Source organism: Oncorhynchus tshawytscha, linkage group LG10, assembly GCF_018296145.1.
Source record: "Oncorhynchus tshawytscha isolate Ot180627B linkage group LG10, Otsh_v2.0, whole genome shotgun sequence".
Lineage (NCBI taxonomy): Eukaryota > Metazoa > Chordata > Actinopteri > Salmoniformes > Salmonidae > Oncorhynchus > Oncorhynchus tshawytscha.
Genome location: NC_056438.1, coordinates 84265690 through 84408642, shown reverse-complemented (window position 1 = coordinate 84408642; position 142953 = coordinate 84265690). Strand labels below are relative to the sequence as shown.

The window sequence follows — 142953 nt, the reverse complement described above, 5'->3', positions numbered from 1 at the left end:
GTTGTTCCTCATTTAGAGATCTGTTAACCTGTTCTAGGGCGGAGGGGACAGACTGCATGTTGTTCCTCATTTAGAGATCTGTTAACCTGTTCTAGGGTAAAAGGGACAGACTGCATGTTGTTCCTCATTTAGAGATTTGTTAACCTGTTCTAGGGCAGAGGGGACAGACTGCATGTTGTTCCTCATTTAGAGATCTGTTAACCTGTTCTAGGGTGAAGGGGACAGACTGCATGTTGTTCCTCATTTAGAGATCTGTTATCCTGTTCTAGGGTGGAGGGGACAGATCCATGTTGTTCCTCATTTAGAGATCTGTTAACCTGTTCTAGGGCGGAGGGGACAGACTGCATGTTGTTCCTCATTTAGAGATCTGTTAACCTGTTCTAGGGTGAAGGGGACAGACTGTGTGTTGTTCCTCATTTAGAGATCTGTTAACCTGTTCTAGGGTGGAGGGGACAGATGCATGTTGTTCCTCATTTAGAGATCTGTTAACCTGTTCTAGGGCGGAGGGGACAGACTGCATGTTGTTCCTCATTTAGAGATCTGTTAACCTGTTCTAGGGTGGAGGGGACAGACTAAATGTTGTTCCTCATTTAGAGATCTGTTAACCTGTTCTAGGGCGGAGGGGACAGACTAAATGTTGTTCCTCATTTAGAGATCTGTTAACCTGTTCTATGGTGGAGGGGACAGACTACATGTTGTTCCTCATTTAGAGATTTGTTAACCTGTTCTATGGTGGAGGGGACAGACTACATGTTGTTCCTCATTTAGAGATCTGTTAACCTGTTCTAGGGTAGAGGGGACAGACTGCATGTTGTTCCTCATTTAGAGATCTGTTAACCTGTTCTAGGGCGGAGGGGACAGACTGCATGTTGTTCCTCATTTAGAGATCTGTTAACCTGTTCTAGGGCGGAGGGGACAGACTAAATGTTGTTCCTCATTTAGAGATCTGTTAACCTGTTCTATGGTGGAGGGGACAGACTACATGTTGTTCTTCATTTAGAGATCTGTTAACCTGTTCTAGGGTAGAGGGGACAGACTGCATGTTGTTCCTCATTTAGAGATCTGTTAACCTGTTCTAGGGTGGAGGGGACAGACTAAATGTTGTTCCTCATTTAGAGATCTGTTAACCTGTTCTAGGGCGGAGGGGACAGACTAAATGTTGTTCCTCATTTAGAGATCTGTTAACCTGTTCTATGGTGGAGGGGACAGACTACATGTTGTTCCTCATTTAGAGATCTGTTAACCTGTTCTAGGGCGGAGGGGACAGACTGCATGTTGTTCCTCATTTAGAGATCTGTTAACCTGTTCTAGGGTAAAAGGGACAGACTGCATGTTGTTCCTCATTTAGAGATCTGTTAACCTGTTCTAGGGCGGAGGGGACAGACTGCATGTTGTTCCTCATTTAGAGATCTGTTAACCTGTTCTAGGGTAAAAGGGACAGACTGCATGTTGTTCCTCATTTAGAGATTTGTTAACCTGTTCTAGGGCAGAGGGGACAGACTGCATGTTGTTCCTCATTTAGAGATCTGTTAACCTGTTCTAGGGTGAAGGGGACAGACTGCATGTTGTTCCTCATTTAGAGATCTGTTATCCTGTTCTAGGGTGGAGGGGACAGATCCATGTTGTTCCTCATTTAGAGATCTGTTAACCTGTTCTAGGGCGGAGGGGACAGACTGCATGTTGTTCCTCATTTAGAGATCTGTTAACCTGTTCTAGGGTGAAGGGGACAGACTGTGTGTTGTTCCTCATTTAGAGATCTGTTAACCTGTTCTAGGGTGGAGGGGACAGATGCATGTTGTTCCTCATTTAGAGATCTGTTAACCTGTTCTAGGGCGGAGGGGACAGACTGCATGTTGTTCCTCATTTAGAGATCTGTTAACCTGTTCTAGGGTGGAGGGGACAGACTAAATGTTGTTCCTCATTTAGAGATCTGTTAACCTGTTCCAGGGCGGAGGGGACAGACTAAATGTTGTTCCTCATTTAGAGATCTGTTAACCTGTTCTATGGTGGAGGGGACAGACTACATGTTGTTCCTCATTTAGAGATTTGTTAACCTGTTCTATGGTGGAGGGGACAGACTACATGTTGTTCCTCATTTAGAGATCTGTTAACCTGTTCTAGGGTAGAGGGGACAGACTGCATGTTGTTCCTCATTTAGAGATCTGTTAACCTGTTCTAGGGCGGAGGGGACAGACTGCATGTTGTTCCTCATTTAGAGATCTGTTAACCTGTTCTAGGGCGGAGGGGACAGACTAAATGTTGTTCCTCATTTAGAGATCTGTTAACCTGTTCTATGGTGGAGGGGACAGACTACATGTTGTTCTTCATTTAGAGATCTGTTAACCTGTTCTAGGGTAGAGGGGACAGACTGCATGTTGTTCCTCATTTAGAGATCTGTTAACCTGTTCTAGGGTGGAGGGGACAGACTAAATGTTGTTCCTCATTTAGAGATCTGTTAACCTGTTCTAGGGCGGAGGGGACAGACTGCATGTTGTTCCTCATTTAGAGATCTGTTAACCTGTTCTAGGGTGGAGGGGACAGACTAAATGTTGTTCCTCATTTAGAGATCTGTTAACCTGTTCTAGGGCGGAGGGGACAGACTAAATGTTGTTCCTCATTTAGAGATCTGTTAACCTGTTCTATGGTGGAGGGGACAGACTACATGTTGTTCCTCATTTAGAGATTTGTTAACCTGTTCTATGGTGGAGGGGACAGACTACATGTTGTTCCTCATTTAGAGATCTGTTAACCTGTTCTAGGGTAGAGGGGACAGACTGCATGTTGTTCCTCATTTAGAGATCTGTTAACCTGTTCTAGGGCGGAGGGGACAGACTGCATGTTGTTCCTCATTTAGAGATCTGTTAACCTGTTCTAGGGCGGAGGGGACAGACTAAATGTTGTTCCTCATTTAGAGATCTGTTAACCTGTTCTATGGTGGAGGGGACAGACTACATGTTGTTCTTCATTTAGAGATCTGTTAACCTGTTCTAGGGTAGAGGGGACAGACTGCATGTTGTTCCTCATTTAGAGATCTGTTAACCTGTTCTAGGGTGGAGGGGACAGACTAAATGTTGTTCCTCATTTAGAGATCTGTTAACCTGTTCTAGGGCGGAGGGGACAGACTAAATGTTGTTCCTCATTTAGAGATCTGTTAACCTGTTCTATGGTGGAGGGGACAGACTACATGTTGTTCCTCATTTAGAGATCTGTTAACCTGTTCTAGGGCGGAGGGGACAGACTGCATGTTGTTCCTCATTTAGAGATCTGTTAACCTGTTCTAGGGTAAAAGGGACAGACTGCATGTTGTTCCTCATTTAGAGATCTGTTAACCTGTTCTAGGGCGGAGGGGACAGACTGCATGTTGTTCCTCATTTAGAGATCTGTTAACCTGTTCTAGGGTAAAAGGGACAGACTGCATGTTGTTCCTCATTTAGAGATTTGTTAACCTGTTCTAGGGCAGAGGGGACAGACTGCATGTTGTTCCTCATTTAGAGATCTGTTAACCTGTTCTAGGGTGAAGGGGACAGACTGCATGTTGTTCCTCATTTAGAGATCTGTTATCCTGTTCTAGGGTGGAGGGGACAGATCCATGTTGTTCCTCATTTAGAGATCTGTTAACCTGTTCTAGGGCGGAGGGGACAGACTGCATGTTGTTCCTCATTTAGAGATCTGTTAACCTGTTCTAGGGTGAAGGGGACAGACTGTGTGTTGTTCCTCATTTAGAGATCTGTTAACCTGTTCTAGGGTGGAGGGGACAGATGCATGTTGTTCCTCATTTAGAGATCTGTTAACCTGTTCTAGGGCGGAGGGGACAGACTGCATGTTGTTCCTCATTTAGAGATCTGTTAACCTGTTCTAGGGTGGAGGGGACAGACTAAATGTTGTTCCTCATTTAGAGATCTGTTAACCTGTTCTAGGGCGGAGGGGACAGACTAAATGTTGTTCCTCATTTAGAGATCTGTTAACCTGTTCTATGGTGGAGGGGACAGACTACATGTTGTTCCTCATTTAGAGATTTGTTAACCTGTTCTATGGTGGAGGGGACAGACTACATGTTGTTCCTCATTTAGAGATCTGTTAACCTGTTCTAGGGTAGAGGGGACAGACTGCATGTTGTTCCTCATTTAGAGATCTGTTAACCTGTTCTAGGGCGGAGGGGACAGACTGCATGTTGTTCCTCATTTAGAGATCTGTTAACCTGTTCTAGGGCGGAGGGGACAGACTAAATGTTGTTCCTCATTTAGAGATCTGTTAACCTGTTCTATGGTGGAGGGGACAGACTACATGTTGTTCTTCATTTAGAGATCTGTTAACCTGTTCTAGGGTAGAGGGGACAGACTGCATGTTGTTCCTCATTTAGAGATCTGTTAACCTGTTCTAGGGTGGAGGGGACAGACTAAATGTTGTTCCTCATTTAGAGATCTGTTAACCTGTTCTAGGGCGGAGGGGACAGACTAAATGTTGTTCCTCATTTAGAGATCTGTTAACCTGTTCTATGGTGGAGGGGACAGACTACATGTTGTTCCTCATTTAGAGATCTGTTAACCTGTTCTAGGGCGGAGGGGACAGACTGCATGTTGTTCCTCATTTAGAGATCTGTTAACCTGTTCTAGGGTAAAAGGGACAGACTGCATGTTGTTCCTCATTTAGAGATTTGTTAACCTGTTCTAGGGCAGAGGGGACAGACTGCATGTTGTTCCTCATTTAGAGATCTGTTAACCTGTTCTATGGTGGAGGGGACAGACTACATGTTGTTCCTCATTTAGAGATCTGTTAACCTGTTCTAGGGTAGAGGGGACAGACTGCATGTTGTTCCTCATTTAGAGATCTGTTAACCTGTTCTAGGGCGGAGGGGACAGACTGCATGTTGTTCCTCATTTAGAGATCTGTTAACCTGTTCTAGGGCGGAGGGGACAGACTAAATGTTGTTCCTCATTTAGAGATCTGTTAACCTGTTCTATGGTGGAGGGGACAGACTACATGTTGTTCTTCATTTAGAGATCTGTTAACCTGTTCTAGGGTAGAGGGGACAGACTGCATGTTGTTCCTCATTTAGAGATCTGTTAACCTGTTCTAGGGTGGAGGGGACAGACTAAATGTTGTTCCTCATTTAGAGATCTGTTAACCTGTTCTAGGGCGGAGGGGACAGACTAAATGTTGTTCCTCATTTAGAGATCTGTTAACCTGTTCTATGGTGGAGGGGACAGACTACATGTTGTTCCTCATTTAGAGATCTGTTAACCTGTTCTAGGGCGGAGGGGACAGACTGCATGTTGTTCCTCATTTAGAGATCTGTTAACCTGTTCTATGGTGGAGGGGACAGACTACATGTTGTTCCTCATTTAGAGATCTGTTAACCTGTTCTAGGGTAGAGGGGACAGACTGCATGTTGTTCCTCATTTAGAGATCTGTTAACCTGTTCTAGGGCGGAGGGGACAGACTGCATGTTGTTCCTCATTTAGAGATCTGTTAACCTGTTCTAGGGCGGAGGGGACAGACTAAATGTTGTTCCTCATTTAGAGATCTGTTAACCTGTTCTATGGTGGAGGGGACAGACTACATGTTGTTCTTCATTTAGAGATCTGTTAACCTGTTCTAGGGTAGAGGGGACAGACTGCATGTTGTTCCTCATTTAGAGATCTGTTAACCTGTTCTAGGGTGGAGGGACAGACTAAATGTTGTTCCTCATTTAGAGATCTGTTAACCTGTTCTAGGGCGGAGGGGACAGACTAAATGTTGTTCCTCATTTAGAGATCTGTTAACCTGTTCTATGGTGGAGGGGACAGACTACATGTTGTTCCTCATTTAGAGATCTGTTAACCTGTTCTAGGGCGGAGGGGACAGACTGCATGTTGTTCCTCATTTAGAGATCTGTTAACCTGTTCTAGGGTAAAAGGGACAGACTGCATGTTGTTCCTCATTTAGAGATTTGTTAACCTGTTCTAGGGCAGAGGGGACAGACTGCATGTTGTTCCTCATTTAGAGATCTGTTAACCTGTTCTAGGGTGAAGGGGACAGACTGCATGTTGTTCCTCATTTAGAGATCTGTTATCCTGTTCTAGGGTGGAGGGGACAGATCCATGTTGTTCCTCATTTAGAGATCTGTTATCCTGTTATAGGGCGGAGGTGACAGACTGCATGTTGTTCCTCATTTAGAGATCTGTTAACCTGTTCTAGGGTGGAGGGGACAGACTAAATGTTCTTCCTCATTTAGAGATCTGTTAACCTGTTCTAGGGCGGAGGGGACAGACTAAATGTTGTTCCTCATTTAGAGATCTGTTAACCTGTTCTAGGGTAGAGGGGACAGACTGCATGTTGTTCCTCATTTAGAGATCTGTTAACCTGTTCTATGGTGGAGGGGACAGACTACATGTTGTTCCTCATTTAGAGACCTGTTAACCTGTTCTAGGGTAGAGGGGACTGTTAAAGATCTGGGGACTGTCCCCTTTAACAGATCTGTTCTAGGGTGGAGGGGACAGATGCATGTTGTTCCTCATTTAGAGATCTGTTAACCTGTTCTAGGGCGGAGGGGACAGACTGCATGTTGTTCCTCATTTAGAGATCTGTTAACCTGTTCTAGGGCGGAGGGGACAGACTAAATGTTGTTCCTCATTTAGAGATCTGTTAACCTGTTCTAGGGTAGAGGGGACAGACTGCATGTTGTTCCTCATTTAGAGATCTGTTAACCTGTTCTAGGGTGAAGGGGACAGACTGCATGTTGTTCCTCATTTAGAGATCTGTTAACCTGTTCTAGGGCGGAGGGGACAGACTGCATGTTGTTCCTCATTTTCACATCAGTTTCAAATTTAGTCAAATTATCAAAGTGTTAATTGTTGTGATATATTGGACAGTTTAGACATTTTCCATCAATGTTAAATCAAATCAGTACTTTATTCAGAAGACTTAAAAACATTAAACAATAGTTCAATATTTACACAATTCAAATCTGACCATGAAAAATATATGCTGATTATATGAACCTACAGTATGGTAACACAATGGCTGGTGTGTTTACGGACATACTCAATCTCTCCCTATCCCAGTCTGCTGTCCCCACTTTCTTCAAGATGTCCACCATTTTTCTTGTACCCAAGGAAGCAAAGGTAACCTCCTCCCTATAGGCTGTCTCGTCATTGTTGGTGATCAAGCCTACCACTGTTGTGTCGTCCGCAAACTTGATGATTGATGAGTTGGAGGTGTGCTTAGCCACGCAGTCGTGGGTGAACAGGGAGTACAGGAGAGGGCTGAGAACGCACCCATGTAGGGCCCCAGTTTTGAGGATCAGAGGGATGGAGATGTTGTTTAATAATGTTTACATATTTTTCCTTTACTCAACTCATATGTATATACTGTATTCTATCCTACTGTATTTAGTCAATGCTTTACTCAACTCATATGTATATACTGTGTTCTATCCTACTGTATTTAGTCAATGCTTTACTCAACTCATATGTATATACTGTATTCTATCCTACTGTATTTAGTCAATGCTTTACTCAACTCATATGTATATACTGTATTCTTTCCTACTGTATTTACTAACTAGTCACTTTAATAATGTTTACATACTGCTTTACTCATCTCATATGTATATACTGTATTCTATCCTACTGTATTTAGTCAATGCCACTCCGACATTGCTCATCCTATTATTAATATTTTCCTTAATTGCATTCTTCTACTTTTAGATTGTGTGTATTGTTGTGAATTGTTAGATATTACTACATGGAGCCAGACACACAAGCATTTTACTATACCCACAATAACATCTGCTAAACATGTGTATATGACCAATAACATCTGCTAAACATGTGTATATGACAAATACAATCTGATTTGACTTACAGCAATCAAAATACAACCATCACAATTGAATTTGCTTCTAAACCTGGTATTAAACCTAGTATTAAACATGGTATTAAACATGGTATTAAACATGGTATTAAACCTCGTATTAAACCTAGTATTAAACATGGTATTAAACCTAGTATTAAACATGGTATTAAACATGGTATTAAACCTAGTATTAAACCTAGTATTAAACCTAGTATTAAACATGGTATTAAACATGGTATTAAACCTGGTATTAAACCTAGTATTAAACACGGTATTAAACATGGTATTAAACCTAGTATTAAACCTAGTATTAAACATGGTATTAAACATGGTATTAAACATGGTATTAAACATGGTATTAAACCTAGTATTAAACATGGTATTAAACATGGTATTAAACATGGTATTAAACCTAGTATTAAACATGGTATTAAACCTAGTATTAAACATGGTATTAAACATGGTATTAAACATGGTATTAAACATGGTATTAAACATGGTATTAAACCTAGTATTAAACCTAGTATTAAACATGGTATTAAACATGGTATTAAACATGGTATTAAACATGGTATTAAACCTGGTATTACACCTAGTATTAAACATGGTATTAAACATGGTATTAAACCTAGTATTAAACCTAGTATTAAACATGGTATTAAACATGGTATTAAACATGGTATTAAACATGGTATTAAACCTAGTATTAAACATGGTATTAAACATGGTATTAAACATGGTATTAAACCTAGTATTAAACATGGTATTAAACATGGTATTAAACATGGTATTAAACCTAGTATTAAACATGGTATTAAACATGGTATTAAACATGGTATTAAACATGGTATTAAACATGGTATTAAACCTAGTATTAAACATGGTATTAAACATGGTATTAAACATGGTATTAAATATGGTATTAAACATGGTATTAAACCTAGTATTAAACATAGTATTACACCTAGTATTAAACATGGTATTAAACATGGTATTAAACCTGGTATTAAACCTGGTATTAAAGGGATATGATATAAACACCTCAAATAGTCTTGAGGAATGCAATCATTATCTGCAAATGGATAATATGAATGGAAAATAGATCCAGTGAAAGGCTCCAGTTATCATGAAGTAAAGAATACTACAATATCTAGTATGAAAGTGTAATACCCTGACAACATCGCGTGCACGAGCGTTGCAAAATAAATTTAGAAATCTATGTTATTCAATTATTGCACCCACACTGCTCACGTGCGCCAACGATCGTCTGCATTACCAAGGGCTAAAATAGAATCAGTTCTATTCCTGACGCAGATCATGCTGCAAGTCCTGCCTCTCCCATCTCCTCATTGGTTTATAGAAGCAGGTACTCACGTACCATCTCCTCATTGGTTATACCCACATGGGTGATTGAAATAGGAAATGTGTTGCCGGTCGTCATGGTAATACTATGAAAGTTTAGATGCCAATCACCATATAAGTTCAAAGATGAAAAAGCCTTGAAGGAGGAGAGGTGACTAGAAACTATTTGATTGACCATTTTACGTGTGGATTAATTGTCAGAGTAGAGGACCTTATGCATTTAAGGTAAAATAACAACTCAATGTCCCAGGACAAATTAGCTAGCAGCAGCAATCTAGCTAAATTGGACAAATTACCTAGCAAGTGCAAGCTAGCTAGCTACATTTCCATAAATGTTTAATGCTTATCGACCTGTCCCCAAATTAATAATTGTTTTGATATTTTAACCTGCGTGTCATGATCGCGTTTGGTGAAGGGGGACAAAACAAATGTATGCATGTCTGGTTTGGGTTCAGTGTAAGGCTCCAGGTATCATGAAGTAAAGAATACTACAATGTCTAGTATGAAAGTGTAAGGCTCCAGGTAACATGAAGTAAAGAATACTACAATATCTAGTATGAAAGTGATGTCTAGTACAGTGACTCCTCCCCCTGGACTGTGATGTCCGTCTGCTACTCCTGTACAGACTACTGCTATTGTTGGTGTTGTTTACAGTGTTGTTATTTAAAGTGAGAACTCCTCCCCACTGGACTGTGATGTCAGTCTGCTGCTCCTATACAGAACACTGCTGTTGTTGTTGTTATTGACAACGGTAACACCATGACAACAACCCTTCAACATTCTCTTCAAGTGGTTCCGGAACTTGACCCCAACGAACACGTAGAACAAAGGGTTGAGACAGCAGTAGGAGAACGCCAGCAGCCTGGTCACATAGAAGGAGTAGTCCAACATGGTGCTGGTGCCACACTCCTCCCATAGTGTTGTGGATGAATCAGCACCGCCGCCATCTTGACTCTTATAAACCAGCATCCTGAGAAAGATGACCACGTTGTACGGCGCCCAGCCCACAAAGAAAACCAGGACCAGGCCGAAGACCAGCCTGGCGGTCCTCTGGCTCCTCCTGTCTCCTCCGTTCCTCTGGCGTCTAACCCTAACCCTGGGTCTCAGGAGGCGGACTAGAATCTGACTGTAACAGACACACACCACTAATAATGTCACTATGAACAGGATGTTCTGCTGGTAGACCCCCCACAGCCTCCAGCTGACATCTGCAACCTCACAGTACCGCTGTTCACCACTAGGGGCGTTAGAGTCACGAGGCTCATCAGGGTTGTTAGGGTCCAGAGGGTCTTTAAGGTCAGTAGAATCAGTGATGATGAACTTGGTAAAGATGAGAGCTGGCATAGCAGCTAACAGACTGACGGTCCAGACGACCAATGATACGACAGCGCTCCAGGTGCCCTGAGAGTGGGAGGGGCCTGCCACCAGGTAAGACAGGGGGTGGAGCACGGCCAGGTAACGATGCAGTGTCATTAGGATGAGGAAGATGCCACTGCTGTAGTAGCCAGCATAGAACAGGAAGCTAACCGCCTTACACGTGAGGTCACCGTAGCTCCAGCCAATCAGGTGATAGGAGACCCAGAAGGGGAGGCCGCAGGTGAACACCAGGTCAGACAATGCCAGGTTCATCATGAACGCATTTGTCAGTGACCGAAGATGCTCGTACCTGGGAGAGAAGCAGACACACAACACTGTTTTAAACACAACACTGTTTTAAACACCCTGAAACCCTGATGAAGACTACAGTAGTAGTCCTACCCTGTAACCCTGATGAAGACTACAGTAATAGTCCTACCTTATAACCCTGATGAAGACTACAGTAATAGTCCTACCTTATAACCCTGATGAAGACTACAGTAATAGTCCTACCCTATAACCCTGATGAAGACTACAGTAATAGTCCTACCCTATAACCCTGATGAAGACTACAGTAATAGTCCGACCTTATAACCCTGATGAAGACTACAGTAATAGTCCTACCTTATAACCCTGATGAAGACTACAGTAGTAGTCCTACCCTGTACCCTGATGAAGACTACAGTAAGATTCCTAACTTGTAACCCTGATGAAGACTACAGTAAGAGTCCTAACTTGTAACCCTGATGAAGACTACAGTAAGAGTCCTAACTTGTAACCCCGATGAAGACTACAGTAATAGTCCTACCCTATAACCCTGATGAAGACTACAGTAGTAGGTCTACCCTGTAACCCTGATGAAGACTACAGTAAGAGTCCTAACTTGTAACCCTGATGAAGACTACAGTAAGAGTCCTAACTTGTAACCCTGATGAAGACTACAGTAAGAGTCCTAATTGTAACCCTGATGAAGACTACAGTAATAGTCCTACCCTATAACCCTGATGAAGACTACAGTAGTAGGTCTACCCTGTAACCCTGATGAAGACTACAGTAAGAGTTATGATTTAAACTAGGCTCTCCAACCCTTTTCCAAGAGAGATACCCTTCTGTAGGGTTTCACTCCTACCCTGTTACTGGAGAGACACCATCCTGGAGGTTTTAACTCCAACCCTGTTACTGGAGAGATACCATCCTGGAGGTTTTAACGCCAACCCTGTTACTGGAGAGATACCATCCTGGAGGTTTTAACTCCAACCCTGTTACTGGAGAGATACCATCCTAGAGGTTTTAACTCCAACCCTGTTCCTGGAGAGTTACCCTCCTGTAGGTTTTAACTCCAACCCTGTTCCTGGAGAGAAACCCTCCTGTAGGTTTTAACTCCAACCCTGTTCCTGGAGAGATACCCTCCTGTAGGTTTTAACTTCAACCCTGTTCCTGGAGAGAAACCCTCCTGTAGGATTTAACTCCAACCCTGTTCCTGGAGAGAGACCCTCCTGTAGGTTTGAACTCCAACCCTGTTCTTGGAGAGATACCATCCTGGAGGTTTTAACTCCAACCCTGTTCCTGGAGAGATACTCTCCTGTAGGTTTTAACGCCAACCCTGTTACTGGAGAGATACCATCCTGGAGGTTTTAACTCCAACCCTGTTACTGGAGAGATACCATCCTAGAGGTTTTAACTCCAACCCTGTTCCTGGAGAGTTACCCTCCTGTAGGTTTTAACTCCAACCCTGTTCCTGGAGAGATACCCTCCTGTAGGTTTTAACTCCAACCCTGTTCCTGGAGAGATACCCTCCTGTAGGTTTTAACTTCAACCCTGTTCCTGGAGAGAAACCCTCCTGTAGGATTTAACTCCAACCCTGTTCCTGGAGAGAGACCCTCCTGTAGGTTTGAACTCCAACCCTGTTCTTCGAGAGATACCATCCTGGAGGTTTTAACTCCAACCCTTTTCCTGGAGAGATACCCTCCTGTAGGTTTTCGCTCCAACCCTATTCCTGGAGAGATACTCTCCTGTAGATTTTTGCTCCAACCCCAGTTGTAACTAACCTGGTTCAGTTTTCAACCAACTAATTATAAGAATCGGGTGTGCTAGATTAGGATTGGAGTGAAAACCTACAGGATGGTAGTTCTCCAGGAACTGGGTTAGAGCGCCCTGAACTAGGCTATTAGGCAGTGAGGAAGACCCCACTCCTTCAGATAACACAGACCACTGAGGAAGACTACACTCCTTCAGATAACACAGACCACTGAGGAAGACCCCACTCCTTCAGGTAACACAGACCACTGAGGAAGACCCCACTCCTTCAGATAACACAAACCATTGAGGAAGACCCCACTCCTTCAGATTAGCACAATACTTCCTCCATCCTGTCACTAGTTACCTCGCTCTCTCAAAACAAGATGCATGAGAAGAGCAGCAAGCCAAGTTAAAATGAGGAAAATATTCATGATCTATTTCTCATCATCAGACTGTCCTACCTGGCCAGAATCACCAGCACCAGCAGGTTACCCACAAGGCTTAGCACAATGACCACGGAGAGGACGATGGGTGTGACGAGGGCTCCGAACCTGACCACGTCTGTCTTGGAGCAGCGTTCATCCCCGTACTCTTCGTCATAGTCGGCGCTGCCGTAGAAATCAGTTTTGACAGTGGTTCCATTGCCGTAGTTGGGAGTAGTAGGTCTCAATCCTTCCTCTACAGTGCTATACAGGTTCCCTGTAGGAAACCTCTGAGATTGAAAAAGTCTTAATGAGTGAGATTCCTATAAGGGGAAAAAGGTTAAACTATACCCAGTAACAATGACATCCTGAAATACTAATAAATATACCATTATATTTGACCTACAATGGTATCAGTTCCTTTTTTACTAGCTCCTAGTCTGAGTCAGTCAATCTGGGTTACTAAACAATACATCTCCATGAGCGACACAATCATATCTGTGATAAAGTGTTACAAGCTGAAGTGAACGGTAATCATGTTCAAATATACTGAACAAAAATAGAAACGCATCCCGCAACAATTTCAAAGATTTTACTGAGTTACAGTTCATATCAGGGGCATAACTTTTACTGGGGATGGGGGGTCAAGTCCCACGTTCTGAAATGGCATTTTTGTCCCCCCCAGTTTTATCATTGCAATGTAATACAAAAGGTGGCAACGGTGTGCTTTAGGACCATGTGGACACCTCCTTACCGGTAGAATAGGCTGTTTTGAGTGTTCAGCCGGCTGAGTTAGGATCAAACGGACACCACAGAGCGGGCTGACAGGCTGTGTGAAGGCAAAGCTTCTGGAAGGCTGGCTGGACCAGCATGGGAGAGTTGAGCATAGTTCAATGTGTATGTGTTGCGCTCTGTCACCGAGTTGTAAAAGCAAGCAGACCAGAAACTGGCTACTCTTTATTTGACTGATGTAGCTGGCAAGGTAACTGCTGTTTAACTTAACAGGAAAAAAAAATGTGTTTATTCGCAGTACTGAGCTACTATTGTAACAGACATGTACAGTAACGTAAGCTAATGTTTCATCCCATCTCGACTGAGGTGAATGAATAAGCTATGCTAGCTAGTAATAGCTACCACAGCCAGGTCAGCGCTAGCCTCTAGGTATCTGTCAGAAAGGAATAACTTATATTGCTGTTGTTTGTATGAAAATAATTTTGAGCCTTTGTTTGTCCCGTTTTAGAAGTAAAATAACTTTGCAAGCTTGCGCCAGTTGATGTATCGTTCGAAAAAGAGCTGGCCAAAAGTTGGCTAACCAAACTAGACCTGAATCAAACTAGCCCTGAATCAAACTAGACCTGAATCACACTAGACCTGAATCACACTAGACCTGAATTAAACTAGACCTGAATTAAACTAACCTGAATCAAACTACACCTGAATCAAACACGCCTGAATTACACTAGACCTGAATCACACTAGACCTGAATCAAACTACACCTTAATCAAACTAGATGTGAATCAAACTACACCTGAATCAAACTACACCTGAATCAAACATGAAACCATAAGCAAAACGATTGAAGATTAAAATTCTGACGTTTCTTTAGTGCAATATGAGTTTTATTAGTCATTATGTCAATGTAACGTTATTGATCTGTCAGTTTCTCTAACTAATTCCCTACGTTTCACACTGACACAGTAATAAACACCTCTAACGTTACAGTCTTAACTGTCATGGTGCACAGTAGAGGTCTGGGCGGGGACCGATTTCTTCATCCCGCTACCGCCTCACCCACCGGCTTTCTGTCCGACTCCCACCCACTACCTCAATGACTGGTCCAACCCAACCACAGTCCTACCCACTACCACAAGGACTGGTCCAACCACAGTCCTACCCACTACCTCAAGGACTGGTCCAACACAAACACAGTCCTACCCACTACCTCAAGGACTGGTCCAACCACAGTCCTACCCACTACCTCAAGGACTGGTCCAACACAACCACAGTCCTACCCACTACCTCAAGGACTAGTCCAACCACAGTCCTACCCACTACCTCAAGGACTGGTCCAACCCAACCGCAGTCCTACCCACTTCCTCAAGGACTGGTCCAACCACAGTCCTACCCACTACCTCAATGACTGGTCCAACCACAGTCCTACCCACTACCTCAAAGACTGGTCCAACCCAACCACAGGCCTACCCACTACCTCAAGGACTGGTCCAACCACAGTCCTACCCACTACCACAAGGACTGGTCCAAACACAGTCCTACCCACTACCTCAAGGACTGGTCCAACCCAACCGCATTCCTACCCACTACCTCAAGGACTGGTCCAACTGCAGTCCTACCCACTACCTCAAGGACTGGTCCAACCAAACCACAGTCATACCCACTACCTCAAGGACTGGTCCAACCCAACCACAGTCCTATCCACTACCTCAAGGACTGGTCCAACCCAACCACAGTCCTATCCACTACCACAAGGACTGGTCCAACCCAACCACAGTCATATCCACTACCTCAAGGACTGGTCCAACCACAGTCCTACCCACTACCACAAGGACTGGTCCAACCAAAGTCCTATCCACTACCTCAAGGACTGGTCCAACCACAGTCCTACCCTCTACCTCAAGGACTGGTCCAACCGCAGTCCTACCCACTACCACAAGGACTGGTCCAACCCAACAACAGTCCTACCCACTACCACAAGGACTGGTCTAACCACAGTCTACCCACTACCTCAAGGACTGGTCCAACCCAACCACAGTCCTACCCACTACCTCAAGGACTGGTCCAACCCAACCGCATTCCTACCCACTACCTCAAGAACTGGTCCAACTGCAGTCCTACCCACTACCTCAAGGACTGGTCCAACCCAACCACAGTCCTACCCACTACCTCAAGGACTGGTCCAACCCAACCACAGTCCTACCCACTACCTCAAGGACTGGTCCAACCCAACCGCATTCCTACCCACTACCTCAAGGACTGGTCCAACTGCAGTCCTACCCACTACCTCAAGGACTGGTCCAACCCAACCACAGTCCTACCCACTACCTCAAGGACTGTTCCAACCCAACCACAGTCCTATCCACTACCTCAAGGACTGGTACACTCTAACCACAGTCATACCCACTACCTCAAGGACTGGTCCAACCCAACCACAGTCCTATCCACTACCTCAAGGACTGGTCCAACCCAACCGCAGTCCTATCCACTACCACAAGGACTGGTCCAACCGAACCGCAGTCCTACCCACTACCTCAAGGACTGGTCCAACCCAACCGCAGTCCTACCCACTACCCCAAGGACTGGTTCAACCACAGTCCTACCCACTACCATAAGGACTGGTCCAACCACAGTCCTACCCACTACCTCAAGGACTGGTCCAACCCAACCGTAGTCCTACCCACTACCACATGGACTGGTCCAACCACAGTCCTACCCCTACCTCAATGACTGGTAAAACCACAGTCCTACCCAACTGCAGTCCTACCCACTACCTCAAGGACTGGTCCAACCCAACCACAGTCCTACCCACTACCTCAAGGACTGGTCCAACCCAACCACAGTCCTATCCACTACCTGAAGGACTGGTCCAACCTAACCACAATCATACCCACTACCTCAAGGACTGGTCCAACACAACCGCAGTCCTATCCACTACCACAAGGACTGGTCCAACCGAACCGCAGTCCTACCCACTACCTCAAGGACTGGTCCAACCGAACCGCAGTCCTACCCACTACCTCAAGGACTGGTCCAACCCAACCGTAGTCCTACCCACTACCACATGGACTGGTCCAACCACAGTCCTACCCCCTACCTCAATGACTGGTAAAACCACAGTCCTACCCAACTGCAGTCCTACCCACTACATCAAGGACTGGTCCAACCCAACCACAGTCCTATCCACTACCTCAAGGACTGGTACACTCTAACCACAGTCATACCCACTACCTCAAGGACTGGTCCAACCCAACCACAGTCCTATCCACTACCTCAAGGACTGGTCAAACCCAACCGCAGTCCTATCCACTACCACAAGGACTGGTCCAACCGAACCGCAGTCCTACCCACTACCTCAAGGACTGGTCCAACCCAACCGTAGTCCTACCCACTACCACATGGACTGGTCCAACCACAGTCCTACCCCCTACCTCAATGACTGGTAAAACGACAGTCCTACCCAACTGCAGTCCTACCCACTACCTCAAGGACTGGTCCAACCTAACCACAATCATACCCACTACCTCAAGGACTGGTCCAACACAACCGCAGTCCTATCCACTACCACAAGGACTGGTCCAACCCAACCGCAGTCCTACCCACTACCCCAAGGACTGGTTCAACCACAGTCCTACCCACTACCATAAGGACTGGTCCAACCACAGTCCTACCCACTACCTCAAGGACTGGTCCAACCCAACCGTAGTCCTACCCACTACCACATGGACTGGTCCAACCACAGTCCTAACCCCTACCTCAATGACTGGTAAAACCACAGTCCTACCCAACTGCAGTCCTACCCACTACCTCAAGGACTGGTCCAACCCAACCACAGTCCTACCCACTACCTCAAGGACTGGTCCAACCCAACCACAGTCCTATCCACTACCTCAAGGACTGGTCCAACCTAACCACAATCATACCCACTACCTCAAGGACTGGTCCAACACAACCGCAGTCCTATCCACTACCACAAGGACTGGTCCAACCGAACCGCAGTCCTACCCACTACCTCAAGGACTGGTCCAACCGAACCGCAGTCCTACCCACTACCTCAAGGACTGGTCCAACCCAACCGTAGTCCTACCCACTACCACATGGACTGGTCCAACCACAGTCCTACCCCCTACCTCAATGACTGGTAAAACCACAGTCCTACCCAACTGCAGTCCTACCCACTACCTCAAGGACTGGTCCAACCCAACCACAGTCCTATCCACTACCTCAAGGACTGGTACACTCTAACCACAGTCATACCCACTACCTCAAGGACTGGTCCAACCCAACCACAGTCCTATCCACTACCTCAAGGACTGGTCCAACCCAACCGCAGTCCTATCCACTACCACAAGGACTGGTCCAACCGAACCGCAGTCCTACCCACTACCTCAAGGACTGGTCCAACCCAACCGCAGTCCTACCCACTACCCCAAGGACTGGTTCAACCACAGTCCTACCCACTACCATAAGGACTGGTCCAACCACAGTCCTACCCACTACCTCAAGGACTGGTCCAACCCAACCGTAGTCCTGCCCACTACCACATGGACTGGTCCAACCACAGTCCTACCCCCTACCTCAATGACTGGTAAAACGACAGTCCTACCCAACTGCAGTCCTACCCACTACCTCAAGGACTGGTCCAACCTAACCACAATCATACCCACTACCTCAAGGACTGGTCCAACACAACCGCAGTCCTATCCACTACCACAAGGACTGGTCCAACCGAACCGCAGTCCTACCCACTACCTCAAGGACTGGTCCAACCCAACTGCAGTCCTACCCACTACCTCAAGGACTGGTCCAACCCAACCACAGTCCTACCCACTACCTCAAGGACTGGTCCAACCTAACCACAATCATACCCACTACCTCAAGGACTGGTCCAACACAACCGCAGTCCTATCCACTACCACAAGGACTGGTCCAACCGAACCGCAGTCCTACCCACTACCTCAAGGACTGGTCCAACCCAACCACAGTCCTACCCACTACCTCAAGGACTGGTCCAACCCAACCACAGTCCTATCCACTACCTCAAGGACTGGTCCAACCACAGTCCTACCCACTACCACAAGGACTGGTCCAACCGAACCACAGGCCTACCCACTATCACAAGGACTGGTCTAACCACAGTCTACCCACTACCTCAAGGACTGGTCCAACTTCAGTCCTACCCACTACCTCAAGGACTAGTCCAACCCAACCGCAGTCCTACCCACTTCCACAAGGACTGGTCCAACCAAAGTCCTATCCACTACCTCAAGGACTGGTCCAACCACAGTCCTACCCACTACCACAAGGACTGGTCCAACCCAACCGCAGTCCTACCCACTTCCTCAAGGACTGGTCCAACCACAGTCCTACCCACTACCACAAGGACTGGTCCAACCAAAGTCCTATCCACTACCTCAAGGACTGGTCCAACCACAGTCCTACCCACTACCACAAGGACTGGTCCAACCGAACCGCAGTCCTACCCACTACCTCAAGAACTGGTCCAACCCAACCGCAGTCCTACCCACTTCCTCAAGGACTGGTCCAACCACAGTCCTACCCACTACCTCAATGACTGGTCCAACCACAGTCCTACCCACTACCTCAAGGACTGGTCCAACCCAACCACAGGCCTACCCACTACCTCAAGGACTGGTCCAACCACAGTCCTACCCACTACCACAAGGACTGGTCCAACCACAGTCCTATCCACTACCTCAAGGACTGGTCCAACCCAACCGCAGTCCTACCCACTACCTCAAGGACTGGTCCAACCACAGTCCTACCCACTACCACAAGGACTGGTCCAACCCAACCACAGTCCTACCCACAACCACAAGGACTGGTCTAACCACAGTCTACCCACTACCTCAAGGACTGGTCCAACCCAACCGCAGTCCTACCCACTACCTCAAGGACTGGTCCAACTGCAGTCCTACCCACTACCTCAAGGACTGGTCCAACCCAACCACAGTCCTATCCACTACCTCAAGGACTGGTCCAACCCAACCACAGTCCTATCCACTACCTCAAGGACTGGTCCAACCTAACCACAGTCATACCCACTACCTCAAGTACTGTTCCAACCCAACCGCGGTCCTACCCACTACCTCAAGGACTGGTCCAACTTCAGTCCTACCCACTACCTCAAGGACTAGTCCAACCCAACCGCAGTCCTACCCACTACCACAAGGACTGGTCCAACCAAAGTCCTATCCACTACCTCAAGGACTGGTCCAACCACAGTCCTACCCACTACCACAAGGACTGGTCCAACCCAACCGCAGTCCTACCCACTTCCTCAAGGACTGGTCCAACCGTAGTCCTACCCACTACCACAAGGACTGGTCCAACCAAAGTCCTATCCACTACCTCAAGGACTGGTCCAACCACAGTCCTACCCACTTCCACAAGGACTGGTCCAACCCAACCGCAGTCCTACCCACTACCTCAAGGACTGGTCCAACCGCAGTCCTACCCACTACCACAAGGACTGGTCCAACCCAACCACAGTCCTACCCACTACCTCAAGGACTGGTCCAACCCAACCACAGTCCTATCCACTACCACAAGGACTGGTCCAACCCAACCAAAGTCCTATCCACTACCTCAAGGACTGGCCCAACCACAGTCCTACCCACTACCACAAGGACTGGTCCAACCGTACCGCAGTCCTACCCACTACCTCAAGGACTGGTCCAACCCAACCGCAGTCCTACCCACTACAATGGGTAATCAATACATATTGAAAATGAAAAGGCGCAACGCTCGCTCACCATAGTAACCTAACCTATGGTCACCATAGTAGCCTAAACTATCGTCACCCTAGTAACCTAACCCATGGTCACCATAGTAACCTAACCTATGGTCACCCTAGTAGCCTAACCTATGGTCACCCTAGTAGCCTAACCTATGGTCACCATAGTAGCCTAACCTATGGTCACCATAGTAACCTAACCTATGGTCACCATAGTAACCTAACCTATGGTCACCATAGTAACCTAACCTATGGTCACCATAGTAACCTAAACTATGGTCACCATAGTAACCTAACCTATGGTCACCATAGTAGCCTAACCCATGGTCACCATAGTAGCCTAACCTATGGTCACCCTAGTAGCCTAACCTATCGTCACCCTAGTAGCCTAACCTATCGTCACCCTAGTAGCCTAACCTATGGTCACCCTAGTAGCCTAACCTATCGTCACCCTAGTAGCCTAACCTATCGTCACCCTAGTAGCCTAACCTATCCCACCCTAGTAGCCTAACCTATGGTCACCCTAGTAGCCTAACCTATCGTCACCCTAGTAGCCTAACCTATCGTCACCCTAGTAGCCTAACCTATGGTCACCCTAGTAGCCTAACCTATGGTCACCCTAGTAGCCTAACCTATGGTCACCCTAGTAGCCTAACCTATGGTCACCCTAGTAGCCTAACCTATGGTCACCCTAGTAGCCTAACCTATGGTCACCCTAGTAGCCTAACCTATGGTCACCCTAGTAGCCTAACCTATGGTCACCCTAGTAGCCTAACCTATGGTCACCCTAGTAGCCTAACCTATCGTCACCCTAGTAGCCTAACCTATCGTCACCCTAGTAGCCTAACCTATGGTCACCCTAGTAACCTAACCTATGGTCACCCTAGTAGCCTAACCTATGGTCACCCTAGTAGCCTAACCTATGGTCACCCTAGTAGCCTAACCTATGGTCACCCTAGTAGCCTAACCTATGGTCACCCTAGTAGCCTAACCTATGGTCACCCTAGTAGCCTAACCTATGGTCACCCTAGTAGCCTAACCTATCGTCACCCTAGTAGCCTAACCTATGGTCACCCTAGTAGCCTAACCTATGGTCACCCTAGTAGCCTAACCTATCGTCACCCTAGTAGCCTAACCTATCGTCACCCTAGTAGCCTAACCTATGGTCACCCTAGTAGCCTAACCTATGGTCACCCTAGTAGCCTAACCTATGGTCACCCTAGTAGCCTAACCTATGGTCACCCTAGTAGCCTAACCTATCGTCACCCTAGTAGCCTAACCTATGGTCACCCTAGTAGCCTAACCTATGGTCACCCTAGTAGCCTAACCTATGGTCACCCTAGTAGCCTAACCTATCGTCACCCTAGTAGCCTAACCTATGGTCACCCTAGTAGCCTAACCTATGGTCACCCTAGTAGCCTAACCTATGGTCACCCTAGTAGCCTAACCTATGGTCACCCTAGTAGCCTAACCTATGGTCACCCTAGTAGCCTAACCTATGGTCACCCTAGTAGCCTAACCTATCGGTCACCCTAGTAGCCTAACCTATGGTCACCCTAGTAGCCTAACCTATGGTCACCCTAGTAGCCTAACCTATGGTCACCCTAGTAGCCTAACCTATGGTCACCCTAGTAGCCTAACCTATCGTCACCCTAGTAGCCTAACCTATCGTCACCCTAGTAGCCTAACCTATCGTCACCCTAGTAGCCTAACCTATCGTCACCCTAGTAGCCTAACCTATGGTCACCCTAGTAGCCTAACCTATGGTCACCCTAGTAGCCTAACCTATGGTCACCCTAGTAGCCTAACCTATGGTCACCTATGGTCACCCTAGTAGCCTAACCTATGGTCACCCTAGTAGCCTAACCTATGGTCACCCTAGTAGCCTAACCTATGGTCACCCTAGTAGCCTAACCTATGGTCACCCTAGTAGCCTAACCTATGGTCACCCTAGTAGCCTAACCTATCGTCACCCTAGTAGCCTAACCTATGGTCACCCTAGTAGCCTAACCTATGGTCACCCTAGTAGCCTAACCTATGGTCACCCTAGTAGCCTAACCTATCGTCACCCTAGTAGCCTAACCTATGGTCACCCTAGTAGCCTAACCTATGGTCACCCTAGTAGCCTAACCTATGGTCACCCTAGTAGCCTAACCTATGGTCACCCTAGTAGCCTAACCTATGGTCACCCTAGTAGCCTAACCTATGGTCACCCTAGTAGCCTAACCTATGGTCACCCTAGTAGCCTAACCTATGGTCACCCTAGTAGCCTAACCTATGGTCACCCTAGTAGCCTAACCTATGGTCACCCTAGTAGCCTAACCTATGGTCACCCTAGTAGCCTAACCTATGGTCACCCTAGTAGCCTAACCTATGGTCACCCTAGTAGCCTAACCTATGGTCACCCTAGTAGCCTAACCTATGGTCACCATAGTAACCTAACCTATGGTCACCCTAGTAACCTAACCTATGGTCACCCTAGTAGCCTAACCTATGGTCACCCTAGTAACCTAACCTATGGTCACCCTAGTAGCCTAACCTATGGTCACCCTAGTAACCTAACCTATGGTCACCCTAGTAGCCTAACCTATGGTCACCCTAGTAGCCTAACCTATCGTCACCATAGTAACCTAACCTATGGTCACCCTAGTAGCCTAACCTATCGTCACCATAGTAACCTAACCTATGGTCACCCTAGTAGCCTAACCTATCGTCACCATAGTAACCTAACCTATGGTCACCCTAGTAGCCTAACCTATCGTCACCATAGTAACCTAACCTATGGTCACCCTAGTAGCCTAACCTATCGTCACCCTAGTAGCCTAACCTATGGTCACCATAGTAACCTAACCTATGGTCACCATAGTAACCTAACCTATGTGCATGTTATGCCTTTTCCTTTTCATTGATTGAAGTTGCTGGATATTGGTGGGAACTGGAACACGCTGTCGTACACGTCGATCCAGAGCATCCCAAACATGCTCAATGGGTGACATGTCTGGTGAATATGCAGGTCATGGAAGAACTGGGACATTTTCAGATTCCAGGAATTGTGTCCAGATCCTTGTGACATGGGGCCGTGCATTATCATACTGAAACATGAGGTGATGGCGGTGGATAAATGGCACGACAATGGGCTTCAAACTTGTCACAGTATCACTGTGCATTCAAATTGCCATCAATAAAATGTCATTGTGTTTGTTGTCCGTAGCTTATGCCTGCCCCTAGCATAACCCCATAGTGGGGAACTCTGTTCACAGTGTTGACATCAGGAAACACCTCGCCCACACGACGCCATACATGTGGCCTGTGGTTGTGTGGTCGGTGAGACGCACTGCCAAGTTCTCTAAAACGATGTTGGAGGTTGCTTATGGTAGAGAAATTAACTTTCAGTTCTCTGGCAACAGCTCTGGTGGACATTCCTGCAGTCAGCATGCCAAATTCACGCTCCCTCAACTTGAGACATCTGTGGAATTGTGTTGTCTGACAAAACTGCACATTTTAGTGGCCTTTTATTGTCCACAGCACAAGGTGTACTTGATCATGCTGTTTAATCAGATTCTTGATCTGCCAGCCCTGTCAGGTGGATGGATTATCTTGGTGAAAGAGAAATGCTCACTAACAGGGATGTAAACAAATTTGTGCAAAAAAATTGAGAGATATAAACTTTTTGTCTGTATGGAACATTTCTGGGATCTTTAATTTCAGCTCATGAAACATGGAACCAACACTTTGCATGTCGCATTTATATATTTGTTCAGTATATATTTGTTTAGTATGTTTTTGTTCAGTATGTTTTTGTTCAGTATATTTTTGTTCAGTATATTTTTGTTCAGTATATTTTTGTTTTGTTCAGTATATTTTTGTTCAGTATATATTTGTTCAGTATATATTTGTTTAGTATGTTTTTGTTCAGTATATATTTGTTCAGTATATATTTGTTCAGTATATTTTTGTTCAGTATATATTTGTTCAGTATATATTTGTTCAGTATATATTTGTTCAGTATATATTTGTTTAGTATGTTTTTGTTTTGTTCAGTATATTTTTGTTCAGTATATTTTTGTTCAGTATATATTTGTTCAGTATATATTTGTTCAGTATATTTTTGTTCAGTATATATTAGATATAAAATGTATATCCCTCCTCCTACCTCCATGTTGACTCCTTCAGCATCCATCTCCCTGTAGAGGTGTGTAGTCCCAGCAGAACAGGACTAGGTGGTGGTAGTGATGATCTGACTGGAACACAGAGACCCTGGAACACAGAGACCCTGGAACACAGAGACCCTGGAACACAGAGACCTTGGAACACAGAGACCCTGGAACACAGAGACCCTGGAACACAGAGACCTTGGAACACAGAGACCCTGGAACACAGAGACCTTGGAACACAGAGACCCTGGTTGTTGCTGAATGACTACAGATGAGGATGACTGATCTGATTCAGTCTACCTGTCTCAGATACCTACTCTGACTGACTGGAACACTAGACCCTAAGGATAGACCGAATGGCACCCTATTCCCTTTATGATGCACTACTTTATATAGTGTACTATGGGGGCTCTGGTCAAAGTAGTGCATCATATAGACCGTTGAGACGCACCAAGTATGGAAGTTGGACCTGAAATCTGTTCCTCATAGAAACACTATGGAAGTTGCACCTGAAATCCAACTGCAGGTTTCTGTTCCTCAGAGAAACAGACGAGACCATCGATACGACGCGTCACAAATGGCACTCTATTCCCTTTAAAAGGCACTACTTTTAACCAGGCCCACATGGGCTCCCGAATGGCGCAGCGGTCTAAGGCACTGCATCTCAGTGCTAGAGGTATCACTACAGACCTTGGTTTGATTCCAGGCTGTATCACAGCGGTCTAAGGCACTGCATCTCAGTGCTAGAGGCATCACTACAGACCTTGGTTTGATTCCAGGCTGTATCACAGCAGTCTAAGGCACTGCATCTCAGTGCTAGAGGCATCACTACAGATCTTGGTTTGATTCCAGGCTGTATCACAGCGGTCTAAGGCACTGCATCTCAGTGCTAAAGGCATCACTACAGACCTTGGTTTGATTTCAGGCTGTATCACAGCAGTCTAAGGCACTGCATCTCAGTGCTAGAGGCATCACTACAGACCTTGATTTGATTCCAGGCTGTATCACAGCAGTCTAAGGCACTGCATCTCAGTGCTAGAGGCATCACTACAGACCTTGGTTTGATTCCAGGCTGTATCACAGCAGTCTAAGGCACTGCATCTCAGTGCTAGAGGCATCACTACAGACCTTGGTTTGATTCCAGGCTGTATCATCAAGGCAAACTATAAGGACCTTGTGATTCCAGGCTGTAGTCCCCATCTCAGTGCTAGAGGCATCACGTCTGGGTTCCAGGCTGGCAGTCTAGGGCATCTTAGGCATCACTCATTGTTAAATAAGAATGTGTTCTTAACTGACTTGCCTAGTTAAATAAAGGTTCAATCAGTGTACTGTAAAGAGAATAGCATTTAGGCTGCACACAGTGTGTGGCGGTTGGAGCTGAAATCCAACTAGAACACATGCGGGTATCTGTTCCTCTCAGGTAGAACGGTCCTAGCAACTACAGAGGGGTACCAAGAGGATTTGGGAAAGTAAAGGTCACTAGACCACAAAGACATCAAGGTCTCTAATATCACTGGCTGTTGTTTTTAACCCTTTCCACATAGATATGGAGGCCTTTTTAGAGTTCCACAGGACCTCTTCCTCTCTTCTTTTTCTATTTCCTGTTGACATTAATGACCTTCTGTTGGCTGCGGATGCCATTAAATACTCTATTGTAGTTCTTTAAGATCTCCCCCCACCTTGCTAGAACTTAGATTGTGGATAACCTTGGTCATTTGTCCACCAATGTAAAGCCTAAGGCCAGAAACCTTGGTGTCTTCTTTGACCCTGACCTTAACCTCAAGCTGCATGGAAAGAAGGTTGTCCAGTCCTGCTTTAATCATCCAAGAAATATAGCTAAAGTCCAGTATTTTATCTCAGTCACTGATCTGGAGAAATGTCTACATGCCTATCTTTCCTCACGTCTCGATGACTGTGAGTCTTTATCTCAGTCACTGATCTGGAGAAATGTCTACATGCCTACACTGTTGACCATTCATCTCCCTATGAGCCGGGACACAGCCTGGGATCCTCTGGCAGGGCACTGTTGCCCATTCATCTCCCTATGAGCCAGGACACAGCCTGAGATCCTCTGGCAGGGCACTGTTGACCATTCATCTCCCTATGAGCCAGGACACAGCCTGAGATCCTCTGGCAGGGCACTGTTGCCCATTCATCTCCCTATGAGCCAGGACACAGCCTGGGATCCTCTGGCAGGGCACTGTTGCCCATTCATCTCCCTATGAGCCAGGACACAGCCTGGGATCCTCTGGCAGGGCACTGTTGACCATTCATCTCCCTATGAGCCAGGACACAGCCTGGGATCCTCTGGCAGGGCACTGTTGACCATTCATCTCCCTATGAGCCAGGACACAGCCTGGGATCCTCTGGCAGGGCACTGTTGCCCATTCATCTCCCTATGAGCCAGGACACAGCCTGAGATATTATTATTTAGTTTTTTTAAAGTTTTTTTTCTCCTCTTGTTTTTGTTTCATTGTTATTACATTTATTTTCTATTTTATGATGTGAAGCACTGTCACTGTCACTGGCACTGTCACTGGCACTGTCACTGTCACTGTCACTGTCACTGCACTGTCACTGTCACTGTCACTGTCACTGGCACTGTCACTGTCACTGTCACTGGCACTGGCACTGGCACTGTCACTGTCACTGTCACTGTCACTGTGGCACTGTCACTGTCACTGTCACTGTCACTCACTGTCACTGGCACTGGCACTGGCACTGTCACTGTCACTGTCACTGGCACTGGCACTGTCACTGTCACTGTCACTGTCACTGGCACTGTCACTGTCACTGTCACTGTCACTCACTGGCACTGGCACTGTCACTGTCACTGTCACTGTCACTGTCACTGCACTGGCACTGTCACTGTCACTGTCACTGTCACTGGCACTGTCACTGTCACTGGCACTGTCACTGTCACTGTCACTGGCACTGTCACTGGCACTGTCACTGTCACTGGCACTGGCACTGGCACTGTCACTGGCACTGGCACTGTCACTGGCACTGGCACTGGCACTGTCAAGGTCACTGTCACTGTCACAGTCACTGTCACTGTCACAGTCACAGTCACTGTCACAGTCACTGTCACAGTCACTGTCACTGGCACTGTCTCAGTCACTGTCACTGGCACTGGCACTGGCACAGTCACTGTCACTGTCACAGTCACTGTCACTGTCACAGTCACTGTCACAGTCACTGTCACTCACTGTCACAGTCACTCACTGTCACTGTCACTGTCACTGTCACTGTCACAGTCACTGTCACTGTCACAGTCACTCACTGTCACAGTCACTGTCACTGTCACAGTCACTGTCACTGTCACAGTCACTGGCACTGTCACTGTCACTGTCACTGTCACAGTCACTGTCACTGTCACTGTCACTGTCACTGTCACTGTCACAGTCACTGTCACTGTCACTGGCACTGTCACTGTCACAGTCACTGTCACAGTCACTGTCACTGTCACTGTCACTGGCACTGTCACAGTCACTGTCACTGTCACTGGCACTGTCACTGGCACTGTCACAGTCACTGGCACTGTCTCAGTCACTGTCACTGTCACTGGCACTGGCACTGGCACAGCCACTGTCACAGTCACTGTCACAGTCACTGTCACTGTCACTCACTGTCACTGTCACAGTCACTGTCACAGTCACTGTCACTGTTACTGTCACAGTCACTGTCACTGTCACTGGCACTGTCACTGTCACAGTCACTGTCACTGGCACTGACACTGGCACTGGCACTGTCACTGTCACTGTCACTGGCACTGTCCCTGTCACTGTCACTGTCACTGGCACTGTCAGTGTCAGTGTCACTGTCACTTGCATTGAAAAGTGTGACACAAATAAAGATATTATTTTATGAATGTGTTTTGATAATATGAATTATTATATTATTCTGTCTGCCTTTAGTTGTGTTTCTTTGTCTCTCTCCTTCAAATGTTTTTATCAAATCCTCTACTATCTGATGTCATTGGTCTGTCCAGAGAAGAATAGCTGAAGGGAGAGGGTTTACTCTGTCCAGAGAGGAAGAGGTGAAGGGAGAGGGTTTACTCTGTCCAGAGAGGAAGAGGTGAGAGGAGAGGGTTTACTCTGTCCAGAGAGGAAGAGGTGAGGGGAGAGGAGAGGGTTTACTCTGTCCATAGAGGAAGAGGTGAGGGGAGAGGAGAGGGTTTACTCTGTCCATAGAGGAAGAGAGGAGAGGGTTTACTCTGTCCAGAGAGGAAGAGGTGAGAGGAGAGGGTTTACTCTGTCCAGAGAGGAAGAGGTGAGAGGAGAGGGTTTACTCTGTCCAGAGAGGAAGAGGTGAGGGGAGAGGGTTTACTCTGTCCAGAGAGGAAGAGGTGAGGGGAGAGAAGAGGGTTTACTCTGTCCAGAGAGGAAGAGGTGAAGGGAGAGGGTTTACTCTGTCCAGAGAGGAAGAGGTGAGGGGAGAGGGTTTACTCTGTCCAGAGAGGAAGAGGTGAGGGGAGAGGGTTTACTCTGTCCAGAGAGGAAGAGGTGAGAGGAGAGGGTTTACTCTGTCCAGAGAGGAAGAGGTGAGGGAGAGAGGGGTTTACTCTGTCCAGAGAGGAAGAGGTGAGGGGAGAGGGTTTACTCTGTCCAGAGAGGAAGAGGTGAGGGGAGAGAGAGGGTTTACTCTGTCCAGAGAGGAAGAGGTGAGGGAGAGGGTTTACTCTGTCCAGAGAGGAAGAGGTGAGGGAGAGAGGGGGGTTTACTCTGTCCAGAGAGGAAGAGGTGAGAGGAGAGGGTTTACTCTGTCCAGAGAGGAAGAGGTGAGGGGAGAGGGTTTACTCTGTCCAGAGAGGAAGAGGTGAGTGAGGGGAAGGGTTTACTCTGTCCAGAGAGGAAGAGGTGAGGGGAGAGGGTTTACTCTGTCCAGAGAGGAAGAGGTGAGGGGAGAGGGTTTACTCTGTCCAGAGAGGAAGAGGTGAGAGGAGAGGGTTTACTCTGTCCAGAGAGGAAGAGGTGAGGGGAGAGGGTTTACTCTGTCCAGAGAGGAAGAGGTGAGAGGAGAGGGTTTACTCTGTCCAGAGAGGAAGAGGTGAGAGGAGAGGGTTTACTCTGTCCAGAGAGGAAGAGGTGAAGGGAGAGGAGAGGGTTTACTCTGTCCAGAGAGGAAGAGGTGAAGGGAGAGGGTTTACTCTGTCCAGAGAGGAAGAGGTGAGAGGAGAGGGTTTACTCTGTCCAGAGAGGAAGAGGTGAGAGGAGAGGGTTTACTCTGTCCAGAGAGGAAGGGGTGATGGGAGAGGAGAGGGTTTACTCTGTCCAGAGAGGAAGAGGTGAAGGGAGAGGGTTTACTCTGTCCAGAGAGGAAGAAGTGAAGGGAGAGGGTTTACTCTGTCCATAGAGGAAGAGAGGAGAGGGTTTACTCTGTCCAGAGAGGAAGAGGTGAGAGGAGAGGGTTTACTCTGTCCAGAGAGGAAGAGGTGAGGGGAGAGGGTTTACTCTGTCCAGAGAGGAAGAGGTGAGAGGAGAGGGTTTACTCTGTCCAGAGAGGAAGAGGTGAGGGGAGAGGGTTTACTCTGTCCAGAGAGGAAGAGGTGAAGGGAGAGGGTTTACTCTGTCCAGAGAGGAAGAGGTGAGAGGAGAGGGTTTACTCTGTCCAGAGAGGAAGAGGTGAGAGGAGAGGGTTTACTCTGTCCAGAGAGGAAGGGGTGAGGGAGAGGAGAGGGTTTACTCTGTCCAGAGAGGAAGAGGTGAAGGGAGAGGGTTTACTCTGTCCAGAGAGAGGAAGAGGTGAGAGGAGAGGAGGGTTTACTCTGTCCAGAGAGGAAGAGGTGAGGGGAGGGAGAGGGTTTACTCTGTCCAGAGAGGAAGAGGTGAAGGGAGAGGGTTTACTCTGTCCAGAGAGGAAGAGGTGAGAGGAGAGGGTTTACTCTGTCCAGAGAGGAAGAGGTGAGGGAGAGGGTTTACTCTGTCCAGAGAGGAAGAGGTGAAGGGAGAGGAGAGGGTTTACTCTGTCCAGAGAGGAAGAGGTGAAGGGAGAGAAGAGGGTTTACTCTGTCCAGAGAGGAAGAGGTGAAGGGAGAGGGTCCAGAGAGGAAGCGGTTTTACTCTGTCCAGAGAGGAAGAGGTGAGGGAGAGGGTTTACTCTGTCCAGAGAGGAAGAGGTGAAGGGAGAGGGTTTACTCTGTCCAGAGAGGAAGAGGTGAAGGGAGAGGGTTTACTCTGTCCAGAGAGGAAGAGGTGAGGGGAGAGGGTTTACTCTGTCCAGAGAGGAAGAGGTGAGAGGAGAGGGTTTACTCTGTCCAGAGAGGAAGAGGTGAGAGGAGAGGGTTTACTCTGTCCAGAGAGGAAGAGGTGAGGGGAGAGGGTTTACTCTGTCCAGAGAGGAAGAGGTGAAGGGAGAGGGTTTACTCTGTCCAGAGAGGAAGAGGTGAAGGGAGAGGGTTTACTCTGTCCATAGAGGAAGAGGGGAGAGGGTTTACTCTGTACAGAGAGGAAGAGGTGAAGGGAGAGGAGAGGGTTTACTCTGTCCAGAGAGGAAGAGGTGAAGGGAGAGGAGAGGGTTTACTCTGTTGTTACGTTCCCCAGATTATGTGTTGTAGTTTGTGTATTTGCATGTGTTTATTTCAGGAAAAGGCTTCCTGAAATCCCTCAAGCAGCTGATTGGTCGACTCCAGGGCTAATTGGAGAGCTGAGAGGGTTTACCCTGTCAAGACACAGCTGTCTCCAATTTATTCCTTCTGACACTATATAAAAGCCAGTGTTCTGTTCAGGAGAAAGATCTTTTTGTAGAGGATTTTGCTGGAGGTAGATTTGCTAGAGAGATTTGCTGGGAGGTCATTGTAGAGATTTTGCTAGAGAGAAGATTTTGCTAGAGGTTGATTTTGCTGGGAGTTCATTGCTGAGAGTTGGTATGTTTTGTGAGTTTGTTGCTCAGATAGAACTTATTTGATGTCCTTTGTCTCTTAGTTTGTTTGTGAAATTGTTTAATATTCTGTTTCATTTGTCCAGGGGGGAAGGGGAAGGCACCTAGGGAGGTTTAGGCAAGAGGCCCGAGAGGGCATACTCTGTCCAGATATTCGGAGGCACACTAGGTAAGACCTGGAGGACCACCCCTTGTATTTTGGTTAGGGCACCAGGTGGTGCAAATTAGGTAAGTAGTGGGTAGGCAGGTAAGATAGGAGAGGGGGGGCTTTGAGATTTACTTTCTTTGTTTGGTTCCAGAGAGCCCCTTTTCCCCCAAGACCGTGTAAAGGAATAAAGTCCTTGTAAGGTACCACATTCTGCTTGTTGTCATTTTTACTCTACAGTCCATACCTTTTTCAGGAGAGAGTTGTAGAGGGTGTTGGTTCCCTCTTCAGAGAGGGTGCGTAACATCTGTCCAGAGAGGAAGAGGTGAGAGGAGAGGGTTTACTCTGTCCAGAGAGGAAGAGGTGAGGGGAGAGGAGAGGGTTTACTCTGTCCAGAGAGGAAGAGGTGAAGGGAGAGGGTTTACTCTGTCCAGAGAGGAAGCGGTGAGAGGAGAGGGTTTACTCTGTCCATAGAGGAAGAGAGGAGAGGGTTTACTCTGTCCAGAGAGGAAGAGGTGAAGGGAGAGGAGAGGGTTTACTCTGTCCAGAGAGGAAGCGGTGAAGGGAGAGAAGAGGGTTTACTCTGTCCAGAGAGGAAGAGGTGAAGGGAGAGGAGAGGGTTTACTCTGTCCAGAGAGGAAGCGGTGAGAGGAGAGGGTTTACTCTGTCCAGAGAGGAAGAGGTGAAGGGAGAGGGTTTACTCTGTCCAGAGAGGAAGAGGTGAAGGGAGAGGGTTTACTCTGTCCAGAGAGGAAGAGGTGAGGGGAGAGGGTTTACTCTGTCCAGAGAGGAAGAGGTGAGAGGAGAGGGTTTACTCTGTCCAGAGAGGAAGAGGTGAGGGGAGAGGGTTTACTCTGTCCAGAGAGGAAGAGGTGAAGGGAGAGGGTTTACTCTGTCCAGAGAGGAAGAGGTGAGAGGAGAGGGGTTTACTCTGTCCAGAGAGGAAGAGGTGAGGAGGAGAGGGTTTACTCTGTCCAGAGAGGAAGAGGTGAAGGGAGAGGAGAGGGTTTACTCTGTCCAGAGAGGAAGAGGTGAGAGGGGTTTACTCTGTCCAGAGAGGAAGAGGTGAAGGGAGAGGGTTTACTCTGTCCAGAGAGGAAGAGGTGAGAGGAGAGGGTTTACTCTGTCCAGAGAGGAAGAGGTGAGAGGAGAGGGTTTACTCTGTCCAGAGAGGAAGAGGTGAAGGGAGAGGAGAGGGTTTACTCTGTCCAGAGAGGAAGAGGTGAAGGGAGAGGGTTTACTCTGTCCAGAGAGGAAGAGGTGAGAGGAGAGGGTTTACTCTGTCCAGAGAGGAAGAGGGTTTACTCTGTCCAGAGAGGAAGAGGTGAAGGGAGAGGGGTTTACTCTGTCCAGAGAGGAAGAGGTGAGGGGAGAGGGTTTACCAGAGAGGAAGAGGTGAAGGGAGAGGGTTTACTCTGTCCAGAGAGGAAGAGGTGAGAGGAGAGGGTTTACTCTGTCCAGAGAGGAAGAGGTGAGGGAGAGGGTTTACTCTGTCCAGAGAGGAAGAGGTGAGGGGAGAGGGTTTACTCTGTCCAGAGAGGAAGAGGTGAAGGGAGAGGGTTTACTCTGTCCAGAGAGGAAGAGGTGAGGGGAGAGGAGAGGGTTTACTCTGTCCAGAGAGGAAGAGGTGAAGGGAGAGGGTTTACTCTGTCCAGAGAGGAAGAGGTGAGGGGAGAGGGTTTACTCTGTCCAGAGAGGAAGAGGTGAGAGGAGAGGGTTTACTCTGTCCAGAGAGGAAGAGGTGAGAGGAGAGGGTTTACTCTGTCCAGAGAGGAAGAGGGTGAAGGGAGAGGAGAGGGTTTACTCTGTCCAGAGAGGAAGAGGTGAAGGGAGAGGGTTTACTCTGTCCAGAGAGGAAGAGAGTGAGAGGAGGAAGAGGTGAGGAGAGGGTTTACTCTGTCCAGAGAGGAAGAGGTGAGAGGAGAGGGTTTACTCTGTCCAGAGAGGAAGAGGTGAGGGGAGAGGGTTTACTCTGTCCAGAGAGGAAGAGGTGAGAGGAGAGGGTTTACTCTGTCCAGAGAGGAAGAGGTGAGGGGAGAGGGTTTACTCTGTCCAGAGAGGAAGAGGTGAAGGGAGAGGGTTTACTCTGTCCAGAGAGGAAGAGGTGAGAGGAGAGGGTTTACTCTGTCCAGAGAGGAAGAGGTGAGAGGAGAGGGTTTACTCTGTCCAGAGAGGAAGAGGTGAAGGGAGAGGAGAGGGTTTACTCTGTCCAGAGAGGAAGAGGTGAAGGGAGAGGGTTTACTCTGTCCAGAGAGGAAGCGGTGAGAGGAGAGGGGGGTTTACTCTGTCCAGAGAGGAAGAGGTGAAGGGAGAGGAGAGGGTTTACTCTGTCCAGAGAGGAAGAGGTGAAGGGAGAGGGTTTACTCTGTCCTGAGAGGAAGAGGTGAAGGGAAAGGAGAGGGTTTACTCTGTCCATAGAGGAAGAGAGGAGAGGGTTTACTCTGTCCAGAGAGGAAGAGGTGAAGGGAGAGGAGAGGGTTTACTCTGTCCAGAGAGGAAGAGGTGAAGGGAGAGGGTTTACTCTGTCCTGAGAGGAAGAGGTGAAGGGAGAGGAGAGGGTTTACTCTGTCCAGAGAGGAAGCGGTGAGAGGAGAGGGTTTACTCTGTCCAGAGAGGAAGAGGTGAAGGGATAGGGTTTACTCTGTCCAGAGAGGAAGCGGTGAGAGGAGAGGGTTTACTCTGTCCATAGAGGAAGAGAGGAGAGGGTTTACTCTGTCCAGAGAAGGAGAGAGGGGTTTACTCTGTCCAGGAAGAGAGGGAGAGGGTTTACTCTGTCCAGAGAGGAAGAGGTGAGGGAGGGGTTTACTCTGTCCAGAGAGGAAGAGGTGAAGGGAGAGGGTATACTCTGTCCAGAGAGGAAGAGGTGAGAGGAGAGGGTTTACTCTGTCCAGAGAGGAAGAGGTGAAGGGAGAGGAGAGGGTTTACTCTGTCCAGAGAGGAAGAGGTGAAGGGAGAGGGTTTACTCTGTCCAGAGAGGAAGAGGTGAGAGGAGAGGGTTTACTCTGTCCAGAGAGGAAGAGGTGAGAGGAGAGGGTTTACTCTGTCCAGAGAGGAAGAGGTGAAGGGAGAGGAGAGGGTTTACTCTGTCCAGAGAGGAAGAGGTGAAGGGAGAGGGTTTACTCTGTCCAGAGAGGAAGAGGTGAGAGGGTTTACTCTGTCCAGAGAGGAAGAGGTGAGAGGAGAGGGTTTACTCTGTCCAGAGAGGAAGAGGTGAGGGAGAGAGGGTTTACTCTGTCCAGAGAGGAAGAGGTGAGGGAGAGGGTTTACTCTGTCCAGAGAGGAAGAGGTGAGAGGAAGAGGTGAGGGAGGGTTTACTCTGTCCAGAGAGGAAGAGGTGAAGGAAGAGAGGGTTTACTCTGTCCAGAGAGGAAGAGGTGAGAGGGGTTTAGAGGGTTTACTCTGTCCAGAGAGGAAGAGGTGAGAGGAGAGGGTTTACTCTGTCCAGAGAGGAAGAGGTGAAGGGAGAGGAGAGGGTTTACTCTGTCCAGAGAGGAAGAGGTGAAGGGAGAGGGTTTACTCTGTCCAGAGAGGAAGAGGTGAGAGGAGAGGGGGAGAGGGTTTACTCTGTCCAGAGAGGAAGAGGTGAGGGGAGGGAGAGGGTTTACTCTGTCCAGAGAGGAAGAGGTGAAGGGAGAGGGTTTACTCTGTCCAGAGAGGAAGAGAGGAGAGGGTTTACTCTGTCCAGAGGAAGAGGGAGGGTTTACTCTGTCCAGAGAGGAAGAGGTGAAGGGAGAGGAGAGGGTTTACTCTGTCCAGAGAGGAAGAGGTGAAGGGAGGGAGGGTTTACTCTGTCCAGAGAGGAAGAGGTGAAGGGAGGGAGAGGAGAGGGTTTACTCTGTCCAGAGAGGAAGAGGTGAGAGGAGAGGGTTTACTCTGTCCAGAGAGGAAGAGGTGAAGGGAGGGGGTTACTCTGTCCAGAGAGGAAGAGGTGAGGGGAGAGGAGAGGGTTTACTCTGTCCAGAGAGGAAGAGGTGAGGGGAGAGGGTTTACTCTGTCCAGAGAGGAAGAGGTGAGAGGAGAGGGTTTACTCTGTCCAGAGAGGAAGAGGTGAGGGGAGAGGGTTTACTCTGTCCAGAGAGGAAGAGGTGAAGGGAGAGGGTTTACTCTGTCCAGAGAGGAAGAGGTGAGAGGAGAGGGTTTACTCTGTACAGAGAGGAAGAGGTGAGAGGAGAGGGTTTACTCTGTCCAGAGAGGAAGAGGTGAGGGAGGGAGAGGGTTTACTCTGTCCAGAGAGGAAGAGGTGAGGGGAGGGAGAGGGTTTACTCTGTCCAGAGAGGAAGAGGTGAAGGGAGAGGGTTTACTCTGTCCAGAGGAAGAGGTGAGAGGAGAGGGTTTACTCTGTCCAGAGAGGAAGAGGTGAGAGGAGAGGGTTTACTCTGTCCAGAGAGGAAGAGGTGAAGGGAGAGGAGGGGTTTACTCTGTCCAGAGAGGAAGAGGTGAAGGGAGAGGGTTTACTCTGTCCAGAGAGGAAGAGGTGAGAGGAGAGGGTTTACTCTGTCCAGAGAGGAAGAGGTGAGGGAGGGAGAGGGTTTACTCTGTCCAGAGAGGAAGAGGTGAAGGGAGAGGGTGAGAGGGAAGAGGAGAGGGTTTACTCTGTCCAGAGAGGAAGAGGTGAGGGGAGAGGGTTTACTCTGTCCAGAGAGGAAGAGGTGAGGGAGGGGTTTACTCTGTCCAGAGAGGAAGAGGTGAGAGGAGAGGGTTTACTCTGTCCAGAGAGGAAGAGGTGAGGGAGGAGAGGGTTTACTCTGTCCAGAGAGGAAGAGGTGAGGGGAGAGGGTTTACTCTGTCCAGAGAGGAAGAGGTGAAGGGAGAGGGTTTACTCTGTCCAGAGAGGAAGAGGTGAGAGGAGAGGGTTTACTCTGTCCAGAGAGGAAGAGGTGAAGGGAGAGGAGAGGGTTTACTCTGTCCAGAGAGGAAGAGGTGAAGGGAGAGGGTTTACTCTGTCCAGAGAGGAAGAGGTGAGAGGAGAGGGTTTACTCTGTCCAGAGAGGAAGAGGTGAGAGGAGAGGGTTTACTCTGTCCAGAGAGGAAGAGGTGAGGGAGGGAGAGGAGAGGGTTTACTCTGTCCAGAGAGGAAGAGGTGAAGGGAGGGGTTTACTCTGTCCAGAGAGGAAGAGGTGAAGGAAGGGAGAGGGTTTACTCTGTCCAGAGAGGAAGAGAGGAGAGGGTTTACTCTGTCCAGAGAGGAAGAGGTGAGAGGAGAGGGTTTACTCTGTCCAGAGAGGAAGAGGTGAAGGGAGAGGGTTTACTCTGTCCAGAGAGGAAGAGGTGAGAGGAGAGGGTTTACTCTGTCCAGAGAGGAAGAGGTGAGGGGAGAGGGTTTACTCTGTCCAGAGAGGAAGAGGTGAAGGGAGAGGGTTTACTCTGTCCAGAGAGGAAGAGGTGAGAGGAGAGGGTTTACTCTGTCCAGAGAGGAAGAGGTGAGAGGAGAGGGTTTACTCTGTCCAGAGAGGAAGAGGTGAAGGGAGAGGAGAGGGTTTACTCTGTCCAGAGAGGAAGAGGTGAAGGGAGAGGGTTTACTCTGTCCAGAGAGGAAGAGGTGAGAGGAGAGGGTTTACTCTGTCCAGAGAGGAAGAGGTGAAGGGAGAGGAGAGGGTTTACTCTGTCCAGAGAGGAAGAGGTGAAGGGAGAGGGTTTACTCTGTCCAGAGAGGAAGAGGTGAGAGGAGAGGGTTTACTCTGTCCAGAGAGGAAGAGAGGAGAGGGTTTACTCTGTCCAGAGAGGAAGAGGTGAAGGGGTTTACTCTGTCCAGAGGAGGAGGGTTTACTCTGTCCAGAGAGGAAGAGGTGAAGGGAGAGGGGGTTTACTCTGTCCAGAGAGGAAGAGGTGAAGGGAGAGGAGAGGGTTTACTCTGTCCAGAGAGGAAGAGGTGAGAGGAGAGGGTTTACTCTGTCCAGAGAGGAAGAGGTGAAGGGAGAGGGTTTACTCTGTCCAGAGAGGAAGAGGTGAAGGGAGAGGGTTTACTCTGTCCAGAGAGGAAGAGGTGAGGGAGAGAGGGTTTACTCTGTCCAGAGAGGAAGAGGTGAGAGGAGAGGGTTTACTCTGTCCAGAGAGGAAGAGGTGAAGGGAGAGAGGGTTTACTCTGTCCAGAGAGGAAGAGGTGAAGAGGAGAGGGTTTACTCTGTCCAGAGAGGAAGAGGTGAGTTTACTCTGTCCAGAGAGGAAGAGGTGAGAGGGAGGGTTTACTCTGTCCAGAGAGGAAGAGGTGAAGGGAGAGGAGAGGGTTTACTCTGTCCAGAGAGGAAGAGGTGAGAGGAGAGGATGGGGTTTACTCTGTCCAGAGAGGAAGAGGTGAGGGGAGAGGAGAGGGTTTACTCTGTCCAGAGAAGAAGAGGTGAGAGGAGAGGGTTTACTCTGTCCAGAGAGGAAGAGGTGAGGGGAGAGGAGAGGGTTTACTCTGTCCAGAGAAGAAGAGGTGAAGGGAGAGGGTTTACTCTGTCCAGAGAGGAAGAGGTGAAGGGAGAGGAGGGGTTTACTCTGTCCAGAGAGGAAGAGGTGAAGGAGAGGGTTTACTCTGTCCAGAGAGGAAGAGGTGAGAGGAGAGGGTTTACTCTGTCCAGAGAGGAAGAGGTGAAGGGGAGAGGGAGGGTTTACTCTGTCCAGAGAGGAAGAGGTGAGAGGAGAGGGTTTACTCTGTCCAGAGAGGAAGAGGTGAGAGGAGAGGGTTTACTCTGTCCAGAGAGGAAGAGGTGAAGGGAGAGGGTTTACTCTGTCCAGAGAGGAAGAGGTGAAGGGAGAGGGTTTACTCTGTCCAGAGAGGAAGAGGTGAAGGGAGAGGGTTTACTCTGTCCAGAGAGGAAGAGGTGAGAGAGAGGGTTTACTCTGTCCAGAGAGGAAGAGGAGAGGGTGAAGAGGAAGAGGGGTCCAGAGAGGAAGAGGTGAGAGGAGAGGGTTTACTCTGTCCAGAGAGGAAGAGGTGAGAGGAGAGGGTTTACTCTGTCCAGAGAGGAAGAGGTGAGGGAGAGGGGGTTTACTCTGTCCAGAGAGGAAGAGGTGAAGGGAGAGGGAGGGTTTACTCTGTCCAGAGAGGAAGAGGTGAAGGGAGAGGGTTTACTCTGTCCAGAGAGGAAGAGGTGAGAGGAGAGGGTTTACTCTGTCCAGAGAGGAAGAGGTGAGGGAGGAGAGGGTTTACTCTGTCCAGAGAGGAAGAGGTGAAGGGGAGAGGGTTTACTCTGTCCAGAGAGGAAGAGGTGAGAGGAGAGGGTTTACTCTGTCCAGAGAGGAAGAGGTGAAGGAGAGGGTTTACTCTGTCCAGAGAGGAAGAGAAGAGGGTTTACTCTGTCCAGAGAGGAAGAGGTGAGGGGAGAGGGTTTTACTCTGTCCAGAGAGGAAGAGGTGAAGGGAGAGGGTTTACTCTGTCCAGAGAGGAAGAGGTGAAGGAGAGGGTTTACTCTGTCCAGAGAGGAAGAGGTGAGGGAGAGGGAGGGTTTACTCTGTCCAGAGAGGAAGAGGTGAAGGGAGAGGGTTTACTCTGTCCAGAGAGGAAGAGGTGAAGGGAGAGGGTTTACTCTGTCCAGAGAGGAAGAGGTGAGAGGGAGGGTTTACTCTGTCCAGAGAGGAAGAGGTGAGGGAGAGGAGAGGGTTTACTCTGTCCAGAGAGGAAGAGGTGAAGGGAGAGGGTTTACTCTGTCCAGAGAGGAAGAGGTGAGAGGAGAGGGTTTACTCTGTCCAGAGAGGAAGAGGTGAGAGGAGAGGGTTTACTCTGTCCAGAGAGGAAGAGGTGAAGGGAGAGGAGAGGGTTTACTCTGTCCAGAGAGGAAGAGGTGAAGGGAGAGGGTTTACTCTGTCCAGAGAGGAAGAGGTGAGAGGAGAGGGTTTACTCTGTCCAGAGAGGAAGAGGTGAGGGGAGAGGGTTTACTCTGTCCAGAGAGGAAGAGGTGAGGGGAGAGGGTTTACTCTGTCCAGAGAGGAAGAGGTGAGAGGAGAGGGTTTACTCTGTCCAGAGAGGAAGAGGTGAGGGGAGAGGGTTTACTCTGTCCAGAGAGGAAGAGGTGAAGGGAGAGGGTTTACTCTGTCCAGAGAGGAAGAGGTGAGAGGAGAGGGTTTACTCTGTCCAGAGAGGAAGAGGTGAGAGGAGAGGGTTTACTCTGTCCAGAGAGGAAGAGGTGAAGGGAGAGGAGAGGGTTTACTCTGTCCAGAGAGGAAGAGGTGAAGGGAGAGGGTTTACTCTGTCCAGAGAGGAAGAGGTGAGAGGAGAGGAGAGGGTTTACTCTGTCCAGAGAGGAAGAGGTGAGGGGAGAGGAGAGGGTTTACTCTGTCCAGAGAGGAAGAGGTGAAGGGAGAGGGTTTACTCTGTCCAGAGAGGAAGCGGTGAGAGGAGGGGTGAGGAGAGAGAGGGGGTTTACTCTGTCCAGAGAGGAAGAGGTGAGGAGAGGGGTTTACTCTGTCCAGAGAGGAAGAGGTGAAGGGAGAGGAGAGGGTTTACTCTGTCCAGAGAGGAAGAGGTGAGGGAGGAGGGGTTTACTCTGTCCAGAGAGGAAGAGGTGAGGGAGAGGGTTTACTCTGTCCAGAGAGGAAGAGGTGAAGGGAGAGGGTTTACTCTGTCCAGAGAGGAAGAGGTGAGGGAGAGGGTTTACTCTGTCCAGAGAGGAAGAGGTGAGGGGAGAGGGTTTACTCTGTCCAGAGAGGAAGAGGTGAGAGGAGAGGGTTTACTCTGTCCAGAGAGGAAGAGGTGAGGGGAGAGGGTTTACTCTGTCCAGAGAGGAAGAGGTGAAGGGAGAGGGTTTACTCTGTCCAGAGAGGAAGAGGTGAGGGAGGAGAGGGTTTACTCTGTCCAGAGAGGAAGAGGTGAGAGGAGAGGGTTTACTCTGTCCAGAGAGGAAGACGTGAGAGGAGAGGACGGGGTTTACTCTGTCCAGAGAGGAAGAGGTGAGGGGAGAGGAGAGGGTTTACTCTGTCCAGAGAGGAAGAGGTGAAGGGAGAGGGTTTACTCTGTCCAGAGAGGAAGAGGTGAGGGGAGAGGGTTTACTCTGTCCAGAGAGGAAGAGGTGAGAGGAGAGGGTTTACTCTGTCCAGAGAGGAAGAGGTGAGAGGAGAGGGTTTACTCTGTCCAGAGAGGAAGAGGTGAAGGGAGAGGGGTTTACTCTGTCCAGAGAGGAAGAGGTGAGAGGAGAGGGTTTACTCTGTCCAGAGAGGAAGAGGTGAGGGAGAGGGTTTACTCTGTCCAGAGAGGAAGAGGTGAGGGAGAGGAGAGGGTTTACTCTGTCCAGAGAGGAAGAGGTGAAGGGAGAGGGTTTACTCTGTCCAGAGAGGAAGAGGTTTACTCTGTCCAGAGAGGAGAGGAGGGTTTTCTGTCCAGAGAGGAAGAGGTGAGGGAGAGGGTTTACTCTGTCCAGAGAGGAAGAGGTGAGAGGGAGAGGGTTTACTCTGTCCAGAGAGGAAGAGGTGAGGGAGAGGGTTTACTCTGTCCAGAGAGGAAGAGGTGAAGGGAGAGGGTTTACTCTGTCCAGAGAGGAAGAGGTGAGAGGGAGAGGGTTTACTCTGTCCAGAGAGGAAGAGGTGAGAGAGAGAGGGTTTACTCTGTCCAGAGAGGAAGAGGTGAAGGGAGAGGGTTTACTCTGTCCAGAGAGGAAGAGGTGAGAGGGAGAGGGTTTACTCTGTCCAGAGAGGAAGAGGTGAGGGAGAGGGTTTACTCTGTCCAGAGAGGAAGAGGTGAGAGGAGAGGGAGAGGGTTTACTCTGTCCAGAGAGGAAGAGGTGAAGGGAGAGGAGAGGGTTTACTCTGTCCAGAGAGGAAGAGGTGAAGAGGAGAGAGAGGGTTTACTCTGTCCAGAGAGGAAGAGGTGAGAGGAGAGGGTTTACTCTGTCCAGAGAGGAAGAGGTGAGAGAGGAGAGGGGGTTTACTCTGTCCAGAGAGGAAGAGGTGAGGGAGAGGGGTTTACTCTGTCCAGAGAGGAAGAGGTGAGAGGAGAGGGTTTACTCTGTCCAGAGAGGAAGAGGTGAGGGAGAGGGTTTACTCTGTCCAGAGAGGAAGAGGTGAAGGGGAGGGTTTACTCTGTCCAGAGAGGAAGAGGTGAGGGAGAGGGTTTACTCTGTCCAGAGAGGAAGAGGTGAGAGGGAGAGGGTTTACTCTGTCCAGAGAGGAAGAGGTGAGGGAGGAGAGGGTTTACTCTGTCCAGAGAGGAAGAGGTGAGAGGGAGAGGGTTTACTCTGTCCAGAGAGGAAGAGGTGAGAGGAGAGGGTTTACTCTGTCCAGAGAGGAAGAGGTGAGAGGAGAGGGTTTACTCTGTCCAGAGAGGAAGAGGGGTGAGGGGAGAGGAGAGGGTTTACTCTGTCCAGAGAGGAAGAGGTGAAGGGAGAGGGTTTACTCTGTCCAGAGAGGAAGAGGTGAAGGAGAGGGTTTACTCTGTCCAGAGGTTTACTCTGTCCAGAGAGGAAGAGGTGAGGGAGAGGAGAGGGTTTACTCTGTCCAGAGAGGAAGAGGTGAAGGGAGAGGGTTTACTCTGTCCAGAGAGGAAGCGGTGAGAGGAGAGGGTTTACTCTGTCCATAGAGGAAGAGAGGAGAGGGTTTACTCTGTCCAGAGAGGAAGAGGTGAGGGGAGAGGGTTTACTCTGTCCAGAGAGGAAGAGGTGAGAGGAGAGGGTTTACTCTGTCCAGAGAGGAAGAGGTTGAAGGGAGAGGAGAGGGTTTACTCTGTCCAGAGAGGAAGAGGTGAAGGGAGAGGGTTTACTCTGTCCAGAGAGGAAGAGGTGAAGGGAGAGGGTTTACTCTGTCCAGAGAGGAAGAGGTGAGAGGAGAGGAGGGGGTTTACTCTGTCCAGAGAGGAAGAGGTGAGGGGAGAGGAGAGGGTTTACTCTGTCCAGAGAGGAAGAGGTGAAGGGAGAGGGTTTACTCTGTCCAGAGAGGAAGAGAGGAGAGGGTTTACTCTGTCCAGAGAGGAAGAGAGAGGGTTTACTCTGTCCAGAGAGGAAGAGGTGAGGGAGAGGGGTTTACTCTGTCCAGAGAGGAAGAGGTGAAGGGAGAGGGTTTACTCTGTCCAGAGAGGAAGAGGTGAAGGAGAGGGTTTACTCTGTCCAGAGAGGAAGAGGTGAGAGGAGAGGGTTTACTCTGTCCAGAGAGGAAGAGGTGAGGGAGAGGGTTTACTCTGTCCAGAGAGGAAGAGGTGAAGGGAGAGGGTTTACTCTGTCCAGAGAGGAAGAGGTGAGGGAGAGGGAGGGTTTACTCTGTCCAGAGAGGAAGAGGTGAGAGGAGAGGGTTTACTCTGTCCAGAGAGGAAGAGGTGAGGGAGAGGGGGTTTACTCTGTCCAGAGAGGAAGAGGTGAAGGGAGAGGGTTTAGTCCAGAGAGGAAGAGGTGAGAGGAGAGGGTTTACTCTGTCCAGAGAGGAAGAGGTGAGAGGAGAGGGTTTACTCTGTCCAGAGAGGAAGAGGTGAAGGGGAGAGGGGTTTACTCTGTCCAGAGAGGAAGAGGTGAGAGGGAGAGGGTTTACTCTGTCCAGAGAGGAAGAGGTGAAGGGAGAGGGTTTACTCTGTCCAGAGAGGAAGAGGTGAAGGAGAGGGTTTACTCTGTCCAGAGAGGAAGAGGTGAGGGAGAGGGTTTACTCTGTCCAGAGAGGAAGAGGTGAAGGGAGAGAGGGTTTACTCTGTCCAGAGAGGAAGAGGTGAAGGGAGAGGGTTTACTCTGTCCAGAGAGGAAGAGGTGAGAGGAGAGGGTTTACTCTGTCCAGAGAGGAAGAGGTGAAGGGAGAGGAGAGGGTTTACTCTGTCCAGAGAGGAAGAGGTGAAGGGAGAGGGTTTACTCTGTCCAGAGAGGAAGAGGTGAGAGGAGAGGGTTTACTCTGTCCAGAGAGGAAGAGGTGAGGGGAGAGGGTTTACTCTGTCCAGAGAGGAAGAGGTGAAGGGAGAGGGTTTACTCTGTCCAGAGAGGAAGAGGTGAGAGGAGAGGGTTTACTCTGTCCAGAGAGGAAGAGGTGAGGGGAGAGGGTTTACTCTGTCCAGAGAGGAAGAGGTGAGGGGAGAGGGTTTACTCTGTCCAGAGAGGAAGAGGTGAGAGGAGAGGGTTTACTCTGTCCAGAGAGGAAGAGGTGAGAGGGAGAGGGTTTACTCTGTCCAGAGAGGAAGAGGTGAGGGAGAGGGGGTTTACTCTGTCCAGAGAGGAAGAGGTGAGGGGAGAGGAGAGGGTTTACTCTGTCCAGAGAGGAAGAGGTGAAGGGAGAGGGTTTACTCTGTCCAGAGAGGAAGGAGAGGAGAGGGTTTACTCTGTCCAGAGAAGAGAGGAGAGGGGGTTTACTCTGTCCAGAGAGGAAGAGGTGAGGGGAGAGGGTTTACTCTGTCCAGAGAGGAAGAGGTGAAGGGAGAGGGTTTACTCTGTCCAGAGAGGAAGAGGTGAGAGGAGAGGGTTTACTCTGTCCAGAGAGGAAGAGGTGAAGGGAGAGGAGAGGGTTTACTCTGTCCAGAGAGGAAGAGGTGAAGGGAGAGGGTTTACTCTGTCCAGAGAGGAAGAGGTGAGAGGAGAGGGTTTACTCTGTCCAGAGAGGAAGAGGTGAGAGGAGAGGAGGGGGTTTACTCTGTCCAGAGAGGAAGAGGTGAGGGGAGAGGAGAGGGTTTACTCTGTCCAGAGAGGAAGAGGTGAAGGGAGAGGGTTTACTCTGTCCAGAGAGGAAGAGGTGAGGGGAGAGGGTTTACTCTGTCCAGAGAGGAAGAGGTGAGGGGAGAGGGTTTACTCTGTCCAGAGAGGAAGAGGTGAGAGGAGAGGGTTTACTCTGTCCAGAGAGGAAGAGGTGAGGGAGAGGGTTTACTCTGTCCAGAGAGGAAGAGGTGAAGGGAGAGGGTTTACTCTGTCCAGAGAGGAAGAGAGGAGAGGGTTTACTCTGTCCAGAGAGGAAGAGAGGAGAGGGTTTACTCTGTCCAGAGAGGAAGAGGTGAGGGAGAGGGTTTACTCTGTCCAGAGAGGAAGAGGTGAGGGGAGAGGAGAGGGTTTACTCTGTCCAGAGAGGAAGAGGTGAAGGGAGAGGGTTTACTCTGTCCAGAGAGGAAGAGGTGAGGGGAGAGGGTTTACTCTGTCCAGAGAGGAAGAGGTGAGAGGAGAGGGTTTACTCTGTCCAGAGAGGAAGAGGTGAGGGAGAGGAGAGGGTTTACTCTGTCCAGAGAGGAAGAGGTGAGGGGAGAGGGTTTACTCTGTCCAGAGAGGAAGAGGTGAGAGGAGGGGTTTACTCTGTCCAGAGAGGAAGAGGTGAGAGGAGGAGGGTTTACTCTGTCCAGAGGAAGAGGTGAGAGGAGAGGGTTTACTCTGTCCAGAGAGGAAGAGGTGAAGGGAGAGGAGAGGGTTTACTCTGTCCAGAGAGGAAGAGGTGAGGGGAGAGGGTTTACTCTGTCCAGAGAGGAAGAGGTGAAGAGGGGTTTACTCTGTCCAGAGAGGAAGAGGAGAGGAGAGGGTTTACTCTGTCCAGAGAGGAAGAGGTGAAGGGAGAGGGTTTACTCTGTCCAGAGAGGAAGAGGTGAGGGAGAGGGAGGGTTTACTCTGTCCAGAGAGGAAGAGGTGAGGGAGAGGGTTTACTCTGTCCAGAGAGGAAGAGGTGAGAGGAGAGGGTTTACTCTGTCCAGAGAGGAAGAGGTGAAGGGAGAGGGTTTACTCTGTCCAGAGAGGAAGAGGTGAGGGAGAGGGGTTTACTCTGTCCAGAGAGGAAGAGGTGAGAGGGAGAGGGTTTACTCTGTCCAGAGAGGAAGAGGTGAGAGGAGAGGGTTTACTCTGTCGAGAGGAAGAGGTGAAGGGAGGAGGGGTTTACTCTGTCCAGAGAGGAAGAGGTGAAGGGAGAGGGTTTACTCTGTCCAGAGAGGAAGAGGTGAGGGAGAGGGTTTACTCTGTCCAGAGAGGAAGAGGTGAGGGGAGAGGGTTTACTCTGTCCAGAGAGGAAGAGGTGAGAGGGAGAGGGTTTACTCTGTCCAGAGAGGAAGAGGTGAGAGGAGAGGGTTTACTCTGTCCAGAGAGGAAGAGGTGAGAGGAGAGGGTTTACTCTGTCCAGAGAGGAAGAGGTGAGGGGAGAGGGGTTTACTCTGTCCAGAGAGGAAGAGGTGAAGGGAGAGGGTTTACTCTGTCCAGAGAGGAAGAGGTGAGAGGAGAGGGTTTACTCTGTCCAGAGAGGAAGAGGTGAGAGGAGAGGGTTTACTCTGTCCAGAGAGGAAGAGGTGAAGGGAGAGGAGAGGGTTTACTCTGTCCAGAGAGGAAGAGGTGAAGGGAGAGGGTTTACTCTGTCCAGAGAGGAAGAGGTGAGAGGAGAGGGGGTTTACTCTGTCCAGAGAGGAAGAGGTGAGGGGAGAGGAGAGGGTTTACTCTGTCCAGAGAGGAAGAGGTGAAGGGAGAGGGTTTACTCTGTCCAGAGAGGAAGAGGTGAGAGGAGAGGGTTTACTCTGTCCATAGAGGAAGAGAGGAGAGGGTTTACTCTGTCCAGAGAGGAAGAGGTGAAGGGAGAGGGGGTTTACTCTGTCCAGAGAGGAAGAGGTGAAGGGAGAGGGGGTTTACTCTGTCCAGAGAGGAAGAGGTGAAGGGAGAGGAGAGGGTTTACTCTGTCCAGAGAGGAAGAGGTGAGAGGAGGGGTTTACTCTGTCCAGAGAGGAAGAGGTGAAGGGAGGGGGTTTACTCTGTCCAGAGAGGAAGAGGTTTACTCTGTCCAGAGGGAAGAGGTGAGGGGAGGGGTTTACTCTGTCCAGAGAGGAAGAGGTGAGAGGAGAGGGTTTACTCTGTCCAGAGAGGAAGAGGTGAGGGAGAGGGTTTACTCTGTCCAGAGAGGAAGAGGTGAAGGGAGAGGGGTTTACTCTGTCCAGAGAGGAAGAGGTGAAGAGAGGGTTTACTCTGTCCAGAGAGGAAGAGGTGAAGGGAGAGGGTTTACTCTGTCCAGAGAGGAAGAGGTGAAGGGAGAGGAGAGGGTTTACTCTGTCCAGAGAGGAAGAGGTGAAGGGAGAGGAGAGGGTTTACTCTGTCCAGAGAGGAAGAGGTGAAGGGAGAGGGTTTACTCTGTCCAGAGAGGAAGCGGTGAGAGGAGAGGGTTTACTCTGTCCATAGAGGAAGAGAGGAGAGGGTTTACTCTGTCCAGAGAGGAAGAGAGGAGAGGGTTTACTCTGTCCAGAGAGGAAGAGGTGAGAGGAGAGGGTTTACTCTGTCCAGAGAGGAAGAGAGGAGAGGGTTTACTCTGTCCAGAGAGGAAGAGGTGAGAGGAGAGGGTTTACTCTGTCCAGAGAGGAAGAGGTGAGAGGGTTTACTCTGTCCAGAGAGGAAGAGGTGAGAGGAGAGGGGTTTACTCTGTCCAGAGAGGAAGAGAAGAGGGTTTACTCTGTCCAGAGGGAAGAGAGGGAGAGGGTTTACTCTGTCCAGAGAGGAAGAGGTGAAGGGAGAGGGTTTACTCTGTCCAGAGAGGAAGAGGTGAGAGGAGAGGGTTTACTCTGTCCAGAGAGGAAGAGGTGAGGGAGAGGAGAGGGTTTACTCTGTCCAGAGAGGAAGAGGTGAAGGGAGAGGGTTTACTCTGTCCAGAGAGGAAGAGGTGAAAGGGAGAGGGTTTACTCTGTCCAGAGAGGAAGAGGTGAGAGGAGAGGGTTTACTCTGTCCAGAGAGGAAGAGGTGAAGGGAGAGGAGAGGGTTTACTCTGTCCAGAGAGGAAGAGGTGAAGGGAGAGGGTTTACTCTGTCCAGAGAGGAAGAGGTGAAGGAGAGGGTTTACTCTGTCCAGAGAGGAAGAGAGGAGAGGGTTTACTCTGTCCAGAGAGGAAGAGGTGAGGGAGAGGGGTTTACTCTGTCCAGAGAGGAAGAGGTGAAGGAGAGGGTTTACTCTGTCCAGAGAGGAAGAGGTGAGAGGAGAGGGTTTACTCTGTCCAGAGAGGAAGAGGTGAGGGAGAGGGTTTACTCTGTCCAGAGAGGAAGAGGTGAAGGGAGAGGGTTTACTCTGTCCAGAGAGGAAGAGGTGAAGGGAGAGGGTTTACTCTGTCCAGAGAGGAAGAGGTGAGAGGAGAGGGTTTACTCTGTCCAGAGAGGAAGAGGTGAAGGGAGAGGAGAGGGTTTACTCTGTCCAGAGAGGAAGAGGTGAAGGGAGAGGGTTTACTCTGTCCAGAGAGGAAGAGGTGAGAGGAGAGGAGAGGGTTTACTCTGTCCAGAGAGGAAGAGGTGAGGGGAGAGGAGAGGGTTTACTCTGTCCAGAGAGGAAGAGGTGAAGGGAGAGGGTTTACTCTGTCCAGAGAGGAAGCGGTGAGAGGAGAGGGTTTACTCTGTCCATAGAGGAAGAGAGGAGAGGGTTTACTCTGTCCAGAGAGGAAGAGAGGAGAGGGTTTACTCTGTCCAGAGAGGAAGCGGTGAGAGGGTTTACTCTGTCCAGAGAGGAAGAGGTGAAGGGAGAGGAGAGGGTTTACTCTGTCCAGAGAGGAAGAGGTGAAGGGAGAGGGTTTACTCTGTCCTGAGAGGAAGAGGTGAAGGGAGAGGAGAGGGTTTACTCTGTCCATAGAGGAAGAGGTGAGGGAGAGGGGTTTACTCTGTCCAGAGAGGAAGAGGTGAGGGGAGAGGGTTTACTCTGTCCAGAGAGGAAGAGGTGAGAGGAGAGGGTTTACTCTGTCCAGAGAGGAAGAGGTGAGGGGAGAGGGTTTACTCTGTCCAGAGAGGAAGAGGTGAAGGGAGAGGGTTTACTCTGTCCAGAGAGGAAGAGGTGAGAGGAGAGGGTTTACTCTGTCCAGAGAGGAAGAGGTGAGAGGAGAGGGTTTACTCTGTCCAGAGAGGAAGAGGTGAGGGAGAGGAGGGGTTTACTCTGTCCAGAGAGGAAGAGGTGAGGGAGAGGAGAGGGTTTACTCTGTCCAGAGAGGAAGAGGTGAAGGGAGAGGGTTTACTCTGTCCAGAGAGGAAGCGGTGAGAGGAGAGGGTTTACTCTGTCCAGAGGAAGAGGGAGAGGGTTTACTCTGTCCAGAGAGGAAGAGGTGAAGGGAGAGGAGAGGGTTTACTCTGTCCAGAGAGGAAGGGAAGAGGAGAGGAGAGGGTTTACTCTGTCCAGAGAGGAAGAGGTGAAGGGAGAGGGTTTACTCTGTCCTGAGAGGAAGAGGTGAAGGGAGAGGAGAGGGTTTACTCTGTCCAGAGAGGAAGCGGTGAGAGGAGAGGGTTTACTCTGTCCAGAGAGGAAGAGGTGAAGGGAGAGGGTTTACTCTGTCCAGAGAGGAAGAGGTGAGGGGAGAGGAGAGGGTTTACTCTGTCCAGAGAGGAAGAGGTGAAGGGAGAGGGTTTACTCTGTCCAGAGAGGAAGAGGTGAGAGGAGAGGGTTTACTCTGTCCAGAGAGGAAGAGGTGAAGGGAGAGGGTTTACTCTGTCCAGAGAGGAAGAGATGAAGGGAGAGGGTTTACTCTGTCCAGAGAGGAAGAGGTGAAGGGAGAGGGTTTACTCTGTCCAGAGAGGAAGAGGTGAGGGGAGAGGGTTTACTCTGTCCAGAGAGGAAGAGGTGAAGGGAGAGGGTTTACTCTGTCCAGAGAGGAAGAGGTGAGAGGAGAGGGTTTACTCTGTCCAGAGAGGAAGAGGTGAGGGAGAGGGTTTACTCTGTCCAGAGAGGAAGAGGTGAAGGGAGAGGGTTTACTCTGTCCAGAGAGGAAGAGGTGAAGGGAGAGGAGAGGGTTTACTCTGTCCAGAGAGGAAGAGGTGAAGGGAGAGGAGAGGGTTTACTCTGTCCAGAGAGGAAGAGGTGAGGGGAGAGGGTTTACTCTGTCCAGAGAGGAAGAGGTGAAGGGAGAGGAGAGGGTTTACTCTGTCCATAGAGGAAGAGGGGAGAGGGTTTACTCTGTCCAGAGAGGAAGAGGTGAAGGGAGAGGAGAGGGTTTACTCTGTCCAGAGAGGAAGAGGTGAAGGGAGAGGAGAGGGTTTACTCTGTTGTTACGTTCCCCAGATTATGTCCAGAGAGGAAGAAAGGCTTCCTGAAATCCCTCAAGCAGCTGAGGTCGAGGGCTTTGGAGAGCTGACTGTCCAGAGAGAACTATATAAAAGAGTGTTCTGTTCAGGAGAAAGATCTTTTTGTAGAGGATTTTGCTGGAGGTAGATTTGCTAGAGAGATTTGCTGGGAGAGGAGAGGTTGTAGAGATTTTGCAGAGAGGAAGAGGTTGATTTTGCTGGGAGTTCATTGGAGAGTTGGTATGTTTTGTGAGTTTGTCCAGATAGAAAGATGTCCTTTGAGTTTGTTTGTGAAATTGTTTAATATTCTGTTTCATTTGTTCCTAGGGGGAAGGGGAAGGCACCTAGGGAGTGTTTAGGCAAGAGGCCCGAGGGCATACATATACCCGTCATATTCGCTGTCTAGGCACACTAGGTAAGACAGGACCACCCCTTGTATTTTGGGAGGTGGTGCTAGAGGGGTAGGCAGGTAAGATAGGAGAGGGGGGGCTTTGAGATTTACTTCTTTGGGTTCCGTAGCCCCTTTTCCCCATATTACCGTGTAAAGGAATAAAGTCCTTGTAACGGTACCACATTCTGCTTGTTGTCATTTTTACTCGCACCTACAGTCCATACCTTTTTCGCTTCACAAAGAGTTTAGTTGTAGCAGGGTGTTGCGTTCCCTCTTCATAGAGGCGTGCGTAACATCTGTCCAGAGAGGAAGAGGTGAAGGGAGAGGAGAGGGTTTACTCTGTCCAGAGAGGAAGAGGAGAAGGGAGAGGAGAGGGTTTACTCTGTCCAGAGAGGAAGAGGTGAAGGGAGAGGGTTTACTCTGTCCAGAGAGGAAGAGGTGAGGGGAGAGGGTTTACTCTGTCCAGAGAGGAAGAGGTGAGAGGAGAGGGTTTACTCTGTCCAGAGAGGAAGAGGTGAGGGGAGAGGGTTTACTCTGTCCAGAGAGGAAGAGGTGAAGGGAGAGGGTTTACTCTGTCCAGAGAGGAAGAGGTGAGAGGAGAGGGTTTACTCTGTCCAGAGAGGAAGAGGTGAAGGGAGAGGAGAGGGTTTACTCTGTCCAGAGAGGAAGAGGTGAAGGGAGAGGAGAGGGTTTACTCTGTCCAGAGAGGAAGAGGTGAAGGGAGAGGGGGTTTTCTGTCCAGAGAGGAAGAGGTGAGAGGAGAGGGGGGTTTACTCTGTCCAGAGAGGAAGAGGTGAGGGGAGAGGAGAGGGTTTACTCTGTCCAGAGAGAGAGGAAGAGGGTTTACTCTGAGAGAGGAAGAGAGAGGAGAGGGTTTACTCTGTCCAGAGAGGAAGAGGTGAGAGGAGAGGGTTTACTCTGTCCAGAGAGGAGAGAGAGGGTTTACTCTGTCCAGAGAGGAAGAGGTGAAGGGAGAGGGTTTACTCTGTCCAGAGAGGAAGAGGTGAAGGGAGGGAGAGGGTTTACTCTGTCCAGAGAGGAAGAGGTGAGAGGAGAGGGTTTACTCTGTCCAGAGAGGAAGAGGTGAGGGAGGGGGTTTACTCTGTCCAGAGAGGAAGAGGTGAAGGGAGAGGGTTTACTCTGTCCAGAGAGGAAGAGGTGAGGGGAGGGGTTTACTCTGTCCAGAGAGGAAGAGGTGAGAGGAGAGGGTTTACTCTGTCCAGAGAGGAAGAGGTGAGGGGAGAGAGGGTTTACTCTGTCCAGAGAGGAAGAGGTGAAGGGAGAGGGTTTACTCTGTCCAGAGAGGAAGAGGTGAGAGGAGAGGGTTTACTCTGTCCAGAGAGGAAGAGGTGAGAGGAGAGGGTTTACTCTGTCCAGAGAGGAAGAGGTGAGAGGAGAGGGTTTACTCTGTCCAGAGAGGAAGAGGTGAGGGGAGAGGAGAGGGTTTACTCTGTCCAGAGAGGAAGAGGTGAAGGGAGAGGGTTTACTCTGTCCAGAGAGGAAGAGGTGAGAGGAGAGGGTTTACTCTGTCCAGAGAGGAAGAGGTGAGGGAGAGGGGTTTACTCTGTCCAGAGGAAGAGGTGAAGGAGAGGGTTTACTCTGTCCAGAGAGGAAGAGGTGAAGGAAGAGAGGAGGGTTTACTCTGTCCAGAGAGGAAGGTGAAGGGAGAGGAGAGGGTTTACTCTGTCCAGAGAGGAAGAGGTGAGAGGAGAGGGTTTACTCTGTCCAGAGAGGAAGAGGTGAAGGGAGAGGAGAGGGTTTACTCTGTCCAGAGAGGAAGAGGTGAAGGGAGAGGGTTTACTCTGTCCAGAGAGGAAGAGGTGAGAGGAGGTTTTACTCTGTCCAGAGAGGAAGAGGTGAGAGGGAGAGGAGAGGGAGAGGGTTTACTCTGTCCAGAGAGGAAGAGGTGAAGGGAGAGGGTTTACTCTGTCCAGAGAGGAAGAGGTGAGAGGGAGAGGGTTTACTCTGTCCAGAGAGGAAGAGGTGAGGGAGAGAGGGGTTTACTCTGTCCAGAGAGGAAGAGGTGAAGGGAGAGGGTTTACTCTGTCCAGAGAGGAAGAGGTGAGAGGAGAGGGTTTACTCTGTCCAGAGAGGAAGAGGTGAGGGGAGAGGGTTTACTCTGTCCAGAGAGGAAGAGGTGAGAGGAGAGGGTTTACTCTGTCCAGAGAGGAAGAGGTGAGGGGAGAGGGGGTTACTCTGTCCAGAGAGGAAGAGGTGAAGGGAGAGGGTTTACTCTGTCCAGAGAGGAAGAGGTGAAGGGAGAGGGTTTACTCTGTCCAGAGAGGAAGAGGTGAAGGGAGAGGAGAGGGTTTACTCTGTCCAGAGAGGAAGAGGTGAGGGAGAGGAGAGGGTTTAGTCCAGAGAGGAAGAGGTGAGGGGTTTACTCTGTCCAGAGAGGAAGAGGTGAAGGGAGAGGAGAGGGTTTACTCTGTCCAGAGAGGAAGAGGGAGAGAGGGTTTAGTCCAGAGAGGAAGAGGTGAAGGGAGAGGGGGTTTACTCTGTCCAGAGAGGAAGAGGTGAAGGGAGAGGGAGGGTTTACTCTGTCCAGATTAGGAAGAGTTTGTGATTTGCATGGTTTATTTCAGGAAAAGGTTTGAAATCCCTCCAGAGGTCGAGGAAGAGAGCTGACCCCGGAAGACACAGCTGTTTTACCCATTCCTTCTGACACTATATAAAAGCCGTGTTCTGTTCAGGAGAAAGATCTTTTGTAGAGGATTTTGCTGGAGGTAGATTTGCCAGAGAGATTTGCTGGGAAGAGAGATTTTGAGAGAGAGAGAGGTTGATTTTGCTGGGAGTTCATTGCTGAGAGTTGGTATGTTTTGTGAGTTTGTTGCTCAGAAGAACTTATTTGATGTCCTTTGTCTCTTAGTTTGTTTGTGAAATTGTTTAATATTCTGTTTCATTTGTCCAGAGGGGGAAGGGAGAGAGGAAGAGTGTTTAGGCAAGAGGCCCGCGGGCATACATATACCCGTCCAGCATAGGAGGAGGCACACTAGGTAAGACCTGGGGGACCACCCAGAGTATTTTGGGGGTTTACTCTGTCGAGGAAAGGGTGAAGGGTAGAGGGTCATTTTTACTCTGTCCAGACCTTTTCCAGAGAGGAAGAGAGTTTAGGAGAGGGTGGGTTTACTCTGTCCAGAGAAGGGTGAGTAAGAGTCCAGAGAGGAAGAGGTGAAGGGAGAGAGGGTTTACTCTGTCCAGAGAGGAAGAGGTGAAGGGAGAGGAGAGGGTTTACTCTGTCCAGAGAGGAAGAGAAGGGAGGGGTTTACTCTGTCCAGAGAGGAAGAGGGGGTTTACTCTGTCCAGAGAGGAAGAGGTGAGAGGAGAGGGTTTACTCTGTCCAGAGAGGAAGAGGTGGAGAGGGTTTACTCTGTCCAGAGAGGAAAAGGTGAAGGGAGAGGGTTTACTCTGTCCAGAGAGGAAGAGGTGAGAGGAGAGGGTTTACTCTGTCCAGAGAGGAAGAGGTGAGAGGAGAGGGTTTACTCTGTCCAGAGAGGAAGAGGTGAAGGGAGAGGAGAGGGTTTACTCTGTCCAGAGAGGAAGAGGTGAAGGGAGAGGGTTTACTCTGTCCAGAGAGGAGGAGGTGAGAGGAGAGGAGAGGAGAGGGTTTACTCTGTCCAGAGAGGAAGAGGTGAGGGGAGGGAGAGGGTTTACTCTGTCCAGAGAGGAAGAGGTGAAGGGAGAGGGTTTACTCTGTCCAGAGAGGAAGGAGAGGAGAGGGTTTACTCTGTCCATAGAGGAAGAGAGGAGAGGGTTTACTCTGTCCAGAGAGGAAGCGGTGAAGGGAGAGGAGAGGGTTTACTCTGTCCAGAGAGGATGAGGTGAAGGGAGAGGAGAGGGTTTACTCTGTCGAGAGAGGAAGAGGTGAGGGGAGAGGGTATACTCTGTCCAGAGAGGAAGAGGTGAGAGGAGATGGTTTACTCTGTCCAGAGAGGAAGAGGTGAAGGGAGAGGGTTTACTCTGTCCAGAGAGGAAGAGGTGAGGGGAGAGGGTTTACTCTGTCCAGAGAGGAAGAGGTGAGAGGAGAGGGTTTACTCTGTCCAGAGAGGAAGAGGTGAGGGAGAGGAGGGGTTTACTCTGTCCAGAGAGGAAGAGGTGAAGGGAGAGGGTTTACTCTGTCCAGAGAGGAAGAGGTGAGGGGAGAGGAGAGGGTTTACTCTGTCCAGAGAGGAAGAGGTGAGAGGAGAGGGTTTACTCTGTCCAGAGAGGAAGAGGTGAAGGGAGAGGAGAGGGTTTACTCTGTCCAGAGAGGAAGAGGTGAAGGGAGAGGGTTTACTCTGTCCAGAGAGGAAGAGGTGAAGGGAGAGGGTTTACTCTGTCCAGAGAGGAAGAGGGAGAGGGTTTACTCTGTCCAGAGGAAGAGAGGAGAGGGTTTACTCTGTCCAGAGAGGAAGAGGTGAAGGGAGGGGAGAGGGTTTACTCTGTCCAGAGAGGAAGAGGTGAAGGGAGGGAGAGGGTTTACTCTGTCCAGAGAGGAAGAGGTGAGAGGAGAGGGTTTACTCTGTCCAGAGAGGAAGAGGTGAAGGGAGGGAGAGGGTTTACTCTGTCCAGAGAGGAAGAGGTGAAGGGAGAGGGTTTACTCTGTCCAGAGAGGAAGAGGTGAGGGAGAGAGGGTTTACTCTGTCCAGAGAGGAAGAGGTGAGAGAGGAAGAGGGTTTACTCTGTCCAGAGAGGAAGAGGTGAGAGGAGAGGGTTTACTCTGTCCAGAGAGGAAGAGGTGAAGGGAGAGGGTTTACTCTGTCCAGAGAGGAAGAGGTGAAGGGAGAGGGTTTACTCTGTCCAGAGAGGAGGTGAGAGGAGAGGGTTTACTCTGTCCAGAGAGGAAGAGGTGAAGAGGAGAGGGTTTACTCTGTCCAGAGAGGAAGAGGTGAAGGGAGAGGGTTTACTCTGTCCAGAGAGGAAGAGGTGAAGGGAGAGGGTTTACTCTGTCCAGAGAGGAAGAGGTGAGGGAGAGGGTTTACTCTGTCCAGAGAGGAAGAGGTGAGAGGGAGAGGGTTTACTCTGTCCAGAGAGGAAGAGGTGAGAGGAGAGGGTTTACTCTGTCCAGAGAGGAAGAGGTGAAGGGAGGGAGAGGGTTTACTCTGTCCAGAGAGGAAGAGGTGAAGGGAGAGAGGGTTTACTCTGTCCAGAGAGGAAGAGGTGAAGGGAGAGGGTTTACTCTGTCCAGAGAGGAAGAGAGAGGAGGTGAGAGGGGTTTACTCTGTCCAGAGAGGAAGAGGTGAGAGGAGAGGGTTTACTCTGTCCAGAGAGGAAGAGGTGAGGGAGGGAGAGGGTTTACTCTGTCCAGAGAGGAAGAGGTGAAGGGAGAGGGGGTTTACTCTGTCCAGAGAGGAAGAGGTGAAGGGAGAGGGTTTACTCTGTCCAGAGAGGAAGAGGTGAGAGGAGAGGGTTTACTCTGTCCAGAGAGGAAGAGGTGAGGGGAGAGGAGAGGGTTTACTCTGTCCAGAGAGGAAGAGGTGAGAGGAGAGGGTTTACTCTGTCCAGAGAGGAAGAGGTGAAGGGAGAGGGTTTACTCTGTCCAGAGAGGAAGAGGTGAGAGGAGAGGGTTTACTCTGTCCAGAGAGGAAGAGGTGAGGGGAGAGGAGAGGGTTTACTCTGTCCAGAGAGGAAGAGGTGAGGGGAGAGGGTTTACTCTGTCCAGAGAGGAAGAGGTGAGAGGAGAGGGTTTAGTCCAGGGAGGAAGAGAGGAGAGGGTTTACTCTGTCCAGAGAGGAAGAGGTGAGGGAGAGGGAGGGTTTACTCTGTCCAGAGAGGAAGAGGTGAAGGGAGAGGAGGGTTTACTCTGTCCAGAGAGGAAGAGGTGAAGGGAGAGGGTTTACTCTGTCCAGAGAGGAAGAGGTGAGAGGAGAGGGTTTACTCTGTCCAGAGAGGAAGAGGTGAGGGAGAGGGTTTACTCTGTCCAGAGAGGAAGAGGTGAAGGGAGAGGGTTTACTCTGTCCAGAGAGGAAGAGGTGAAGGGAGAGGGTTTACTCTGTCCAGAGAGGAAGAGGTGAGAGGAGAGGGTTTACTCTGTCCAGAGAAGGAAGGGAGGGGTTGAGGGAGAGGGGTTTACTCTGTCCAGAGAGGAAGAGGTGAAGGGAGAGGGTTTACTCTGTCCAGAGAGGAAGAGGTGAGAGGAGAGGGTTTACTCTGTCCAGAGAGGAAGGGTGAAGGGAGAGGGTTTACTCTGTCCAGAGAGGAAGAGGTGAGGGAGAGGAGGGGTTTACTCTGTCCAGAGAGGAAGAGGTGAAGGGAGAGGAGAGGGTTTACTCTGTCCAGAGAGGAAGAGGTGAAGGGAGAGGGTTTACTCTGTCCAGAGAGGAAGAGGTGAAGAGGAGAGGGTTTACTCTGTCCAGAGAGGAAGAGGGGAGAGGAGGGGTTTACTCTGTCCAGAGAGGAAGAGGTGAAGGGAGAGGGTTTACTCTGTCCAGAGAGGAAGAGGTGAAGGGAGAGGGGTTTACTCTGTCCAGAGAGGAAGAGGTGAGAGGAGAGGGTTTACTCTGTCCAGAGAGGAAGAGGTGAAGGGGGAGAGGGTTTACTCTGTCCAGAGAGGAAGAGGTGAAGGGAGAGGGTTTACTCTGTCCAGAGAGGAAGAGGTGAGAGGAGAGGGTTTACTCTGTCCAGAGAGGAAGAGGGTGAAGGGAGAGGAGAGGGTTTACTCTGTCCAGAGAGGAAGAGGTGAAGGGAGAGGGTTTACTCTGTCCAGAGAGGAAGAGGTGAAGGGAGAGGGTTTACTCTGTCCAGAGAGGAAGAGGTGAGAGGAGAGGGTTTACTCTGTCCAGAGAGGAAGAGGTGAGGGAGAGGGTTTACTCTGTCCAGAGAGGAAGAGGTGAAGGGAGGAGGGTTTACTCTGTCCAGAGAGGAAGAGGTGAGAGGAGAGGGTTTACTCTGTCCAGAGAGGAAGAGGTGAGAGGAGAGGGGTTTACTCTGTCCAGAGAGGAAGAGGTGAAGGGAGAGGAGAGGGTTTACTCTGTCCAGAGAGGAAGAGGTGAAGGGAGAGGGTTTACTCTGTCCAGAGAGGAAGGAAGAGAGGGTTTACTCTGTCCAGAGAGGAAGAGAGGAGAGGGTTTACTCTGTCCAGAGAGGAAGAGGTGAGGGAGAGGAGAGGGTTTACTCTGTCCAGAGAGGAAGAGGTGAAGAGGGTTTACTCTGTCCAGAGAGGAAGAGGGAAGGGAGGAGAGGGTTTACTCTGTCCAGAGAGGAAGAGGTGAGGAAGGGAGAGGGTTTACTCTGTCCAGAGAGGAAGAGGTGAAGAGGTTTACTCTGTCCAGAGAGGAAGGAGAGGGAGGGTTTACTCTGTCCAGAGAGGAAGAGGTGAGAGGAGAGGGTTTACTCTGTCCAGAGAGGAAGAGGTGAAGGGAGAGGAGAGGGTTTACTCTGTCCAGAGAGGAAGAGGTGAAGGGAGAGGGTTTACTCTGTCCAGAGAGGAAGAGGTGAGAGGAGAGGAGAGGGTTTACTCTGTCCAGAGAGGAAGCGGTGAGAGGAGAGGGTTTACTCTGTCCAGAGAGGAAGAGGTGAAGGGAGAGGGTTTACTCTGTCCAGAGAGGAAGCGGTGAGAGGAGAGGGTTTACTCTGTCCATAGAGGAAGAGAGGAGAGGGTTTACTCTGTCCAGAGAGGAAGAGGTGAGGGGAGAGGGTTTACTCTGTCCAGAGAGGAAGAGGTGAGGGGAGAGGAGAGGGTTTACTCTGTCCAGAGAGGAAGAGGTGAAGGGAGGGAGAGGGTTTACTCTGTCCAGAGAGGAAGAGGTGAAGGGAGGAGAGGGTTTACTCTGTCCAGAGAGGAAGAGGTGAAGGGAGAGGGTTTACTCTGTCCAGAGAGGAAGAGGTGAAGAGGGGTTTACTCTGTCCAGAGAGGAAGAGGTGAGGAGGGTTTACTCTGTCCAGAGAGGAAGAAGGAGAGGGTTTACTCTGTCCAGAGAGGAAGAGGTGAGGGGAGAGGGTTTACTCTGTCCAGAGAGGAAGAGGTGAAGGGAGAGGGTTTACTCTGTCCAGAGAGGAAGAGGTGAGAGGAGGGTTTACTCTGTCCAGAGAGGGAGGTTTTACTCTGTCCAGAGAGGAAGAGGTGAGGGAGAGGGTTTACTCTGTCCAGAGAGGAAGAGGTGAGAGGGAGAGGGTTTACTCTGTCCAGAGAGGAAGAGGTGAAGGGAGAGGGGGTTTACTCTGTCCAGAGAGGAAGAGGTGAGAGGAGAGGGTTTACTCTGTCCAGAGAGGAAGAGGTGAGGGAGAGGGTTTTACTCTGTCCAGAGAGGAAGAGGTGAGGGGAAGAGAGGAGAGGGTTTACTCTGTCCAGAGAGGAAGAGGTGAAGGGAGAGGAGAGGGTTTACTCTGTCCAGAGAGGAAGAGGTGAGAGGAGAGGGGTTTACTCTGTCCAGAGAGGAAGAGGTGAGGGAGAGGAGAGGGTTTACTCTGTCCAGAGAGGAAGAGGTGAGGGAGAGGGTTTACTCTGTCCAGAGAGGAAGAGGTGAGAGGAGAGGGTTTACTCTGTCCAGAGAGGAAGAGGTGAGGGGAGAGGGAGAGGGTTTACTCTGTCCAGAGAGGAAGAGGTGAGGGAGAGGGTTTACTCTGTCCAGAGAGGAAGAGGTGAGGGAGGGAGAGGGTTTACTCTGTCCAGAGAGGAAGGTGAGGTCTCTGTCCAGAGAGGAAGAGGTGAAGGGAGAGGGTTTACTCTGTCCAGAGAGGAAGAGGTGAGAGGAGAGGGTTTACTCTGTCCAGAGAGGAAGAGGTGAGGGGAGAGGAGAGGGTTTACTGTCCAGAGAGGAAGAGGTGAGGGGAGGGAGAGGGTTTACTCTGTCCAGAGAGGAAGAGGTGAGGGAGAGGAGTTTACTCTGTCCAGAGAGGAAGAGGTGAGGGGAGAGGGTTTACTCTGTCCAGAGAGGAAGAGGTGAGGGAGAGGGTTTACTCTGTCCAGAGAGGATGAGGGAGAGGAGAGGGTTTACTCTGTCCAGAGAGGAAGAGGTGAGGGGAGAGGGAGGGTTTACTCTGTCCAGAGAGGAAGAGGTGAGGGGAGAGGGTTTACTCTGTCCAGAGAGGAAGAGGTGAGGGAGAGGGGGTTTACTCTGTCCAGAGAGGAAGAGGTGAGAGGAGAGGGTTTACTCTGTCCAGAGAGGAAGAGGTGAGGGGAGAGGGTTTACTCTGTCCAGAGAGGAAGAGGTGAGGGTTTACTCTGTCCAGAGAGGAAGCGGAAGAGGAGAGGGTTTACTCTGTCCAGGAGGAAGAGGGTTTACTCTGTCCAGAGAGGAAGAGGTGAGGGGAGAGGGTTTACTCTGTCCAGAGAGGAAGGGGTGACTCTGTACCGGTACCCCCTGTATATAGCCTCCACATTGACTCTGTACTGGTACCCAATGTATATAACCTCCACATTGACTCTGTACTGGTACCCCCTAAATATATAGCCTCCACATTGACTCTGTACTGGTACCTCCTGTATATAGCCTCCACATTGACTCTGTACCGGTACCCTGTGCATATAACCTCCACATTGACTCTGTACCGTAACACCCTGTATATAGCCTCCACATTGACTCTGTACCAGTACCCCTGTATATAACCTCCACATTGACTCTGTACCGGTACCCCCTGTTTATAGCCTCCACATTGACTCTGTACTGGTACCCCTGTATATAACCTCCACATTGACTCTGTACTGGTACCCCTGTATATAGCCTCCACATTGACTCTGTACTGGTACCCTGTATATAGCCTCCACATTGACTCTGTACTGGTACCCCCTGTATATAGCCTCCACATTGACTCTGTGCCGGTACCCCCTGTATATAGCCTCCACATTGACTCTGTACTGGTACCCCCTGTATATAACCTCGCTATTGTTATTTTACTGCTGCTCTTTAATTATTTATTACTTTTAGTGTAAAAAATGTACTATCCAATTTTTACTTTACCCTTTTTTTCTTAAAAACTGCATTGTTGGTTAAGATTAAGACTTGAAAGTCAGCATTTCACTGTGAGGTCTACTGCACCTGTTGTAAGTCAGCATTTCACTGTGAGGTCTACCTACACCTGTTGTATTCAGCATTTCACTGTGAGGTCTACCTACACCTGTTGTATTCAGCATTTCACTGTGAGGTCTACCTACACCTGTTGTATTCAGCATTTCACTGTGAGGTCTACCTACACCTGTTGTAAGTCAGCATTTCACTGTGAGGTCTACCTACACCTGTTGTAAGTCAGCATTTCACTGTGAGGTCTACCTACACCTGTTGTAAGTCAGCATTTCACTGTGAGGTCTACCTACACCTGTTGTAAGTCAGCATTTCACTGTGAGGTCTACCTACACCTGTTGTAAGTCAGCATTTCACTGTGAGGTCTACCTACACCTGTTGTATTCAGCATTTCACTGTGAGGTCTACCTACACCTGTTGTATTCAGCATTTCATTGTGAGGTCTACCTACACCTGTTGTAAGTCAGCATTTCACTGTGAGGTCTACCTACACCTGTTGTATTCAGCATTTCACTGTGAGGTCTACCTATACCTGTTGTAAGTCAGCATTTCACTGTGAGGTCTACCTACACCTGTTGTAAGTCAGCATTTCACTGTGAGGTCTACCTACACCTGTTGTAAGTCAGCATTTCATTGTGAGGTCTACCTACACCTGTTGTAAGTCAGCATTTCACTGTGAGGTCTACCTACACCTGTTGTATTCAGCATTTCACTGTGAGGTCTACCTACACCTGTTGTAAGTCAGCATTTCACTGTGAGGTCTACCTATACCTGTTGTAAGTCAGCATTTCACTGTGAGGTCTACCTACACCTGTTGTATTCAGCATTTCATTGTGAGGTCTACCTACACCTGTTGTATTCAGCATTTCATTGTGAGGTCTACCTACACCTGTTGTAAGTCAGCATTTCACTGTGAGGTCTACCTACACCTGTTGTAAGTCAGCATTTAACTGTGAGTTCTACCTACACCTGTTGTAAGTCAGCATTTCACTGTGAGGTCTACCTACACCTGTTGTAAGTCAGCATTTCACTGTGAGGTCTACCTACACCTGTTGTATTCAGCATTTCATTGTGAGGTCTACCTACAACTGTTGTAAGTCAGCATTTCACTGTGAGGTCTACCTACACCTGTTGTAAGTCAGCATTTCACTGTGAGGTCTACCTACACCTGTTGTATTCAGCATTTCATTGTGAGGTCTACCTACACCTGTTGTAAGTCAGCATTTCACTGTGAGGTCTACCTACACCTGTTGTATTCAGCATTTCACTGTGAGGTCTACCTACACCTGTTGTAAGTCAGCATTTCACTGTGAGATCTACCTACACCTGTTGTAAGTCAGCATTTCACTATGAGGTCTACCTACACCTGTTGTAAGTCAGCATTTCACTGTGAGGTCTACCTACACCTGTTGTAAGTCAGCATTTCACTGTGAGGTCTACCTACACCTGTTGTAAGTCAGCATTTCACTGTGAGGTCTACCTACACCTGTTGTAAGTCAGCATTTCACTGTGAGGTCTACCTACACCTGTTGTATTCAGCATTTCACTGTGAGGTCTACCTACACCTGTTGTATTCAGCATTTCATTGTGAGGTCTACCTACACCTGTTGTAAGTCAGCATTTCACTGTGAGGTCTACCTATACCTGTTGTAAGTCAGCATTTCACTGTGAGGTCTACCTACACCTGTTGTAAGTCAGCATTTCACTGTGAGGTCTACCTACACCTGTTGTAAGTCAGCATTTCACTGTGAGGTCTACCTATAACTGTTGTAAGTCAGCATTTCATTGCGAGGTCTACCTATACCTGTTGTAAGTCAGCATTTCACTGTGAGGTCTACCTATACCTGTTGTAAGTCAGCATTTCACTGTTAGGTCTACCTGCACCTGTTGTATTCAGCATTTCATTGTGAGGTCTACCTACACCTGTTGTATTCAGCATTTCATTGTGAGGTCTACCTACACCTGTTGTATTCAGCATTTCATTGTGAGGTCTACCTACACCTGTTGTATTCAGCATTTCACTGTGAGGTCTACCTATACCTGTTGTAAGTCAGCATTTCACTGTGAGGTCTACCTATACCTGTTGTAAGTCAGCATTTCACTGTGAGGTCTACCTACACCTGTTGTATTCAGCATTTCATTGTGAGGTCTACCTACACCTGTTGTATTCAGCATTTCATTGTGAGGTCTACCTACACCTGTTGTATTCAGCATTTCATTGTGAGGTCTACCTACACCTGTTGTAAGTCAGCATTTCATTGTGAGGTCTACCTATACCTGTTGTATTCCTCATTTCATTGTGAGGTCTACCTACACCTGTTGTATTCAGCATTTCATTGTGAGGTCTACCTACACCTGTTGTATTCAGCATTTCATTGTGAGGTCTACCTACACCTGTTGTATTCAGCATTTCATTGTGAGGTCTACCTACACCTGTTGTAAGTCAGCATTTCATTGTGAGGTCTACCTACACCTGTTGTATACAGCATTTCATTGTGAGGTCTACCTACACCTGTTGTATTCAGCATTTCATTGTGAGGTCTACCTACACCTGTTGTATTCAGCATTTCATTGTGAGGTCTACCTACACCTGTTGTAAGTCAGCATTTCACTGTGAGGTCTACCTACACCTGTTGTAAGTCAGCATTTCATTGTGAGGTCTACCTACACCTGTTGTAAGTCAGCATTTCACTGTGAGGTCTACCTGCACCTGTTGTATTCGGCGCATGTGACAACAATACAATTTGATTTGATTTATTGGGCCAGGGGCTGTGGGGCACGACATGTTTTTACTAAACAACACTAAACTGTCACCTACCTGATGATATTCTCCACAACACAACTATCACAGTGGCGATGAGGTGATTCTTTTTAAAGGGACACTGCTTGAAGAGAAGAATGAAACTCAATATCAGGACGTAAATCAGCAGGTTTTTTTCCACCAGCAGAAGACTGCTAGCAGGCACAGCGTTTGCCAAGCAGCAGGCCTATTGGAGTCCACAATAGCGATACTGCTCTCTGATGGTTAAAGTAAGAACTGTCATTGAACCCATTGAAAATAGGCGATCTCAGTGGAGAAATATTGTAAAAAAATATATATATATAAAAATGAAGGAAGTGGAAACTGAACACTTAACTGTGAAAATGACAACCATTGGTCGAGTACCAGAGTTTGAGACGACAAAAGAGGGTTCTGTTTCCTGTTTTGAGCGTTGGCTGGCTGCAAATGAAATCAAAGTTGAAAAGAAAGCAGATGTATTTCTCAGTGTTTTGGGTCTGAGTATGGATGAGTTGACCTAAGCAGAACTGACTGAAACTCTCTCAAGGCATTTCAAGCCAATTCTCATTGCAGAACGTTTTCTTGATGACACTCTCTGAGGGTGTATGTGGTCTCACAGGGGAAGCATATCACAGAGTGGCATTGACTAAAATACAGTAGAATAGAGTAAGTTAAGCAGCATGTAAACATTATTAAAGTGACCAGTGATTTCAAGTCTATGTATATGGGGCAGCAGCCTCTAAGGTGCAGGGTTGCGTAACCGGGTGGAAGCTGGCTAGTGATGGCGATTGAACAGTCTGATGGCCTTGAGACTGAAAAACAGCTTCTGTCTCTTGATCCCAGCTTTGATGCACCTGTACTGACCTCACCTTCTGGATGATAGCAGGGTGAACAGGCAGTGGCTCGGGTGGTTGTTGTCCTTGATGATCTTTTTGGGCTTCCTGGGACATCGGTGCTGTAGGTGTCCTGGAGGGCAGGTAGTTTGCCCCCGGTGACGCATTGTACAGACCGCACCACCCTCTGGAGAGCCCTGAGGTTGTGGGCGGTGCAATTGCCGTACCAGGCGGGGATACAGCCCGACAGGAGGCTCTCAATTCTGCATCTGTAAAAGTTTGTGAGGGTTTTAGGTGACAAGCCAAATTTCTTCAGCCTCCTGAGGTGTTGCACTTTCTTCACCACACTGTCTGTGTGGGTGGACAACTTCAGATTGTCAGTGATATGTACGCCGACGAACTTAAAACTTTCTCCACTGCTGTCCCATCGAAGTGGATACGATCTGAAGTCCACGATCAGCTCCTTTGTTTTGTTGACGTTGAGTGTGAGGTTATTTTCCTGGCACCACACTCCGATGGCCCTCACCTCCTCCCTGTAGGCTGTCTCATCATTGTTGCTATTCAAGCCTACTACTGTTGTGTCGTCTGCAAACTTGATGATTGAGTTGGAGGCGTGCTTGGCCACAAGGTTGCGGGTGAACAGAGAGTACAGGAGAGGGCTGAAAACGCACCCTTCACCACCTGGGGGCAGCCCGTCAGGAAGTCCAGGACCCAGGGCCTCAAGCTTAATGATGAGCTCGGAGGGTACTATGGTGTTGAATGCTGAGTTGTAGTCAATGAACAGTACTCTTACATAGGTATTCCTCTTATGCAGATGGGATGGGGGCGGTAGTCATTTAGCTCAGTTACCTTTGCATTCTTGGGTACAAGAACAATGGTGGCCATCTTCACGCATGTGGGAACAGCAGACTGGGATAGAGAGAGATTGAATATGTCCATAAACACACCAGCCAGCTGGTCTGCACATGAGGCTAGGGATGCCGTCTGGGCCGGCGGCCTTGCAAGGGTTAACATTTTTAAATGTCTTATGTCGGCCGGGTCAGTGGCACTGTGTTATACTTAAAGTGGGCAAAGAAGGTGTTTAGTTTGTCCGCAAGCAAAATGTTGGTGTCCGTGACGTGGCTGGTTTTCCTTTTGTAGTCCGTGATTGTCTGTAGACCCTGCCATATATGTCTTGTGTCTGAGCTGTTGAATTGTGACTGCACTTTGTCTTTATACTGACGTTTTGCCTGTTTGATTGCCTCACATCAATCTGCAGAGAAGAATGGGAGAAACTCCCTAAATACAGGTGTGCCAAGCTGTAGAGTCATACCTAAAACTCAAGCCTGTAATCACTGCCAAAGGTGCTTAAAAAGTACTGAGTAAAGGGGCTGAAAACTTATGTTGATGTAATATTTCCATTTTTTATTTTTAATACACTTGTAAAAATGTTTAAAAAAATATGTTTTGCTTTGTCATTATGGGGTATTGTGATGTCATTATGGGGTATTGTGATGTCATTATGGGGTATTGTGTGTAGATTGATGTGGGGTTAAACATTTTTTATACATTTTAGAATAAGGCTGTAACGTAACACAATGTGGAAAACATCAAGGGGTCTGAATACTTTCCAAATGCACTGTACATCATTATTAGAAGCCTCTTGCATCACATCTTTATTAGAAGCCTCTTGCATCACATCATTATTAGAAGCCTCTTGCATCACATCATTATTAGAAGCCTCTTGCATCACATCTTTATTAGAAGCCTCTTGCATCACATCATTATTAGAAGCCTCTTGCATCACATCTTTATTAGAAGCCTCTTGCATCACATCTTTATTAGAAGCCTCTTCATTATTAGCATCACATCATTATTAGAAGCCTCTTGCATCACATCATTATTAGAAGCCTCTTGCATCACATCATTATTAGAAGCCTCTTGCATCACATCATTATTAGAAGCCTCTTGCATCACATCTTTATTAGAAGCCTCTTGCATCACATCTTTATTAGAAGCCTCTTGCATCACATCATTATTAGAAGCCTCTTGCATCACATCATTATTAGAAGCCTCTTGCATCACATCATTATTAGAAGCCTCTTGCATCACATCTTTCCCTCTGATCAGCTGAGGCAGTTTGTTTTGCATTTCACTCATAATAGTATTTGAAATACTATTAAACTCAACGCATTATATTATCTCATTTTAAATCCATGTTTTAAACAAAGGTTGAGAGTAGAACAACTCATTCGACTCCTGTTTTATGAGAGCATGTACATGTTCAACACATACAGTCGTGCTGTTATCAACTAGACTGCGATGAAACGTTCAACATTCACTGAGAGGGAAAACACTAAAGTGTGTAAATGTTGTGTTTAGCTGAGGCATCCATCCATCCCCATTATGTATTGCAGGATATTTGACAGAATAATAACACCAATGGTTTTATGCAGCAGTGAGATACAAGCAGAAACAGTGTAAAAATGGACACTGTCTGGAATTATGCAATCAAACCAATCATTCAAGGTGACTCATTAATTCAGGATGTACATGTTGTTCTGGTACAGTCTCTTCATCAAAGACCTCAGGTGAATCATCTATCGGTCTGATGTGCTGATCTGGATTGATGCTAGGGGATAACTGATCTCCAGGTGTGTCCGCTGCTAGGTGGATGCGTCTATGCCTGTCCAGATGCCCTTGTTGGATAAAGCTCTTCCAACAGAGGGAGCAATGATAGGGTCTTTCCCCTGTGTGAGTCCTCTGATGAGCCTGGAGGTGAGCCAGCTGGGAGAAGCCTCTCCCACAGTCAGAGCAGCAGTGAGGTTTTTCCCCTGTGTGGGTTTGGCTGTGCTTTTTCAGAGCCCCAGAGTTTATAAACGTCTTACCGCAGGCCGAGACAGCACAGACGTAGGGTCTCTCTCCTGAGTGAATCCTCTGGTGGTCCTTCAGAGCTCCTGGGTGGGAGAAGGTCTTCAGACACTCTGAGCAGTGGTACGGCCTCTCTCCTGTGTGAGTACGCATGTGTTGGATCAGCTGGCCTGAGTTGGAGAATCTCCTTCCACAGTCAGAGGCAGAGCAGGGGTAAGGCTTCTCTCCTGTGTGAGTCCTGTGGTGTATCTGTAGGTGTTCTAACTTGGAGAAACTCTTGCCGCACTCTGTGAAAGTGCAGTGGAATGGCTTCTCTCCTGTGTGTGTTCTCTGGTGCTTGGCCAGGCCTCCTGGCTGACTGAAGCTCTTGCCACAGACCAGACAGTGGTACGGTCTCTCTCCTGTGTGGATCACCTGATGACTCCTCAGGTTGCCAGAGTGACTGAAGCTCCGCCCACACTCAGAGCAGTGATAAGGCCTCTCTCCTGTGTGAGTACGCATGTGTCTCCGCAGGGTTGATGAGTTGTAGAAATACTTCCCACAGGCTAAGCAAGGGTAGTTGGTTTCAGTGGTGTGACTCCGCTGATTCTTCTGGAGTGATTCTGAAGGGTCTATAGCCTGGTCTATACATCCACCTGCAGGACAGGAGTGGAACAGCATTACTTTAGACATGTTTTCATAGTGCTGTATTCAAATGTAGGATATTTTATTAGTTTTGAACTTGACATAATTTCATTTATTGATTTTTTTGTAGAAACAATTAATCTTTAAACACAAAACAACAACCAACATACAGTACCAGTCAAAAGTGAAGACATCAAAACCATGAAATAACACATATGGAATCATGTAGTAACCAAAAAAAGTGTTAAACAAATCAAAATATATTTTCTATTTGAGATTCTTCAAAGTAGCCACCTTTGGCCTTGATGACAGCTTTGAAAGTTTCTTCAAGTGCAGTCGCAAAAACCATCAAGTGCTATGATGAAACTGGCTCTCATGAGGACCACCACAGGAAAGGAAGACCCAGAGTTACCTCTGCTGCAGAGGATAAATTCATTAGAGTTACCAGCCTCAGAAATTGCAGCCCAAATAAATTCTTCAGAGTTCAAGGAACAGACACATCTCAACATCAACTGTTCAGAGAAGACTGCGTGAATCAGGCCTTCATGGTTGAATTGCTGCAAAGAAACCACTACTAAAGGTCACCGATAAGAAGATGAGACTTGCTTGGGCCAAGAAACACGAGTAATGGAGATTAGACCGGTGGAAATCTGTCCTTTGGTCTAATGAGTCCAAATTTGAGAATATTGGTTCCAACCGCAGTGTCTCTGTGAGACGCAAAGTAGGTTAACGGATGATCTCTGCATGTGTGGTTTCCACTGTGAAGCATGGAGGAGGAGGTGTGATGGTGCTTTGCTGGTGACACTGTCTGGTTTAATTTAGAATTCAAGGCACACTTAACCAGCATGACTACCACAGCATTCTGCAGCAATACGCCATCTCATCTGGTTTGTGCTTAGTGGGACTATAATTTGTTTTTCAACAAGACAATGACCCAACACACCTCCAGGCTGTGTAAGGGCTATTTGACCAAGAAGGAGAGTGATGGAGTGCTGCATCAGATGACCTGGCCTCCACAATCACCCGACCTAAACCCAAATGAGATGGTTTGGGATGAGTTGGACCACAGAGTGAAGGAAAAGCAGCCAACAAGTGCTCAGCATATGTGGGAACTCCTTCAAGACTGTTGGAAAAGCATTCCTCATGAAGCTGGATGAGAGAATGACAAGAGTGTGCAAAGCTGCAATCAAGGCAAAGGGTGGCTATTTTGAAGAATCTCAAAAATAACATTTTAATTAGTTTGACACTTTTTTGGTTACTACATGATTCCATATGTGTTATTTCATAGTTTTGATGTCTTCTATATTATTCTACAATGTAGAAAATAGTAAAAAAATAAAGAAAAACTATTGAATGAGTCGGTGTGTCCAAACTTTTGACTGGTACTGTATTAAACAAGAAAACACTAATACAAATCCATAGGGAGAAAACAGACACTGCAAAACCATAGAGATGTTTTCCTGATAAATGATCTGCGAGTTCATGATATTCTGTTGTGTGCCCTAAAGGAAACACGGGAAGTGTTCCCATCTCATCTTGAAGTCTGGATTGGTTTTCTCTGGCCTCTTTGCCAACATGATTTCATACAATGTTGATTTTATCAAAGTATTCATCCATTCTGTCCACACGGGGGAGGCCTTCATTGTAAAATAAGAATTTGTCCTGAACTGACTTGCCTAGTTAAAGAAAGGTTAAATCAAAAACAAACGACTCAGAGCTTTTCCAATATTTTAGGACTAGCCTTAACAAAATACCTCAACATAATATTTTACATTCTGTCTGGTTAATCTCTCTTATTTCAAATGTCAATCAACAGACAGCTTTGGTGACCTATAAGTAGGTACCTGGGATCCAAGGCCATCTCCCATGCACTATAAGGCTTTGTCCCATAGGGGGTGCACAATCGGGCTTTCCCACAATGCATCTATGCATTACACATTTCCTTCACATCATCCTATGGAACTCTACAGGAGGGACATAAAATCTATGAATTTTTACCTTTCTATTGGCTTCTCTGACATTTCCCCCAATATCTGAGTTAATATACAATCATATCCTCTTATTTGAACTGGGTGATTATGACCAAAACCCATTTCACAATAAATGGACTGATTTATCACAATAATGATCAATTGAATGATATGTTTATCAAATCAATAAGCAGTTACTGTCTTTTTATTTCACCCTTTAAAAATCAGACTATTTTTGAACGTCATTTGATTAACAGACTTCAGATCGATATCAGTAAAATGTCCTCGATAAAATCTTTGGACGTTGTCGATATATCGGTTTATCATCCTCTACTTCTTACGTCACATTGTCCCTCTGCTACAGGTTCACATGATGAACATGCTGATTGTACAGAGCTTGGTGATGAAAACACATCTTCTACAACATTGTTGCCTTTTTGACATAATGGCACCACCTAGTGTAGAGAAAGATTTTAATTAGCATATATCACTATCACACACTTTATACAAAAATACCTTATTCTTGTTCAGGTCTCCCAGAGTAGGAACCCTTCTTTGACCCATTTCCCCCACATTATAGACTGCTTCCTCACACAGTACCAGACAAAAGCATTTCTTTGTCTGTGTGGAGACTCTCTGATCGTTGTATGTACTGACAACCAGGCCGCTCAGGAATGGCCGCGAAATGGATTAATGCTCTGAATATCATTGGCTCTTTTTGGGACAGAATATGTAGCGGTCCAAAAGGAGCTGTTAAACCCCGTTCAAATTCAAACCATCTCTCCTCAACTTCCTCTAGTGTTTAGCTGTTCTGGATCGCTGGAGAGGTCACGTTGGAGAGGTCACGTTGGAGGTCACGTTGGAGAGATCACGGAGAGGTCACGGAGAGCTCACGTCGGAGAGCTCACGTTGGAGAGGTCACGCTGGAGGTCACGTTGGAGAGGTCACGTTGGAGGTCACGTTGGACAGGTCTCGGAGAGGTCACGTTGGAGAGGTCTCGGAGAGGTCACGTTGGAGAGATCGCGTTGGAGAGGTCACGTTGGAGAGATCACGTTGGAGAGGTCACGTTGGAGTTCACGTTGGACAGGTCTCGGAGAGGTCACGTTGGAGAGGTCTCGGAGAGGTCACGTTGGAGAGGTCTCGGAGAGGTCACGTTGGAGAGATCGCGTTGGAGAGGTCACGTTGGAGAGATCACGTTGAGAGGTCACGCTGGAGATCACGTTGGACAGGCCTCGGAGAGGTCACGTTGGAGAGGTCACGTTGGAGGTCACGTTGGAGAGATGACAGAGAGGTCACGTTGGAGAGATCACGTTGGAGAGGTCACGTTGGAGAGGTCACGTTGGAGAGATCACGTCGGAGAGGTCACGTTGGAGAGGTCACGTTGGAGAGGTCACGTTGGAGAGGTCTCGGAGAGGTCACGTTGGAGAGTTCACGTTGGAGAGTTCACACTGGAGGTCACGTTGGACAGGTCTCGGAGAGGTCACGCTGGAGTGGTCTCGGAGAGGTCACGTTGGAGAGGTCACGTTGGGAGAGATCACGTTGGAGAGGTCACGTTGGACAGTTCCACATCTGGAAGTCCTTTCCTTTAGGGGCATGTATTTTCTGCATGCTGATGCAGGTCGTTTCCCTCCCATACACTCTTTAACAATAGCTTTACACTGCTTAAACATTGATGGAATGCAAATCGGTAGAATCATTGAAATATAATTCTATTTAGGAACCCCCCCCCATAAACAAAGATTTTCATCAGCCCTGAAACCAGGAAATAAGTTACCCTGGTTCGTTTCCCTATGGAAAAATGAATGGGGAAGGAATGGGGTTCTGGAATTAAGGCTGAAAATAAGGTAAACATGTTCCATGTTCTATGATATAATAACAGTTAACATGGCCTTTATGATTAATGAAGCCTTTGTGATTTACGGAGCATTCCGGAAAGCATCCGGACCCTTTAACTTTTTCCACATTTTATTACGTTACAGCCTAATTCTAAAATGGATTCATTTAAATAAACATCTCAATCTACATACAATACCCCATGATGACAAAGCAAAAACATTTGCCCATTTATCCAAAATAAAAAACAGAGGGCTTATTTACAAAGGTATTCAGACCCTTTGCTATGAGACTTGAAATTGAGCTCAGGTGCATCCTGTTTCCATTGAACATCCTTCAGATGTTGAATGTAAAGGGATGGAATAAGAATAAGTACATATAAATATTTGGATGAGCGATGACTGAGCAGCATAGGCAAGATGTAACAGATTTATTCATTATTAAAGTGACTGGTCATCCATATATTAAAGTGGCCAATGATTTTGAGTCGGTGTGTAGGCAGCAGCCTCTCTGTGTTAGTGATGGCTGTTTAACAGTTTAATTACTGAGGATGATAGGGGACAATATTGCCACTCCTATTTGCCAAATTTTAAATTTAAGCCTACTAGAAAGTGTGTGCCCTCAGGCCTGGGAGTACAAGAGAGGGAGGGGTACAGGAGGGGGCTGAGCACGCACCCTTGTGGGGCCCCAGTGTTGAGGATCAGCGGGGTGGAGCTCACCACCTTGGGGCGGCCCGTCAGGAAGTCCAGGAACCAGTTGCACAGGGTGGGGTTGAGACCCAGGGCCTCCAGCTTAATGATGAGCTTGGAGGGTACTATGGTGTTAAATGCTGAGCTGTAGTCAATGAACAGCATTCTTACATAGGTATTCCTCTTGTCCAGATGGGAAAGGGCAGTGTGCAGAGTGATGGCGATTGCATCTTCTGTAGACCTATTGGGGCGGTAAACAAATTGGAGTGGGTCTAGGGTGGCAGGTAGGGTGGAGGTGATATGATCCTTGACTAGTCTCTCAAACACTTCATGATGACAGAAATGAGTGCTACGGGGCGATAGTCATTTAGTTCAGTTCTCTTTGCTTTCACCTGTGGTAAATTCAAATCAAATCAAATCAAATTGTATTTGTCACATACACATGGTTAGCAGATGTTAATGCGAGTGTAGCGAAATGCTTGTGCTTCTAGTTCCAACAATGCAGTAATAACAAACAAGTAATCTAACTAACAATTCCAAAAAAACTGTCTTATACACAGTGTAAGGGGATAAAGAATATGTACATAAGGATATATGAATGAGTGATGGTACAGAGCAGCATAGGCAAGATACAGTAGATGATATCGAGTACAGTATATACATATGAGATAAGTATGTAAACCAAGTGGCATAGTTAAAGTGGCAAGTGATACATGTATTACATAAGGATGCAGTCGATGATATAGAGTACAGTATCTACGTATGCATATGAGATGAATAATGTAGGGTAAGTAACATTATATAAGGTAGCATTGTTTAAAGTGGCTAGTGATATATTTACATCATTTCCCGTCAATTCCCATGATTAAAGTGGCTGGAGTAGAGTCAGTGTCATTGACAGTGTGTTGGCAGTAGCCACTCAATGTTAGTGGTGGCTGTTTAACAGTCTGATGGCCTTGAGATAGAAGCTGTTTTTCAGTCTCTCGGTCCCAGCTTTGATGCACCTGTACTGACCTCGCCTTCTGGATGACAGCGGGGTGAACAGGCAGTGGCTCGGGTGGTTGATGTCCTTGATGATCTTTATGGCCTTCCTGTAACATCGGGTGGTGTAGATGTCCTGGAGGGCAGGTAGTTTGCCCCGGTGATGCGTTGTGCAGACCTCACTACCCTCTGGAGAGCCTTACGGTTGAGGGCGGTGCAGTTGCCATACCAGGCGGTGATACAGCCCGCCAGGATGCTCTCGATTGTGCATCTGTAGAAGTTTGTGAGTGCTTTTGGTGACAAGCCGAATTTCTTCAGCCTCCTGAGGTTGAAGAGGCGCTGCTGCGCCTTCCTCACGATGCTGTCTGTGTGAGTGGACCAATTCAGTTTGTCTGTGATGTGTATGCCGAGGAACTTAAAACTTGCTACCCTCTCCACTACTGTTCCATCGATGTGGATGGGGGGGTGTTCCCTCTGCTGTTTCCTGAAGTCCACAATCATCTCCTTAGTTTTGTTGACGTTGAGTGTGAGGTTATTTTCCTGACACCACACTCCGAGGGCCCTCACCTCCTCCCTGTAGGCCGTCTCGTCGTTGTTGGTAATCAAGCCTACCACTGTTGTGTCTTCCGCAAACTTCATTCAATTGATTGGACATGATTTGGAAAAGCAGACACATGTCAATATAAAGTCCCACAGTTGACAGTGCATGTCAGAGCAGAAACCAAGTCATGAGGTCAAATGAATTGTCCGCAGAGCACCGAGACAGGATTGTGTCGAGGCACAGATCTGGGGAAGGGTACCGAAAAATGTCTGCAGCATTGAAGGTCCCCAAGAACACAATGGCCTCCATCATTCTTAAATAGAACACGTTTGGAACCACCAAGACTCTTCCTAGAGCTAGTCAGACACTCCTAATGTTCCCCCTCCTCTCCATGTACACCGTTCCCCAGACACTCATGTCCCCAGTCTTCTCCTACCATGTGCACTGTTCTCCAGACACCCCTAATGTCCCCCCTCCTCTCCATGTACACCGTTCCCCAGACACTCATGTCCCCAGTCTTCTCCTACCATGTGCACTGTTCTCCAGACACCCCTAATGTCCCCCTCTCCTCTATGTACACTGTTCTCCAGACACCCCTAATGTCCCCCTCTCCTCTATGTACACTGTTCTCCAGACACCCCTAATGTCCCCTCTCCTCTATGTACACTGTTCTCCAGACACCCCTAATGTCCCCCTCTCCTCTATGTACACTGTTCTCCAGACACCCCTAATGTCCCCCTCTCCTCTATGTACACTGTTCTCCAGACACCCCTAATGTCCCCCTCTCCTCTATGTACACTGTTCTCCAGACACCCCTAATGTCCCCCTCTCCTCTATGTACACTGTTCTCCAGACACCCCTAATGTCCCCCCTGTCCCCCCCTAATGTCCCCCTCTCCTCTATGTACACTGTTCTCCAGACACCCCTAATGTCCCCCTCTCCTCCTCAACATGTACACTGTTCTCCAGACACCCCTAATGTCCCCCTCTCCTCTATGTACACTGTTCTCCAGACACCCCTAATGTCCCCCTCTCCTCTATGTACACTGTTCTCCAGACACCCCTAATGTCCCCCTCTCCTCCTCAACATATACACTGTTCTCCAGACACCCCTAATGTCCCTCCTCTCCTCCTCAACATGTACACTGTTCTCCAGACACCCCTAATGTCCCCCTCTCCTCTATGTACACTGTTCTCCAGACACCCCTAATGTCCCCCCTCCCTCTATGTACACTGTTCCCCAGACACCCCTAATGTCCCCCTCTCCTCTATGTACACTGTTCTCCAGACACCCCTAATGTCCCCCTCTCCCTCTATGTACACTGTTCTCCAGACACCCCTAATGTCCCCCTCTCCTCTATGTACACTGTTCTCCAGACACCCCTAATGTCCCCCTCTCCTCCATGTACACTGTTCTCCAGACACCCCTAATGTCCCCCTCTCCTCCTCAACATGTACACTGTTCTCCAGACACCCCTAATGTCCCTCCTCTCCTCTATGTACACTGTTCTCCAGACACCCTAATGTCCCTCCTCTCCTCCATGTACACTGTTCTCCAGACACCCCTAATGTCCCTCCTCTCCTCTATGTACACTGTTCTCCAGACACCCCTAATGTCCCTCCTCTCCTCTATGTACACTGTTCTCCAGACACCCCTAATGTCCCTCTCCTCCTCAACATGTACACTGTTCTCCAGACACCCCTAATGTACCCCCTCTCCTCTATGTACACTGTTCTCCAGACACCCCTAATGTCCCCCTCTCCTCTATGTACACTGTTCTCCAGACACCCCTAATGTCCCTCCTCTCCTCCATGTACACTGTTCTCCAGACACCCCTAATGTCCCCCTCTCCTCTATGTACACTGTTCTCCAGACACCCCTAATGTCCCCCCTCTCCTCTATGTACACTGTTCTCCAGACACCCCTAATGTCCCCCCTCTCCTCCATGTACACTGTTCTCCAGACACCCCTAATGTCCCCCCTCCTCTATGTACACTGTTCTCCAGACACCCCTAATGTCCCCCTCTCCTCTATGTACACTGTTCTCCAGACACCCCTAATGTCCCCCTCTCCTCCATGTACACTGTTCTCCAGACACCCCTAATGTCCCTCCTCTCCTCCTCAACATGTACACTGTTCTCCAGACACCCCTAATGTCCCCCTCTCCTCCTCAACATGTACACTGTTCTCCAGACACCCCTAATGTCCCCCTCTCCTCCATGTACACTGTTCTCCAGACACCCCTAATGTCCCCCCTCTCCTCCTCCATTCCACCGGGTCCTATAGCTGATTTCATGGATGAACTCTCGCCAAATCTAATATTTGTAACTCCACTCTGACACATTTTTATCCCATAAAAACACTTGTTTACATGTCTATTCTCAGCAGACACTTTAGTACTTTCAGAATAAAGGTTTTCTAGTGGGCTGAAAAAGTGTGTTCTGTTGGCACTTCATCTCAATAGAAGGTGTTTCAATGGACATTGTGAGAACGTAGAGCCACAGACCTGACAGGCTTTCTACTGATGGTGTAGTTCAATCTAAATTACACAGAGACGGCCCAGAAAATCAGGTTTCAATTTATTAACAAGATTAAAACTCTACATTTTAGTACAAAGTACTTTCGTTCACAGTGCGTCCATCAGGGGGGGGGGTGTGAGCAGGCAAAACAAAGGCCTGTTCTGATTGGCTGGCCTTGGGTTGAGTTGTCCTCTTCTAACCCATGGCAATGTCCTGGGGGGGGTTGGCTGGTTGACTGCAAGCCAGGCCTAATGGCCCAACATCAGTGCCCCACCTCACTAATGCTTGTGGCTGAATAGAAGCAATCCCTGCAGCAATGTTCCAACTTCTAGTGGAAAGCCTTCCCAGAAGAGTGGAGGCTGTTATAGCAGCAATGTTCCAACATCTAGTGGAAAGCCTTCCCAGAAGAGTGGAGGCTGTTATAGCAGCAATGTTCCAACATCTAGTGAAAAGCCTTCCCAGGAGAGTGGAGGCTGTTATAGCAGCAATGTTCCTCTAGTGACATCTAGTGGAAAGCCTTCCCAGAAGAGTGGAGGCTGTTATAGCAGCAATGTTCCAACATCTAGTGGAAAGCCTTCCCAGGAGAGTGGAGGCTGTTATAGCAGCAATGTTCCAACATCTAGTGGAAAGCCATCCCAGAAGAGTGGAGGCTGCTATAGCAGCAATGTTCCAACATCTAGTGGAAAGCCTTCCCAGAAGAGTGGAGGCTGCTATAGCAGCAATGGTCCAACATCTAGTGGAAAGCCTTCCCAGAAGAGTGGAGGCTGCTATAGCAGCAATGGTCCTACATCTAGTGGAAAGCCTTCCCAGAAGAGTGGAGGCTGTTATAGCAGCAATGTTCCAACATCTAGTGGAAAGCCTTCCCAGAAGAGTGGAGGCTGTTATAGCAGCAATGGTCCTACATCTAGTGGAAAGCCTTCCCAGAAGAGTGGAGGCTGTTATAGCAGCAATGTTCCAACATCTAGTGGAAAGCCTTCCCAGAAGAGTGGAGGCTGTTATCGCAGCAAAGGGGGGGGACAACTCCATATTAATGCCCATGATTTTGGAATGAGATGTTGGACCAGCAGGTGTCCACATATTTTTGGTAATTTCTGTTTGGCTGATGAGCTTCATCTATGGAAGAAAGGTAGTTGTGGAGGGTCACACATCCTTAGCCTTTCCAGGGGTACACTCGATTGGACGACCAAGAATCCTCATCGAAGCCATAATGCCGAATGCATTCTCTGCCTGTGAGAACGAGAGTGGTGAAGGTTCAAGGTACGCCCAGGTTTATTGAGACACCTGTGAATGAGAGGATATATGGCAGATACATACATGTCTGAGATACATTTTAATTATTATTATTTATTTTTTTAATTTTTAAACATCATATAATTTTCTAGAAACCATATTCCAAAAGCCTTAATAAAATGGCATTTCTCATCGAGGTGAATACATGTATGCAAGGGAAATTAGATTGAACATACCTGGATCCGGGCGCATGAGGTTCTCATGTGGAGGGGAAGCTGCATCTCCCAGGAAAACACAAGGAATTGTGGTTGTGGTACTGGCAGAACAGCTGGCGGTGGTAAAGGGTCTTCTGCAGCAGTTTGGACCCAAAAGAACTCTTGAGTCACTCCACCATTGCTCTCTCAGCCTTATACCCCTACATCCACCATTATACCCCTACATCCACCATTATGCCCCTACATCCACAAGCTGTTAAGGAGCCTTTTGGTCCTAGACTTGGCGCTCCGGTATCGATTGCCGTGCGGTAGCAGAGAAAACAGTCTATAACTTGGGTGACTGGAGTCTCTGACAATTTTATGGGCTTTCCTCTGACACAGCCAAGTATATAGGTCCTGGATGGCAAGAAGCTTGGCCCCAGTGATGTATTGGGCCATACGCACTACCCTCTGTAGCGCCTTGCGGTCAGATGCCGAGCAGTTGCCATAACAGGCGGTGATGCAACTGGTCAGGATGCTCTCAATGGTGCATCTGTAGAACCTTTTGAGGATTTGGGGACCCATGCCAAATCTTTTTAGTTTCCTGAGGGGGAATAGTCTTTGTCGTACCCTCTTCACGACTGTCTTGGTATGCTTGGACCATGATAGTTTGTTGGTGATGTGGACACCACACTGCCAGGTCTCTGACCTCCTCCCTATAGGCTGTCTCGTATTTGTCGGTGATTAGGCCTACCACTGTTGTGTCGTCAGCAAACTTAATGATGGTGTTGGAGTCGTGCTTGGCCATGCAGTCGTGGGTGAACAGGGAGTACAGGAGGGGACTGAGCACATACCCCTGAGGGGCCCCTGTGTTGAGGATCAGTGTGGCAGACAAATTGTTGCCTACTCTCACCACCTGGGGCAGCCCATTAGGAGGTCCAGGATCCAGTTGCAGAGGGGAGGTGTTTAGTCCCAGGGTCCTTAGCTTAGTGATGAGCTTTGAGGGCACTATGGTGTTGAACGCTGAGCTGTAGTCAATGAACAGCATTCTCACATAGGTGTTCCTTTTGTTCAGGTGTGAAAGGGCAGTGTGGAGTGCGATTGAGATTGCGTCATCGGTGGATCTGTTGGGGCGGTATGCGAATTGGAGTGGGTCTAGGGTGCCCGGGAGGATGCTGTTGATGTGAGCCATGACCAGCCTTTCAAAGCACTTCATGGCTACCGACGTGAGTGCCACGGGGCGGTAATCATTTAGGCAGGTTACCTTCACTTCCTTGGGCACAGGGACTACGGTGGTCTGCTTGAAACATGTAGGTATTACAGACCAGGTTGAAAATGTCAGTGACACGGTCGCTAGGTGTATGGTGTTTCCTCCGATACATTTGTGCGGCTGGCTTCCGGGTTGGATGGGCATTGTGTCAAGAAACAGTGAGGGTTGGTTGGGTTGTGTTTCGGAGGATGCATGGCTCTCGACCTTCGCCTCCCCAGAGTCCGTACGGGAGTTGCAGCGATGAGACAAGACTGTAACTACCAATTGGATACCATGAAAAAAGGGCAAAAAAAGGGGTGAAAAATACAACAACAACAAAAATGTCAGTGAAGACACTTGACAGTTGGTCCATGCCTTGAGTACACGCTCTGGTAATCAGTCTGGCCCAGCGGCTTTGTGAATGTTGACCTGTTTAAAGGTTTTGTTTGTCATTTTTGCTTGTAAGCAGGAATCAGGAGGATAGAATTATGATCAGATTTGCCAAATGGAGGGAGAGCTTTGTATGCATGTCTGTATATGGAGTAAAGGTGGTCTATGATTGTTTTTCTCTGGTTGCACATGTGACATGCTGGTAAAATGTGGTAAAACTGATTTAAGTTTCCCTGCATTAAAGTCCCCGGCCACTAGGGGCGCAGCTTCTGGGTGAGCATTTTCTTGTTTACTTATGGCCTTATACAGCTGGTTGAGTGCGCTCTTAGTGCCAGCGTCGGTCTGTGTAGACGGCTACAAATAATACAGATCAGAACTCCCTTGGTAGATCGTGTGGTCTACAGCTTATCATAAGGTACTCTACCTCAGGCGAGCAATACCTTGAGACTTCTTTAATATTAGACATCGCGCACCAGCTGTTATTGACAAAAAGACACACACCCCCACCCCTCGTCTTACCAGAGGTAGCGTCTCTGTTCTGCCAGTACATGGAAAATCACGCCAGCTCTATATTGTCCGTTTCGTCGTTCAGCCACGTCTCGGTGAAACATAAGATGTTACATTTTTTTATGTCCCGTTGGTAGGATAATCTTAAATCGTATGTTTAATTTATTTTCCAATGATTGCACGTTAGCAAGAAGAACGGATGGCAGTGGCAGTTTACTCGCTCGCCTACGGATTCTCAGAAGGCTGGCCAATCTGCGGCCCCTTTTCCTGCGTCTTTTTTTCACGCAAAAGGCGTGGATCTGGGCCTGTTCCAGTGAAAGGCGTGGATCTGGGCCTGTTCCAGTGAAAGGCGTGGATCTGGGCCTGTTCCAGTGAAAGGCGTGGATCTGGGCCTGTTCCAGTGAAAGGCGTGGATCTGGGCCTGTTCCAGTGAAAGGCGTGGATCTGGGCCTGTTCCAGTGAAAGGCGTGGATCTGGGCCTGTTCCAGTGAAAGGCGTGGATCTGGGCCTGTTCCAGTGAAAGGCGTGGATCTGGGCCTGTTCCAGTGAAAGGCGTGGATCTGGGCCTGTTCCAGTGAAAGGCGTGGATCTGGGCCTGTTCCAGTGAAAGGCGTGGATCTGGGCCTGTTCCAGTGAAAGGCGTGGATCTGGGCCTGTTCCAGTGAAAGGCGTGGATCTGGGCCTGTTCCAGTGAAAGGCGTGGATCTGGGCCTGTTCCAGTGAAAGGCGTGGATCTGGCCCTGTTCCAGTGAAAGGCGTGGATCTGGCCCTGTTCCAGTGAAAGGCGTGGATCTGGCCCTGTTCCAGTGAAAGGCATGGATCTGGCCCTGTTCCAGTGAAAGGTGTGGATCTGACCCTGTTCCAGTGAAAGGTATGGATCTGGGCCTGTTCCAGTGAAAGCAGTATATCCTTCTCGTCAGACTCGTTAAAAGGAAAACACTTCTTCCAGTCCGTGGTGAGTAATCTCTGTTCTGATTCAGCAACATTATGTACAAAATAAGTTAAAAAAGAAGTTACACAATATACAAAACAAATGAACAAAATTGCACAATTGGTTGTTAGAATGTAAAACGATGTTCTTTGGCGCCATCTTAGTCTTTATATGTGTTGCTAGGTACATCAAATCTAGTAGATCCCTATTATGTGTGTTGCTAGGTACATCACATCTAGTAGATCCCTATTTATGTGTGTTGCTAGGTACATCAAATCTAGTAGATCGCTATTATGTGTGTTGCTAGGTACATCAAATCTAGTAGATCCCTATTATTTGTGTTGCTAGGTACATCAAATCTAGTAGATCCCTATTATGTGTGTTGCTAGGTACATCAAATCTAGTAGATCGCTATTATTTGTGTTGCTAAGTACATCAAATCTAGTAGATAGCAACACAAATAATAGCGAGGTACATCAAATCTAGTAGATTCCTATTATGTGTGTTGCTAGGTACATCAAATCTAGTAGATCCCTATTATGTGTGTTGCTAGGTACATCAAATCTAGTATTCTAGTACATCAAATCAGGTTCCGTTTTAGGACGGCTATTGTTTTCTATATCTATTTTACCTCTTGGTGATGTTATTCAGAGACATATTGTTAACTTTCACTGCTATGCGGATAACACACAGCTGTACATTTCAATGAAACATGGTGAAGCCCCAAAATTGCCCTTGCTAGAAGCATGCGTTTCAGACATAAGGAAGGGGATGGCGGCAAATGTTTTACTTTTAAACTCAGACAAAACAGAGATGCTTGTTCTAGGTCCCAAGAAACAAAGATATCCTCTGTTGAATCTGACAATTAATCTTGATGGTTGTACATTCGTCTCAAAAAAAACTGTGAAGGACCTCGGTGTCACTCTGGACCCTGATCTCTCTTTTGAAGAACATATCAAGGACTGTTTCAAGGACAGCTTTTTTCCATCTACGTAACATTGCAAAAATCAGAAACTTTCTGTCCAAAAATGATGCTGCTAACCAACAAAGCATTACATGGGCTTGCTCCTACCTATCTTTCCGATTTGGTCCTGCCGTATATACCTACACGTACACTACGGTCACAAGACGCAGGCCTCCTTACTGCCCCTAGAATTTCTAAGCAAACAGCTGGAGGCAGGGCTTTCTCCTATAGAGCTCCAATTTTTAATGGAATGGTCTACCTATCCATGTGAGATGCAGACTCGGTCTCGACCTTTAAGTCTTTATTGAAGACTCATCTCTTCAGTGGGTCATATGATTAAGTGTACTCAGGAGTGTGAAGGTGAACAGAAAGGCTCTGGAGCAACGAACCGCCCTTTCTGTCTCTGTCTGACCGGTTCCCCTCTCTTCACTGGGATTCTCTGCCTCTAACCCTATTACAGGGGCTGAGTCACTGGCTTACTGGTGCTCTTTCATACCGTCCCTAGGAGGGGTGCTTCACTTGAGTGGGTTGAGTCACTGACGTGATCTTCCTGTCCGGGTTGGCGCCCCCCTTGGGTTGTGCCGTGGCGGAGATCTTTGTGGGCTTTCCTCTGCCTTGTATCAGGATGGTAAGTTGGTGGTTGAAGATATCCCTCTAGTGGTGTGGGGGCTGTGCTTTGGCAAAGTGGGTGGGGTTATATCCTGCCTGTTTGGCCCTGTCCAGGGGTATCATCGGATGGGGCCACAGTGTCTCCCGACCCTTCCTGTCTCAGCCTCCAGTATTTATGCTGCAGTAGTTTGTGGCAGGGGGCTGGGGTCAGTCTGTTATATCTGGAGTATTTATCCTGTCTTATCCAGTGTCCTGTGCGAATTTAAGTATGCTCTCTCTAATCCTCTCTCTTTCGGAGGAGGACCTGAGCCCTAGGACCACGCCTCAGGACTAACTGGTATGATGACTCCTTGCTGTCCCCAGTCCACCTGGCCGTGCTGCTGCTCCAGTTTCAACTGTTCTGCCTGCGGCTATGGAACCCTGACCATTTCAGCGGACGTGCTACCTGTCCCAGACCTGCTGTTTTCAACTCTCTAGAGACAGCAGGAGCGGTAGAGATACTCTCAATGATCGGCTATGAAAAGCCAACTGAAATTTACTCCTGAGGTGCTGACTTGCTGCACCCTCGACAACAACTGTGATTATTATTATTTGACCCTGCTGGTCATTTATGAACATTTGAACATCTTGGCCATGTTCTGTTATAATCTCCACCCGGCACAGCCAGAAGAGGACTGGCCACCCCTCAGAGCCTGGTTCCTATCTAGGTTTCTTCCTTGGTTTTGGCCTTTCTAGGGAGTTTTTCCCTAGCCACCGTGCTTCTACACCTGCATTGCTTGCTGTTTGGGTTTTTAGGCTGGGTTTCTGTACAGCACTTATCAGCTGATGTACGAAGGGCTTTATAAATACATTTGATTGATTGATTGTAGATCCCTATTATGCCTCTAAGTATATCAAATCTAGTAGATCCCGGGCAATTCGCACAACTATCATTATCTCGCCAGTCAAGTGTCTCTCTGTGTACACTATTATATCACATATAGAACAATGTGACAGATATTTCACCGGATGCATAAATGTCAAGCATCTGCCTGCTCACTGACCAGCAGTGGGAGAAGACAACCGAGATGGATTTTGGCCTACATTCTGCATATTTTCTCATCAATTTAAACATTTGATGTCAATACAGTTTTCTGTTCCCAAAACTAGAATATGTTATGAACAGAGTGGACTACGTTTAGTAGACTTTACCTTCTGAAAAGGTTTTTAAAAATAGCGTTGCTTAGGAGGAGTGCAAAAGAGAATTAAGTTATAGCACACACCAGAGTAGGCGTTCCCTAACGGAAATATGCAGATGAATGCCAGAACACGCCAATAGGATCTCTGGCTCTGCCCACCTCCTTAATTGTTCTGCCCACAATGACTCATTTGTTCCCTTTGGAAACAACAGGCTGTAGTCTATCTTCTTTCAGTTATAAAAATCTTTGTTTATTTTCTCCAGTACGTTTCTTCCTTGTTTGGTTGTTGTCGCTTCCTTGTTTGGCCGTAGATGGCTATTACCAGCTCACCGCCCTCTACTGTTCCTGGGTAATATTGCTGCTTTCCCCCTTATTTTTTTTGTTTTTCAAGCGAACGTCATTTTAGGGACCATGCGAGTATACTCGTACGGTTCGCCAGCCGCCAGCCGAACTGAAGCATGCCGACACCGGCTTTAGTGACTACAAAAATACGCCATAAATATTTCTTTCTATTATCACCCAATCAGACTTACCGTGTTCTTCTAGGTGACACGGTACCTCTTCTTGTTCCTCTTTCACACACCAGGACAGCCCTATTTTAAACAGAATAAAAACACAGATAGGCTATAACAAGAAATAATATCACAAGAACATACAGTTTAGCTACATGGATCCATTAAAACTTACTTGGTTCAGCTAAATAATCCACTACCTCTCCGTCTTCATCCTTCACCACAACGTTGATCCCGAGTACCGGATCAGAGTCCACTGGGTTGATTGATACCATCTCTGCTGTATCCAGTTCTGTGTTTTTACCATCTATGTTACTAGGCTAGCTAGCTATCTGTCAACGGTGAGTTATATAGCAGATAAACTCTACGAATTTCACAGTCCCAAGTAGAACGAAAACCAATGGCTAAACCTAAATCAGATTTTCTACAAACAGCGAGCTACTTGAAAGACTTGTTTTGTTGTTTGATAAAAACTTTCCTCTCCTCTTTTCTTACCGGATCAAGTTTTACGACACACCCTAAGCGCAGTGCATTGTGGTAGCTGCTGTTTTGAATGTTGGTGCGTACCAACTGAGCAAGTACATTAAAAAAATGGTAAAAACATGAACTAGCTTTTCACTGCTAACTAAACCGTAAACGAATAGGTCTTTACAGTTTCATATAGTGGTCACTATCTCTTTATATCGTTTAATAGTTCCGCCACGCAGGATATAAACTTCTAAAAGTCCCCCCCACTCCCCCTTCCTTTCTGAACAACTACTGTTCGTCCATCCTGTCCACTTCTTTTGGATCGTCCGATTACAGCAGGGTGCACGCCGGCAACTCCGACTCAACTATAAAACCTCGATAAAAAAAACACAGTGAGTCAAACTAACTGATTATTTTACACCTCCAAGTATCTATAGTTGAGGGGAATGTTCTTTTAGTTAGAAAACATTTTTAACGGGGAATATTTAATAGCACGTGGCCGAATAAGTAGCAACTTTCGGCATGCCAAACTTCAGCTGAAGTTACCCTGCAGAGTTTTCCCTGCCACACGACTCTACTAGTTACTTGCACGGACTTGCTCTTTGTCAACTAGTAATGTCCTTTCAAGGGGAAAACAAAACGTTTGCATGACAATCAAGTCCAATATGAAATGGAGCAAAGCTCTTTTATCCTGAATTGTTTCGAATTTTTTTAATGTCATGTCTGTCATGAGAAACTGAACACCAGATGTACCATGATGCTATAGGAAGCCATGATCACTAGACATGTACCATGATGCTATAGGAAGCCATGATCACTAGACATGTACCATGATGCTATAGGAAGCCATGATCACTAGACATGTACCATGATGCTATAGGAAGCCATGATCACTAGACATGTACCATGATGCTATAGGAAGCCATGATCACTAGACATGTACCATGATGCTATAGGAAGCCATGATCACTAGACATGTACCATGATGCTATAGGAAGCCATGATCACTAGACATGTACCATGATGCTATAGGAAGCCATGATCACTAGACATGTACCATGATGCTATAGGAAGCCATGATCACTAGACATGTACCATGATGCTATAGGAAGCCATGATCACTAGACATGTACCATGATGCTATAGGAAGCCATGATCACTAGACATGTACCATGATGCTATAGGAAGCCATGATCACTAGACATGTACCATGATGCTATAGGAAGCCATGATCACTAGACATGTACCATGATGCTATAGGAAGCCATGATCACTAGACATGTCCACAACTTCCAACAGTTTTCAAAGTCTAAAAAAGTAATACATCCAAATCTAATATTTGTGTAATTGTTCAGCTAATGAAAAGTCCTGAGTTAAACAACACTGAAAACAAATATATTTCAAATGAAAATGTATTTAGCAATCTTTTCTGAATCTTGTTTCTTGTCATTATTACTTGTGTATGAATATTTTATGTACTCATATTTGGATAAGCTAAAATTACTGAAGTGTAGGTTTTATTTGTCTAAATATTGGTGCATTACATTAATGATGAGCGGGTTTTGGAGATGAGTGTTCTATAGTTTGGCATTGTAAAACTGTACTGATCTCTTAGATTCTGTAACCCAAATCTACATCAAACCGTCACTTGTTAATCCTAAAATTTAATTGTTTTTGTCACATGCTGAATACAACAGTGGAATGCTTACTTACAAGCCCTTAACCAACTTTGCCGTTTTAAGAAAATACCTATTAAAAAATATATATGTGTATGTATGTGTAAGTAACAGATGAAAAACAAATAATTAAAGAGCAGCACTAAATAACAATAGTGGAGCTAAATATGTGGAGGCTTTATACAGGGTATTACGGTACAGAGTCAATGTGGAGGCTTTATACAGGGTATTACGGTACAGAGTCAATGTGGAGGCTTTATACAGGGTATTACGGTACAGAGTCAATGTGGAGGCTATATACAGGGGGTACCGGTACAGAGTCAATGTGGAGCCTATATACAGGGGGTACCGGTACAGAGTCAATGTGAGGGGGCACCGGTTTTGAGATAGTTATAATTATTTGAGATAAATCACTGATCTTAATGCAATTGACAAAAACACCCCTTATTTTAGCGTAACTAGAGGTACTGTTATTACGTGTATTTTTAAAAGTGGACTTGGTGCCACTGAACACGTCAAAAAACAAGACTTCAGTTTAGGTGTATTTCCTCCAAATCATCAGATCAGAAAGAATCTAAGATGACTCACGCAATCTGTAATTCATTTGAAGTTTTTGCCGAGGAGGTCTTAGTCACGCAATTTGACATCAAACTAATGCGTCTGGTGCAGTATTTCCCACGTAAAATATATGTGACGTGTTGTCTTGTGTGAACAATGTCGGCGCTGATTGGCAGGTCTGTCTCACTGTGTATTGGACAGAGAGCAATCAACGCAGCTGTTCACCCCATGTTAGTTGGCAAACGGACCTAGTGGTTAGAGCGTTGGACTAGTAACCGGAAGGTTCAAACCCCCGAGTTGACAAGGTACAAATCTGTCGTTCTGCCTCTGAACAGGCAGTTAACCCACTGTTCCTAGGCCGTCATTGAAAATAAGAATTTGTTCTTAACTGACTTGCCTAGTTAAATAAAGGTAAAATAAAAAATGTAAAAAACACTTCCATTTACCTGTTGTGACGCACAGATGTTCCAAACTCTGTTTTAGACCAGACTGACAATATGACAAATTATCATATTTACACTTCGTAGTCAATTTTGACACAAGAATAAATGTTTCTGGCTCAATGCAACAGACCGTTTTCAAAGGGATTTGTTGCTTTTTAAAGGCAGTCACTCTTTAGGCATGAAGTGACTTAAAAAATTAGACCCTTAGACCCTTAAAAAATAAAACATAATTCTCCAAACATATTAATATTGGTCTATTAGGATGTGGATACGGGTGTTTCTAAGGTATTTTATGTGTTTCCAAGTTGAATGGGATCCTATGGGCTAATGGCATAACATGATCTGCCCATAAAGAATCTGAGGTATTCACCCCTTGGATTTTATACATTTTATTGTTACAAAGTGGAATTAAAATTAATTTAATTGTCTTTTTTATTTTTTATTTTAAAGGTTAATGAAAATAAATATACCTTGATTTTGATAAGTTATTCACCAACGAGTCAATACCTGTTGGAACGGCTTTGGCAGCGATTCCAGCTGTGAGTCTTTTGGGTGTGTCTCGAAGAGCTTTCCACACCTGGATTGTACAATATTTGCTCATTATTCTTGAAAAAGTCTTCAATCTCTGTCAAGGTGTTGAGGATCATGGCAAACAGCAATTTTCAACTTTTGCCATAGATTTTCAAGCAGATTTAAGTGAAAACTGTAACATTCTGGAGTATTCACTGTCTTCATGGTGTATGTTATTGTCCTGCTGAAAGTTGAACTAATCTCCCAGTGTCTGGTGTAAAGCAGACAAACGGCTTTTCCTCTAGGATTTTTCCCTGCGCTCCGTTCAGTTTATTTTATCCGGAAAAACTATATCAAGAATAGCCATGATGCAGCCACCACTATGCTTCAAATCCAGTATGTATTGGATTTGCCCAAATATAACGTTTTGTATTCAGCACAAAAAGCTTTGCCACGTCTTTTACGGTATTAAGTGGCTCGTTGCAAACAGGATGCAAGTTTTTGGAATATTTTTATTCTGTACAGGCCTCCTTCTGTTCACTCTGTCAATTAGTTTAGTATTGTGGAGTAACTACAATGTTGTTGATCCATCCTCAGTTTTCTCCAATCACAGCCATTAAACTCTGTAACTGTTTTAAAGTCACCATTGGCCTCATGGTGAAATCCCTGAGCAGTTTCCTTCCTCTCCGACCACTGAGTTAGGAAGGACGCCTGTATCTTCGTAGTGTCTGGGTGTATTGAGACCCCATCCCAGTATAATTAATAACTTAATCATGCTATTATGTGACTTGTTAAGCAAATGTTTACCCTTGAAAAAATAAAACCATGACATGTTTTAAGTCTGTGACATGAGGAAAGAACAGATACCCATCTCTGAGCTTCTCGGTTAAATTGTCAAGTTTTCTTAGTGGTAAATGCAGCTGTAATGTTATGGATTCCTATTTTTAAGGTGTCCAATCGAAAATGCATCTTTTGACCAATGGGTAAAATAATGCTAATTGTGTAGAGACTCCTCTTAGAAAACCAACGGTCCAAACCTCATGTCTCTATCATAATTTGTTCAAAACAAACTGGAGTTTTTACCCTTGAAGGATGGTCAACATTAGTGCCGACATCAACGTCCAGAGGAACAAAGTGGTCATGAATCAGGAAAATGGCGTCCGCTAGGCTAGATGCTAGGAGAGAATGAAGGCTACCTGACAGGCTCACCATTCAACTCAACTTCTCTAATCCACAGGACTATATAGAGGTACCATGGACAACAATAGAAATGCAACAATTTCAAAGATTTTCCCAAGTTACAGTTCATAGGAGAACATCAGTTCATTGAAATATATTCATTAGACCCTAATCTGTGGATTTCACATGACTGGGAATACAGATCTGTATTCGTGACACATCTCCTTCATGGAGTTGATCAGGCTGTTGATTGTGGCCTGTGGAATGTTCTACTCTTCTTCAATGACTGTAATGTTGTTGGATATTGACTGGAAGACACTGTCGTACATGTCGATCCAGAGCATCCCAAACATGCTCAATGGGTGACATGTCTGGTGAATATGCAGGTCATGGAAGAACTGGGACATTTTCAGTTTCCAGGAATTGTGTCCAGATCCTTGTGACATGGGGCCGTGCTTTATCATGCTGAAACATGAGGTGGTGGCTGTGGATGAATGGCACAGCGATGGGCCTCAGGATCTCATCACAGTATCTCTGTGTGTTCAAATTGCCATAGATAAAATGCAATTGTGTTCATTGTCTGTAGCTTATGCCTGCCCATACCATAACCCCACCGTTACCATGGGGCACTCTGTTCACAACGTTGACATCACTAAACCCCTCGCCCACACGACACCATACACGCTGTCTGCCCAGTACAGTTGAAACAGGGATTCATCCTTGAAGAGCACACTTCTCCAGCGTGCCAGTGGCCATCAAAGGTGATCATTTATCCACTAAGTCGGTTATGACGCCCAAATGGAGTCAGTTCAATACCCCGGTGAGGACGACTAGCACGCCGATGAGCTTCTCTGAGACTGTTTCTGACAGTTTATGCAGAAATTTCATTGGTTGTGCAAACACACAGTTTCATCAGCTGTACAGGTGGCTGGTCTCAGACGATTACACAGGTGATGAAGTGGAGGTCATGGACTGGCGTGGTTACACGGGATCTGCGGTTGATTGGCCGGTTGGATGTACTGCCAAATTCTCTAAAATGACATTGGAGGCAGTTTATGGTAGAATTTAACGTTAAATTATCTGGCAACAGCTCTGGTGGACATTCAGGCAGTAAACAGGCCAATTGCACGCTCACTCAACTTGAGACAACCTGCACATTTTAGAGTAGCCTTTTATTGTCCCCGGCACAAGGTTCACCTGTGTAATGATCATGCTGTTTAATCAGATTCTTGATATGCCACACCTGTCAGGTGGATGGATTATCTTGGTGAAGGAGAAATGCTCACTAACAGGGATGTAAACAAATTTGTGCACAAAATGTGAGAGAAATAAGGTTTTGAAAATTTCTGGGATCTTTTATTTCAACTCATGAAACATGGGACCAACACTTTACATGTTATTTTTATATTTTTGTTCAGTGTAGTATTTTTGTATATGTTGACATCAGCAAACCGCTCTCCCACACAACACCATACACTCCCGGTCTCCCACACAACACCATACATGCCCGGTCTCCCACACAACACCATACACGCCCGATACAGTTGAGCTTCTCCAGCGTTCATATGAACGTTCCTGTTGCGCCTGGTACCTGCTACTATACCCCGTTCACCCTCTGAATGGCACACAATCTGTGTCTCAAGACATAATCCTTCTTTAACCTGTCTCCTCCCATTCATCTACACTGATTGAAGTGGATTTAACAAGTGACATCAATAAGCATTTCGCTACACTCGCATTAACATCTGCTAACCATGTGTATGTGACAAATAAAATTTGATTTGATTTGATTAAGGGATCATAGCTTTCACCTGGATTCACCTGGTCAGTCTGTCATGGAAAGAACAGGTGTTCATAATCAAATCCATTTCAAATCCAATTTTATTTGTCACATATGCCAAATACATCAGGTGTAAACAAAAGCCACACACTCGCGCTGTGGCATTTGACATATCGATCATAGACTACTGCTGAAAAATCTTGTGTTATGGCTTTACGCCACCTGCTATATTGCGGATAAAGTGTTCGGTTAGACAGTTAACTAAGAGGGTGTTTAATAGAAGCCTCTCCAACACAATCCAGGTAGAATCAGGAATTCCCCAGGGCAGCTGTCTAGGCCCCTTACTTTTATCAATCTTTACTAATGACATGCCACCGGCTTTGAAGTAAAGTCAGTGTGTCTATGTATGTGGATGACTCAACACTATACACGTCAACTACTACAGAGACTGAAATGACTGCAACACTCAACAAAGACCTGCAGTTAGTTTCAGAGTGGGTGGCAAGGAATAACTTGCTCCTAAATATTTATAAAATTAAAGGCATTATATTGAGACAAATCATTCACTAAACTCTAAACCTCAACTAACCTCTAATGTGGAAATTGAGCAAGATGAGTTGACTACACTGCTTGGAGTAACCCTGGATTGTAAACTGTCCTGGTCAAAACATATTGATACAACAGTAGCTAAGATGGGGAGAAGTCTGTCCATAATAAAGTGCTGCTCTACCTTAACAGCACTATCAACAAGGCAGGTCCTACAGGCCCTAGTTTCTACCTTTAACAACACTGTCAACAAGGCAGGTCCTACAGGCCCTAGTTTCTACCTTCTTAACAGCACTATCAACAAGGCAGGTCCTACAGGCCCTAGTTTAGTCACACCTGGACTACTGTTCAGTCCTGTGGTCAGGTGCCACAAAGAGGGACTAAGGAAAATTGCAACAGGGCAGCATGGCTGGCCCTTGGATGTACACCGAGAGCTAACATTAATAATATGCATATCAATCTCTCCTGGCTCAAAGTGGAGAAGAGATTGACTTCATCACTAATTGTATTTATGAGCGGTATTGACATGTTGAATGCACAGAGCTGTCTGTCTTAACTACCGGCGCACAGCTCGGACACCCATGCATACCCCACAAGACATGCCACCAGAGGTCTCTTCACAGTCCCCAAGTCCAGATCAGACTATGGAAGGCACACAGTACTAAGTAGAGCCATGACTACATGGAACTCTATTCCACATCAAGTAACTCATGCAAAATAAGTAAAATTAGATTTATGTATTTTGTGTTGTAGGTATGTGGTAGTAGAGTAGGGGCCTGAGGGCACACACTTAAAATGTTGCGAAATCTGTTGTGAATGTGTTGTACTGTTTTAAAAAATGTATAACTTAGTTTTGCTGGACCCCAGGAAGAGTAGCTGCTGCCTTAGCTAATGGGTATCCATAATAAACCCCAGGAAGAGTAGCCGCTGCCTTGACGAGAACTAATTGGGAGCCATAATAAACCCCAGGAAGAGTAGCTGCTACCTTGGCAGGAACTAATCCTTATTATGGGATCCATAATAAATACATATAAACATCCCTTTTTCATAACCCTGTCTTTCAAAGAATTCGTAAAAATCCAAAAAACTTCCCAGATCTTCATTGTAAAGGATTTAAACACTGTTTCCCATGCTTGTTCAATGAACCATAAACAATTAATGAACATGCACCTGTGGCACGGTCATTAAGACACCAACAGCTTACAGACGGTAGGCAATTAAGGTCACAGTTATGAAAACATAGGACACTAAAGAGGCCTTTCTACTGACTCTAAAAAAACACCAAAAGAAAGATACCCAGGGTCCCTGCTCATCTGCGTGAACGTGCCTTAGGCATACTGCAAGGAGGCATGAGGACTACAGATGTGGCCAGGGCAATGAATTGCAATGTCTGTACTGTGAGACGCCTAAGACAGCGCTACAGGGAGACAGGACGGACAGCTGATCGTCCTCGCCGTGGCAGACCACATGTAACAACACCTGCACAGGATCAGTACATCTGAACATCACACCTGCGGGACAGGTACAGGATGGCAACAACAACTGCCTGAGTTACACCAGGAACACACAATCCCTCCATCAGTGTTCAGACTGTCCGCAATAGGCTGAGAGGCTGGACTGAGGGCTTGTTTGCCTGTTATATAGCAGGTCCTCACCGGACGTCACCGGCAACAACGTCGCCTATTGGCACAAATCCACCGTCGTTGGCCAGACAGGACTGGCAAAAAGTGCTCTTCACTGACGAGTAGCGGTTTTGTCTGACCAGGGGTAATAGTCGGATTTGCGTTTATCGTCGAAGGAATGAGCGTTACACCGAGGCCTCTACTCTGGAGTAGAGGTTGACCGATTTAATTGGAATGGCCGATTTAATTAGGGCCGCTTTCAAGTTATCGGAAATCGGTATTTTTGGGCGCCGATTTTATTTTAAAAAATATATAAAAAATCATTTTATTTGTAAAAATGTTTTTATACCTTTTTATTTAACTAGGCAAGTCAGTTAAGAACAGGAACGGTGTGTTAACTGCCTTTCTCAGGGGCAGAACGACAGATTTTCACCTTGTCAGCTCAGGGGATCCAAGCTAGCACCCTTACAGTTAACTAGTCCACCACTCTAACCAGACATTCTGGAACTCTTAGTAACTCGCGGCTGTTGTAATGTTCTGGAACTGTTAGTAACTCGCGGCTGTTGTAATGTTCTGGAACTCTTAGTAACTTCTTAGTTACTCTAACCAGACATGTTTGTAGGTCTGGAATTTGGCTGTTGAGTGGAGTGAATGTTTGGATGTAGTATCCTGTATAAGTCCTTGTGAAAAACTAGGATTTTATCTACATTTATTCAACTCAAATTATTTTTGCAGGAGCTCATGACTCTAACTTCCTCTCTGTTCTTCTCACTTTCTCTCTCTCCTTCTCCATCAGTATCATCATGTCTGGTCTACAGTGCCTTGGTGAAGATACCATCTGGTTTGAGAAGTCCCGCTTATTCAAGGCTGAAAGATTTTTGCAGGGAGCCAACGGCCCTCCACACACCACACTGTTCTTCCAGGTACTGACGTCTCCTTCACACACACACCACCAGGTACTGACGTAACAGGCACAAGATACCACCAGGTACTGACGTAACGGCACACACACTCCCAGGTACTGACGTAACGACACACACTCACTCCCAGGTACTGACGTCCGACACACACACACACCACCAGGTACTGACGTAACGACACACACACACACCACCAGGTACTGACGTAACGACACACACACACACCACCAGGTACTGACGTAACAACACACACACACACCACCAGGTACTGACGTAACGGCACACACACACACCACCAGGTACTGACGTAACGGCACACACACACTCCCAGGTACTGACGTAACGGCACACACACACACCACCAGGTACTGACGTAACGGCACACACTCACACACCACCAGGTACTGACGTAACAATATCTCTCTCTTCATCACTCAATACCTAGGTTTACCTCCACTGTATTCACATACTACCATACCTTTGTCTGTACATTATACCTTGATGCTATTTTATCGCCCCCAGAAACCTCCTTTTACTCTATGTTCCAGACGTTCTAGACGACCAATTCTCATAGCTTTTAGCCGTACCCTTATTCTACTCCTCCTATGTTCCTCTGGCGATGTAGAGGTGAATACAGGCCCAGCAGTGCCTAGCTCCACTCCTATTCCCCAGACGCTCTCTTTTGACGACTTCTGTAACCGTAATAGCCTTGGTTTCATGCATGTTAACATTAGAAGCCTCCTCCCTAAGTTTGTTCTATTCACTGCTTTAGCACACTCTGCCAACCCGGATGTTCTAGCTGTGTCTGAATCCTGGCTTAGGAAGACCACCAAAAATTCAGAAATTTTAATTCCAAACTACAACATTTTCAGACAAGATAGAACTGCCAAAGGGGGCGGTGTTGCAATCTACTGCAAAGATAGCCTGCAGAGTTCTGTCCTACTATCCAGGTCTGTACCCAAACAATTTGAACTTCTACTTTTAAAAATCCACCTCTCTAAAAACAAGTCTCTCACCGTTGCCGCCTGCTATAGACCACCCTCTGCCCCCAGCTGTGCTCTGGACACCATATGTGAACTGATTGCCCCCATCTATCTTCAGAGTTCGTGCTGCTAGGCGACCTAAACTGGAACATGCTTAATGCCCCAGCCATCCTACAATCTAAACTTGATGCCCTCAACCTCCCTAAAGCCTTAAACACGGGCACCCTCATAGATATCATCCTAACCAACGTCCCCTCTAAATACACCTCTGCTGTCTTCAACCAAGATCTCAGCGATCACTGCCTCATTGCCTGCATCTGTAATGGGTCAGCGGTCAAACGACCTCCACTCATCACTGTAAAACGCTCCCTGAAACACTTCTGCGAGCAGGCCTTTCTAATCGACCTGGCCGGGGTATCCTGGAAGGATATTGATCTCATCCCGTCAGTAGAGGATGCCTGGATATTTTTTTTAAATGCCTTCCTAACCATCTTAAATAAACATGCCCCATTCAAGAAATTTAGAACCAGGAACAGATATAGCCCTTGGTTCTCCCCAGACCTGACTGCCCTTAACCAACACAAAAACATCCTATGGCGTTCTGCATTAGCATCGAACAGCCCCGTGATATGCAGCTGTTCAGGGAAGCTAGAAACCATTATACACAGGCAGTTAGAAAAGCCAAGGCTAGCTTTTTCAAGCAGAAATTTGCTTCCTGCAACACTAACTCAAAAAAGTTCTGGGACACTGTAAAGTCCATGGAGAATAAGAACATCTCCTCCCAGCTGCCCACTGCACTGAAGATAGGAAACACTGTCACCACTGATAAATCCACCATAATTGAGAATTTCAATAAGCATTTTTCTACGGCTGGCCATGCTTTCCACCTGGCTACTCCTACCCCGGTCAACAGCACTGCACCCCCAACAGCAACTCGCCCAAGCCTTCCCCATTTCTCCTTCTCCCAAATCCATTCGGCTGATGTTCTGAAAGAGCTGCAAAATCTGGACCCCTACAAATCAACCGGGCTAGACAATCTGGACCCTTTCTTTCTAAAATTATCTGCCGAAATTGTTGCCACCCCTATTACTAGCCTGTTCAAACTCTCTTTCGTGTCGTCTGAGATTCCCAAAGATTGGAAAGCAGCTGCGGTCATCCCCCTCTTCAAAGGGGGGGACACTCTTGACCCAAACTGCTACAGACCTTTATCCATCCTGCCATGCCTTTCTAAGGTCTTCGAAAGCCAAGTCAACAAACAGATTACCGACCATTTCGAATCTCACCATACCTTCTCTGCTATGCAATCTGGTTTCAGAGCTGGTCATGGGTGCACCTCAGCCACGCTCAAGGTCCTAAACGATATCTTAACCGCCATCGATAAGAAACATTACTGTGCAGCCGTATTCATTGATCTGGCCAAGGCTTTCGACTCTGTCAATCACCACATCCTCATCGGCAGACTCGACAGCCTTGGTTTCTCAAATGATTGCCTCGCCTGGTTCACCAACTACTTCTCTGATAGAGTTCAGTGTGTCAAATCGGAGGGTCTGCTGTCCGGACCTCTGGCAGTCTCTATGGGGGTGCCACAGGGTTCAATTGTTGGACCGACTCTCTTCTCTGTATACATCAATGAGGTCGCTCTTGCTGCTGGTGAGTCTCTGATCCACCTCTACGCAGACGACACCATTCTGTATACTTCCGGCCCTTCTTTGGACCCTGTGTTAACAACCCTCCAGGCAAGCTTCAATGCCATACAACTCTCCTTCCGTGGCCTCCAATTGCTCTTAAATACAAGTAAAACTAAATGCATGCTCTTCAACCGATCGCTACCTGCACCTACCCGCCTGTCCAACATCACTACTCTGGACGGCTCTGACTTAGAATACGTGGACAACTACAAATACTTAGGTGTCTGGTTAGACTGTAAACTCTCCTTCCAGACCCATATCAAACATCTCCAATCCAAAGTTAAATCTAGAATTGGCTTCCTATTTCGCAACAAAGCATCCTTCACTCATGCTGCCAAACATACCCTTGTAAAACTGACCATCCTACCAATCCTCGACTTTGGCGATGTCATTTACAAAATAGCCTCCAATACCCTACTCAACAAATTGGATGCAGTCTATCACAGTGCCATCCGTTTTGTCACCAAAGCCCCATATACTACCCACCATTGCGACCTGTACGCTCTCGTTGGCTGGCCCTCGCTTCATACTCGTCGCCAAACCCACTGGCTCCATGTCATCTACAAGACCCTGCTAGGTAAAGTCCCCCTTATCTCAGCTCGCTGGTCACCATAGCATCTCCCACCTGTAGCACACGCTCCAGCAGGTATATCTCTCTAGTCACCCCCAAAACCAATTATTTCTTTGGCCGCCTCTCCTTCCAGTTCTCTGCTGCCAATGACTGGAACGAACTACAAAAATCTCTGAAACTGGAAACACTTATCTCCCTCACTAGCTTTAAGCACCAACTGTCAGAGCAGCTCACAGATTACTGCTCCTGTACATAGCCCACCTATAATTTAGCCCAAACAACTACCTCTTTCCCAACTGTATTTAATTTTAATTTATTTATTTATTTTGCTCCTTTGCACCCCATTATTTTTATTTCTACTTTGCACATTCTTCCATTGCAAAACTACCATTCCAGTGTTTTACTTGCTATATTGTATTTACTTTGCCACCATGGCCTTTTTTGCCTTTACCTCCCTTCTCACCTCATTTGCTCACATCGTATATAGACTTGTTTATACTGTATTATTGACTGTATGTTTGTTTTACTCCATGTGTAACTCTGTGTCGTTGTATCTGTCGAACTGCTTTGCTTTATCTTGGCCAGGTCGCAATTGTAAATGAGAACTTGTTCTCAACTTGCCTACCTGGTTAAATAAAGGTAAAATAAAATAAATAAATAAAATAAAACGGCACACACACACACCACCAGGTACTGACGTAACGGCGCACACACACACCACCAGGTACTGACGTAACGGCGCACACACACACCACCAGGTACTGTTGTCACGTTCTGGAACTCTTAGTAACTCGCGGCTGTTGTAACGTTCTGGAACTCTTAGTAACTCGCGGCTGTTGTAACGTTCTGGAACTCTTAGTAACTCGCGGCTGTTGTAACGTTCTGGAACTCTTAGTAACTCGCGGCTGTTGTAACATTCTGGAACTCTTAGTAACTCGCGGCTGTTGTAACGTTCTGGAACTCTTAGTAACTCGCGGCTGTTGTAACGTTCTGGAACTCTTAGTAACTCGCGGCTGTTGTAACATTCTCAGAGACAGTGGAGTTGAAATAATGTGGCTCTGGTTAACAATCTATTACTTACATCTTTCTCTGTTTTCAATTTCCCTTATTTCCCGTAGTATTCCTGACGTCTGTTCCTGACGTCTCTTTCTGTAGTGTTCCTAACGTCTATCTTGGTGGACCTGCAGTCTTTCTCCTCTTTGTCCTCCTCTCCTTCATGGCTGTTTCCCTGTCCTCTCCTCCCTGTCTGTGTCCTGTCCTCTCCTCCCTGTCTGTTTCACTGTCCTCTCCTCCCTGTCTGTTTCACTGTCCTCCTTCCCCCCTCCATGTTAACCAGGTAAAGTCAGCGCTCCAAGGTAGAGGACGATCTCGTCCACAGAAGCGCCAGCACAGGAATGTAAGTCCCCGTCATAAGGGCCTTGTACAGGGCTGAGAGGTGCATGGTCTGGACTGGACTGGCGTGTACGACACACACAGATTGACCAACTCCCACCCCCCACTCTCTAATTCTGTCCTCTCTGTCCTCTACCCCATGGATCATCCACTAGATTCAGCAGGAGTCCCAAACAGATATGTTTGACTAAAACAGAACCATTTCAAACCGTTCTTCCAGTTGTATACGATCACATCTCTCTATTATACGTGGGAATACCTGGGAACAGATTTCTCAAATTAACATTAACAACTTGGAGCTGAACTCCTGGTGTTTTTACAGTTTTCTCAGAATGCTAGGGGGGCCAAATTCAGACCACCAATTGGGGAACCCTGCTCCTGACAGTTAAATATCTGCTCTGTCAGAGAGCTGACCTGTTGACAGTTAAATATCTGCTCTGTCAGAGCTGACGGGTTGTGTTTTCAGCTGATGAGTGTGTAGAGGTGAAGCGTAGTATAACAATGATATTACAGCGTTACTTAGTCAGTCCTGCATGTGGCTGTATGGAAGTGAACTTCCTCTGACCACCGGGTGGCTGTGTAGTCTTCCTCTGACCACTGTGTGTGTGTGTAGTCTTCCTCTGACCACCGGGTGGCTGTGTAGTCTTCCTCTGACCACCGGGTGGCTGTGTAGTCTTCCTCTGACCACCGGGTGGCTGTGTAGTCTTCCTCTGACCACCGGGTGGCTGTGTCCTCTTCTTCCTCTGACCACCGGGTGGCTGTGTAGTCTTCCTCTGACCACTGTGTGTGTGTGTGTAGTCTTCCTCTGACCACCGGGTGGCTGTGTAGTCTTCCTCTGACCACCGGTGGCTGTGTAGTCTTCCTCTGACCACCGGGTGGCTGTGTAGTCTTCCTCTGACCACCGGGTGGCTGTGTAGTCTTCCTCTGACCACCGGGTGGCTGTGTAGTCTTCCTCTGACCACTGGAATGTAAGTCTTCCTCTGACCACTGTGTGTGTGTGTGTAGTCTTCTCTGACCACTGTGTGGTCTGTGTAGTCTTCCCCTGACCACTGTGTGTGTAGTCTTCCTCTGACCACTGTGTTGTGTGTGGGTGTGTGTAGTCTTCCTCTGACCACTGTGTGTGTGTGGGTGTGTGTAGTCTTCCTCTGACCACTGTGTGTCCTGTAGTCTTCCTCTGACCACCGGGTGGCTGTGTATCTTCCTCTGACCACTGTGTGTGTGGAGTCTTCCAAACCACTGTGTGTTTGGGTGTGTGTAGTCTTCCTCTGACCACTGTGTGTGTGTGTGTGTGTGTAGTCTTCCTCTGACCACTGTGTGTGTGTGTGTGTGTGTAGTCTTCCTCTGACCACTGTGTGTGTAGTCTTCCTCTGACCACTTAAGTCTTCCTCTGACCACTGTGTGTGTGTGTGTAGCTTCCTCTGAACTGTGTGTGTTTTACAGTCTTCCTCTGACCACTGTGTGTGTGTGGCCTTCCTCTGACCACTGTGTGTGTGGTGTGTAGTCTTCCCCTGACCACTGTGTAAATATCCCTGATCACTGTGTGTGAGTCTTCCCCTGACCACTGTGTAAATCTTCCCCTGACCACTGTGTGTGTAGTCTTCCCCTGACCACTGTTGTGTAGTCTTCCTCTGACCACTGTGTGCTGTGTCAGAGTCTTCCCCTGACCAGTTAAATAGTCTTCCCTGACCACTGTGCTGTGTGTGTGTGTGTAGTCTTCCTCTGACCACTGTGTGTGTGTGTAGTCTTCCTCTGACCACTGTGTGTGTAGTCTTCCCCTGACCACTGTGTGTAGTCTTCCTCTGACCACTGTGTGTAGTCTTCCTTACCACTGTGTGTGTAGTCTTCCTCTGACCACTGTGTGTGGAAGTGAGTCTTCCCCTGACCACTGTGTGTGTGTAGTCTTCCTCTGACCACTGTGTGTGTAGTCTTCCTCTGACCACTGTGTGTGTAGTCTTCCTCTGACCACTGTGTGTGTGTGTGTCTTCCTCTGACCACTGTGTGTGTAGTCTTCCTCTGACCACTGTGTGTGTGTGTGTAGTCTTCCCCTGACCACTGTGTGTGTAGTCTTCCCTGACCACTGTGTGTGTAGTCTTCCCCTGACCACTGTGTGTGTAGTCTTCCTCTGACCACTGTGTGTGTGTGTAGTCTTCCCTGACCACTGTGTGTGTAGTCTTCCCTGACCACTGTGTGTGTAGTCTTCCCCTGACCACTGTGTGTGTGTGTGTGTAGTCTTCCTCTGACCACTGTGTGTGTGTGTAGTCTTCCTCTGACCACTGTGTGTGTAGTCTTCCTCTGACCACTGTGTGTGTGTGGGTGTGTGTAGTCTTCCTCTGACCACTGTGTGTGTGTGGGTGTGTGTAGTCTTCCTCTGACCACTGTGTGTGTGTGTAGTCTTCCTCTGACCACTGTGTGTGTGTGGGTGTGTGTAGTCTTCCTCTGACCACTGTGTGTGTAGTCTTCCTCTGACCACTGTGTGTGTGTGTGTGTGTGTGTAGTCTTCCTCTGACCACTGTGTGGGTAGTCTTCCTCTGACCACTGTGTGTGTAGTCTTCCTCTGACCACTGTGTGTGTAGTCTTCCTCTGACCACTGTGTGTGTGTGTGTAGTCTTCCTCTGACCACTGTGGGTGTGTGTAGTCTTCCTCTGACCACTGTGTGTGTGTGGGTGTGTGTAGTCTTCCTCAGCCAGCGGGGACCAGGAGTTGGTGTCTCGTATGAAGAGTCTGGAGCTGGAGAACCAGGGACTGCACAAAGGTACGTCTGTCTTTAATTTAATGATCATATTCTGATCTATATTGACGTGGAATATGTCTTTATTGATCCAGTTCACCACAGAAACGGTGATGATTGATGATAATGTTGTGTGTTTGTGTGTAGTGGTGGAGGATCTGAGAGCAGCCTTGTTCAAGCTGGAGAACAGAGTCCGGGTTCTGGAGAGGAGCCCAGCTGTTCCCTGTGCCAAGGTGGGTTTAGAGAAGTCTAGTTTACACCGTCCTCTTGGTCCGTTCAAGCGAAATGCTTAAATTTCAAACATCCAAACCCGTCCGCATCTGCATTGGCTGTTGTGGACGCAGAACTCTGTGCGGACTGGAGCGGACATTCGGTTGAAGATTGAAGGTGTACATTTGGATTTTTCTGTACCAAGAATGGTGTGATCTATGAACGATATTTAGGCTTTATAACTACACTGAACAAACATACGTGTTGGTCTCATGTTTCATGAGCTGAAATAAAAGATCCCAGAAATGTTTCAAACACACACAAATATTATTTCTCTCAAATTTGTTTACGTCCCTGTTAGTGAGCATTTCTCCTTCACCAAGATAATCCATCCACCTGACAGGGCTGGCAGATCAAGAATCTGATTAAACAGCATGATCAAGTACACCTTGTGCTGTGGACAATAAAAGGCCACTAAGTTGTACAGTTTTGTCACGCAACACAATGCCAGATGTCTCAAGTTTTGAGGAAGCGAGCAATTGGCATGCTGACTGCAGGAATGTCCACCCGAGCTGTTTCCAGAGAATTTAATGTTAATTTTTCTACCATATGCAGCAACATTGTTTCAGAGAATTTATCAGAACGTCCAACCAGCCTCACAACCACAGACCACACGTAACCACAACCACAGACCATGTAACCACAACCACAGACCACACGTAACCACAACCACAGACCATGTAACCACAACCACAGACCATGTAACCACAACCACAGATCACGTGTAACCACGCCAGGACCTCCACATCTGGCTTCTTCACCTGCGGGAGCATCTGAGACCAGCCTCCCAACCACAGACCACGCCAGGACCTCCACATCCGGCTTCTTCACCTGCGGGAGCATCTGAGACCAGCCACCTGGACAGCTGATGAAACTGTGGGTTTGCACAACCAATGAAATTTCTGCACAAACTGTCAGAAACAGTCTCAGAGAAGCTCATCTGCGTGCTAGTCGTCCTCACCGGGGTATTGAACTGACTCCATTTGGGCGTCGTAACCGACTTCAGTGGATAAATGATCACCTTTGATGGCCACTGGCACGCTGGAGAAGTGTGCTCTTCAAGGATGAATCCCTGTTTCAACTGTACTGGGCAGACAGCGTGTATGGTGTCGTGTGGGCGAGGGGTTTAGTGATGTCAACGTTGTGAACAGAGTGCCCCATGGTAACGGTGGGGTTATGGTATGGGCAGGCATAAGCTACAGACAATGAACACATTTTATTGATGGCAATTTGAATGCACAGAGATACTGTGATGAGATCCTGAGGCCCATCGCTGTGCCATTCATCCACAGCCACCACCTCATGTTTCAGTATGATAATGCACGGCCCCATGTCACAAGGATCTGGACACAATTCCTGGAAACTGAAAATGTCCCAGTTCTTCCATGACCTGCATATTCACCAGACATGTCACCCATTGAGCATGTTTGGGATGCTCTGGATCTACATGTACGACAGCGTGTTCCAGTTCCCGCCAATATCCAGTAACTCGCACAACCAATGAAGAGGAGTGGGACAACATTCCACAGGCCACAATCAACAGCCTGATCAACTCCATGTGAAGGAGATGTGTTGTGCTGCATCAGGAAAATGGTCACACCAGATACTGACTGGTTCTGATCCAAACCCTACCTCTTTATTAAGGTATCTGTGACCAACAGATGCAGATCTGTATTCCCAGTCATGTGAAATCCATAGATTAGGGCCTCATGAATTGCTTTAAATTAACTGACTTCCTCATGAACTGCAACTGAGAAAAATCTTTGAAATTGTTCCATCAGTGTATGAACAATATTTTGTAGATGTTTATTTCTCCTGTCTCCTCCCAGGCGGTGACTGTTCAGTCTGTGAAGGTAGAGGAGGATGATGATGATGATATGGACCTCTTTGGGAGTGATGAGGAGGATGAAGAGGCAGAGAGGCTGAAGGAGGAGAGAATCGCTGCTTACGCTGCCAAGAAGTCCAAGAAACCAGCACTCATCGCCAAGTCCTCTATCCTGCTCGATGTCAAACCTGTACGTTGTCCCCTGTCTGTCCTCTATCCTGCTCGATGTCAAACCTGTACGTTGTCCCCTGTCTGTCCTCTATCCTGCTCGATGTCAAACCTGTACGTTGTCCCCTGTCTGTCCTCTATCCTGCTCGATGTCAAACCTGTATGTTGTCCCCTGTCTGTCCTCTATCCTGCTCGATGTCAAACCTGTACGTTGTCCCCTGTCTGTCCTCTATCCTGCTCGATGTCAAACCTGTACGTTGTCCCCTGTCTGTCCTCTATCCTGCTCGATGTCAAACCTGTACGTTGTCCCCTGTCTGTCCTCTATCCTGCTCGATGTCAAACCTGTACGTTGTCCCCTGTCTGTCCTCTGTCCTGCTCGATGTCAAACCTGTACGTTGTCCCCTGTCTGTCCTCTATCCTGCTCGATGTCAAACCTGTACGTTGTCCCCTGTCTGTCCTCTGTCCTGCTCGATGTCAAACCTGTACGTTGTCCCCTGTCTGTCCTCTATCCTGCTCGATGTCAAACCTGTACGTTGTCCCCTGTCTGTCCTCTATCCTGCTCGATGTCAAACCTGTACGTTGTCCCCTGTCTGTCCTCTATCCTGCTCGATGTCAAACCTTTATGTCAATAGTTGAAACGAGTTGAAAGGCGGAAGGTATATCTAATGCTTTCTCCCCACCTCTCTCTTTCTCAGTGGGATGATGAGACAGACATGTCTAAGTTGGAGGAGTGTGTGAGGTCTGTTGTAGCTGACGGTCTGCTGTGGGGTCAGTCCAAGCTGGTTCCCGTGGGTTACGGCATAAAGAAGCTCCAGATTGGGTGTGTTGTCGAGGACGACAAGGTGGGGACAGACCTGCTAGAGGAAGAGATCACCAAGTTTGAGGACTATGTGAGTATCACACACTACTACTAGTGTATTATAGTGGCCTGAGGACACGTTACCCTGATCTGAGCTACTACTAGTGTATTATAGTGGTCTGAGGACACATTACCCTGATCTGAGCTACTACTACTAGTGTATTATAGTGGTCTGAGGACACGTTACCCTGATCTGAGCTACTACTACTAGTGTATTATATTGGCCTGAGGACACGTTACCCTGATCTGAGCTACTACTACTAGTGTATTATAGTGGCCTGAGGACACGTTACCCTGATCTGAGCTACTACTAGTGTATTATAGTGGTCTGAGGACACATTACCCTGATCTGAGCTACTACTACTAGTGTATTATAGTGGTCTGAGGACACGTTACCCTGATCTGAGCTACTACTACTAGTGTATTATATTGGCCTGAGGACACGTTACCCTGATCTGAGCTACTACTACTAGTGTATTATAGTGGTCTGAGGACACGTTACCCTGATCTGAGCTACTACTACTAGTGTATTATAGTGGCCTGAGGACACGTTACCCTGATCTGAGCTACTACTACTAGTGTATTATAGTGGCCTGAGGACACATTACCCTGATCTGAGCTACTACTACTACTACTACTACTGTATTATAGTGGCCTGAGGACACGTTACCCTGATCTGAGCTACTACTACTACTACTACTACTGTATTATAGTGGCCTGAGGACACATTACCCTGATCTGAGCTACTACTACTGTATTATAGTGGCCTGAGGACACATTACCCTGATCTGAGCTACTACTACTACTGTATTATAGTGGCCTGAGGACACGTTACCCTGATCTGAGCTACTACTACTACTGTATTATAGTGGCCTGAGGACACATTACCCTGATCTGAGCTACTACTACTACTACTACTACTGTATTATAGTGGCCTGAGGACACGTTACCCTGATCTGAGCTACTACTACTACTACTACTACTACTGTATTATAGTGGCCTGAGGACACGTTACCCTGATCTGAGCTACTACTACTACTGTATTATAGTGGCCTGAGGACACGTTACCCTGATCTGAGCTACTACTACTAGTGTATTATAGTGGCCTGAGGACACATTACCCTGATCTGAGCTACTACTACTAGTGTATTATAGTGGCCTGAGGACACATTACCCTGATCTGAGCTACTACTACTAGTGTATTATAGTGGCCTGAGGACACGTTACCCTGATCTGAGCTACTACTACTACTAGTGTATTATATTGGCCTGAGGACACATTACCCTGATCTGAGCTACTACTACTACTACTGTATTATAGTGGCCTGAGGACACGTTACCCTGATCTGAGCTACTACTACTAGTGTATTATATTGGCCTGAGGACACATTACCCTGATCTGAGCTACTACTACTACTAGTGTATTATAGTGGTCTGAGGACACGTTACCCTGATCTGAGCTACTACTACTAGTGTATTATATTGGCCTGAGGACACGTTACCCTGATCTGAGCTACTACTACTAGTGTATTATAGTGGTCTGAGGACACGTTACCCTGATCTGAGCTACTACTACTAGTGTATTATAGTGGCCTGAGGACACGTTACCCTGATCTGAGCTACTACTACTAGTGTATTATAGTGGCCTGAGGACACATTACCCTGATCTGAGCTACTACTACTAGTGTATTATAGTGGCCTGAGGACACGTTACCCTGATCTGAGCTACTACTAGTGTATTATAGTGGTCTGAGGACACATTACCCTGATCTGAGCTACTACTACTAGTGTATTATAGTGGTCTGAGGACACGTTACCCTGATCTGAGCTACTACTACTAGTGTATTACAGTGGTCTGAGGACACGTTACCCTGATCTGAGCTACTACTACTAGTGTATTATAGTGGCCTGAGGACACGTTACCCTGATCTGAGCTACTACTACTAGTGTATTATAGTGGCCTGAGGACACATTACCCTGATCTGAGCTACTACTACTAGTGTATTATAGTGGCCTGAGGACACGTTACCCTGATCTGAGCTACTACTAGTGTATTATAGTGGTCTGAGGACACATTACCCTGATCTGAGCTACTACTACTAGTGTATTATAGTGGTCTGAGGACACGTTACCCTGATCTGAGCTACTACTACTAGTGTATTATATTGGCCTGAGGACACGTTACCCTGATCTGAGCTACTACTACTAGTGTATTATAGTGGTCTGAGGACACGTTACCCTGATCTGAGCTACTACTACTAGTGTATTATAGTGGCCTGAGGACACGTTACCCTGATCTGAGCTACTACTACTAGTGTATTATAGTGGCCTGAGGACACATTACCCTGATCTGAGCTACTACTACTAGTGTATTATAGTGGCCTGAGGACACATTACCCTGATCTGAGCTACTACTACTAGTGTATTATAGTAGCCTGAGGACACATTACCCTGATCTGAGCTACTACTACTAGTGTATTATAGTGGCCTGAGGACACATTACCCTGATCTGAGCTACTACTACTAGTGTATTATAGTGGCCTGAGGACACATTACCCTGATCTGAGCTACTACTACTAGTGTATTATAGTGGCCTGAGGACACGTTACCCTGATCTGAGCTACTACTACTACTACTAGTGTATTATAGTGGCCTGAGGACACATTACCCTGATCTGAGCTACTACTACTACTGTATTATAGTGGCCTGAGGACACATTACCCTGATCTGAGCTACTACTACTACTGTATTATAGTGGCCTGAGGACACATTACCCTGATCTGAGCTACTACTACTACTACTACTACTGTATTATAGTGGCCTGAGGACACGTTACCCTGATCTGAGCTACTACTACTGTATTATAGTGGCCTGAGGACACATTACCCTGATCTGAGCTACTACTACTACTGTATTATAGTGGCCTGAGGACACATTACCCTGATCTGAGCTACTACTACTACTACTGTATTATAGTGGCCTGAGGACACGTTACCCTGATCTGAGCTACTACTACTACTGTATTATAGTGGCCTGAGGACACATTACCCTGATCTGAGCTACTACTACTACTACTACTACTGTATTATAGTGGCCTGAGGACACGTTACCCTGATCTGAGCTACTACTACTACTACTACTACTGTATTATAGTGGCCTGAGGACACGTTACCCTGATCTGAGCTACTACTACTACTGTATTATAGTGGCCTGAGGACACGTTACCCTGATCTGAGCTACTACTACTAGTGTATTATAGTGGCCTGAGGACACATTACCCTGATCTGAGCTACTACTACTAGTGTATTATAGTGGCCTGAGGACACATTACCCTGATCTGAGCTACTACTAGTGTATTATAGTGGTCTGAGGACACGTTACCCTGATCTGAGCTACTACTACTAGTGTATTATAGTGGTCTGAGGACACGTTACCCTGATCTGAGCTACTACTACTAGTGTATTATAGTGGCCTGAGGACACGTTACCCTGATCTGAGCTACTACTACTAGTGTATTATAGTGGCCTGAGGACACATTACCCTGATCTGAGCTACTACTACTAGTGTATTATAGTGGCCTGAGGACACATTACCCTGATCTGAGCTACTACTACTAGTGTATTATAGTAGCCTGAGGACACATTACCCTGATCTGAGCTACTACTACTAGTGTATTATAGTGGCCTGAGGACACATTACCCTGATCTGAGCTACTACTACTAGTGTATTATAGTGGCCTGAGGACACATTACCCTGATCTGAGCTACTACTACTAGTGTATTATAGTAGCCTGAGGACACATTACCCTGATCTGAGCTACTACTACTAGTGTATTATAGTGGCCTGAGGACACGTTACCCTGATCTGAGCTACTACTACTAGTGTATTATAGTGGTCTGAGGACACATTACCCTGATCTGAGCTACTACTACTACTGTATTATAGTGGCCTGAGGACACGTTACCCTGATCTGAGCTACTACTAGTGTATTATAGTGGCCTGAGGACACATTACCCTGATCTGAGCTACTACTACTACTGTATTATAGTGGCCTGAGGACACATTACCCTGATCTGAGCTACTACTACTACTGTATTATAGTGGCCTGAGGACACATTACCCTGATCTGAGCTACTACTACTACTACTACTACTGTATTATAGTGGCCTGAGGACACGTTACCCTGATCTGAGCTACTACTACTGTATTATAGTGGCCTGAGGACACATTACCCTGATCTGAGCTACTACTACTACTGTATTATAGTGGCCTGAGGACACATTACCCTGATCTGAGCTACTACTACTACTACTGTATTATAGTGGCCTGAGGACACGTTACCCTGATCTGAGCTACTACTACTACTGTATTATAGTGGCCTGAGGACACATTACCCTGATCTGAGCTACTACTACTACTACTACTACTGTATTATAGTGGCCTGAGGACACGTTACCCTGATCTGAGCTACTACTACTACTACTACTACTGTATTATAGTGGCCTGAGGACACGTTACCCTGATCTGAGCTACTACTACTAGTGTATTATAGTGGCCTGAGGACACATTACCCTGATCTGAGCTACTACTACTAGTGTATTATAGTGGCCTGAGGACACATTACCCTGATCTGAGCTACTACTACTAGTGTATTATAGTGGCCTGAGGACACGTTACCCTGATCTGAGCTACTACTACTAGTGTATTATAGTGGCCTGAGGACACATTACCCTGATCTGAGCTACTACTACTAGTGTATTATAGTGGCCTGAGGACACATTACCCTGATCTGAGCTACTACTACTAGTGTATTATAGTAGCCTGAGGACACATTACCCTGATCTGAGCTACTACTACTAGTGTATTATAGTGGCCTGAGGACACGTTACCCTGATCTGAGCTACTACTACTAGTGTATTATAGTGGTCTGAGGACACATTACCCTGATCTGAGCTACTACTACTACTACTAGTGTATTATAGTGGCCTGAGGACACGTTACCCTGATCTGAGCTACTACTAGTGTATTATAGTGGCCTGAGGACACATTACCCTGATCTGAGCTACTACTACTACTGTATTATAGTGGCCTGAGGACACATTACCCTGATCTGAGCTACTACTACTAGTGTATTATAGTGGCCTGAGGACACATTACCCTGATCTGAGCTACTACTACTAGTGTATTATAGTAGCCTGAGGACACATTACCCTGATCTGAGCTACTACTACTAGTGTATTATAGTGGCCTGAGGACACGTTACCCTGATCTGAGCTACTACTACTAGTGTATTATAGTGGTCTGAGGACACATTACCCTGATCTGAGCTACTACTACTACTACTAGTGTATTATAGTGGCCTGAGGACACGTTACCCTGATCTGAGCTACTACTAGTGTATTATAGTGGCCTGAGGACACATTACCCTGATCTGAGCTACTACTACTACTGTATTATAGTGGCCTGAGGACACATTACCCTGATCTGAGCTACTACTACTACTGTATTATAGTGGCCTGAGGACACATTACCCTGATCTGAGCTACTACTACTACTACTGTATTATAGTGGCCTGAGGACACGTTACCCTGATCTGAGCTACTACTACTGTATTATAGTGGCCTGAGGACACATTACCCTGATCTGAGCTACTACTACTACTGTATTATAGTGGCCTGAGGACACATTACCCTGATCTGAGCTACTACTACTACTACTGTATTATAGTGGCCTGAGGACACGTTACCCTGATCTGAGCTACTACTACTACTGTATTATAGTGGCCTGAGGACACATTACCCTGATCTGAGCTACTACTACTACTACTGTATTATAGTGGCCTGAGGACACGTTACCCTGATCTGAGCTACTACTACTACTACTACTACTGTATTATAGTGGCCTGAGGACACGTTACCCTGATCTGAGCTACTACTACTACTGTATTATAGTGGCCTGAGGACACGTTACCCTGATCTGAGCTACTACTACTAGTGTATTATAGTGGCCTGAGGACACATTACCCTGATCTGAGCTACTACTACTAGTGTATTATAGTGGCCTGAGGACACATTACCCTGATCTGAGCTACTACTACTAGTGTATTATAGTGGCCTGAGGACACGTTACCCTGATCTGAGCTACTACTACTACTAGTGTATTATATTGGCCTGAGGACACATTACCCTGATCTGAGCTACTACTACTACTACTGTATTATAGTGGCCTGAGGACACGTTACCCTGATCTGAGCTACTACTACTAGTGTATTATATTGGCCTGAGGACACATTACCCTGATCTGAGCTACTACTACTACTAGTGTATTATAGTGGTCTGAGGACACGTTACCCTGATCTGAGCTACTACTACTAGTGTATTATATTGGCCTGAGGACACGTTACCCTGATCTGAGCTACTACTACTAGTGTATTATAGTGGTCTGAGGACACGTTACCCTGATCTGAGCTACTACTACTAGTGTATTATAGTGGCCTGAGGACACATTACCCTGATCTGAGCTACTACTACTAGTGTATTATAGTGGCCTGAGGACACATTACCCTGATCTGAGCTACTACTACTAGTGTATTATAGTGGCCTGAGGACACGTTACCCTGATCTGAGCTACTACTAGTGTATTATAGTGGTCTGAGGACACATTACCCTGATCTGAGCTACTACTACTAGTGTATTATAGTGGTCTGAGGACACGTTACCCTGATCTGAGCTACTACTACTAGTGTATTATATTGGCCTGAGGACACGTTACCCTGATCTGAGCTACTACTACTAGTGTATTATAGTGGTCTGAGGACACGTTACCCTGATCTGAGCTACTACTACTAGTGTATTATAGTGGCCTGAGGACACGTTACCCTGATCTGAGCTACTACTACTCGTGTATTATAGTGGCCTGAGGACACATTACCCTGATCTGAGCTACTACTACTAGTGTATTATAGTAGCCTGAGGACACATTACCCTGATCTGAGCTACTACTACTAGTGTATTATAGTGGCCTGAGGACACATTACCCTGATCTGAGCTACTACTACTAGTGTATTATAGTGGCCTGAGGACACATTACCCTGATCTGAGCTACTACTACTAGTGTATTATAGTAGCCTGAGGACACATTACCCTGATCTGAGCTACTACTACTAGTGTATTATAGTGGTCTGAGGACACATTACCCTGATCTGAGCTACTACTACTACTACTAGTGTATTATAGTGGCCTGAGGACACGTTACCCTGATCTGAGCTACTACTAGTGTATTATAGTGGCCTGAGGACACATTACCCTGATCTGAGCTACTACTACTACTGTATTATAGTGGCCTGAGGACACATTACCCTGATCTGAGCTACTACTACTACTGTATTATAGTGGCCTGAGGACACATTACCCTGATCTGAGCTACTACTACTACTACTACTGTATTATAGTGGCCTGAGGACACGTTACCCTGATCTGAGCTACTACTACTGTATTATAGTGGCCTGAGGACACATTACCCTGATCTGAGCTACTACTACTACTGTATTATAGTGGCCTGAGGACACATTACCCTGATCTGAGCTACTACTACTACTACTGTATTATAGTGGCCTGAGGACACGTTACCCTGATCTGAGCTACTACTACTACTGTATTATAGTGGCCTGAGGACACATTACCCTGATCTGAGCTACTACTACTACTACTGTATTATAGTGGCCTGAGGACACGTTACCCTGATCTGAGCTACTACTACTACTACTACTACTGTATTATAGTGGCCTGAGGACACGTTACCCTGATCTGAGCTACTACTACTACTGTATTATAGTGGCCTGAGGACACGTTACCCTGATCTGAGCTACTACTACTAGTGTATTATAGTGGCCTGAGGACACATTACCCTGATCTGAGCTACTACTACTAGTGTATTATAGTGGCCTGAGGACACATTACCCTGATCTGAGCTACTACTACTAGTGTATTATAGTGGCCTGAGGACACGTTACCCTGATCTGAGCTACTACTACTACTAGTGTATTATATTGGCCTGAGGACACATTACCCTGATCTGAGCTACTACTACTACTACTGTATTATAGTGGCCTGAGGACACGTTACCCTGATCTGAGCTACTACTACTAGTGTATTATATTGGCCTGAGGACACATTACCCTGATCTGAGCTACTACTACTACTAGTGTATTATAGTGGTCTGAGGACACGTTACCCTGATCTGAGCTACTACTACTAGTGTATTATATTGGCCTGAGGACACGTTACCCTGATCTGAGCTACTACTACTAGTGTATTATAGTGGTCTGAGGACACGTTACCCTGATCTGAGCTACTACTACTAGTGTATTATAGTGGCCTGAGGACACATTACCCTGATCTGAGCTACTACTACTAGTGTATTATAGTGGCCTGAGGACACACCCTGATCTGAGCTACTACTACTAGTGTATTATAGTGGCCTGAGGACACGTTACCCTGATCTGAGCTACTACTAGTGTATTATAGTGGTCTGAGGACACATTACCCTGATCTGAGCTACTACTACTAGTGTATTATAGTGGTCTGAGGACACGTTACCCTGATCTGAGCTACTACTACTAGTGTATTATATTGGCCTGAGGACACGTTACCCTGATCTGAGCTACTACTACTAGTGTATTATAGTGGTCTGAGGACACGTTACCCTGATCTGAGCTACTACTACTTGTGTATTATAGTGGCCTGAGGACACGTTACCCTGATCTGAGCTACTACTACTAGTGTATTATAGTGGCCTGAGGACACATTACCCTGATCTGAGCTACTACTACTAGTGTATTATAGTAGCCTGAGGACACATTACCCTGATCTGAGCTACTACTACTAGTGTATTATAGTGGCCTGAGGACACATTACCCTGATCTGAGCTACTACTACTACTACTAGTGTATTATAGTGGCCTGAGGACACATTACCCTGATCTGAGCTACTACTACTAGTGTATTATAGTAGCCTGAGGACACATTACCCTGATCTGAGCTACTACTACTAGTGTATTATAGTGGCCTGAGGACACGTTACCCTGATCTGAGCTACTACTACTAGTGTATTATAGTGGCCTGAGGACACGTTACCCTGATCTGAGCTACTACTACTAGTGTATTATAGTGGTCTGAGGACACATTACCCTGATCTGAGCTACTACTACTACTACTAGTGTATTATAGTGGCCTGAGGACACGTTACCCTGATCTGAGCTACTACTAGTGTATTATAGTGGCCTGAGGACACATTACCCTGATCTGAGCTACTACTACTACTGTATTATAGTGGCCTGAGGACACATTACCCTGATCTGAGCTACTACTACTACTGTATTATAGTGGCCTGAGGACACATTACCCTGATCTGAGCTACTACTACTACTACTACTACTGTATTATAGTGGCCTGAGGACACGTTACCCTGATCTGAGCTACTACTACTGTATTATAGTGGCCTGAGGACACATTACCCTGATCTGAGCTACTACTACTACTGTATTATAGTGGCCTGAGGACACATTACCCTGATCTGAGCTACTACTACTACTACTGTATTATAGTGGCCTGAGGACACGTTACCCTGATCTGAGCTACTACTACTACTGTATTATAGTGGCCTGAGGACACATTACCCTGATCTGAGCTACTACTACTACTACTGTATTATAGTGGCCTGAGGACACGTTACCCTGATCTGAGCTACTACTACTACTACTACTACTGTATTATAGTGGCCTGAGGACACGTTACCCTGATCTGAGCTACTACTACTAGTGTATTATAGTGGCCTGAGGACACATTACCCTGATCTGAGCTACTACTACTAGTGTATTATAGTGGCCTGAGGACACATTACCCTGATCTGAGCTACTACTACTAGTGTATTATAGTGGCCTGAGGACACGTTACCCTGATCTGAGCTACTACTACTAGTGTATTATAGTGGCCTGAGGACACATTACCCTGATCTGAGCTACTACTACTAGTGTATTATAGTGGCCTGAGGACACATTACCCTGATCTGAGCTACTACTACTAGTGTATTATAGTAGCCTGAGGACACATTACCCTGATCTGAGCTACTACTACTAGTGTATTATAGTGGCCTGAGGACACATTACCCTGATCTGAGCTACTACTACTAGTGTATTATAGTGGCCTGAGGACACATTACCCTGATCTGAGCTACTACTACTAGTGTATTATAGTAGCCTGAGGACACATTACCCTGATCTGAGCTACTACTACTAGTGTATTATAGTGGCCTGAGGACACGTTACCCTGATCTGAGCTACTACTACTAGTGTATTATAGTGGCCTGAGGACACGTTACCTGATCTGAGCTACTACTACTAGTGTATTATAGTGGTCTGAGGACACATTACCCTGATCTGAGCTACTACTACTACTACTAGTGTATTATAGTGGCCTGAGGACACGTTACCCTGATCTGAGCTACTACTAGTGTATTATAGTGGCCTGAGGACACATTACCCTGATCTGAGCTACTACTACTACTGTATTATAGTGGCCTGAGGACACATTACCCTGATCTGAGCTACTACTACTACTGTATTATAGTGGCCTGAGGACACATTACCCTGATCTGAGCTACTACTACTACTACTACTACTGTATTATAGTGGCCTGAGGACACGTTACCCTGATCTGAGCTACTACTACTGTATTATAGTGGCCTGAGGACACATTACCCTGATCTGAGCTACTACTACTACTACTGTATTATAGTGGCCTGAGGACACATTACCCTGATCTGAGCTACTACTACTACTACTGTATTATAGTGGCCTGAGGACACGTTACCCTGATCTGAGCTACTACTACTACTGTATTATAGTGGCCTGAGGACACATTACCCTGATCTGAGCTACTACTACTACTACTACTACTGTATTATAGTGGCCTGAGGACACGTTACCCTGATCTGAGCTACTACTACTACTACTACTACTGTATTATAGTGGCCAGAGGACACGTTACCCTGATCTGAGCTACTACTACTAGTGTATTATAGTGGCCTGAGGACACATTACCCTGATCTGAGCTACTACTACTAGTGTATTATAGTGGCCTGAGGACACATTACCCTGATCTGAGCTACTACTACTAGTGTATTATAGTGGCCTGAGGACACGTTACCCTGATCTGAGCTACTACTACTAGTGTATTATAGTGGCCTGAGGACACATTACCCTGATCTGAGCTACTACTACTAGTGTATTATAGTGGCCTGAGGACACGTTACCCTGATCTGAGCTACTACTACTAGTGTATTATAGTGGCCTGAGGACACATTACCCTGATCTGAGCTACTACTACTAGTGTATTATAGTAGCCTGAGGACACATTACCCTGATCTGAGCTACTACTACTAGTGTATTATAGTGGCCTGAGGACACATTACCCTGATCTGAGCTACTACTACTAGTGTATTATAGTGGCCTGAGGACACATTACCCTGATCTGAGCTACTACTACTAGTGTATTATAGTAGCCTGAGGACACATTACCCTGATCTGAGCTACTACTACTAGTGTATTATAGTGGCCTGAGGACACGTTACCCTGATCTGAGCTACTACTACTAGTGTATTATAGTGGTCTGAGGACACATTACCCTGATCTGAGCTACTACTACTACTACTAGTGTATTATAGTGGCCTGAGGACACGTTACCCTGATCTGAGCTACTACTAGTGTATTATAGTGGCCTGAGGACACATTACCCTGATCTGAGCTACTACTACTACTGTATTATAGTGGCCTGAGGACACATTACCCTGATCTGAGCTACTACTACTACTGTATTATAGTGGCCTGAGGACACATTACCCTGATCTGAGCTACTACTACTACTACTACTACTGTATTATAGTGGCCTGAGGACACGTTACCCTGATCTGAGCTACTACTACTGTATTATAGTGGCCTGAGGACACATTACCCTGATCTGAGCTACTACTACTACTGTATTATAGTGGCCTGAGGACACATTACCCTGATCTGAGCTACTACTACTACTACTGTATTATAGTGGCCTGAGGACACGTTACCCTGATCTGAGCTACTACTACTACTGTATTATAGTGGCCTGAGGACACATTACCCTGATCTGAGCTACTACTACTATTACTACTACTGTATTATAGTGGCCTGAGGACACGTTACCCTGATCTGAGCTACTACTACTACTACTACTACTACTGTATTATAGTGGCCTGAGGACACGTTACCCTGATCTGAGCTACTACTACTAGTGTATTATAGTGGCCTGAGGACACATTACCCTGATCTGAGCTACTACTACTAGTGTATTATAGTGGCCTGAGGACACATTACCCTGATCTGAGCTACTACTACTAGTGTATTATAGTGGCCTGAGGACACGTTACCCTGATCTGAGCTACTACTACTAGTGTATTATAGTGGCCTGAGGACACATTACCCTGATCTGAGCTACTACTACTAGTGTATTATAGTGGCCTGAGGACACATTACCCTGATCTGAGCTACTACTACTAGTGTATTATAGTAGCCTGAGGACACATTACCCTGATCTGAGCTACTACTACTAGTGTATTATAGTGGCCTGAGGACACGTTACCCTGATCTGAGCTACTACTACTAGTGTATTATAGTGGTCTGAGGACACATTACCCTGATCTGAGCTACTACTACTACTACTAGTGTATTATAGTGGCCTGAGGACACGTTACCCTGATCTGAGCTACTACTAGTGTATTATAGTGGCCTGAGGACACATTACCCTGATCTGAGCTACTACTACTACTGTATTATAGTGGCCTGAGGACACATTACCCTGATCTGAGCTACTACTACTAGTGTATTATAGTGGCCTGAGGACACATTACCCTGATCTGCTAGCTACTACTACTAGTGTATTATAGTAGCCTGAGGACACATTACCCTGATCTGAGCTACTACTACTAGTGTATTATAGTGGCCTGAGGACACGTTACCCTGATCTGAGCTACTACTACTAGTGTATTATAGTGGTCTGAGGACACATTACCCTGATCTGAGCTACTACTACTACTACTAGTGTATTATAGTGGCCTGAGGACACATTACCCTGATCTGAGCTACTACTACTACTGTATTATAGTGGCCTGAGGACACATTACCCTGATCTGAGCTACTACTACTACTGTATTATAGTGGCCTGAGGACACATTACCCTGATCTGAGCTACTACTACTACTACTGTATTATAGTGGCCTGAGGACACGTTACCCTGATCTGAGCTACTACTACTGTATTATAGTGGCCTGAGGACACATTACCCTGATCTGAGCTACTACTACTACTGTATTATAGTGGCCTGAGGACACATTACCCTGATCTGAGCTACTACTACTACTACTGTATTATAGTGGCCTGAGGACACGTTACCCTGATCTGAGCTACTACTACTACTGTATTATAGTGGCCTGAGGACACATTACCCTGATCTGAGCTACTACTACTACTACTACTACTACTGTATTATAGTGGCCTGAGGACACGTTACCCTGATCTGAGCTACTACTACTACTACTACTACTGTATTATAGTGGCCTGAGGACACGTTACCCTGATCTGAGCTACTACTACTACTGTATTATAGTGGCCTGAGGACACGTTACCCTGATCTGAGCTACTACTACTAGTGTATTATAGTGGCCTGAGGACACATTACCCTGATCTGAGCTACTACTACTAGTGTATTATAGTGGCCTGAGGACACATTACCCTGATCTGAGCTACTACTACTAGTGTATTATAGTGGCCTGAGGACACGTTACCCTGATCTGAGCTACTACTACTACTAGTGTATTATATTGGCCTGAGGACACATTACCCTGATCTGAGCTACTACTACTACTACTGTATTATAGTGGCCTGAGGACACGTTACCCTGATCTGAGCTACTACTACTAGTGTATTATATTGGCCTGAGGACACATTACCCTGATCTGAGCTACTACTACTACTAGTGTATTATAGTGGTCTGAGGACACGTTACCCTGATCTGAGCTACTACTACTAGTGTATTATATTGGCCTGAGGACACGTTACCCTGATCTGAGCTACTACTACTAGTGTATTATAGTGGTCTGAGGACACGTTACCCTGATCTGAGCTACTACTACTAGTGTATTATAGTGGCCTGAGGACACGTTACCCTGATCTGAGCTACTACTACTAGTGTATTATAGTGGCCTGAGGACACATTACCCTGATCTGAGCTACTACTACTAGTGTATTATAGTGGCCTGAGGACACGTTACCCTGATCTGAGCTACTACTAGTGTATTATAGTGGTCTGAGGACACATTACCCTGATCTGAGCTACTACTACTAGTGTATTATAGTGGTCTGAGGACACGTTACCCTGATCTGAGCTACTACTACTAGTGTATTATATTGGCCTGAGGACACGTTACCCTGATCTGAGCTACTACTACTAGTGTATTATAGTGGTCTGAGGACACGTTACCCTGATCTGAGCTACTACTACTTGTGTATTATAGTGGCCTGAGGACACGTTACCCTGATCTGAGCTACTACTACTCGTGTATTATAGTGGCCTGAGGACACATTACCCTGATCTGAGCTACTACTACTAGTGTATTATAGTAGCCTGAGGACACATTACCCTGATCTGAGCTACTACTACTAGTGTATTATAGTGGCCTGAGGACACATTACCCTGATCTGAGCTACTACTACTAGTGTATTATAGTAGCCTGAGGACACATTACCCTGATCTGAGCTACTACTACTAGTGTATTATAGTGGCCTGAGGACACGTTACCCTGATCTGAGCTACTACTACTAGTGTATTATAGTGGCCTGAGGACACGTTACCCTGATCTGAGCTACTACTACTAGTGTATTATAGTGGTCTGAGGACACATTACCCTGATCTGAGCTACTACTACTACTACTAGTGTATTATAGTGGCCTGAGGACACGTTACCCTGATCTGAGCTACTACTAGTGTATTATAGTGGCCTGAGGACACATTACCCTGATCTGAGCTACTACTACTACTGTATTATAGTGGCCTGAGGACACATTACCCTGATCTGAGCTACTACTACTACTGTATTATAGTGGCCTGAGGACACATTACCCTGATCTGAGCTACTACTACTACTACTACTACTGTATTATAGTGGCCTGAGGACACGTTACCCTGATCTGAGCTACTACTACTGTATTATAGTGGCCTGAGGACACATTACCCTGATCTGAGCTACTACTACTACTGTATTATAGTGGCCTGAGGACACATTACCCTGATCTGAGCTACTACTACTACTACTGTATTATAGTGGCCTGAGGACACGTTACCCTGATCTGAGCTACTACTACTACTGTATTATAGTGGCCTGAGGACACATTACCCTGATCTGAGCTACTACTACTACTACTGTATTATAGTGGCCTGAGGACACGTTACCCTGATCTGAGCTACTACTACTACTACTACTACTGTATTATAGTGGCCTGAGGACACGTTACCCTGATCTGAGCTACTACTACTAGTGTATTATAGTGGCCTGAGGACACATTACCCTGATCTGAGCTACTACTACTAGTGTATTATAGTGGCCTGAGGACACATTACCCTGATCTGAGCTACTACTACTAGTGTATTATAGTGGCCTGAGGACACGTTACCCTGATCTGAGCTACTACTACTAGTGTATTATAGTGGCCTGAGGACACATTACCCTGATCTGAGCTACTACTATCAAATCAAATCAAATCAAATCAAATTTTATTTGTCACATACACATGGTTAGCAGATGTTAATGCGAGTGTAGCGAAATGCTTGTGCTTCTAGTTCCGACAATGCAGTAATAACGAGCAAGTAATCTAACTAACAATTCCAAAAAAAAATACTGTCATACACAGTGTTAGGGGATAAAGAATATGTACATAAGGATATATGAATGAGTGATGGTACAGAGCAGCATAGGCAAGATACAGTAGATGATATCGAGTACAGTATATACATATGAGATAAGTATGTAAACCAAGTGGCATAGTTAAAGTGGCTAGTGATACATGTATTACATAAGGATGCAGTCGATGATATAGAGTACAGTATCAACGTATGCATATGAGATGAACAATGTAGGGTAAGTAACATTATATAAGGTAGCATTGTTTAAAGTGGCTAGTGATATATTTACATCATTTCCCATCAATTCCCATGATTAAAGTGGCTGGAGTAGAGTCAGTGTCATTGACAGTGTGTTGGCAGTAGCCACTCAATGTTAGTGGTGGCTGTTTAACAGTCTGATGGCCTTGAGATAGAAGCTGTTTTTCAGTCTCTCGGTCCCAGCTTTGATGCACCTGTACTGACCTCGCCTTCTGGATGGCAGCGGGGTGAACAGGCAGTGGCTCGGGTGGTTGATGTCCTTGATGATCTTTATGGCCTTCCTGTAGCATCGGGTGGTGTAGGTGTCCTGGAGGGCAGGTAGTTTGCCCCCGGTGATGCGTTGTGCAGACCTCACTACCCTCTGGAGAGCCTTACGGTTGAGGGCGGTGCAGTTGCCATACCAGGCGGTGATACAGCCCGCCAGGATGCTCTCGATTGTGCATCTGTAGAAGTTTGTGAGTGCTTTTGGTGACAAGCCGAATTTCTTCAGCCTCCTGAGGTTGAAGAGGCGCTGCTGCGCCTTCCTCACGATACTGTCTGTGTGAGTGGACCAATTCAGTTTGTCTGTGATGTGTATGCCGAGGAACTTAAAACTTGCTACCCTCTCCACTACTGTTCCATCGATGTGGATGGGGGTGTTCCCTCTGCTGTTTCCTGAAGTCCACAATCATCTCCTTAGTTTTGTTGACGTTGAGTGTGAGGTTATTTTCCTGACACCACACTCCGAGGGCCCTCACCTCCTCCCTGTAGGCCGTCTCGTCGTTGTTGGTAATCAAGCCTACCACTGTTGTGTCGTCCGCAAACTTGATGATTGAGTTGGAGGCGTGCATGGCCACGCAGTCGTGGGTGAACAGGGAGTACAGGAGAGGGCTCAGAACGCACCCTTGTGGGGCCCCAGTGTTGAGGATCAGCGGGGAGGAGATGTTGTTGCCTACCCTCACCACCTGGGGGGCCCGTCAGGAAGTCCAGTACCCAGTTGCACAGGGCGGGGTCGAGACCCAGGGTCTCGAGCTTGATGACGAGCTTGGAGGGTACTATGGTGTTGAATGCCGAGCTGTAGTCGATGAACAGCATTCTCACATAGGTATTCCTCTTGTCCAGATGGGTTAGGGCAGTGTGCAGTGTGGTTGAGATTGCATCGTCTGTGGACCTATTTGGGCGGTAAGCAAATTGGAGTGGGTCAAGGGTGTCAGGTAGGGTGGAGGTGATATGGTCCTTGACTAGTCTCTCAAAGCACTTCATGATGACGGATGTGAGTGCTACGGGGCGGTAGTCGTTTAGCTCAGTTACCTTAGCTTTCTTGGGAACAGGAACAATGGTGGCCCTCTTGAAGCATGTGGGAACAGCAGACTGGTATAGGGATTGATTGAATATGTCCGTAAACACACCGGCCAGCTGGTCTGCGCATGCTCTGAGGGCGCGGCTGGGGATGCCGTCTGGGCCTGCAGCCTTGCGAGGGTTAACACGTTTAAATGTCTTACTCACTTCGGCTGCAGTGAAGGAGAGACCGCATGTTTCCGTTGCAGGCCGTGTCAGTGGCACTGTATTGTCCTCAAAGCGGGCAAAAAGTTATTTAGTCTGCCTGGGAGCAAGACATCCTGGTCCGTGACTGGGCTGGGTTTCTTCCTGTAGTCCGTGATTGACTGTAGACCCTGCCACATACCTCTTGTGTCTGAGCCGTTGAATTGAGATTCTACTTTGTCTCTGTACTGGCGCTTAGCTTGTTTGATAGCCTTGCGGAGGGAATAGCTGCACTGTTTGTATTCAGCCATGTTACCAGACACCTTGCCCTGATTAAAAGCAGTGGTTCGTGCCTTCAGTTTCACACGAATGCTGCCATCAATCCACGGTTTCTGGTTAGGGAATGTTTTAATCGTTGCTATGGGAACGACATCTTCAACGCACGTTCTAATGAACTCGCACACCGAATCAGCGTATTCGTCAATGTTGTTGTCTGACGCAATACGAAACATCTCCCAGTCCACGTGATGGAAGCAGTCTTGGAGTGTGGAGTCAGCTTGGTCGGACCAGCGTTGGACAGACCTCAGCGTGGGAGCTTCTTGTTTTAGTTTCTGTCTGTAGGCAGGGATCAACAAAATGGAGTCGTGGTCAGCTTTTCCGAAAGGGGGCGGGGCAGGGCCTTATATGCGTTGCGGAAGTTAGAGTAACAATGATCCAGGGTCTTTCCACCCCTGGTTGCGCAATCGATATGCTGATAAAATTTAGGGAGTCTTGTTTTCAGATTAGCCTTGTTAAAATCCCCAGCTACAATGAATGCAGCCTCCGGATAAATCGTTTCCAGTTTGCAGAGAGTTAAATAAAGTTCGTTCAGAGCCATCGATGTGTCTGCTTGGGGGATATATACGGCTGTGATTATAATCGAAGAGAATTCTCTTGGTAGATAATGCGGTCTACATTTGATTGTGAGGAATTCTAAATCAGGTGAACAGAAGGATTTGAGTTCCTGTATGTTTCTTTCATCACACCATGTCACGTTGGCCATAAGACATACGCCCCCGCCCCTCTTCTTACCAGAAAGATGTTTGTTTCTGTCGGCGCGATGCGTGGAGAAACCCGCTGGCTGCACCGCTGGATTGCGTCTCTCCAGTGAGCCATGTTTCCGTGAAGCAGAGAACGTTACAGTCTCTGATGTCCCTCTGGAATGCTACCCTTGCTCGGATTTCATCAACCTTGTTGTCAAGAGACTGGACATTGGCAAGAAGAATGCTAGGGAGTGGTGCACGATGTGCCCGTCTCCGGAGTCTGACCAGAAGACCGCTTCGTTTCCCTCTTTTTCTGAGTCGTTTTTTTTTTTTTGGTCGCTGCATGTGATCCACTCGGTTACACTGGTTGTAAGGCAGAACACAGGATCCGCGTCGCGAAAAACATATTCTTGGTCGTACTGATGGTGAGTTGACGCTGATCTTATATTCAGTAGTTCTTGTCGGCTGTATGTAAAGAAACCTAAGATGACCTGGGGTACTAGTGTAAGAAATAACACGTAAAAAAACAAAAAACTGCATAGTTTCCTAGGAACGCGAAGCGAGGCGGCCATCTCTGTCGGCGCCGGAAGTACACACTAGTGTATTATAGTGGCCTGAGGACACATTACCCTGATCTGAGCTACTACTACTAGTGTATTATAGTAGCCTGAGGACACATTACCCTGATCTGAGCTACTACTACTAGTGTATTATAGTGGCCTGAGGACACATTACCCTGATCTGAGCTACTACTACTAGTGTATTATAGTGGCCTGAGGACACATTACCCTGATCTGAGCTACTACTACTAGTGTATTATAGTAGCCTGAGGACACATTACCCTGATCTGAGCTACTACTACTAGTGTATTATAGTGGCCTGAGGACACGTTACCCTGATCTGAGCTACTACTACTAGTGTATTATAGTGGTCTGAGGACACATTACCCTGATCTGAGCTACTACTACTACTACTAGTGTATTATAGTGGCCTGAGGACACGTTACCCTGATCTGAGCTACTACTAGTGTATTATAGTGGCCTGAGGACACATTACCCTGATCTGAGCTACTACTACTACTGTATTATAGTGGCCTGAGGACACATTACCCTGATCTGAGCTACTACTACTACTGTATTATAGTGGCCTGAGGACACATTACCCTGATCTGAGCTACTACTACTACTACTACTACTGTATTATAGTGGCCTGAGGACACGTTACCCTGATCTGAGCTACTACTACTGTATTATAGTGGCCTGAGGACACATTACCCTGATCTGAGCTACTACTACTACTGTATTATAGTGGCCTGAGGACACATTACCCTGATCTGAGCTACTACTACTACTACTGTATTATAGTGGCCTGAGGACACGTTAGCCTGATCTGAGCTACTACTACTACTGTATTATAGTGGCCTGAGGACACATTACCCTGATCTGAGCTACTACTACTGTATTATAGTGGCCTGAGGACACGTTACCCTGATCTGAGCTACTACTACTACTACTGTATTATAGTGGCCAGAGGACACGTTACCCTGATCTGAGCTACTACTACTAGTGTATTATAGTGGCCTGAGGACACATTACCCTGATCTGAGCTACTACTACTAGTGTATTATAGTGGCCTGAGGACACATTACCCTGATCTGAGCTACTACTACTAGTGTATTATAGTGGCCTGAGGACACGTTACCCTGATCTGATACTACTACTACTAGTGTATTATATTGGCCTGAGGACACATTACCCTGATCTGAGCTACTACTACTACTACTGTATTATAGTGGCCTGAGGACACGTTACCCTGATCTGAGCTACTACTACTAGTGTATTATATTGGCCTGAGGACACATTACCCTGATCTGAGCTACTACTACTACTACTGTATTATAGTGGCCTGAGGACACGTTACCCTGATCTGAGCTACTACTACTAGTGTATTATAGTGGCCTGAGGACACGTTACCCTAATCTGAGCTACTACTACTAGTGTATTATAGTGGCCTGAGGACACGTTACCCTGATCTGAGCTACTACTACTAGTGTATTATAGTGGCCTGAGGACACGTTACACTGATCTGAGCTACTACTACTAGTGTATTATATTGGCCTGAGGACACATTACCCTGATCTGAGCTACTACTACTGATGTATTATAGTGGTCTGAGGACACGTTACACTGATCTGAGCTACTACTACTAGTGTATTATAGTGGTCTGAGGACACGTTACACTGATCTGAGCTACTACTACTAGTGTATTATAGTGGTCTGAGGACACGTTACACTGATCTGAGCTACTACTACTAGTGTATTATAGTGGCCTGAGGACACGTTATGTAGTGACGTTACCCTGATCTGAGCTCTTCTATTTCAGGTCCAGAGTGTAGACGTGGCTGCCTTCAACAAGATCTAAGCCTCTCCCCTTTCCTCCCTCCCTCCCTCCCTCCCTCCCTCCCTCCCTCCCTCCCTCCCTCCCTCCCTCCCTCCCTCCCTCCCTCCCTCCCTCCCTCCCTCCCCTCCCTCCCTCCCTCCCTCCCTCCCCCCTCTCCTCTCCTCTCCTCTCCTTCCTTCCTCCCTCCTCTCCAGTCATCCAAAGAGTTACTGCTGCTCTCTGCTTCCAGTTACTAATAAAACACAGCTTTAAGCACAAACACCTGTCTGTTTCTGTCTGAGGGCAAACATGACTATATATAGGTCTGTTAATACAGGACTAGTAAAGGCCCAGTGAGGGGAAGTAGTCCTGCTACGCCCCTATAGACGCCCCTCCACACAGCACCTGAGCCCAGTCAGGGGTACAGCTGGGGGTCCCCCTGTGTCCTCACACACACAGGTAGGGATTGGCTGTGTTCACGTTCAGAACCAGCAGCCTCATTTAGAAACGTTGCATATGCACATAAAACATGCATGCGTCAGTTTTCACAGAAAACTGACAGTTGCAATCGTAAAAACGGAATTTGACATGAGAATGTGCCGATCTTTCCCGCCAACCTTAGAGCGCGCAGACTCGCTGCCAGAACACAAACGTAGTTTAGTAGTAGTCTTGTGGAATAAATATAAACGTAGTTTAGTAGCAGTCCTGTGGAATATATATATAAACGTAGTTTAGTAGTAGTCTTGTGGAATATATATAAACGTAGTTTAGTAGCAGTCCTGTGGAATATATATATATAAACGTAGTTTAGTAGCAGTCATGTGGAATATATATCTAAATGTAGTTTAGTAGTAGTCGTGGAATATATATGCTGAAACTTATTCAGAACAATAACAGGTTGCTCAATAGAAAAACAAGATACAATCGTTTGCTGTTTAAAAGAGCAAAAAGTATTTCTACTTTGCATTTGAAAATAATTAGAAATAAGCATATTTCCTACCATTTATTTCATTTACAAGATCATTGCAAAATAAATTCCTTACCTTTTCTGACTCGCAGAATATACAACAAGTTCGGATAGGCTACCATTCACCCCATCCCTATTTAATTAGACACATTTCACAGTATTAAATAAGCTATTTCAAGCAGTTTGTTGCTCTCCGCGTTTTAACCCAACGCGCAGTTTAGCGGTAGAATAGACGGTTTTCAAGGCTACTTCTGAACACTGAAATTTCGTTTAGAAAAATTTTAAAAAACACCACATTGCAGAATACATTTCTCATTCCTTTTCCGGCCATGAGTTCATATTCCCTAAATAGCCATACAACAAATGATCGTGTGCATCCCATTTCATTGGGCCTATCACATGCTGAACAAAATGTGTTGGTCGCATGTTTCATGAGCTGAAATGAAAAATGAAATGAAATGGAAAACCCCCAGAAATGAGCATTACTCCAAGATAATCCATCCACCTGACAGGTGTGGCATATCAAGAAGCTGATTAAACAGCATGCTCATAACACAGCTGCACCTTGTGCTGGGGACAAAAGGCCACTTTAAAATGAGGTTTGTCACACAACAAAATGTCTCAATTTGCCAGAGAATTTAATGTTAATTTCTCTACCCTAGCTGCCTCCAATGTCGTTTTAGAGAATTTGAATCCAACCTTCCTCAAACGCAGACCACGTGTAACCAGACCTCCATATGCCTCTTCACCTGCGGGGAGGGGGAAGGGGTGCTGAGTATTTATGTCTGTAATAAAGCCCTTTCGTGGGGAATAACTCATTCTGATTGGCTGGGCCTGGCTCCCCAGGGGGTGGAGCCCTCCCCAGTCATGTGAAATCCATAAATGAAGGCCTAATGAATTTATTTTGACCGATTTCCCTATATGAATTGTAACTCAGTAAAATCTTTGAAGATGTTGCGTTTATACTTTAGTTCAGTATAATTTCAGGTGTTTGCTCCATACAGAGGACAGGGTGGTTCATAACATACAGTACAATTTAACAGGTGAGCAGACAGTTGATATTTTGAAGTGTTTAGGCTCCACTGTAAGTAGGACCTACCGTAGTACATTATTTCCCTAGTAGATCATGTTTCAGAATTCATGGGCAGTGCAGCATATTTATGTTTAGGGAAAGAGTGAATGCAAAGTCGAAATGGACACAATTGTTACCAGGAGGAAAATGGAGGTTCGTGCTTTTTCAATTTCAATCAGGGGAGGGTTTAGTTTGGGGTCTTTTTTATTCCAGGGGAGGGTCATGTAATTGATTCAAAGTCCTATTGCTCGGGGTTTGAGAATTAGTTGCTTATTTTAGTATTTTGTGTGTGCCCGATGAGGCCCTTCATCCTTATTTTAGTATTTTATGTGTGCCCGATGAGGCCCTTCATCCTTATTTTAGTATTTTGTGTGTGCCCGATGAGGCCCTTCATCCTTATTTTAGTATTTTGTGTGTGCCCGATGAGGCCCTTCATCCATGATTGTCTGCTGGGCAGCAATATCAAGTGGTTCTAGTGTGGTCTCAATCAAATTACACAGCCCATACTCTAGAGCAGTGGTTCTCCCCCGTATGTACAGTACCAGTGGTTTCCCCCCGTATGTACAGTACCAGTGGTTCCCCCCGTATGTACAGTACCAGTGGTTCCCCCCCGTATGTACAGTACCAGTGGTTCCCCCGTATGTACAGTACCAGTGGTTCCCCCCCGTATGTACAGTACCAGTGGTTCCCCCGTATGTACAGTACCAGTGGTTCCCCCGTATGTACAGTACCAGTGGTTCCCCCCGTATGTACAGTACCAGTGGTTCCCCCGTATGTACAGTACCAGTGGTTCCCCCGTATGTACAGTACCAGTGGTTCCCCCCTGTATGTACAGTACCAGTGGTTCCCCCCTGTATGTACAGTACCAGTCAAAAGTTTGGACACGCCTACACATTTAAGTCATGTGTGTATCTGGTCATGTGTGTTAGCTCACCAGTGTGAGGGCCTTCCTGACCCAGTGGGACCCATGGCCTGTAGGAGGGGGTGTGTCACACTGTTCCCACGGGGCGGGCCATCTGATCCCCAACCCAGGACGTCAACTGGGTGGAATCATTACGGAAGGTGTTTGACAACCAAACCAAATGGGGAGGGACCTACCTGGATTTGTTCAATAGAAACTTGTTTGGTGTAAATGCTTTCTGTTGCAAAACGTATTGATTACGATCCAGGTTGCAGTACCACGGCCTGGATGGCCTGGTGGTGATGGTCGTTGTCCTGCTGACGGCCTGGTGGTGATGGTCGTTGTCCTGCTGACGGCCTGGACGGCCTGGTGGTGATGGTCGTTGTCCTGCTGACGGCAAAGTGCTTGTCGAGGTTAACAACCAGGAAGAGGAAGCAGGACTGACCGTGAGAGCAGAGCCACAACATGAATCTCCTTTAACTTTCAATTTCAGAAAATGTGTGTATAAAAAGTGTATACCAGTATTTCCTAAACGCCTGGAGGATTCCCAGCCATTCCACTTGTTCTATTCCACCACCAGCACACCTGGGTCTCCTTCAGTAAACGGAGTGAAACAGCAACAGAGTCTCTGAGAATAAGGGAACTAAACGGTTAAAATTTTTCGAGGGACCTGGCCGAATTTGGGTTGTGAAACATTTTGCTACGGACTAATGACCCCAGCTGTGTTAAAGAAATCAAGATGGTGAAAGCTGAACTGTGCCGAGTAAAACATTTTGCGCAATGACCAACCCACAAGACCTAAAAACTATCCCCCCAAATAAATTTGCAGCAAGAGGAATAGCCACATTTATCCAATAGGTGTCTCCATATTACCTTGTTCTCACATCACTTGTCATGACATGTTCCTCTCCTCTCACTCAAGTGACTCGTCGGTAGTACTCTCTCAACACATCCCCCTCCATCCCACCAGTCGCTCAGCAACAGCACCTCCCCCTCCATCCCACCAGTCGCTCAGCAACAGCACCTCCCCCTCCATCCCACCAGTCGCTCAGCAACAGCACCTCCCCCTCCATCCCACCAGTCACTCAGCAACAACCTGCCTCAAAGTAAAATGAATAGATGGTGGCCGCAGTGCAATTTAGAAGTAGCCCAAAAACCTGCAACCAATATATTTTATTTTCAAAGTAGCCTAATTTACAGGAACACTGCAAACATAGAAACCCTGGTCGTGTGCCTTTTTCAGTGTCAGAGTTGTAGCAGGGAGAGTAATACCATTACCAACCACACTACACCAACCACACTACACCAACCACACTACACCAACCACACCACACCAACCACACTACACCAACCACACCAACCACACTACACCAACCACACCACACCACACTACACCAACCACACCACACCAACCACACTACACCAACCACACCAACCACACTACACCAACCACACCAACCACACTACACCAACCACACTACACCAACCACACCACACCAACCACACTACACCAACCACACCACACCAACCACACCAACCACACTACACCAACCACACTACACCACACTACACCAACACAACCAGCCCATTTAGTGGATGACAACACTCAACATTTATTATACAGAAAAAACATCTGATCCGGTCGTGTTCCGAAGCGTTCTGGGGTTAGAGGTCAGTGGTCAGACTTCTTTGGGGGGAAGAGAGCATACTCTACAGTCAGAGCCACAGCGAAGGCAGCAAAGCCCCATTTAAAGCCCCTCAGCATCACGTCTCCCAGGGATACAGGACGACTGAAGCCTCCCACGTACCTCCACACCTCGTTACTGTGGGAGAGAGAAACATCAGTATCACACAGAGCCTTCGGAAAGTATTCAGACCGCTTGACTTTTCCCACAATCTACACACGGTACCCCGTAATGACGCCACGGTACCCCGTAATGACGCCACGGTACCCCGTAATGACGCCACGGTACCCCGTAATGACGCCACGGTACCCCGTGATGACGCCACGGTACACCGTAATGACGCCACGGTACCCCGTGATGACGCCACGGTACCCCGTAATGACGCCACGGTACACCGTAATGACGCCACGGTACCCCGTGATGACGCCACGGTACACCGTAATGACGCCACGGTACGCCACCGTAATGACGCCACGGTACACCGTAATGACGCCACGGTAACCCGTAATGACGCCACGGTACACCGTAATGACGCCACGGTAACCCGTAATGACGCCACGGTACACCGTAATGTATTTTTTTTAAATAATACTGAAATATTACATTTAACATAAGTATTCAAACTCTTCACTCAGTACTTTGCTGAAGCATCTTTGGCAGCGATTACAGCCTTGAGTCTTCTTGGGTATGACGCTACAAGCTTGACACACCTGTTTTTGAGTTACTCCCATTCTTCTCTGCAGATCCTCTCAAGCTCTGTCAGGTTAGATGGGGAGCGTCGCTACACAGCTATTTTCAGCTCTCTCCAGGTCTCTCCAAGTCCAGGCTCTGGCTGGGCCACTCAAGGACATTCAGAGACTTGTCTCGAAGCCAATCCTGGGTTGTCTTGGCTGTGTGCTTAGGGTCGTAGTTCTGTTGGAAGGTGAACCTTCGCCCAAGTCTGAGGTCCTGAGCGCTCTGGAGCAGGTTTTCATCGAGGATCTCTGCACTTGGCTCTGTTCATCTTTGCCTCGATCCTGACTAGTCTCTCAGTCCCTGCCTCTGGAAAACATCCCCACAGCATGATGCTGCCACAACCATGCTTCACCATAGGGATGGTGTCAGGTTTCCTCTAGATGTGATGCCTGCCAATCAGACCAAAGAGTTCAATCTTGGTCTCATCAGACCAGAGAATCTTGTTCCTCATGGTCAGAGTCCTTTAGGTGCCTTTTGGCAAACCCCAAGCGGGCTGTCATGTTCCCTTTGCTAAGGAGTGGCTTCCTTCTGGCCACTATCATTTAGGCCTGATAGCAAAAGTTCTGAATACTTATGTAAGTAAGGTATCCATTTTTCTATTTTTAATGAATTTACAAACATTTCTAAAAACCTGTTTTCGCTGTCATTATGGGGTATTGTGTGTAGATTGCTGGGGGGTTTTATTTATTTTTAAAATCCATTTTAGAACAAGGTTGTAATTTAACAAAATGTGGACAAAGTCAAGGGGTCTGAATACTTTCCGAAGGCACTGTACATGTACACATCTTTAATGCAACGATCTCCCTCTCTCTCACCGTGCCCATGGGTCCTTCAGTCCTCTAGCTGCCAGCCTCTGCTGTGTGAACTCCAGAGGTGTTCCCTCCACCTTCCACTGCTTAAAGTCTGGCAGGTTTAATTTACTGCCGTGGTCTCCTCCCATCCTAACACACAGCGTCAGGGGGTTTGAGTTGTGGAACTAGCTAGCTAAATTAGTTAATGAAAGCATACAGGACACACCACAGATTGTAAGAATGTCATAGTACCATAGAGATGTTAGGGTTCCATGATCAGATACTCTTGGATTGTACTGTAGTTAGCTAGATAACTAGCACAGCCTGCCGACTATGGAGCTAGCAAGCTAGTTAGCCTGCTTTTAACATTAGCAGAGGACCTCGGGAAGCAGCAATGACACATTTAACCATGAAACAATTAAATCTAAGTCTTCAGTAGTACAATATATTTATATATCAAACACTTACGTTTTATTTCATGTTTTTGTAATAGTATAAACGCGTAACGGTTGTACCTGTCTGTTTGTGACCTCTGTTGTGGATGAAGCACTTCGACAATTGCATCTGATGTACGGCACTGCTACGGTACACGAAAGAGACCACACTTAGTACGTCTTAGACTTTTTTCGGAGCGCAAACAATCCAGTGTATTTGTCGGTCAGAACCATAGTCTGGACAGAACTAGGGATGTACATTCTCTTTCAAGGCGATACGGGAACGATACATTTTAGTTTGAAGCGGTTCAGTTTGATTAGGGGACGAATCGATGCATTAACATATGTTATATTTATTTAACTAGGCAAGTTAGCTAAGAACAGATACTTATTAACAATGACCGCCCACCCCGGACCACGCTGGGCCCAATTGTGCGCAACCCTATGGGACTCCCAATCACGGCCGGTTGTGATACAGCCTGGATTCGAACCAGGGAGTCTGTAGTGTCGCCTCTAGCACTAAAATGCAGTGCCTTAGACCGCTGAACCAGGGAGTCTGTAGTGACGCCTCTAGCACTAAAATGCAGTGCCTTAGACCTCTGAACCAGGGAGTCTGTAGAGACGCCTCTAGCACTGAAACGCAGTGCCTTAGACCGCTGCGCCACTCGGGAGCCCACACAATAGAAACATTAAACGTTGCATTCTAAATGACTGCTGCTGATAGAACTCATGATCTGCGCCTCTGAAATGACTGTGTGAGAGAGAGATGTAACATGTATGTCTATGGTGTATTTACTATGGGTGTGTGTGTGTAAATGATGTATGTACTATGAGCTGAGCCATAAGGGAGACGAGACCTCTACCACCCCACTAGGGGGGTGTAGCCTGTTTTTTTCCCCTACTATGTTTCTGAAATCACCATCGCCCACTAATTAACTTGTCATTTTTGCAGATTAAATGTTTGAGCTGCTAATGAATCAATATTTATTGTTTTAATTAGCTATGACATAGCAAATTAATATATAGCACAAATTTGTATTTCACCCCCATCTCAAAACCGAATAATCGCAAATGTGACTGTCGTCGTTATGAGGTTTTATTTAGTATTTAGTCATGTAATATTTAGTATATTTAAAAATGACCATATACACTGTTTGTTCAAAGCAAAACAACCAAAACTAAACAATCCAAATAAAATGTATCGTAAACCCCATTCAGCAGGAAAAGACAAGAGTTTTCTCAGGTAGTTTAGGCCTGCTTTTATTCTGGTAAAACACATAATCACCTAGCAAATTACATAGGTCTTTACTCAACTATTAAAGCCTCATATCACTCGAGCCATTTGTATGCTGAGGAGGCTGGTGGCAACTTAATTGGGGAGGACAGGCTCGTGGTAATGGCTGGAGTGGAATAAGTGGAATGGTATCAAATACATCAAAACAAAAGGGTTGCATTCCATTAGCTCTTCCATTAGCCGTCATCCCCTCACGGCCTCCACTGGGGCGGATGTGATTGACCAGAGCAGTCATCCCCTCACGGCCTCCACTGGGGCAGATGTGATTGACCAGAGCCGTCATCCCCTCACGGCCTCCACTGGGGCGGATGTGATTGACCAGAGCCGTCATCCCCTCACGGCCTCCACTGGGGCGGATGTGATTGACCAGAGCCGTCATCCCCTCACGGCCTCCACTGGGGCGGATGTGATTGACCAGAGCCGTCATCCCCTCACGGCCTCCACTGGGGCGGATGTGATTGACCAGGAACAGACCACCTACCTGGCGTTGGTCAGAACGTAAACTTGTGCTGAGTTTGACTAGACAACTGATGTTGCCTGGGGTTGTTTGGCGTGTAAAATCACTAGTAGATGATCGTCAGCAATTACACAAAGAAAAGGATCTGTATTTTCAGATAGTAGAATGTAATGTAATATAATGAATTAAATATAATGTAATATAATGAATGTAATGTAATATAATAAAATTTAATGTAATATGAATATAATAATGAAATGTAATGTATGTAATATAATATAATGTAAAATAATGTAATATAATATAATGTAATATAATATGTCATGTAAAATAATGTAATATACTATAATGTAATATGAATGTAATGTAATATAATAAAATTTAATAATATAATGAATATATATTAATAATAATATGAATATAATAATGAAATGTAATGTATGTAATATAATATAATGTAAAATAATGTAATATACTATAATGTAATGTATGTAATGTAATATAATATAATGTAAAATAATGTAATATAATATAATGTAATATAATATGTCATGTAAAATAATGTAATATACTATAATGTAATGTATGTAATGTAATATAATGTAATATAACATAATGTATGTAATATAATATAATGTAAAATAATGCAATATAATATAATGTATGTAATGGAAAATAATGTAATGTAATGTAATATGAGCAACAACAAAAACTTGTGGACCGGCAATTTGTAACGTTTGAATGGGTTTTCTGACCAATGCATGATACATTTGGATCGCATTGGGGTCCGAGGACTGATGCACCTTAAACATTTTAAATCGGGGACTGATTCGTATTGGTGAATCATGACAGCCCTAGTCAGAACCATAGACCTGGTCAGATCTGAGGGAGAAGTCAGTGCAATGTAAAGGGTGTTTATTGTAAGGCAGAGCTGTTTCTTTATGAGACGAGTTAGTGAAAACATTATGGTTCATATTCATCAGTACTGGCTGTGCATTATCAAAACACTAATAACAGCCAATAAATCAGGAGAATTGTCACATAGGCCTATTACCATGTTAATAATACCTGAATTATCTACAATTATGTACAGTACATGAGATACAGGGTCATACAGGGCGATACAGGGTCACACAGGGCGATACAAGGTCACACAGGGCGATACAAGGTCACACAGGGGATACAAGGTCACACAGGGCTATACAGAGTCCCACGGGGCGATACAGGGTCACACAGGGCGATACAGGGTCACACAGGGCGATACAGGGTCACACAGGGCGATACAGGGTCACACAGGGCGATACAGGGTCACAGGGCGATACAGGGTCACAGGGCAATACAGGGTCACACAGGGCGATACAGGGTCACACAGGGCGATACAGGGTCACACAGGGCGATACAGGGTCACACAGTGCGATACAGGGTCACACAGGGCGATACAGGGTCACACAGGGCGATACAGGGTCACACAGGGCGATACAGGGTCACACAGGGCAATACAGGGTCACACAGGGCGATACAGGGTCACAGGGCGATACAGGGTCCCACAGGGCGATACAGGGTCACACAGGGCGATACAGGGTCACACAGGGCGATACAGGGTCACACAGGGCGATACAGGGTCACACAGGGCGATACAGGGAGACACAGGGTCACACAGGGCAATACAGGGTCACACAGGGCGATACAGGGTCATAGGGCAATACAGGGTCACACAGGGCGATACAGGGTCATAGGGCAATACAGGGTCATAGGGCAATACAGGGTCACACAGGGCGATACAGGGCCATAGGGCGGCACAGGGTCACAGGGCGATACAGAGTCACACAGGGCGACACAGGGTCACACAGGGCGATACAGGGTCACACAGGGCTATACAGTGTCACACAGGGCGACACAGGGTCACAGGGCTATACAGTGTCACACAGGGCGATACAGGGTCACACAGGGCCACACAGGGCGATACAGGGTCACAGGGTGATACAGGGTCACAGGGTGATACAGGGTCACACAGGGCGATACAGGGTCACACAGGGCGATACAGGGTCACAGGGCGATACAGGGTGATACAGGGTCACAGGGCGATACAGGGTCACACAGGGCGATGCAGGGCGATACAGGGTCACAGGTTGATATAGGGTCACAGGGCGATACAGGGTCACAGGGTCACACAGGGCGATACAGGGTCACAGGGCGATACAGGGTCACAGGGCGATACAGGGTCACACAGGGCGATACAGGGTGATACAGAATCACACAGGGCGATACAGGGTCACAGGGCGATACAGGGTCACACAGGGTCGCAGGGTCACACAGGGCAATACAGGGTCACAGGGCGATACAGGGTCACACCTGGCGATACAGGGTCACACAGGGCGATACAGGGTCACACAGGGCGATACAGGGTCACACAGGTCAATACAGGGTCACACAGGGCGATACAAGGTCACACAGGGCGACACAGGGTCACACAGGGCAATACAGGGTCACACAGGGCGATACAGGGTCATAGGGCGATACAGGGTCACACAGGGCGATACAGGGCGACACAGGGTCACAGGGCGATACAGTGTCACACAGGGCGACACAGGGTCACACAGGGCGATACAGGGTCACACAGGGCGATACAGGGTCACAGGGTGATACAGGGTCACACAGGGCGATACAGGGTCACACAGGGTGATACAGGGTCACACAGGGCGATACAGGGTCACACAGGGCGATACAGGGTCACAGGGTGATACAGGGTCACAGGGCGATACAGGGTCATAGGGTCACACAGGGCGATGCAGGGCGATACAGGGTCACAGGTTGATATAGGGCCACAGGGCGATACAGGGTCACAGGGTCACACAGGGCGATACAGGGTCACAGGGCGATACAGGGTCACAGGGTCACACAGGGCGATACAGGGTCAAAGGGTCACACAGGGTCACACAGGGCGATACAGGGTCACACAGGGCGATACAGGGTCACACAGGGCGATACAGGGTCACACAGGGCGATACAGGGTCACACAGGGCGATACAGAGTCACACAGGGCGATACTGGGTCACAGGGTGATACAGGGCGATACAGGGTCACACAGGGCGATACAGGGTCACACAGGGCGATACAGGGTCACACAGGGCGATACAGGGTCACACAGGGCGATACAGAGTCACAGGGTCAGGCTGACAGGACGAGAGGAGACAGATGTAGAGGTCAGCCTCTATAGTGACACTAATCCTTCCATTAATTCATATTGATAGCATTCTGATCAGCGTTCTCAAAAACAATTCTCTAAACATCTACTACTGTCTGTCTACAATCATATACCCGTCCGTCCGTCTGTTGCCATGGGCTGGGCACCGCAGTGCTGGGTTGTTTCCGTAGCGATGACCTTGTTTCCGTAGTGATAGTTAGAGCCTGGCCTTGGGTTTCAGCAGCTCTTTCAGAGTGTCCAGATTCTCTCCCTCTGGGGCCGCAGGCCACGCACTGTGATCTACACACACGAGAGGGAGGTTATGAACTCATGTGTATAAAGTGAGTAACTGTGTGTGTGTGTGTGTGTACCTACCTGGTATTTCCCACATAGAGTGGTAAAGACTCTGTCCAGCATCCACCCTCAGAGTGGCTCCAGAGATATAAGAGGCACCAGGAGACAGGAGGAAGCACACTGCTGGAGAGATCTGAGAGAGAGAGACCGTCAGAACACACAGGGAGAGACAGAGAGAGAGACCGTCAGAACACACAGAGAGAGGGAGACCGTCAGAACACACAGAGAGAGGGAGACCGTCAGAACACACAGAGAGAGGGAGAGAGAGACCGTCAGAACACACAGAGAGAGGGAGAGACAGTCAGTACACACAGAGAGAGAGAGAGACCGTCAGTACACACACAGAGAGAGGAGAGACAGTCAGTACACACAGAGAGAGAGAGACCGTCAGTACACAGAGAGAGAGAGGGAGAGAGACCGTCAGTACACACAGAGAGAGAGGGAGGGAGAGACCGTCAGTACACACAGAGAGAGAGAGAGAGACCGTCAGTACACACAGAGAGAGGGGAGGGAGAGACCGTCAGTACACACAGAGAGAGAGAGAGGGGGAGGGAGAGAGACCGTCAGTACACACAGAGAGAGAGGGACAGACCGTCAGTACACACAGAGAGAGAGAGAGGGGGAGGGAGAGAGACCGTCAGTACACACAGAGAGAGAGGGAGAGGGAGAGACCGTCAGTACACACAGAGAGAGAGGGAGGGAGGGAGAGAGACCGTCAGTACACACAGAGAGAGAGGGAGAGACCGTCAGTACACAGAGGGAGAGACCGTCAGTACACACAGAGAGAGAGGGAGGGAGAGACTGTCAGTACACACAGAGAGAGAGGGAGGGAGAGACCGTCAGAACAAGCACAGAGAGAGAGGGAGACCGTCAGAACACACACAGAGAGAGAGGAAGAGAGAGACCATCAGAACACATACAGAGAGAGGGAGAGACAGTTAGTACACAGAGAGAGAGAGATACCGTCAGTACACAGAGAGAGAGAGGGAGAGAGACCGTCAGTACACACAGAGAGAGAGGGAGGGAGAGACCGTCAGAACACACACAGAGAGAGAGACCGTCAGTACACATACAGAGAGAGGGAGAGACAGTTAGTACACAGAGAGAGAGATACCGTCAGTACACAGAGAGAGAGGAGAGAGACCGTCAGTACACACAGAGAGAGGGAGGGAGAGACCGTCAGTACACACAGAGAGAGAGGGACAGACCGTCAGTACACACAGAGAGAGAGGGGGGAGGGAGAGAGACCGTCAGTACACACAGAGAGAGAGGGAGAGGGAGAGACCGTCAGTACACACAGAGAGAGAGGGAGGGAGAGACCGTCAGTACACACAGAGAGAGAGGGACAGACCGTCAGTACACACAGAGAGAGAGAGGGGGAGGGAGAGAGACCGTCAGTACACAGAGAGAGAGGAGAGACCGTCAGTACACACAGAGAGAGGAGGGAGGGAGAGAGAGACCGTCAGTGCACACAGAGAGAGGGAGAGACCGTCAGAACACAGAGAGAGAGGGAGGGAGAGACCGTCAGTACACACAGAGAGAGAGGGGGAGGGAGGGAGAGACCGTCAGAACACACAGAGAGAGAGGGAGAGAGAGAGAGAGAGACCGTCAGTGCACACAGAGAGAGGGAGAGACCGTCAGAACACAGAGAGAGAGGGAGGGAGAGACCGTCAGGACACAGAGAGAGAGGGAAAGGGAGAGACCGTCAGGACACAGAGAGAGAGAGGGAGAGACCGTCAGAACACACAGAGAGAGGGAGGGAGAGACCGTCAGGACACACAGAGAGAGAGGGAGGGAGAGACCGTCAGAACACACAGAGAGAGAGGGAAAGGGAGAGACCGTCAGGACACAGAGAGAGAGAGGGAGAGACCGTCAGAACACACAGAGAGAGGGAGGGAGAGACCGTCAGGACACACAGAGAGAGAGGGAGGGAGAGACCGTCAGGACACACAGAGAGAGAGGGAGGGAGAGACCGTCAGAACACACAGAGAGAGAGAGAGACCGTCAGAACACAGAGAGAGAGGGAGGGAGAGACTGTCAGAACACACAGAGAGAGGGGAAAGGGAGAGACCGTCAGGACACACAGAGAGAGAGGGAGAGACCGTCAGTGCACACAGAGAAAGGGAGAGACCGTCAGTGCACACAGAGAAAGGGAGAGACCGTCAGTGCACACAGAGAGAGGGAGAGACCGTCAGAACACACAGAGAGAGGGAGAGACCGTCAGAACACAGAGAGAGGGGAGGGAGAGACCGTCAGGACACACAGAGAGAGAGGGAGGGAGAGACCGTCAGAACACACAGAGAGGGGGGGGAGAGACCGTCAGGACACACAGAGAGAGAGGGAGGGAGAGACCGTCAGGACACACAGAGAGAGAGGGAGGGAGAGACCGTCAGAACACACAGAGAGAGAGAGAGGGAGAGGCCGTCAGTCTCAAAGCGGTCTGAAGCACTGTGCTGTGTAAATGATGTGTGTACCTCCTCTGGGACTCCCAGTCTTTTAGCTGGGCTGAAAGGAATAGACATCTTAAACAGTGTTGGTCCAAACTCCTTATAGTTCTCAACGGCTGTCTTGGAGATGATGGTACCCTGAAAGAGGTGACAGAGTGACTGGCTTGAAACCCGGGGGCTTCTGTGGCTAGGTACCATAAGACTGGGTTAGCCCACTGAGCTTAAGATAAGGCTTTGAGAGCTTGGGGAGCAAACACAAGTCTTCAGGTCAGTCATATTGTCACAGCTTAGCGCAATTACAAATCAGGCAAACTGTGAACACACACACGTACGTACCGGTGCTATGGCGTTGACTCTGACTCCAGACACGGCCCATTCGATGGCCAGAGTCTTAGTTAGGTTGTCTACAGCGGCCCGCGCTGCTCCGGTATGACTGGCCAGAGACAACCCAGACGTCAGCGTGAGGTCCCCTCAGTAAGGTAGGTAGGGTGTAGAGGTGGTAGTAGGTAGGTAGGTAGGTAGGTAGGTAGGTAGTGTGTCGAATTGGTAGTAGGTAGGTAGGTAGGTAGGTAGGTAGGTAGGTAGGTAGGTAGGGTGTCAATGGTAGTAGGTAGGTAGGTAGGTTGTGTGTAGAGTTGGTAGGTAGGTAGGTAGGTTGGTAGGTAGTGTGTAGAGTTGGTAGTAGGTAGGTAGGTAGGTGGTAGGTAGGTAGTGTGTCGAACTGGTAGTAGGTAGGTAGGTAGGTAGGTAGGTAGGTTGTGTGTAGAGTTGGTAGGTAGGTAGGTAGGTAGGTGGTGGTGTGTCAAATTGGTAGTAGGTAGATAGGTATGTAGGAAGGTAGGTAGTGTGTAGAGTTGGTAGTAGGTAGGTAGGTAGGTAGGTAGGTAGGTAGGTTGGTAGGTAGGTAGTGTGTAGAGTTGGAAGTAGGTAGGTAGGTAGGTAGGTAATGTGTAGAGTTGGTAGTAGGTGGTAGGTAGGTAGGTGGTAGGTAGGTAGGTAGGTTGGTAGGTAGGTAGTGTGTAGAGATGGTAGTAGGTAGGCAGGTGGTAGGTAGGTGGTAGTGTGTCAGAACTTGGTAGTAGGTAGGTGGGTAGTGTGTAGAGTTGGTAGTAGGCAGGTAGGCAGGCAGGGTGGTGGTGGTTGGTGGTAGTGTGTGGGTTGGTAGGCAGGCAGGGTGGCAGGCAGGCAGGGTGGGTGGCAGGCAGGCAGGGTGGTGTGTAGAGTTGGTAGTAGGTAGGTAGGTAGGTAGGTGGTAGGTGGTGTGTGTCGAATTGGTAGTAGGTAGGTGGCAGTGTGTAGAGTTGGTAGTAGGTAGGCAGGCAGGTAGGTAGGCAGGCAGGTGGTGGTAGGTTGGTGGTGTGTAGAGTTGGTAGTAGATAGGCAGGTAGGTGGGTAGGTAGGTAGGTAGGTGGCAGTGTGTAGAGTTGGTAGTAGGTGGTAGTGTGTAGAGTTGGTAGGCAGGTAGGTAGGTAGGTAGGTAGTGTGTAGAGTTGGTAGTAGGGTAGGTAGGTAGGCAGGTAGGTAGGTAGTGTGTCGAACTGGTAGTAGGTAGGCAGGTAGTGTGTAGAGTTGGTAGTAGGTAGGTAGGTAGGTAGGTAGGTAGGCAGGTGTGTGTAGAGTTGGTAATAGGTAGGTAGGTAGGTAGTGTGTAGAGTTGGTAGTAGGTAGGTAGGTAGGTAGGTAGGTAGGTGGGTGTGTGTAGAGTTGGTAGTAGGTAGGTAGGTAGGGTGTGTGTGAGTTGGTGGGTAGGTAGGTAGGTAGGTAGTGTGTAGAGTTGGTAGTAGGTAGGTAGGTAGGTAGGTAGTGTGTCGAATGGTAGTAGGTAGGTAGGTAGGTAGTGTGTAGAGTTGAAAGTAGGTAGGTAGGTAGGTAGGTAGTGTAGAGTTGGTAGTAGGTAGGTAGGCAAGTAGTGTGTAGAGTTGGTGGTAGGTAGGTAGGTAGGTAGGTAGTGTGTAGGTTGGTAGTAGGTAGGCAGGTAGGTAGGTAGGTAGGTAGTGTGTCAGGTGGGTAGGTAGGCAGGCAGGTAGGTAGTGTGTCGAGAGTTGGTAGTAGGTAGGTAGGTAGGTAGGGTAGGTAGGTAGTGTGTAGAGTTGGTAGTAGGTAGGTAGGTAGGCAGGTGGTAGTGTGTAGAGTTGGTAGGTAGGTAGGTAGGTAGTGTGTCGAGTTGGTAGTAGGTAGGTAGGTAGGCAGATAGGTGGGTAGGAAGGTAGGTAGGTAGGTTGGTAGGGTAGGTAGGTAGGTAGGTAGGTAGGTGGCAGGTAGGTTGGTAGTGTGTAGAGTTGGTAGTAGGTGGTAGGTAGGTAGGTGGTAGGTAGGTAGGTAGTGTGTAGGCAGTTGGTAGTAGGTGGTAGGTAGGTGGTAGGTAGGTAGGTTGGTAGGTAGTGTGTAGAGTTGGTAGTAGGTAGGTAGGTAGCAGGCAGTGTGTAGAGTTGGTAGTAGGTAGGTAGGTAGGTGGCAGGTAGGTAGGTAGGTAGGTGGTAGTGTGTAGAGTTGGTAGTAGGTAGGTAGGTAGGTAGGTAGTGTGTAGAGTTGGTAGTAGGAAGGTAGGTAGGGAGTGTGTAGAGTTGGTAGTAGGTAGGTAGGTAGGTAGGTAGGTAGTGTGTCGAATTGTAGTAGGTAGGTAGGTAGGTAGATAGGAAGGTAGGTAGTGTGTAGAGTTGGTAGTAGGCAGGCAGGCAGGCAGGCAGTGTGTAGAGTTGGTAGTAGGTAGGTGGCAGGCAGTGTGTAGAGTTGGTAGCAGGTAGGTGGCAGGTAGGTGGCAGGCAGGTGGGTGGGTGGTGTGTGGAGTTGGTGGTGGCAGGCAGGCAGGCAGGCAGGCAGGCAGTGTGTGGGAGTTGGTAGTAGGTAGGCAGGGTAGGCAGGCAGGGTGGGTGGGTGAGGTGGGTGGGTGGTGTGTCGAGATGGTAGTAGGTAGATAGGCAGGCAGGCAGGCAGGTAGGAAGGTGGGTAGTGTGTAGAGTTGGTAGGCAGGTAGGTAGGTAGGTAGGTAGGTAGGCAGGCAGGCAGTGTGTGTGTAGAGTTGGTAGTAGGTGGTAGGTAGGTAGGTAGGTAGGTAGTGTGTAGAGTTGGTAGTAGGTAGGTAGCTAGTGTGTAGAGTTGGTAGTAGGTAGGTAGGTAGGTAGGTAGGTAGGTAGGTAGGTAGTGTGTAGAGTTGGTAGTAGGTAGGTAGGTAGTGTGTAGAGTTAAATCAAATCAAATCAGGTTTTAGGTCACATACACAGGTTAGGCAGGTTAATGCAGGCAGGCAGGCAGGCTTGTGCTTCTAGTAGTAGGTGCAGTAGGTAGGGTAGTGTTGTAACAATTCCAAAAAAAAAACTACTGTCTTAGTGGTGGGTCACATACACATGGTTAGGTAGGTGGGTAGGTAGGTAGGTAGGTAGGTAGTGTGTATGAATGAGTGTAGGTAGGCAGGTAGGCAGGTACAGTAGATGATATCGAGTTGGTAGTAGGTATAGGTATGTGTAGATAAGTATAGGTAAACCAAGTGTGCAGAGTTAAAGTGGCTAGTGATACATGTAGGTAGGATGCAGTGTTGATAGAGTACAGTAGTCAGGTATGCATATGAGGTGAACAATGTAGTGTGTAAGTAACAGTATATAGGTAGGTAGCATTGTTTAAAGTGGCTAGTGATATATTTAGGTAATTTCCCATCAGAGTTCCCAGTGATTAAAGTGGCTGGTAGGTAGGTCAGTGTCATTGACAGTGTGTTGGCAGTAGCCACTCAGGTTAGGGTGGTGGCTGTTTAGGTCTGGGCCTTGGATAGTGTGTTTTCAGTCTCTCGGTCCCAGCTTTGATGCAGGTGTAGGTGGTCGGGTTCTGTGTGAGGCAGTGAGTAGTAGGTGAGGTAGGAAGGTAGGTAGGTTCAGTGTGTGAGTTAGTAGTAGGTGGTAGGAGGTAGGTAGGTAGGCAGGCAGGTGGTGTGTAGAGTTAGCCCCAGGTGGAAGGTTGTGGCAGGCCTCCTGTAGAGTTAGGGTAGGTAGGTGGAAGGTGGTAGGCCTGGTAGGTGGGTCAGTGTGTGGAGAGTTAGTAGTAGGTAGGTAGGTAGGTGGTAGTGCAGTAGAGGCGGTGATAGGTAGGTAGGAAGGATGCTCTCGTTGGCATCTGTGTAGAGTTTGTAGTAGGTTGGGACAGGCA

At 47.3% G+C, this 142953-nt stretch overlaps 5 protein-coding genes across 12 annotated transcripts in view; 1 reads left to right on the top strand and 4 right to left on the bottom strand.

Annotated features, from left to right (window-relative positions):
* Positions 1-9845: 9845 nt before the first annotated feature.
* LOC112234260 (chemokine XC receptor 1-like) lies at positions 9846-25002 on the bottom strand. Its single transcript, XM_042329282.1, has 3 exons — positions 24639-25002; positions 13035-13285; positions 9846-10864 (listed from the first exon to the last, which is right to left on the bottom strand). The coding sequence occupies exons 1-3, from the start codon at positions 24663-24665 to the stop codon at positions 9862-9864; spliced, it is 1281 nt and encodes a 426-aa protein (XP_042185216.1). The 5' UTR covers positions 24666-25002; the 3' UTR covers positions 9846-9861.
* Positions 25003-65301: 40299 nt separating this feature from the next.
* LOC112239224 (zinc finger protein 135) lies at positions 65302-83913 on the bottom strand. 2 transcript variants are annotated; one of them, XM_024407711.2, is made up of 4 exons: positions 83387-83913; positions 83233-83292; positions 76914-77026; positions 76462-76674 (listed from the first exon to the last, which is right to left on the bottom strand). In XM_024407711.2, exons 1-4 carry the CDS (start codon positions 83484-83486, stop codon positions 76588-76590), a joined length of 360 nt encoding a protein of 119 aa, XP_024263479.1. In that variant the 5' UTR covers positions 83487-83913; the 3' UTR covers positions 76462-76587. The 2 variants fall into 2 exon arrangements, with proteins under 2 accessions (XP_024263478.1, XP_024263479.1); XM_024407710.2 differs by lacking the exons at positions 76462-76674; positions 76914-77026 and adding an exon at positions 65302-66925.
* Positions 83914-83918: 5 nt separating this feature from the next.
* Positions 83919-124616, top strand: LOC112239223 (elongation factor 1-delta). 6 transcript variants are annotated; one of them, XM_042329276.1, is made up of 7 exons: positions 83919-84071; positions 92790-92949; positions 100221-100299; positions 100423-100508; positions 102375-102560; positions 103234-103428; positions 124502-124616. In XM_042329276.1, the coding sequence occupies exons 2-7, from the start codon at positions 92797-92799 to the stop codon at positions 124538-124540; spliced, it is 738 nt and encodes a 245-aa protein (XP_042185210.1). In that variant the 5' UTR covers positions 83919-84071; positions 92790-92796; the 3' UTR covers positions 124541-124616. The 6 variants fall into 6 exon arrangements, with proteins under 6 accessions (XP_042185210.1, XP_042185213.1, XP_042185211.1 ...); XM_042329279.1 differs by lacking the exon at positions 83919-84071 and adding an exon at positions 97492-97551 and having other exon boundaries at positions 92935-92949; XM_042329277.1 differs by lacking the exons at positions 83919-84071; positions 92790-92949 and adding exons at positions 93059-93076; positions 97492-97551.
* A 4410-nt stretch (positions 124617-129026) lies between these two features.
* Positions 129027-131273, bottom strand: ndufb3 (NADH:ubiquinone oxidoreductase subunit B3). Of its 2 annotated transcripts, none has more exons than XM_024409937.1 (3): positions 131165-131273; positions 130674-130799; positions 129027-129261 (listed from the first exon to the last, which is right to left on the bottom strand). In XM_024409937.1, the coding sequence occupies exons 2-3, from the start codon at positions 130796-130798 to the stop codon at positions 129111-129113; spliced, it is 276 nt and encodes a 91-aa protein (XP_024265705.1). In that variant the 5' UTR covers position 130799; positions 131165-131273; the 3' UTR covers positions 129027-129110. The 2 variants fall into 2 exon arrangements, with proteins under 2 accessions (XP_024265705.1, XP_024265706.1); XM_024409938.1 differs by having other exon boundaries at positions 131118-131224.
* Positions 131274-133732: 2459 nt separating this feature from the next.
* pecr (peroxisomal trans-2-enoyl-CoA reductase) overlaps positions 133733-142953 on the bottom strand; it is a 16640-nt gene continuing 7419 nt past the window's right edge. The window contains exons 5-8 of the mRNA XM_042329275.1: positions 139156-139252; positions 138847-138957; positions 136394-136505; positions 133733-136318 (exon numbers count right to left, since the gene is read on the bottom strand). Coding sequence (XP_042185209.1) covers positions 136236-136318; positions 136394-136505; positions 138847-138957; positions 139156-139252 — 403 coding nt within the window. The 3' untranslated portion in view covers positions 133733-136235. The remainder of the gene's footprint in view (positions 136319-136393; positions 136506-138846; positions 138958-139155; positions 139253-142953) is intronic.

Bases quoted from the DNA above. Each gene is read 5' to 3' on its own strand.
- LOC112234260 (XM_042329282.1), bottom strand. From the start codon at position 24,665: ATGGATGCTGAAGGAGTCAACATGGAG. The intron at 13,286-24,638 runs GTAGGAGGAGGG...TTTCAATCTCAG, and splicing joins CTGAAGGAGTCAACATGGAG to AGGTTTCCTACAGGGAACCT. The intron at 10,865-13,034 runs GTAGGACAGTCT...CTTCTCTCCCAG, and splicing joins GTGCTGGTGATTCTGGCCAG to GTACGAGCATCTTCGGTCAC.
- LOC112239223 (XM_042329276.1), top strand. From the start codon at position 92,797: ATGTCTGGTCTACAGTGCCTTGGTGAAGATACCATCTGGTTTGAGAAG. The intron at 92,950-100,220 runs GTACTGACGTAA...GGGTGTGTGTAG, and splicing joins CTTCACACACACACCACCAG to TCTTCCTCAGCCAGCGGGGA. The intron at 103,429-124,501 runs GTGAGTATCACA...CTTCTATTTCAG, and splicing joins TCACCAAGTTTGAGGACTAT to GTCCAGAGTGTAGACGTGGC.
- ndufb3 (XM_024409937.1), bottom strand. From the start codon at position 130,798: ATGGGAGGAGACCACGGCAGTAAATTAAACCTGCCAGACTTTAAGCAG. The intron at 129,262-130,673 runs GTGAGAGAGAGG...TCTCTCCCACAG, and splicing joins CTGAAGGACCCATGGGCACG to TAACGAGGTGTGGAGGTACG.
- LOC112239224 (XM_024407710.2), bottom strand. From the start codon at position 83,486: ATGGTATCAATCAACCCAGTGGACTCTGATCCGGTACTCGGGATCAAC. The intron at 83,293-83,386 runs GTAAGTTTTAAT...TGTTTAAAATAG, and splicing joins GGATTATTTAGCTGAACCAA to GGCTGTCCTGGTGTGTGAAA. The intron at 66,926-83,232 runs GTAAGTCTGATT...CCTGTCCTGCAG, and splicing joins GTGTCACCTAGAAGAACACG to GTGGATGTATAGACCAGGCT.